The 122,702-nt window shown below is 52.9% G+C and overlaps 1 protein-coding gene across 3 annotated transcripts; it reads left to right on the top strand.

Annotated features, from left to right (window-relative positions):
• Positions 1-38,020: 38,020 nt before the first annotated feature.
• Positions 38,021-121,336, top strand: FRMD5 (FERM domain containing 5). 3 transcript variants are annotated; one of them, XM_061999788.1, is made up of 15 exons: positions 38,021-38,122; positions 104,538-104,642; positions 105,511-105,553; positions 106,077-106,155; positions 110,048-110,145; positions 111,857-111,980; positions 113,208-113,295; positions 114,586-114,674; positions 114,874-114,937; positions 115,639-115,730; positions 117,828-117,902; positions 118,594-118,662; positions 118,800-118,906; positions 120,710-121,062; positions 121,242-121,336. In XM_061999788.1, the coding sequence occupies exons 1-15, from the start codon at positions 38,021-38,023 to the stop codon at positions 121,287-121,289; spliced, it is 1,536 nt and encodes a 511-aa protein (XP_061855772.1). In that variant the 3' UTR covers positions 121,290-121,336. The 3 variants fall into 3 exon arrangements, with proteins under 3 accessions (XP_061855772.1, XP_061855769.1, XP_061855770.1); XM_061999785.1 differs by having other exon boundaries at positions 120,710-121,336; XM_061999786.1 differs by lacking the exon at positions 104,538-104,642 and having other exon boundaries at positions 120,710-121,336.
• Positions 121,337-122,702: the final 1,366 nt, after the last annotated feature.

Here is a 122,702-nt window from a genome sequence, read left to right as displayed (position 1 = left end):
CCTGCTCTCGGCCCCGGGGCTGAGGTAATGAGCATGGCCCCGCTCTGGGCACTGGGGCTGAGGCAGCGGGCACGGCTCCGCTCTTGGCCCCGGGGCTGAGGTAACGAGCATGGCCCTGCTCTTGGCCCCGGAGCTGAGGTAATGAGCATGGCCCTGCTCTTGGCCCCGGAGCTGAGGTAACGGTCATGGCCCCTCTGTTCGCCACGGGGCTGAGGTAAGGGATACCTGTGTCTGGATGCTGAGTAGATCTCTCAGTGCTTCTCCTGAAAGGTATTTCCTGAGGAAGCACAGCGAGTCATTCAAATGACACAAAGTAATCCATTGTATTACAAGAACTACTCCGATAAATCATTCATTCTTAATCTGGTTGCCTCACGAGCCATTTCTCTCTCATGGCTGTGGCGCGTACACCTCTCAGGGCGAAGGGAGGAAGAAGCGTGGCCCACGGGCTGGTTCGCAGCTGCAGCCGCTCATGCCTGAGGGGCACTTGGCACCAGAGCTGGGTGTGCAACGGCTTCCTGCCGCAGGGACTCACACAGAGGCCTCACTTTCTCCCTGGACAGAACTTTTGTATCAGTTCATCTGCACTCTGGCCAAGCAGCTCAGATGGGAGAGTGGGTTTGGAGAGAGCTCCTGTGGTGCAGCACATGAGTGATAAGAGTCACAGTACTTCTGTTGCAACTGTCACAAAAAGGTGTTGAGAGGCTGTGAGAGAAGCAGAAGAGGATCAGTTTTACCACTAAAAGTAGGAAAAAGACATTGAAGCAATGAAGTATAAAACTTCCTCAGCATATGTTGTGCAGAATCTTGTCAGCTGTGGCAATGGTGTGATGGCATATATATCCTTTTCTCTTTTCCACCTGGTTCTATCCCATACTTGCATACCAATATTTGCATTTTGGCACTTAATTGCTGCTATACTGGTAGCCAATTAATTTGCCAATCTGCTTTCTGCAGATGGCGATGTAGATTCACATTCTAAATCTAGCACTGCAAACTTTACTCCATCATGAGGCAAGATAGAGGTTTTTCAGTCTGCTCTCTTAAGCTTTTTTTTCTGGGTATACTTATTCTGTGCAAACCTGAACACTGAAGAAGGAAATGTTTGTCTAAATAATGCAAATACAATATATAAAAAAGGTCGAAATCTGCAACAGTAATGTTTAACTTTGGAAAGGGGTGCTGTTCAGAACAAGGAGGTTTGTAAAAAGAGAAGCATTTCAAGGGATATAATGCAAATATCGTTTCAAGAGAGTATTAGAAACTCAGCCCAAGGGCAAGTCACTGAAACACTCTAGAAGATGTCAGGAGTGGCAGTGGACTTCAACAGAGTTGGAGAGGCTTTAATGTTAAACTCCATCTTCCTAGGAAACAGAGTTTGTGTCCAAACAAAATAGAAATGCAATCTGTCAAGTTAAATGTAGAAGTGTCATGTGGCAACCAGAATGAACTCAAAGAGAAACTTGCTGAAGGCGTACAAAAACGTTGCCATGTGTTAGCATCAGAATCTGCTTACCTGCCATCTCACTAGCTTCAGCAAAAGTTTAAAATGAAGGGATAAGGAGGAATAAGTCTGTAGCAGAAAAAAAATGCTGCATTCCCATTCATTGCAGAAGATATGTCAGAGGAACTGGAAACATCAGTGGAGTTTAAGTGTTGGACTGACTGATGAGATATTCAGGACCAGAACATGAGATTTTAAAGGAACTTAGCTGTGACATTACTTAGCTCTTAGCAGTGCTAGGTGGCTAGGACACTGGTTTAACTGATCTCCAGGAGAAACCTGAAGAACTCTGGAAGAGAAGCCCAGCCCAGCGTGTTGATCGAAGCTATGGGTACTAGAGAGCATCCATCAGCAGATCCAGACGGTGTGTTTGGAGAGAGTCAGCGTGGTTCCTTTGGAGGAAGGTCAGTCAGTTCTTTAGACCTTGTGAGAAATTTCTGAGAGAGTCATGTGGTTGATTTGATCATCATAATGCACTTGAGTTTTTAAGAAAGGTCTCTGCCAAAGATCTTTAGGCGATTAAGAGGAAAAGTTTTCTCGTGGATTAGCAGTTAGGTAAAAGCCTGAAAGAACGGACTAAGTAGCTTGTTTACTAGAGACACAGCAGTTTATGACCTGTCTGTTTTGCATATACTCAAGTGATCTGAGGAAAAAAGTTAACAATGAGGCAATATAACTTGTGGAGGTTATGTATCATTTTTCATGACAATCAAAACTGAAACTGACCAGAAAGGGTTACTGCATTTCCTGACACTGGGTAACCGAGTAAATAGAATGGCAGAGGAATCCCATTTTGGTAAATGTCAAGTAATGCATCAGAAGAGAAGGAAAAGGATCACAGTGGCACATACGCTGCGGGCTCTTGGTGCTTTCTGGTGGCATCTCCTTCATCCTCATGGGTATTGAACAGGGTGTGGAAAGTGAAGTTATTGCTGGGAACTGACAACGTATAAATGAAGCATAAAATGGAAGATACTGTCAGTGTATGAAGTTTCACTGTTCTTCTGCATGTTGAGCTTTGTGGTTCCGATTAAAAGGTTATAGAAAGGTTATGAAATGAGGGGTGAACAAAGGTGTGGAATGGCTTTTGAGGGAGATAGCAAGGGAGTTTGGAGAGGAGGACAGAAAGAAGGACTGTAATTATGATATGTAAAGTGATGAATGGTATGCAGAAGATGAATAGGAAAGATTACTTAGTGTTTCTTTTGCCAGAACAACTAGTAGGCATTGGGTGAAATTACTAGGCAGCAGGATGAAAGAGGACAGACTTTTTCCAGACACTGCAGAATTTGTGCATCACCACCACTGCTGTGTTGGGGAGGTCAAAAATACAAATTAATTTTAAAAGCTGTTATGTAAATCAGTAGCAGAGTGTTTCTTCAGTGACTGTTAGACACAGGGTTGAGAGTCAAACTGTGTTCTGAACCTAAACCACTTAGAGGGTACTTGAGGCAAAGGGTAAAGGTCACTGTGTGCTCCTTCTCCTAAGCATTTGCTCCTCCTGCTCAGGCAGTGGATGGACCTCCCCTATGATATGTGGCCTTTCCTACAGGAATGTATTTTTAGGGCTGAGAAGCAAAGCATAAAGCTATGTAAAACCACCCCTGGGTCATGGGCCCCTTGGGCATACATGGGGTGTTTTAGAGTGTGTTGAGTCTGGAAGAAACAATGAAGCATAAAGAACATTGCCAATGATTGTGTAAGGAGGTGCTGAAGCACACTGTCCTCGATGGTGCACTGCAGTGGCAAGTGTGGCTCTTGGTAAATGCTGCAGTCATCAAAAAGTGCTGGTTTGGAACAGCTTTTCCTTGCCAGGCTGGGGAGTCTGGAGGGGAGAGGGGAGCTGCAGGGGCAAGATGTGTTCACTGGTGATTCAGATCTTACCCTCGAGTCTTCCCTTCAGACACGGGCTGCCATTTGCTGAGATTCTACAGACCAATGATCTGCTGCTGATAATATATACAAGTGTTACTTAACAAAAGAACAGTAATAAAATTGTAAACTCTTACAGCATATTCATTAAGAAAATCAAGACAAAATAATTCAGCCAGGAAGGATGGTTAGAATTAGAGGTAACTGTAGAGGAGTATAAGCTGTAGCGTGTGAGCCCTGGTAAAGGAAGAAAACTGAATATTTAAAGTAACCTCATAAGCTAAGAAACTGCTGGGTTAATCAATGTCCTGATACAGCCTACAACAGTGTGTTCTTGTGTGCTCTGCATTTCATAATCAAGGCCTGAATGCTAATAACTTGAAAGTACTTCCTCTCTCCCAGTCTATTAGTTTGTACTGTGGTGAGCAGAAAACACTGAAAAATATTTTGCAAGTAGAAGTCACTCTCAGCTGAGGGCACAGTGTGCTGGGGAACAGTCATGCAGACAGTGGTACAAAGGATAACTGAGAATTCAGATGCTTCTGGATGCTCTCAGACTAGACAGGTCGAGGGGGAAAACACGTTTCATCTGGTCCTTGTATGGATCTAGGGCACACGTAGTGATGAACACACAGGCAGTGAGGTTCCTAAAAGGCTTACTGACTTTCAAGAATATGCACACTGACTTACAAGTACCTGCAATTCCCCAGGCTGGTGCCTGGCACAGCCCCTGCATCGCACGCAAAGAGCTGCTCCAGAGCTGCTCAGGCGTCGTGTGCTGCCACTGCATTGCCACGCAAGTCACATACATCTCTTGGGTTGGTTTCTCTAAGTAGGATGGCTTTGCTGATGAAATACATGACATACATTTGATTTTCTTTTTCCAGTCAGATGTTTTACTTTGCAAAGAAGTTGATGATTATTTATCTCTTCCCCCCTCGCCTGGAAGATGGAAAGTGTGAGAGCCTCACGTGTGATGTTTCTAGGACTAGTGCACCGTGTCACTATTGCCATGAAATTTGTATCTGTCAAAGCAACAAAGAAGTCTGAGTTGTTGTTCTGCTCAAGTATTTTGATCCTTTCCAAATCTAAAGCAGGTTTTTAAATGAAAGATGATGAAGATATATTTATTTTTGTATGCCTGTGGCAGAGAGCAGGTACCCAGCTCTCACCTCAAATGGAGCTCCCAGCCTGTGGGGGATGATGTGGGCAGGGGCCCATGGGAAGCTGAGCTAGGCAATTAAGGCCAATTAAGATAATACTGGTAACTGGTTTGGTCAGGAGCCTCACAGGATTTTGATGAAAGTAATTTCAGTGAAGTACATCAGAGAATGATATTCAGGATTCTGAGCCTGGGGGAGAGATGATCACCCGCCCACCAGCCAGCCCAAGGAGCAGGGCTTCCAGAAAGCAGGGCAGGAGGAGACAGGGGATGCTGGTGGAATGGTAGAGAGCCTCCCCTCAGGGCCACCATGGCCAATTTGACATTTGTGCCTGTGAGCTCTGGCTGCAGCGTATCAGGTCCAGCCATAACTAAAGATCTCAAGCTGTATTCATTTGCTTGAATTATTCTTCTTTAATAAAGATTAAGAAGATATTCCTAGGCTGAGTTGCCTTCTGGGACTTCAGTTTGTGTTTCTCGGCTGGAGGGTTGCTCTCACTCACTCCAGATTTTTTTCCTCTTTCTAAATAGTGGAAATACAATCGTAGAGTTTAAAGATGTATATATAATTAGATATAGAATAATGAATAGTGCATAAAAGAGCATGCTGATTTAGTGATCTAGCCAGTGTTACGGGAAAGTGGTGATTTTAAAAGTACATCATTAAATATTCTAAGATACTGTTTCCTTCCAACTTGCTTTTCTGCATATATTACAAGTTTATATACTTTTGCAAAGATCCTGAATGCAGAACTTAAATTAGCCCAGACTTTTAGAATATACTTTAAAAACTGATTAACATACTCCATCTGTTGGTAAGCTGAGCAACTGTCAAAATGAGCAGCAGAGCCTATCAACATTTCTATGTAGATTTGTAAGGCTGCAGTTGAAGTCACAAGCTATTAATACCACAGAGGCACTGTGGCAGGGGATTGGGGGCTGAGTTTTCTCCATCATGATTGTTTCAGCTAGTGGATGCGATAGATGCTTGAAGTACAGTTGACTTGCAAAGTGGCTGCCACCTACTTATCTTAGACCTGCATCTCTTAAGCATTTTGGTTGGTTGTCTGCAAGAATAATGATAAAAATAACGAATTTCCATTTCAGCACATTTTATGAGTACCCATGAGTGGTATTTTTGGAGCATGCTTCTGAGACTTCTTTAGGGGCAGGTTGCCCTGCTGTCCAGTCACAGGCTGGCTTTCTGTCAGCCTGAGAAAGATGTGTATCACAGAACCAGCATTCTCTGAAACCCCTTGTTTACTGTTTCTACCTACCATACTAGTATTTTGATTACCGTTGTCTGTTCGGTTTGTTTTCAGGTTTGAAAGCTACTGCTTGTATGGTTTGTTCACATTTCATTAAGTTGGGACACCGGTAAACTAAGTGTTTTAATTAAATTCCACAGCAAAAATCAGTCTTCGAACTGACACTGTAAATGAGTGTATCTAGCACTGTGCACTTACAGAGCACTCAGCAAAAAGATGTTTCCTCCTCTTAAAGATAAACAATAAAGCATAAAGATGAAGAAATAGTGGCATATAATGATACATCATGGGCATCCTTCTGTTTGCTTGTACTCCTCACCATCTGATGCTGCATTACAGTACATACATGCTTCCTACAACTCTTCACTTGAGATTTTATCAAAACCCATTACAACACGAAGACAGATTAAATGTTGTTTTGAGGTTTATTACGAACATCTGTTTTGGAAGACCTCTTTCAGAAGGCTCAGGTGCCACTTCCCTTGGATCATTCCAGAGAAGGCATGGCGGAGCAGAGTGTCCCTGTTAGGAAGGGAGCATAAAAAGAAGTGCAAAGAGCTGCAGAAGCTCACATCGTCATATGCGTGCACACCTGTGTAGCTGGACATAGATGTGCATATTACAAATACACTTTGTAATAAAGCAGTGCAGATTAGCTGGTCAGACTCTGTGCTGGTGCTTTTTTCTTCCTTATTTTTAGTTTGTTGTATTTGCACAACTGTATAGACATTCCTATCATGCATCAAAAGCATCTTTTATTCTTGTAGCAACAACTACAAGGGGAAGTACTGAGTATGAGGTCAGACAGGCAGCCCATCGGTTCAAGCTTCTCTTTTGAGCACTTGTTTGGGTAGGACTGCTCAGCAAGGTGTCACTTTGTAGGGATGAAGGGCAACATGCAGTTGGAATTTAAGCTATGCAAACCTAATCAAATAATATGGGGGGTTGAGGGGGGAAGAAGCAGAAGAGAAAGCTGGAAAGAAAACAGAAAGTAGGCAGGGGATCAGAAAAAAGACTGAATGGATTGTGTTACCTGGGTCAGGAGAATGAACCCTGCATGGGGAGGCACAGAACCACTTTCTTGGTTCTGATTTTGATTCATAAGCATTCCAACCTCTTCTTTCCCGTTCTGAAATGAAATGTAACTTTGACTGCAGGAGACAATTAAGACATATGGACTTCTAAGGAGAATGTTTGCATTTATCTCTTAGGGATAAAGAACGGGTTGAAAAGTGGTGCAATAGAATCAGTACCTTTTTATAGCTGAAATGGTACCACGGTTATTTACATGCATCTGAGATTTAGAAATCTTTCTGAGAATAAGTAATTCAGAGTGAGGTATCAGAATCAATCTCTTACAACACGCTGCCTTGTGAAAACAAGCCAAGGAGCATCTGTGATTGACTCATCAAATCAAAAAGCCAATCTGAACAGTACACGTGTATCCGGGGAATGGCGATTGGCTTGAAGCTCCTGCCCAGGCCAGGAGCAGGACATCCATCTGTTCGTGAGCAGCAGCTGGAGGGGTTCAGAGCAGACTTTGGCATTTTGAAAAAGAGATGCTTTCCATAAATAGCATTTCCACATAAGTAAGTTTGTTTTCTTTTTTAATAGAAGCAGTCCCAGCTATGTATGCAGCTCTGAGGTGCCTGTGAGACTCCTTTAATAGCAGATGACATGTGCCGCAGGGATGAAAACCACAGATGTTGCCAGGAATTCCTATAGGTTATTGTGAATAATTATTGAAAAAGCAAAGCATTGATTTAGACTTCCTGTTTGCAGGGAACTGTCAGTGTGGGAAATGAAGAAGGGAATGTTTTACTGGAAATGCCTTTATATCTGAGCTTCAGAGAGAAGCTGAGTCTAGCAGCCAGCTGCTCTGTTCAGCTGCTCCCAGAGGAACTCCTAGTAGATGCAAACTGAGCTGGGCATACACAGAGCAGTGCAGACAGAGCAAAATGCCCCTTTTGCCCTGGAGAAGGAGTGGTTGCAGGAAGGGAAAAGCATTGCTGCAGCTTTCCCCGAAAAGAGATGAGATTCAGCAGAGCAGAGCTGCAGCCAGGTCCCTTGTTGAAGGCAGCAGTCAGGTACGCTGCAGGGCCCAGATGGAGCAGGCTCAGGGGTGGGATTCAGATGTGCCAACTGAGTCAATGACAGGCTGCACCTCAAAACAGTGCTTGTAGAAATCCCAAATGCTCCCTTCTGCACTTGGGAAGCTCGCAGGAGAGAAAGCCTGTAAATCCTGCAAAGAGCCTGGGTGGCTGGGAAAAACATGTCCTTGGAGATATGTGTAGCTCAGTCAGTGCAGAAAGCCTTTGGGGATTCCCTACTTCTAGAGAAAGAAGGTTACATGCACTGTGAACAAGCAGCTGTGGCTGAGCAAAAGCAAGGACAAGTATTTTAATACAGCAGTGTTGTGGTTCTTTTGTCTCACAGTGTGGTTGTGGTTTCACAAAACATTCATATTCAGTTGCTCTTTCCTTGCTGGGGAACACAAGCAGAGAAGGAAATTAATTTAGATTTAACTTTGCTAAACATAAATGAGATTTCATAGGACAAAGAAAAGACTTCTGTAGCTTGAGGGGGTATTGCTGTGCCAGATTTCAAAGGCACTACTGCAGTCCATAGAGTTCTTGGAGCACCTTAAAAAGAACAATAATCATATTTATAAAACTTTCTAGGCGGTGCAAATACAGCCGTTGCCTGCGGGAGTCACCCACGAGTGCATCCGTGTGTGGCTGATCATTACTGGATCCACTTGTCAGTCATTGACAGTCTAGGATGATGCAAGTTTCAGACCATGCCCTTAAAGTTTCAAGAAAACGTATCAAAATGTCAGTACTATGTCACTTTCCTCAGATGATTATGGTCACAACATACATATTTTTATATGCCAGGGGCAGGTACTCGGTATTTTTACTCTGCCCGGGACAATAAAGGCTTTTCTCAACTATGGTTACTGGAAGTGCCTTGTGATAAAGACACCATCTGCAAAACTGTGCTAGTTACAGTAGATAGGACTATTTCATATCATGTTCACAAAGATCGTAGACAATTCTCCATCTTATAAGCACGTCTTGTTTGAAAACCACCTTCTGTCTGGTACGTTGTATTATACAGACATACTTTCTGATGAATTTAACTCTGCTAAATATAAATGAGATTTCAAACAGACTGTCATGAAACATCTTTTTTAAAAGATTAATTTGATGGTATGAGTGCTGCTAAAACAATTGATTTATGACATGGTTGGGATGGTGGCAGGTTTATGTTTGTTGTTGCCTGTACTAAATAGCTTGAGGCCAAGATTCTGAGGCATTTAAGTAACTTCAGTTTCATTAAGAATCTCCTGCTCTCCACATCAAAAATGCAACAGTTTTGGAATAATATGTAAAGGTTAACATAACAAAATCTCTCTTTATTGTCTCTGGAACCAGTCCTGTAAGGACCACCTCTTGACTCACTGGGAAACCTGCAGGAGTTGAGGTGTTTAGGAGCTGTGGAACTGTGGGGCTGAGGGACACGGTTTAGTGGTGGCTGTGGCAGTGCTGGGGGGATGGTTGGACTCAAGGATCTTAGAGGTCCTTTCCAACCCAAACAGTTCCATATTCTGCTTTTTACAGACTAAACTGCTCATTTGTCCAGCTCAGGTTGCAATTTGTCTAGCCCCCTCCCCAGACTCCTGCTTTACAGAGAGTCTCTGTGCCATCTCAGAGTGGTATGATCGTAAGTTTTGAGAAGATTTTTGTATTCAGTTGGTGAGAGCTGGTCTAACAGGGAACAGCTACATCTTAGAGAGATGGTGTGAGGGCTTAGTCTCCAGCGCTTGTGGCTGTGCCACAGCCTGGCATCTCAGCACTAGATGGTGCCAGGCACCGCTGTGCGATGGGTGGGGAGCAGAAGATCCAATTGCACAAGCACTGAAGCAAGGCTTTCCATCTGTATTGGAGAGCTATAAAACTGCTGCAAACAATGTTCATCAATTATGGCATAAGTACTAGGTTAAGATAAAATCAGCAATTAAGGCCAAATGCTTAATAAGGATTAAGAGATTCAATGAGAGCTCACTGGGCCATAAGGAGTGGTACTGGAGCCTGGCTAATTCTTTTTCTTTTCCTGACTTCCACACAAATGGCTGCTGCTACTTACCAGTCACGCTCTGGAAGACAGTTGGAAATGGCAATGCCAAGGGCAGAGCTCTAAAACGCAGAGTAATTTGTTGCAAGCAGGTGATAGGATTTGTATACGGGAGTGCAGGAATACCACTGTCTCAATAGAGCAATTCCTTGTGCTGTTTGTGCGCCTCATTTAGTTTACATTTATGATTCCTAGTTTAGGTGGCTTTGCGTTTTCCTTGTAGACTAAGAAAGCCCCACGCTGAGCATCAGAGGTTGTACCTTTATGTGTCAAACCATGGCTTGAGCTTCAGACATGCTTTTGTATTCCCAAGTATATTTTAAGAACGTCTTCCTTTGTACTAAACAAAACAAGGGAACACATTATTACTGCAACGCACGGATTGGAAAGCACTTCCTATCATTCTTGAGAATCTCATGCATTTATCCCTTCCTTCACAGTAGGAAAAACAGGATTTAAATTATAAACTACTGATCAGAATTTTGGCAGATTTTCTTTATTGGTCTAAGAGGAATTGACATTTCAGTTCAGGAAAAGCAACAGTTTATTGAGCTGAGGACTAGAAGAGCTGTCCATGTGTGTTGTGCATTAACATATTTTCAATTACATGAAAAGTGTGCCTTTCTAATTTAATTTAGGTGTCAATAAAATAGCAGCCATTGCAGCAGTTATTTACTGTCTCTGCAGCACAGAGCTGTACTCAACTCTGTTCCCATTATGCTCATCATGTCATACAGGGGCCATCTTCCCTGGGACCTCCCTGCTCTGGGAACCTTCTAGAGAGAGGTGAGTAGCAGAGACAGCCTGTGCTAGGGAGAAGGAGAAGAAATAAGGATACCCTTTGCGTCAGTCTCCCAGCTCACTGGTGTGCCTGGGTGCAGAAGCCTCAAAACCTGCATTTACTGGAGTCCTTGTGTAGCAGGACAGCACACAGGACAGATACTTTAAGGTGTACTAGGTACTTCCTAAATATTTTCTAGATCCGTGAAAGGTAAATCACTGCAGTAAAATCCTGGTCTCTAACCTTAAAGGAAATGGGAACAGATGTTGTGTAGATGCTGCCCCAAAGGCAAAAGGAGCATTGAACTGGGTTAAAGAAAAGCTGAGGCAGGGCAGTAATGTGATATGTTTTCAAGAGCAAATGGTTCCATTAAGTCCAGGGAAGTGCTCATGTCCTTGGAAGTTAGAGCTGGCCCCAAGTACCATGTCTGTCCAGGGCACTGAAAAAGTGAACAGTCTTTGATGTGCTAAATTAGGTTACAAATTATTTGAATAATGCTTCCAGAGAAAATTCATATTTCCTTACCAATGTGAGCATGATTCTCCCTTTCCTTGCCTTTGCTCCTTGTCCTCTGCCACACACCCACTTCAGGTTGTTTGTTGCTCTTTAAGTGCCAAATAGCTTCCCTCTCGTCACTCGGGTTTTTTTAAATGTTCAGTCTAATTAAGCCCTCTGAGCCAAGAGATGCTGAACAAGAGGGTCAATTGTGCACCCACTTCCATGCTGTGAGCCCGGAGTAACTCTGCTGAATACGCTGCAGTAAATTTCCATTTGCATCGTCAGAGTTGCTGTGGACTGGCAGTTCAGGGTGAGCTGACTCAAACCACGCCGAGCAGCAGAAGGGCACTGAAGGCAAGCCATTACCACGAGGAGCTTCTCATGGGAAGCTGTTACACTGCATGGGAATGAGAAAAGCAAAATGCTGTGAGAGACAGCCAGGGCTGTCCGTGGGACTCTGGAGAAGGAAAAGGAGGACACGTGCATATAGGGAAACATCTTGAAAGGCTGTAACTGCTTTCCCTCTCTGGGAGATGCCTTCACCTGCATATTCCTACTTCCCTTTACAGCACCTATTGCACATACCTGAGTTTCCCAAGGAACAGCAGTTGCCAACTGGCAGAGACAGGAGTGGCCTCTTCAAGACTCAGTTTCTCCCTGAGACCTGAGTGGGGCTTGTGCCTTCTAATCTTACTCCCTCCTTCTTGGGGTGCATTTTAGCAGTTCAGTTCATGTTCTTCTGATGAGGAGATGTGATGGAGCTTTTCACAGGAATTTATTTACTTTTCTATCTTCTAAAGCTGTTTTCAGTGGGCTGTGGTTGGCATCAAGAGCATTCCTGAGGAGAAAGAGAGATCAGGAAGCAAAATGACTGTCAGGGCTGCTTCAGCAGTGGGCCTAATTTACTGGGATGGCTGCGACCCTGGTTGGAGATTGAGTAGTAAAGTGATGCAAGTGAGAGAAGATGAGATAGGTCATGTAAATAACATCATCCAATGTGTTTATTGTGAGCAAGCAGAATGTGAGTCGGGGAGAAATCTGTCTTTGTCAGGGACTCCTGCTGATCCATTTCTCCATGGATCAGCCACACATAAAGTTAATCTGCTTATGCAGCAGCTGAGAAATTAAGATGCCCTCAATGCCCTCATCTCATCCCTGCATTTAGCTAAAGTCTCAAAATACCAGGGGAGCACAAAATCCATCTACACTTGGAATGTGACCACCCTTTATGCCTCTCTTGTTTCTTTGTCTCTACCACAAGTCACTGTGAGGGACAGGATGGAGCAGGGAGTGAAGTCCTATCTGAGGTCCTATCTGGAGTGGAAGCTTTTGGGCTTAGAGAGTAGAGTGCCCTCAGCTTCAATGTCACTTCAGATTATCAGGACCACTGCCTCAGATGGCCAAGGGAGCCACACGTACCTTATGTTCTCCCAAGCCCCACGCCTGGGCTGGCCTCCATTGATGGCTCATTGTCCCCTCTAGCAGGAGCTGCATCAGCTGGGTGTCTTCTATGTGGCTGTGGGTTAGGCAGAAGGGCTGCTTGACCTGTGGAAGAGAAGATGCTGCAGATCTCTTGCTTCTCTTGCCTTCTGCAACCTGATGGAGAGGCTGATTCCTTTCTGCTGCCCTGGCGCCTTGTTGCCCTTGTTATTACCCACTGAAAGTGCTGTTTTTTGGGGTGCCTATGTGAGGTACAGAGACAGCATCCTCGTGTGAGGCTGCATTCACCCATTTCCTATGTAAAGCCAGATGGAGAAGAAGAATGGGCTGTACTGGGATGCCCAGCGTCAGGGCTGATGGAGATGTACTGGGCACGCTGGGGCAGATGTGGAGCGGTGCCGCCAGGACTCCTATGACCTTGTCTCAGCCTGACATTCGTATAACCCCAACTACAAAGGGGTGATGTGCTCAGCAGAGGAGATCCTGGGCAATCTGGTTTGAGCAGCATCAGTGTGTGCTCCAGGGCATAACACAGGAACTCAGATGTCACTCTGAGAAGACTATCTCTATTTTTGTCCTAATTTAAAATCAGATGAAGTGTGTAGGTTCTGACATTCAGTGTCATGTTTGTAAACATTGATAAGAAATCTGTAATTTAATCAGCTTCCTTTTTTTTTGTTTCATGTAGAGTATCATTTGGAGTATCTCATCCTTTATTTTACAATAACATTTATAGTAACATTGCAAGGGCCAATCAATTAATCTGCGATGCTTCCCTCTGATTCACTGTTGATTTCTAGATAGAAACACTAGGAGATAATTTACATTAAATACAGTTATTATTTACCTCACACCACATTTGCCTTGTGTTCCTTATTACCTTGCCTGTATGGGCAGAGCAATTACTTTCCATTTGTAATCTAGTGATACCTTCAAGCCCACATAAGGGACAGTACAATGGCTGTTTAATTCACAGTGAACTCATCAAGGTCTGTACTCCTGTAATTTCCTGTAACAAGTGCTTACGAGGTCATTGCTGTGGGTATGATTCACATTAGACTCCTGGGGACTCTGCTACCTGTTCTTGCAGAGCTCTGCAGCATCAGGCTCCATGTTGGGCACGTTCCAGTTTCAGTTTGAAGCATCTGTCTGTGCAAAACAGCCGATGACCAGGACTCTCCTTCAGTGCTGTGTCACAGCCGAGCAGGGAAATCTCTGCAGGGGCTGTTTAGCAGACTGAGGGGACACTGTTATTTCCATGGCAAAGCCTTCAGGATCAGAGCACACTGGGGCCAGTCTGTGCCCATCTATGTGGGTCCTTAACTTCCCTGTTGTGGCTGCTTTTCTGTGGTCTCAGTCACATGCTCTCCTTTTGCTTAGCTTTACTCTCTGGAGGAGGACCATAGCCAGTGCATTCTAAAAATGCTGCTTCTTGATTGCTTTTATCTTTCCAGCTGTACTTGAGAAGAACAGCAGGTCAGCCAGCAAGACTGCCCTCACTTCAACCTAGTGTACCTACGAAAGATATTGTTTTTCTAAGCCTCCTCCATCCTCACAACCTTAGTGATTGTTCTCCTTGGTTAGCACCACATACCACAATGTCCAGTTGTCACCACCTAAGCTCCTTCAACAGATTCTGAGTCTCAAAAAGTTAATTGGATTAAAATGTTTAAAACAATCACTTTCACAGTGAGACATGAGCAGAAAGCAAGATGATTCTCTTCGTTTAAGAAAGCAAGAGTCATGTATCAGTTAATTGATTAAACTAAAACTTGGATAAGTCAGTTGCTTCAGAGTGGCTGGGATTTAATAATAAACTCCTTCAGTTTAATAACACCACAGTGCTCAGGCTGCATGGAGATATGCAGCAGGAAACACAGAGGCAAAGCTGTATGCCCAGGGCTGCTCCAGCTGGCCATGTCCTGTGTGGTGCTGTGCAGTGCTGAAAGTGTCTTCAGCCAAGGATCAGACACCAAGGGCACAATCCTGCTGTGGATAAAATGAGGAGCAAACAGCAAGCGGCCAGAGAGGAGTAATTATTCCTGGGGACCTCTTCCAGAAAGGTCATCTTCAAATGGTTTTAGTACAGCTTCTTAAGCCCGTTCTTCTAGACTGTTTCTGTTACAGTGATCTACATTTTTAGCCCAGTTTTTCCAAGAAATGAAGCTTTACAGTCACACCATCTGTCTGTCTGCAAGTCCCCCTCCAAGAGGTTTTGTCCCTCATGTCCGCTTGTGGCAGAAGTGTGCAGGTCTGCAGAACCTCATGTTCCTCAGTGTGCTGAGAAAATTGGTAACTGCTGTCAGACAGACCCACTGTAATATTCCCATTGGGCTGAAGGGTGAGGGAAGGCCTGGAGACTGTGCTGGGGCAGAACACAGCTGCTTTGGAAATCAGGTATCTTTAGTTCTGCTGGTCACTGAGTTACTGCTCTTTCTTCCCAAAGAACAGGTAAGGGTCAAGACACTCTCAGCTGCTTACTTAGAGATATTTCTGCATGTAAGTGGGACTATATCTGTAATGTACCTCTCATTCAATCCTTCCCGAGCCCAAATCTTTGCTCTCAGTTTCTTCACAACCCTCTCTGCTGGGACCTACCGTGCTCCAGGGCAGGAGCAGGCGATGGGCCCTGTCCCAGCTGTGCCCTGCGTGCCCGCAGTCACGCTGCTCTGGGTGACCCCTACGTGTACCTGGCAGGTGAAGAGCAGCATGACTCTCTTTCTCTTCACAAGCAAGTTCTTTAATGAATTTCTTTTTAAGGATGGATTAAATTGCAGAGAGCCCTTGAGTACAGATTCTGGTGGCTCTAATCTTGCCATGTATGCTGAAAACGAGCTTCCAGGGTGTCACAGCACCTCGTGGAGGAGCTTGATTATCTGCTGGGTGAAACACTGCTGACAGTTTTACTTTCCTCACCCCTGCAAGGTTTTTATTCTGACCATTCCACTGTGTTAACTTTCACTGTCTGTGACAAGTTTAATCTTGGGGCCTTGCTTTAATTTGTGACAGGCATTCAAATTATTGGTAGAAGTTGTGAGATACACTGATAACCTTCCTGTATGCTTTAGATTTACGCATGATTTCAAAGCAAAGGTCAGTTGTTCCACAGTGCTTGGTAGGAGTGTTTACTCAGATGTACTAAGAGATTCACTTTTATCATTAGACAGACAACTTCTTGTTCTTCAGTTTTCTATGGAGAAGAAAGAAGACGTGTCCCCCACCCAGTCCTATCCTGTTGCATTAACCCAATATCCAGCATCTACAAGACTGGAAAATGCTTTGAAATGTAATATCTTTTTTTTCACAAGTCTACTTTGTTTTTATATACTTTGATATTTTTCAAAAGTTGAGACTTTTGAGCTTCTAAAATGAGTTAACACCAAGACAATGGGAGAATTGGGCAGAATAGGCACAGGCTCCTCAGATACACACAAGGAGGTATCAAGCATATGCAATTATAATTTCTCAGTGGGGAATTTTATGTACTCTTTGTTATAGTCACAGTGTAGTTGTATTCATCTAACCAGCTCATCACTTTCTGCCCACAGGCAGCTAAAGCTTTGTAATAATGAGCTTTGTGAGGGTACCTGTCACCCTCGGGGAGTGGTGGAGCTGGGTTTTTTGCCACCTTAGCTGTTTTGTCCTGATTCAGACTAAAGTAAAGGGAGGTACTTTGGGAGGGCTCTGTCCATCCTCCACATGGCCACTGAAAAGGGTCAATACACAGAGAAGCTGAATTTGGTCCTTGGCTCAGCTGTGAGCCTGGATTGCTGGGCACTAAAAACACCAAACGCCGTTTAAGACACGGCTCCGAGCCACACTCTGCGTTTCCTTCCAGCAGGATTGAAATGATTCCCTCTGTCTAGACTATTTCATGTCCTTTTCAGTGCCTTTATTTGTGCCCAGAATCTTGTGGCAGCAGCCTGGGAGCATAATACCCTTGCCCTGGAGAAACAGCATGGGGATGAAGAGAAGTGTTATTGTTTACACTCACATGCGGGGTTATACCCATGAAGAGTAACTCCTGCCTTTCTTCAAGGCCACATCATCTCATACATAGTTTATGTAAATCTGCTGAAAGCAGTTTTGTATCTAGCTGGTAGTGAATCTGTTGCAAGTAGATCTACTCATTTTGCTGCTACATGTCACTGAACACAGAATCAGAAGAGTTAAGTTCTTTGTCTGGTAGAGGACAGGCTAGAAACTGCTGGTTCAAAAAGATTAGGCACAGTAATTAAAGCATAATTGCATTAATAGTTGTCTTCCTAATCAGTTTTATCTCTCTATTGCTCCTTACCTCAGAGGATTTTTTTCTTCTTCGTGTTTTTCTGGAAGTGTATTTGTTATGAGTGCAACTGCAGTCAATCCTTGGTCATAAACTTGTTTGGTAAATATTTTTTAACTAATTGGGTCCAGCACACAGACTGATTTGGGTCTCCAGGCAGAGCTCCATGGGGATGGATCTGTTTTCCTTTTCCTGCTTAACAGTGCAGCTGGGCAGCAGCATCTAGTACCAGTGCAGTCATGATGGTGCACTGAAAGCACAGCAGACTGTCCAGGCACCCCTCGACCACAGTGCTTTATAAATAAAGATCTGAGCTGCTCCTGAACATGAGTGTGGTCTCCTACACAAGGAAGAGAAGGATGTATTACACAAGGCTGAAGGATACATTACATTTATGGAGTTTGGCATCATGGCATGATGTGTGGGGATGTTGTGGGTGATGCACAGTCTCATCCCCACCAGCCTCTAAGGCGTTGTGTACTTTCATATTTCAGGACCACAGTAAACAGCACTGGGTGGCGATGAGACAAAGGCAGGGCTTAAGCACCGGGCCTCAGTTTTCCTCTGTTAGCATAGACAAGCATGGAAACAGACTCAAGGCATCCCAAACAAGGATGTTTAGCAGCCAGCATCTCCTCAGACAGCCACTTGGAAGTCCACAGAACTTCAGCAATACCCATCAGAGAACCGCTGCCAGTACAGCAGCATCACCTTCAGCTCTGGGTGGGCCACAGGAGCTCCCGTGTGTTTCACCATGCCCACATCCAGGGAGGATCAGGGCTGGGCAGCCAGACCTTCCTCATTCTGGGGACCTGCTCTGGTGGGATTTGGGGCCTCTGTCAGGGGTCTAAACATCGACCATGAAGTTTCTTCTGCACACACAGAACTATTACAAAAGCACAGAAGCCTGTTCTACCATTGGCTTCTCCAGTGAGAAGACAGATGGATTTTCCAATCTCCAGTGAAAAATGAGAACAAAAATACTTCCCACTTTTGCAACTATTTGATGTTTTTGTTTCATGGCCTTTTAATGCTGGTAAATGGTGTTAGAAAAATCCAGGCATGAATTACAGCAGGTCTGGTAAATGCATTCATTCTTTCAGATGATGGGCAACAGACATCCCTCCTTGCCTTGTTCTGTTATTGTTACTGGTTTGATGCATGATTTCTCTTTGGATACACTCTAAGGCTGTGGCATTATCCTGAGCCGTGGGAGAGGATGCTGCTGTGTCCCATGCATCCTCCTCTGGTCTCAGGCAGGATGAGACTCAGTAGTGTGAGACATCTTCTTCAACAGCAGGAGTCAGTCCATGAGAAAATGCCAAGGGTGCTTTATTATGTTGCTGCATGTCAAACCCACTAACCCTCTTGAAAATGGGGGAAAATAATCACAACCCTGTATAAGGAGCTTCCTCATAAAACGAAGCCACACAAGAGAAAGAGGGCATCTGAGGCTTTTCCCTGGTCATGCGCACTTGCAGCCATCAAAGCATATGGTGAGTGATGAACAGTGACACGTCGGAGTTTAGTTGCATCTCATGTCATAGGAGGCTGCCTTTAAGGGGTTTTTGATCGTAAAACTGGATTAAGAAAGGTTTTTGGTTTTGTGGAAGTTAAAGAAACTAGCTTGCAGAGTCTTGGGAAGCTGTTTCCAGTGGGGATCTCTAATGCTCTCTCATGGGTTATCAGATGGGTTTCCTCTTCATCAGATCTCATGCCCAGCACGCACAGTGGAGGCCAAAGCTGGTGGTGACAGTATGTTATGGCAACTTGTAGAATTCTGCTACTGAAAAGAGGGTTGCCTTTTGTTGAGAAGGAGCAGAACATCTTACTTGACATCAGAAGTTTTCCCTTGGCTCAAGGAGGAATGAATGTGGTGGCTGGAGATGGATTGTCTGAGGTCATGGAGTGACAGTCAGCCTGGCAGGCTGTGAGAATGAGGGCCAGACTGCCTCTGAACCTGTGAGTTAGTGCAGCACAGCCCATTCTGCACTGGGCAGAAGATGATCTCATCTGGCATTTTAGTGATCTTAGAGAATGGATGGACTGAGTCTACTCCAGAGCACACATGGACCTCCTCAGTGGCGAGGCAGTGCCAGTGCACAGGCGTGTGAAGAGAAGAAGTTGACAGAGGCATGAGTTGGGTTTGTGGGCTGCTGGCTCTGAGCAGAGTGCACTTGGGTAGATCCCATTTGGATGAAAAGCTACACTACAGCCATCTGCACACCTAGCAGGCCCTTTGGGTGGGTATTCACTGCAACTGCATCTTCTCTAGTCTTCCACTTTGTGCATATAAGGTGATGTTAGAGAATTAAGACAAACTCTGAAGATTAAAAACAATAAAAATAGGCAAAAATCTCTCTGGTTTGTGATGGGTTGCTCAGTGTGAGATGATTTTGACAACATACACAAGCCCAGCCTGGCTCTCAATGTGAACCCCTTTGTGAGTCCTTACAGACTCTGAAGCCTGGGTGCTGACATTCATGTCTTGCAGGTTATGTTGAAGAACAAAGATCAGGCTGCCTCACTCAAAACCCCAGGAGATGTTGGCCTCTACATCTTGTCTTGCTTTGTGAGTAACAGATGTAACCTATTTGTTGGATGCCTGAAGGGCATTAGGAAAAGGTCAGTGGTTAGAATACAGCATAATTCATTAGATTTAAATTCTGAGGAGCAGAATGTTTGGAGTTAAGGGTGAGATTGCTTTTATAACCCCCTTTGAGCTTTGTGGCCCATTCTTTTGTGGCCCATTTGAAACAGAGGGAGTTTTGCATGCCTTTTTTTGGTTTATTTTTGCCTTGTTATAAGATATTCCTGCTGGATTTCAAAGGAACTGAAATCAAGACTTCTGAGTCCGTTTCTACTCCTGACATGATGTATGCCCATGCACTGCCTCTACTCCTCTATTTTCCTATCCAGGGGCTAAGAGCCAAACCCCCTTTGCAATCCCTACCTGCCTGTCCCACTGGAGTGTTGCCAGCTGTGAGCAGGATGACCTTACGCTGCTGTTGCGTCTCTGAGCATCTGCAGCTGCTGTGTGTTCCTAACCTCAGTGGTCTGTGCCCACCAGCTCACAGGTGGGATTATGCAGTTTTAAACAGTGATACTTCCCTCCCTAGGAGACCATATTGGTGCTGATAGTGCCTTTATGCTCTATCACAGAATTACACGTGTGGTTAAATGGGAACACCATAGAAACATACCTGAACAAACTTACTTTCTAAGCTACCAAGAGCAGCTGGGCTGCACTGGAACCTAAGCTGTTCCCCTTTTTTTCAGTCATTTTGAATTTTACAAGTTCTCAAAAAGCCAATCTTGGGATGACAAACCCATTCTCTTTAAAACCAGTATTTTAACAGGGTTGCTTTCATTCCTCTGCCCTTTTTTGCAGCTCCGTGGGGAGCCCCATCAGGAGATGTGTATCAGAATGAGTGAAAGGCAGCAGCCATGCTGGTAGTCATTGACTTCTGAGTGTCAGCCACGCTTTGGACAGCAAGAAAGGCTTTTGTGATACATATGCTAACAGCCATGGTTGTCTGGTGTCCCTAAGGTGAACCGTGTCTCCCATCATTAAGCAGAAGCAATTGCTTGAACTTGTAAGTCTCCAGCAGAATGCTGTGTGCTCAGACAGGCTCCCTTTGTCACTTTATTGCTTGTGGGTGCCGTTCAGTATGAGTGGGAATCAAACTGTTACAGTTATGACTTACTGTAACCTTTTTAAGTTGAAAAAAGTTTGGCTGAGAGCAAAACCCTCTTGTCACAAATGAGGTTTGTTTTATTCTCAGATCCCATTCAGTGCTTCAGCAGGATCTCCTGCAGCAACAGGGGCTGCCCCGTGGGTGAGGGGCAGAAATGAGGGCTGAGAGGCTGGCCCAAGTAGCCCCATCTTTGCTGTCAGAAACTTTAGCTGAGTATTGCCAGGCATGAGAGTTCAAGGACAGGTTGTATGGAGATTTTTGTAGCTTTTTTTTTTGCTTATTTTTGTTTATTCCCTTTTGACAAGGTTTCTGTCACTTTCTATCCTGTTCAGAGACAACACAAATGAATCTTTTTAAGTGGCTACTGAGGTGGAAACAGATGGGCTGAGACAGGTACTTTGAGACAAAAAGCGGTTCCCAGGGAAAGGATTCAGTCTAACGGACTGATCAGTCTAATTGGGTTTGGAAAGGAGTGGGGGAGGAGACATCCACTAAGGAAAACCTGTTCTTTGCACTGTATGCTCCAATGTGCCACTGAACTGGTTTGCCTTGCTTTGTCCCGTTCCTAATTATGCAGGAAGACTATTCTGATCCATAGCCATCTGGATACTCATTTTCTCAGCCCTGTTTGTATCTGTTGCAGCAAACTGACCTCTTGGCTGAAAGGATTTCTCTCATTTTCACTGTGTTCATGTTACTGCAGCAGCATATTATGGGTGTGAGACCATATGTGAGACCATATTGTTTTTCTAAGGGCTGGCACTGACATTTTAAGCTTAACACAGCTACTGATGTAGCCTCCTGAATACAGATGAGCTGCCTCCTTCCTTCTCCTGATAGCTGGGGAGGTGACACTGAGGAGTGTACTCTCACTGTCTGCAAAAATGATTTGAAATGGGATAGATCAAGATTTCAAACTGAGTTCTCAGCCACATGGGGAAGGAGTAACCCTGAGCTACCCTCAGACTCCTGCAAGGCTCCAGTGGGCTGTCCAGGACAGCCCAGATCAGCGATTTGGCTCAAACCAAAAAGCTGTTACGACAGTACTGTCCACTGCTACAGATTGCTGCATCTTCAGTCTCCTAACCAGCAATTGTGGAGCAAATGCCATCAGTGACGGAGTCTGTCAGCACATCTTCATAGTCCTGTCATTGGAAAGCCATCCTTGGTAAGAACAGATTGTCTTCCTTCAACACTCCTGAAGGAGGAGTGGATTTGCTTCCCTAACTCCAGATTGAAAACTCTGCCCCTGAGCTGTGAATGCAAGGCAGGAAACAGCTCCCTGTATTCTTCTGCAAATGAAAGAGGATTATAGCCTGAGCCAATAAAATGGAGAAGACCACTCTGTAGTTTAACAAGAGTGGGCCAGTGAAGTGGTAAAGGGACTCTCCCTCCAGGAACGCTCTCTGCAGAGCATCTATGCAGGCAGGAGCCCCTGCTCCTCAGCAGCATGGACCAGCATCAGTGTTGGCATCCAAAGGATGAAGACAAAAGAGCTCCAGTACAAGCAAAATAGACAAGTCCACAACAACCATTTCTTTGGCCACCCTGGAGATCAGGTGCTCCAGGAGCAAGCTCTGAGCAGCACTGTGGCCAGTTGGGAAGGCCCTGCAGGAATTGCAGCATGTCTTGCATCCTCCTGCCTCTGAAGCACATAGGAATGGGATGGAAGCTAGCTCACCTGATAGAATCCCACGTCAGGACTGTCTCTAATTCTTCCTGAAGGCAGCAACAGATTGTGGGTGAGATGGTCAGTGGTTGCTGTGAGGATCAGAGGAGGCAGGGATGTGGCTCAGTGCCTGTGCACGTGCCCAGTGGTTCTGCATGGAGCCTCTCGGTCATGGCCAGCTGAGTGAATACCGTCTCAACATGGACAGGGCAGTTCTGCAGCTCCTGGCTCTGGGTTTCATTAAAGGGCTACCAGCAGTGGGCTTGCAATGGGCAAGGAGGGCTTTATCTTTATTCTTCTTATTATACTAAATCCCCTGAAATACTATAAGGGCAACACTTCCTGTCCTGCTTTCTGCCTCCCTTAGGGAGAGGCAGGTCAGTGGCTGGCTGTGGTGGCTGCACAGGAATGCGTGGTACTCCTGATGGCAATGAGTCAGTCTCTCCAGCTAAGGGATGCTGCCCAGTCCGTGACTCACAGTGCCTCACTCGGTACTGCATCTGTGCCAGTGCTGCATAGAAACAGAGTGTCCAGCTGGGAAGTCTCTCCTATTTAGTGCTTCCTGGGGAAGAGGTTGCCACGCTGAAGGTGCTTTTTAAGGTGGCCATAAGGATCTTGATCTTCATGGGTCTGCAGGGCCCCCAGGCCAGCCGCAGGGTTCATGGCTGCCGTGGGGAGCAGGGGTGCCACTGCACCCTCCAAGGGCCCTCCTGCCTCACAAGGAGTGTGGACACAGGAGCCAGGGTACGCCCATGCCCATCTCTGATGCCTGCTTTAGGAGTAGCTTTGGCTTTGCGTGGCATCAATAAACGTGCTGCTGTCATTTCGCAGTCACGCAGTGAGACAGACTCGGGAGAGCAGGCTATGGGAGGAGGGTGGGAGCAAGGCGTGAGCTCATTTAGAAAATAGGCTCTGCAGCCTTTAGGAGTGTGCACGCACGGAGCTGCCTGCCGCTCCTTTCAGCTGAATAATGCAGTCATCCTAAGTGGCCCTGTTATAATTAGAGGTGTACTGACCTGCATGACAGCAGCAAGTTGTCAAATGCCACCCACAGGCTAGTGAGAGGGATGAGTAATTTGCACCCCTGCCGTCCCTCCCCCCTTGGGTGACAGCAATGGTGACTGGAGGGGTCCTGGCTGCCCAGCCTGCACCTGCAGCCCCACTGCTGAGGGGGGAGAGGAGGAGGAGGAAGAGGAAGGGCACTGCTCTCACCTGGTTACTGTTGCTTGGGAAACAACTCCCTCCCCATCTGCTTCTTCAGTACAGTGGTTCTGCCTTCCAAAAGGCAATATCATGATGGGGCATCTTAAAACTCAGCACAGGTGTGAGCAGAAGCTCAGAAGAGAGATGGAAATATTCTTGAATGTTTTGTGAGAACAAGTACCTAAAAATATGAGTATTCTCGTTGTGGCATCAGAGAATCAGACTTGCAATTGTGTGGCTGTGTGCTGCAGGCTGTAGTCTGCTGGACTCTGGAGATGAAATTTTGGGCCCACAGAAATGTGATGAACTTCCATTTCCAATGATGAACCACTGACCTTTCAGGGCCAAGGTTTCACCTATAGACCACCAGCCACTCTCCTCCCCAGGCCCCTGCAGCTGGATCATATCCTGGAGGCTGCAGGTGTGGGGATGGAGGAGTGCAGCCCCTGACCCACAGCACTTGGGCCTTGGAGTCAGGAGGAGATGGAGAGTGTGAGCCTGGCCTGGTTATATGAGCTTGAGGATACTCTTGGCTTTTTTGTCTCCAGAGAGGAGGAGGCAGTGTCTTTGCTTTAACTGTACTGTGAGTCCTAAAGAAAAAATTCAGTCAGTTTAGTCAATTTTTCTTTGCCTTTTCCTGGGAGATCCCCCTCTGGTCACAGAGGAATTAGATACAGCTTTTTTCAGTGCTCAGGTTTTCAAGTGGGGAAAGTGGCTGTTCAGTGGGGGAGCCTCTGAGTCCTGCAGGTAACCCTTCCAGCTGGCAGGAGCACAGCCTTCCCTCTAAAACTGGTCCCTGATCACAAGAACTGGCACTTTTTTATATTCCTAAATGATACCATTAATCATGTGCTATTTTTATTCACTCCGTCAGAAACATTTGGTAATTCCTTTTTGTCTCTCCTCCCTTCTGCTGGCTGCTTTTCAGGCACTTTCACCCTCTTTTTTCTTTGGCTAGATGCATCCACTCTGCCCTCTGAAGCTCCTCTCTGTGGTTATGGAGTGAGCAGAAACTAACAATGAGCTCTCTGCATCGACTTCTCTTCTTCACTTTGCAAAACATGTTATTGGTTCCTAAATGGCAAAGCTGCTTGTGCTGTAGAGAAGAGCCCAGCTTGCAGCACCTCTTCATGTCCATTAGGGACCAGCTGCACCTGAGGCAACACTGTGCCCATTTGCTGGAGAAATGAGTGTCCAGCGTCAGCATCTCCACTGAGTCACCATCCACTTGTAATGTCACTGTGATCTGACAAAAAGAGAAACATCTCTCTGAGCTAAAGATCTTCCCATCTGAAATGCTAGGACACTTAATTACCACGCAGCAAGTACATTTTATATTGCCATAACCAATAATTCAGTTACAACAATGTGGCAGTTTAATTTGCCTTATTTCTCTCAATCGTTTTGCACGAGAGAGAGAGATGCCTCAGCATGGTTTCATGTGGATACCTTGCCTCCTTTAATGTGGTTACAGGTAAAGGCTGCACAAAATATCCCTGCATCAAAATTAATCCTGCAGGCAATCGGCCTGAGCTAAAGCACTCAAAGCAGATAAACAAAAACTTGGTCTGTGTGGAGTCTGTGAGCCCTGCCAGTGCCCTAATGTGGATTATTGTTAAGGTGCCTTACCTTCAAGCACAGAAGAGGGAGAGAGGCCGTGTAGCCACGCAGCCACGTCCACGCAGTCCTGCTGAGCACATACTTTGCTGCTTCTTTCCTTTTTTAGTTTAGAAATGTCAGCACTTTCCGTTCCCATGGGAACCCTGCCTTTTCCATTGGCACTCCCTTGCATTTAAAGATGCTGGCACTGGGGATGCTATGGTCTGTCTGGAAGTGAGTGCCAACCATCCCTGGCTCCTGGCTCGGCAGCAAGGGCTGGATGTGGCAGCTCCTTGCCTGGGCGTCCTGCTCCTCCAACTGCCTGAGTGGGGCCAAGCCCAGCAGCATAGCTGGAAGAAGGGGTCAGGAGCTGACTGAAAAACCATGGGCCTGATTATAACCTGTCTTTGAAGTTTCCAGTTACCTCATGGGAGGGTACAGGATCTTCCCACTACAGAGGCAAGCATGGCAGATATGTAGGCTATGGTTTTGCTACTGTTAAAAATCTCTGAGTTAGGAGGATCCCTTTGCTACTGAAGTCATCTGTAATGTGATAAAATATCAGCAACATACTGTGAGGTTCAGCCAGCCAGTGCTTGTAGGAGTTTGTGTTCTGGAATATGTTGAGTTAATATCATTCACCAAACAAGCAGTGAGTTCACTGGGTTTACGGGTGCCAAGGTGGGGTGTCAGGATAGTTATCTTCATTGCTCAGTTTTAAAATGCAGCTTCTTAAAAAAGATCCTTTCAGAGCAGTAGGACGTGTGAAACAATGCTGCAAACTGCTGACAGGTACCATGGCAATGGGCTCTGCCAGAGGCTGTGCCGCTCTTTGGAGCTGCTTCTCCTATTGACTGAACTATTTTTCACTCCATATTTATGAGTATTCCCACTCTGAAGGATGATGACAGCTCTTCCAGATATTGCTGATGTCTCAGGCTGGGGGCATGCAGCCTGTAGCCCTGTTTCTGCTGGGCAGATGAGATGTGGCCGCAGATCTGTCTGTGCCCAGCTTGCAGGTGGTGGAAGGAGGGAGCCAGGGCCGTGTGCTGTGCTGAGGCACCAGCGTGGGCAGTGCCATGCAGGTCAGGGCCTCGCCACTGATGCACTGAGACAGTGCTTGCATCTCCCTGGCTCCAGCTGACTTCATGCCCCAGCCTGGTGCCTGCCTGTCTCCATAGCCCCCTCTGTGAGCTACCCTTGCTCACAACATGTGCTGGGGAATCTTTCCCTTTTGTTTTTTGCCTCACTTGGGCTCTCAGCACTCTTTGTTTCGCACAAGACCTTTCTAGTGGTCAAACCGTGCTACCCCACCCCTGATCTGGGGTGCTGTGCACCAAGAAGGTGTCAGAGGCTCTGCCAGGCCTGACATTGTTACTCTGTAGTGGGGCATATATTGCTAACTGCAAGGCAGGTGCAAAAATAAAATTGCAGCTTGTCAGAGCTGCCCACGTGTCAGAAAACAAGAGACTGCCTTGGTCATTGCCCCTGGCACCGAAGGGAAGAGCTCTATGTGGCTGTGTGCCCCAGTCCTGTGCCAGGCTGCCTGTGCTGAGCCCCTGCTGTCACCATCCTGTGCCCCTGGCCGCTTCTGACCCTGTAGTTATAGGTCTTTGCTCTCAGATCCTGCCAGTAGCTGCGGCTGGTGATTTCTGCTCTGCCATTGTGTCTCCTGCTGAAGTGCATCTGATGCTCCATGTTGTGTAGGACTTCTGCGATGGCACAGTAGTGGGTTTTTAGGCAAACGTGTAATACAGTCATTCCAGCTGACTAATAAAATGCAGCACTGCATAATGTAATCTGCTTGTTCTGCTGGGAGATGCATGTGGACATTCACTCTCCAGGAGGATGGTTCAAGCCACTAGGAGATGCTACAGCAAGGAAGGGTGTGGAGGGGAGCAGTTTCAGGAGGAGAAGCCAGCCCTGCCTGCAGTGAGGTCCTACCCTCTCCTCACCAGCCACTTCCTTTGTACCTGAGCTGCCCTCTCTGACAGCCTAAGCCTAACATAGCCCAGCCAGCACTCACATTCCCACTGTCCTCCAAATACCCTATGCCCCACAGCACTGTCCCACTCAGCCTGGCAGGAGCTCCATCTGGGTCATGTCCCATCCAGGGCTGTACTCCCATCCCCATCACCTGCTCATGGCCATGGCAGCAGCTGGGCTAGCACCGAGCAGGAGCAGGCAAAAAGCTTCCCCCTTCCATTGCTCTGGCTTCATGGAGCAGGGTTGCTGACCACTGTGCCCTGCTGTCAGTGCCACTGTGGGTATGGCAGTGCTGTCCCTCCCTGCTCCCGGGACGCATGTGGCAGTGCCCAGGGAGCTGCCCCCACCACGGTGCTCAGCCAGCCCCGCAGCCCCGGCAGAGCTATGCTGCGGCACAGGCACGTGGTGCCTGCTCCCCCTCCCTGGTGCGGTGTGGCTGAGCTCTGGGAAGCCAGATCCTCAGGACAGGAAGGTTAATTGCTATTTGCTTTCAAAGCCTTTATCTCGTTTTTTAACTCCCCTCTCTTTCATCTTCACCGTCTGCTTTTTGAACACCAACATTCATCAAATCTCTGCTTTGCAGGGTCCAAACCACTTGCAGGTTCAGGACCAGTGAGAATAAACAGAGGAGACCTGTCTGACTTGCAGGAACCTGTGTTCCAGTAAGACAGAATTTGTAGAAACGGGTTTTAAAGGTGTGGGGAGTCACTGAGCCCAGGTGCCAAGGGTGGCTGTGGGCACTGTGTGCCTCATCTCTTGTCTCAGCTTCTCTGCTTTGTCTCACAGCCATTGGCGCTGGCGCTGCCTTTCTGTGTTAGATGAAGGAGCCTTTAACCATCAGGTGTTTTCCTTACCATAAAGATATTTATATACCTTAAAGAAGTCAACTCTCAGTATTCTATATAAGCTAAACATATGGACAGAGCAGGGTATTTTTGCCAGCCTCTTAGTGATTCTCTTCCCCACTCTCTGCACATCTCTGTTAAGAACTCAGACACAGAACCTGAATGCAGATTTCCAGTGCTGGTCTAAACACTGCGTGATTGACTTTTCCATGGGCCTATTCACTGTCCTGCTCTTCTTGCTGTTGGCTTTGCTTTCCAGGGAGAACCTGGGATGCTCCTGATGTTCCTTGCCCCCCCCCCCCCATGCTCTCCCAGGGCTTTCCAGGAGCATCCCCAGTACCCTCCTCACCACCTGGGCACGGCCAGGAGATCTTACACTCACACGGCCAATTTTATTCTCGTCCATATTCAAACACTCTCTGGACGAGCGGAGCGTTTCGGAGCACCGTGTGCCTCAGCTGCTCTTCCTTGTTAGTGCCTGCCTTGCCAGGCTGTTAATCATCCATATGTTTTATCAGCAGTGATCTTTCATTTACTAACAATTTGATGATGAAAAAAATTAGCAGCAGTCCCTGGCGCAGCCCTGCAGAAGCACGGCCGTGCAGTGACAGTGGCACCGGCCTGCCAGCTGGCCAGCTGCCTCAGCCTGGACCTCCAGATGATGCTTGTCTTTACAAACCCCATGTTACAGCACATCTGCACAACTTCACTTAATTGTAATCTTATCAAGGAATGAAAACACAGTGATTTGGCAGAATCTACTGTCTATAAACCGTAGTGGCAATAATTCGCTTTTTGTCCCTTCATTCTGTGTCAATTTTCCCCTTCGCTTGCCTGGCTCAAAACCTGCCAGTCTGCTTGGATATCGGTACCCACGTCGGACTTTGCCTACGTTTGGAATTTCCCCAGAATTCAAAATCAACAGCATTGGGTCAACTGACTCTCTTCAGATTCAGGTGTTCCTGAGTGTGGCTATTTTACATCTTCCCTGCTCACCAACATAGTGACTGTCTGTGGTTCAGGCACTGTCCTCTGCCCCTTGTCAGATGCAGAAGGGAAAACTCGCTTGCCTTCTGTGCACTGACTGCCCAATGCTGCAGAGGGGCTGGGGGCCCACCCCTTGTTATCAGACAAACACACAGGTCTTCTGGTCATTTCTGATCCTTACCTTCAATGGCTTTTTTCTCTTCATCAATTTTGTACATGTTATGACTTTTAATTGGCCAGCTCATGTCTGCTTCCCCATTTCTCATTTGCCAGGTGTTGTTTTTTAATCTCTAAGCACAGGCTCACAACAAGAATACATTTTTAGTCAGAAATACTTTGCCTTTGGTTGCAGAGTGGTGGTTATCAACTGCCTAGTGAGCTCCTCTCAAAGGGTGTTGGCTTTCAGTCAGGCTTTTCTGTTTTCTTCTCAATCTCTTTGTTTCTAATTCAACTCATTAGAAACACCAAGGATATAAAAATATTACTAAAGTTTAACAATGTGCTTATTTAATAAATGTGTTTCCTAAGTGCATTTAGTACCATATTAAATACGACTGTGTCAGTGTGCTGCACTTCCATGCTTGACAAGGTTTGGTTTGCTACAGAATGACATTCCTAGTGCAATTATACATCAAGTAACTTCTTCAGAGCGTTGTGTGTCTGTCAGTATATCACATACATGTTCTGGGCTGGACCATCCACTTCTGCTCAAACAAAATGCAGTTGGGCAGTGACTGCTGATCCCTGGGTGGCCAGGCACTTCCTCTAAACCGCTCAGTTACTCTTGATTCCTCCTAATAAAGTCCAGAAACTCTGCAGCCTTTGGGGTCTGCCTCAGGCCTGAAGCAGCGAACTGCTGGATGCAGGATGTGGCCTCTCCTGGCTGGGTTAGGACTGGGCAGTACCGACCCAGACAGACCCAACGCAGACCAGTGTTGTGAGAATAACCCAGGTAAATGGGCTTCTTGCCTTTTGGAAACCAGTTCATATAGATGCCAATTGCTTACCTAAATATGCTTCCACAAGGGTATTTTTTCTTCTGGGAACTCCTGACGGTTCCTGTGCACAATACCTACTTTTTAATTTCTTTTCTGCAGCTCAGCACAATCTCTGACTCCCAGCCAGCACTCAGAAATCCACAGGGACAGGAGAATTTCATATCGACTCTAAATAAAGGGTAACTTTACGCAATGAAAAAAAACCAAACAGCACACAAAGCAGAAGCAAAAACCCCAGCGTTTCCTAAGGTGGGAAGGAAGGTTGACTTTGTTACCCAGAGAACAGCCCTGCTGCAGCACCAACAGGCTCTGTGAGCTCTCATCCTCACCCCACCCTCTCCTGTGACTCAAATCCTTTAAATGCACCTTTTTCCTTCTAATTCATTAACCTGTAAAAACGGTCTGTTTTGTGGAGAAAAGGCCATTTACTGAATACCATGTGGACACCAACGCTACATTGATTTTCTATGATCTTATATCAATAGAAACTGTATCAAGTAACTCAGAGAGGAGGCTGTGGACTGACACACTGGATTTCCCCTGTCATGCTCTGAGGAGATCCTGTCCAGGGCCAGCCTGCTTTCCAATGGGCAGAAGGAAGGACAGCAGATCACTGGCCAAGCAGGGTGACTGCATGGCCCAGTGCCTCAGCCCACTCCCCAGCCTTGGCCAGCCCAGAGGCCGGCAGCCTGCTGTGCAGAACGGGCCAAACCTTTGTGTCATCCAACTGCCAGAACGTTTGAAGATCATCTACGGGACACCAGTGTCTCAGTGCATTTGCTGCCTTTCCAGTGGGTCCTGAAGAGTCATCACAAACCTCTTTATCTCTTTCCACTCAAAATGTGCAGTAAATGCACAAGCCTCAGAAATGCAAAGGATTACCTGCTCCCTGCCACCAGCCTAATGACACGTCCACAGATGCACAAATCGTCCTTCCAGATCTCTTGCAGCTACAATTGCCAAAGAATCTGTCAATAAAATGACGCTAGGAAGCAGTAAATATTCAACCAAATTTGTAGATGTAGAAGCACCACAGGAGTCCATTTGCTTCAGACAACAAGGTTCCACTAGAAATATATCGAAGAGAGCACTTTTAAAGATATTTAAGAGAAAAATAAAAGCCAGTTAGGAAATGCCCATTGCCTGACACACCCATCATGCAAATGCATTTTACACTGGTTGTTTTAGGCAGGTGTTTTGGGCCTGGCCAGCTGCCTCACCTCTCTTCCCTTGATAAACAGGGTTTTAAAGTCTGGAAGTGTTCTACAAATGGAAAGGAAGAGTCTTCAGCCCTGTTTCATGCAAGAGCCACAGAAATACTGCCACAGCCAAAGGGATATGGCAGCTTGGATGGACTGCCCGGGCCTCCTGACCTCTGTACCAAAGGCTCTGTGGCTGTCTTGCCCTCCCCATGGGGCAGCTCCCTGTGACGAGAAATTTGGGGCGGGGGGTTCACCCAGACAGAGGAGCTGTACAAGAGCTGAAGCGACAGCCTCTGCCTCTGGAAAAAGCAGGCAGAGTTCAAAGCAGAACTGCCACAAGTAGTTTAGATTAAATGCAACCTTGTCAAACCTTCTGCTGTAGCGAGGAGTGGCTGGAGCAGAGTACTCAGCAATTTGCTATTAATAGGGTCAGGCTGCTGCCGAGCAGACTCGCTCTACCTCAGGGCAGCGCACCTCCCTGCCTTCCTCAAGGAAAGAGATCTTTTAGGAGGGTTCCCAAAGGCTTGTATCTTGCCATCCCCTCTCAAAGGCTGTGGAGCAAGCTTGAATAGTCACTGGAGGATTAGCCATGTCTTTTTTCTGTGGAAAATACACCAGCTTGGCTGGACTTTGTGCACATCTCAGAGCCTGGGTCAGCTCAGACTGTGGCTGGCAGCCCAGAGGCAGATGGAGCCTGTGGCAGTGCTCTTCTGCAGTTTGGAAAAACATGGAGTTCAGACAACTATGAGGTTTTTTCGCAAGGGCTCATCAAGGGTCTTGCTATGGGGCAGCCTGTCTGGTTAAGGTCAGAAGAATCATACCAGATCCCTGTCCCCCCCAAACTCTGTCCACATCTCCCAGTACCACTCTCACTTGCTGCCAGCCCACCCGTCACACCACCTGCAGCAGGACCCAGAACCATGTACTCAGCTTCTCCTGCTCATCTTGGCCCCAGATCCAGACCTACAGCTCCTAAAGCCAGCGCTGGTGGTCTGCATGTGCCTGCCCTTGACAGCTGCTCTAAGTCATTACCATCTTCCCCTGCAATGAAATACCTCCCAGATTCCTGCGGTGCCTGCGTCCTCCCATACTTGGTACCCTCCCACTCATTTTGGCTGCTTTGGATGCTGACTCTAATGTTGAGAGGGCTTTTCTGCTGCCTCTCACCTCCTGCTAGTGGCCAGGGAGCCTGGTCTCATGCCTGGGGAGGCAGCAGGACAGGAGGCCTGTACAGATGAAGGGTTCCTACAGGTACTTCAGGGATGGGGCTCCAACTGAGCTGAACAGAATTAGAGTGCTCAATTTTTGTTGGATTACGTGCCCAAGCCCACCAAGTGCCCTTGAAAACGAAGTATTTACTTATACTTACACTCTTGCATGCACAACATTAGCAAATCAAAGACCATGTGCCTGAAAATCAGGATCCAGAGCTGCAAAGTCTGAGATGGAGGGCAAAAACCCCAGGGCTGCTTTTGCTGCTGTTTCATTTCTGAACCCTGCTGAGCACCCTCTGGTCCATATGCCTCGCGTTTTCAAGCTTTCTTTTGCAATCAAGAGCAATAGATTGGGGTGGGTTTTTTTTGACACAGACTGTGATTACTTCTTAGTCATGGAGAGCAAGAAGTGGGACTTTCAGAAAAACACCACTAAATATCAGGAGGATCACAAAGGAAATCACAAGCTCTGGCCATGATGCACAGTGGTGGGTCATGGCAAAATGGCACCAGCTGTGTTGGTGGGGACGTGTAGCCCCAGAATACATTGGTACAAACCCCTTAGTTCACAGCACAGAGTCCACAGTGACACAGAGATCCTTCTCCCTGCCTGTTACAGCGTTACAGAAGCAGTCTGTAAATAGAATGATAGGAATATTTTCAATGGATTTCTGGGCTGGATTCTGAGCTATTCCCTGTTTGTGTTCCCTAAATATAAACCAGATCGTATCTCGCTAGGAAAAAACTGCCAAGAGCGTTTTTCAGTGTTCTCTCCTTGAACACCCAAGGAGACTGCACGTTGTATTTGCACTTTTAATGACTGGGGATGTAAATGTCTGCCAAACCAGTGACTCAGACAGGGGAGAAAATCCTGCGTGCCCCATCTCAGCAGTCACCAGCACAGTGCCTCTAATCTGGAGTCTCTGCCACGAGCACATGGAGCAAAGCTCTTCCTGACATACTTATGATTAGCTCTGCAAGCACGGAAAGAAGTCAAAGCAATTGTTTGTTGTGAATTGCTGACTGGAATAGTCACACTTCTGGCTGTCTCTCTCCTCCACAAGCACCTTCCTCCACGTGGGGACACACGCTGGTGCCGTGGGCACGATGCTGAGAGCGGGGAGCGAGCTCCCCAACACGAGGGGCTTGGCCATAAATGAAACAGATTGTGCCAGAGGAGCAGAGTGCTATAGGCTGTGACAGCAAATGGAGGTTTTTAGGTGTCACTAGCATGGAAATGACATTGCTGGAAACCAGGGTGTTTGAGGAGGCTCGTTGCTGGCCTTGCTGAGCAGAGACTCTTTGGTAACACATCACACTGCTCAGAACTGAGGTTGAGCAAAGTTTTCCCCAGACTTTACCTAAGATGGGGGTCCTTGACCCCCCCCTTCCCCTTCTTTCTTCACCCTTGTTGCCACAGGTGACCCTGCAGTGACAACCAGCCTGAGCTTTGCTGCTGCCACTTGCCAGGCTCTTCCCAGCACTGTCCCCATCCTGAGAGCTGCTCTGCATCCCTGCAGCTCAAGGAGGAGTGAAAAGGTCTATGTGGCCACCTACTGTGACCTGCCTCGCAGCACAGGCTCTATAATTACTCACTGAAATATCTGCCTCAAGTCAAAAGTTGTGGGCTAGAACTGAAGGAGACCTCTGTCTAATGAGCCCGTCCTCCTATGTCAGCAGTAATTAATGTGCATCGTCCTGCAAGTTCCCCCCTCTTCCCAACAGGCTGAAATTTTACCCTCTGCTTATAATTGCAGATTATGGTTAAAATTTTGCATGCCAGGGAGTCTGGAAGCTGGATGCTACAGCCTGTTGCCCATGGGTACACACAGGGAAGTTGAAGGGATGATGCCAGTCCCTTCTTTCTCTCCTGGCTCTCTTACAGTTGCCTTTTATCGCCACTGCCCTTTTCTCCTTCCTCATCCTGTTTCTTCCCTGTCTCTCTCATTTGAGCCTCCTCCTTTTCTCATCTTTCTTTGCCTCTTTTCTCTTCAGCTCAGCATGAAATACCCTCCAGGAGTGTGGATCTTCCATTGTGGCACATGAAGCCATCTCTAAGCACAGCAACCCCTTCCCATCAGATGGTTCTGCTAGAAACAATATCAGGATACAAAGAAATAATAATGAGACCAAAGACACACATACCAACATGTATGAGGCCCATCATCCTCCTTCCCCCTGGCTGGGAGAAGTTGTGGGAGAAATAACGCTTGGGGAGCTTCTTGCTGGTAGAGCACGTCTCCTCCAGCCAGCCCCACCACCAATGCTGCAGGAGATGTGTCTGTGGGATATCATCGAAGCCTAAACAAATACAACTTATTGACCTCATTTTGCTGAAGGAGGTAACTCAGTTGCTGGTCCAAATGTTTCCTGTGGCTATTAATGCTCAGCTGAGGATGAAAGTTGTACCAAACACCAGCCAAAGGGCTTCCACACTCCGCAAACATTAACTCATGCCAGAACACTCCCTCGTCTGCACCCCCTGCAAAAATCTCCACTGTGCTGGATGCTCTGCAGGGGTTTGTGGTGCAGGGCCCTCCTCCAGATGAGGGTTCACACTGCACTTGTGGGGAGCAGCAGAGACACCCATTCTCTGGCCTCCCAGGGTTTTTAGACACTCTTAGTGAAGTACAACCTACCTGAAAACAAATACAGCTGAGAATTCACTTTAAATATATGTTTGGAAAGCTGCATTTTTGGTTTTTGAGATCAAAACTGCAAGTAATGGAGAATGCAAATATGGAGAGTTTGTAGAGTTTACTGTGTTAATGACTGAAAAGGAAAGAAAGACATTACTCATCAAAAGTGCTTTCTTGTCGATCAAAGCTGGGGAACAGAGAGTCTTTTTACAAAGGCATCTCACAGCCTTTGAAATGCTGGGTAGGAAAATTTTCAGGTAGTTTAAGAGGGAAGCATCTGAGGATGAGGCTGGGGAGGCAGAGTGGGATGGATCCTGCCACGGGGCTCCTGTTTCACCTCAGAGAGGGTCTTTATGAAAAAGGGTCTGTATAAAAAAAGTGCACTTTCTCTGTCAAAAACTGGAACCTCAGCAAAACTGTTCACTTGGTCGAGGAATGGAGTGAATAGTCGAGCCATGGCATGGGTGAGAGGCTGCCTGACAAAGCTGTGGCTGCTCTGGCATGAATGCTCTCTTCATTAAGCCGCTCAGCTGGCTCAGAAGCTTCTGTTCTTGATGAAAGCAGCACCTGCCAATGCTGAGGATCCCATTCTTCATTAACAGTTCAGCTGGTTCAGAAGGGGAGCTCTGAGGCAGATGAACAATTTATGCAGAGTGGGATACATGACAAAGTAGCAGCTACTTTAGTGAATACAAGCATCTTTGTAAAAGTGCCCAGATGGTTCAGGAGCGAGTCCCATTCTTTGTGAAAAGCGCCGTTGTTGTTCTGGGCTCTGCATCACGCCTCCTGACAATGTGCTGGGCACAGCCCATCCTCCTGGGGAGCTGCAGAGCTCAGTCTCCCCGTGGACATCCTGCACAGGCCAAGTCTCTGCATTCCCTGTCATATTTTTCCAACAGAATAATTTCATCTTCTCACTGCTGCAGCAGTACTGCCTGTGACATCTCCTTCCCATCCCGTCATTGACATTAATTGGACATATAGATTAATTGCCTTTTGGATGCTTAATTTGGATATTAGGAGGAACTTTTTCCTGAGAGGGTTGTTAGGCACTGGCACAGGCTGCTCAGGGTGGTGGTGGAGGCCCCATCCCTGGAGAACTTTAAAAGACACACAGGCGAGTTGCTGAGGGCTATGGGTTAGCAGTGGGCTTGGCAGTGTGAGGGGAGGGCTTGGACTCCATCAGCTTAAAGGTCTTTTCCAACCAAGACAATTGTATGATTTTATAACTGAGCCTGGTCATCTTCTGCAGTCTCTCCATGAGCTCAGCCATCACAGGGGTGTCCCCAGCCTGGCAAGCAGCCCCAGTGCAGCCACTGGCTGGGGACGGTGCAATAGGGGCTGGGACAGACTCACTCTTGGTACTTGTCACGGGGACAGCCTCTGAACTGTATAGCGCCAAAAAAAGCACCAGGATCCCAGCCCCACATGCTGGAGTGTGAGCTCCCCACAGGGAGGACAGTGTGTTGGGGATAGAAGAGCTCAGAGAGTCACTGGCACCTTGGAGCAGTTATTTTCAGCAGAGCTGAGAAGAGCTCAGCTGGGCAGCACGATGCAGGAAGGGATGCTGCCCTGCAGCAGGTAGAGGCCTGGAAGAGTTGGTGGGCAGGAAGCCTGTGCTGCCGAGGGAAAGGCGAGGAGCCTGGGTTTGTGAGCCATCTTTCTGGCTGGGAAGGCAGGGAATGAGCAGAGTTGGAGGAGAGATAATAACGGGACCTGTTAGAGAGCTGCACTGCTGGGAGGAGAATGAAGGCATGTCTCCAGGCAGAGATGAGCTGAGTCAGGAAGGTGCAGTGGGGACAGGGCCCCTGGTGCAGTAGGATAGACTGGAGGTATCTTTACACGGACCCTCACTGTGACGTGTGTGGTTTGGGTATTTGTCAGCGTGTGTGGAGCTGGGGTTGTGGTGGGAGTGCTGCTGGAGCCTCTCTGTGCAGGGGTGGCTGTGGACTGTGACAGCCAGCACAACTGCTGCCAGCTGAGCTCCCATCCCTGGTCACTGCTGACACTGCTACCAAGCACTGCACTTCTCCAGAGCAGCGCCAGCTGCAGCACCGGCTGCACCTGGGTGAACGCTGAGCACTGCTGGAGTCTATTTTGTCTCACAACTAGAGGTTTAAAACTTTCCTTCTGTAGTGAATGAACACTGAGAGAGAAGCTCATGCCCTGGGGGCTATCTCAGCACCTGGGTCTGATACTGCTCTGCTGAGTGGGCCACGAGAGCAGACGCCTCTAAGAGAATGCCAACCTATCAACCCCAGTCTGTGTCTGCCAAGGGAGCCGGGTGCAGCCAGAGCTTCGGCCCGGACTTGCAGGCGCACTGGGTCGGGTGGTTTGCCTCCTGCCCCCGGGGACGCAGCCCCCTCTTCCACGGGATGGCAGTGGCAGCTCCCACCCCTCGCTCGGGCTGTGCGGGGCCAGGATACACCGGGCCACCGGCCCCCGAGCCTGCCTGACAGTCCTCGCTAGACTCACTGCTACAGCAGCGCCCTCAGCCCCTCCAAACCAGGGGCTGCCCCCGCTCCCCTCCCGTGCCTCCCACAGGGCCGGGGGAAGCCCCTCGGCGGGCTGCGGGGCGCGGGCAAAGTTGCGGGCAGTCGGCGAGGAGCCCCGCGGCTCGCAGGGTGCCCCAGCGTCCCCGGGGAGCCCAGCACCCTCCGGCCGGTGCCGCGCACGCAGCCCCCGCCCCTCCGCGCCCGCGGAGCCCCCTCCCGCGCGGGGCTGCCCGGCGTAGGCGGCGGATCCGCGCCGCCCCTGCCGCATTGGTTTGCGGCGGAGCCCATCACCGCCGCGGCGCCGAGATTGGCCCCCGCAGCCGGCGGCGGGCCCCCTCCCCGGGCCTGCCTCCACCCCGCCCGCCGTGCGCCGCGGCCCGGGCACGGGCACTGCGCTCCGCGCCGCTCGGCCCGCAGCGGGAGCAGGGCCGAGCCGGGCGGGGGGCGCGCCCGCCGCACCGCACCGCACCGCACCGCGGGCAGCGGCGATGTGAGCGGAGGCTCCGCCGGCAGCACCGCCGCTCCGCGCCCCGGGAAGATGCTGAGCAGGTGGATGAGTGGCAGCAGCAGGAACCTGGACCGCGAGTATAACTGCACCGTGCGGCTGCTGGACGACAGCGAGTACACCTGCACCATCCAGGTCAGCGTCCGGCGGTGCTCGGGGGGTCGGCGGGGGCAGGACAGCCGCACGCGGGGGTCGCACAGCCCCCAGAGCCGCCGCACTGCCGCCCGGAGCCGGCAGACAAAAGGAGCGGAGCGGAGCGGCGGGGGCGGCTCGGTCTTGCCCCGCCGCCGCGAACAAAGGCGGACGCTCCCCCCGCACCGCTCCCGCCGTCCGCAGACCCCGGCTCTCGGAGGGCGACCGGAGCGTCGCGGCGGGAGACGGGCCGGGGCTGCCGGCGGCGCGGAGCCCCGAGCCAGAGGTTCCCCTCCGCCTGCGAAACCCCCCTTCTCTGCGGAGGCGTGTGGGGATGGCGCGGAGAGCCGGCCGCCGTGCCCCGGCGCGGGGGTGCCCGCAGTCCCTGGAGCGGGGCAGGGACAGCGCCGCACGGCCGCCCCCGGCGCCGCGGAGACCCCCGGCCGTGCCCCGCGGAGCCCGGCGGTGCTCGTCCTCCTCCACCGCCTGCGAGGACTCCCCGCATCGCAGGGAGGACTTCGGTGCGAAGTGAAGTACCGGGATGCTGCCCGGCAGGGGGATGCGGAGAGGTTGCTGCCGGGCAGGGATGGACTCTCCGCGGCATCCCACGGTGCCCCGCTCTGCCTCCCTCATTAGCGCCCAGCTCTGAGCAGTTGTAAGAGTCCGGAGCGGCAGGGCCGGGGCGGCAGTCCGCCGGGTGGGGCAGGACCGGGACTGTCGCCCCCTTCTCGGTTGCTGCCTCGCTGCTGGGGTGCGGGAGCCGTGGCTCAACGCCCAGAAACCGGGGGATGTCGTATTTCTAAAAACTAGCAAAACGCGCTCGCTGTTCCCGCTGCAGCCAGTCGGGTGACGGGACCGTGCGACCGGAGAGGAGCATCACCTGGCTCCCGCTGTTTTTACTCTTCCTTCCTGCAGTTACCACAGTCTGCCAGGGAGCTCGCCGAGACCTGCGCGCCCGAGCGCTCGCTTCTGTTCCCGCTGGTCTCGGCTGGCCTCAGCCCCCGCCGTGGGCAACGGAGAATTGAGGGCAGAGTTTGGAGAAAAGGTGACTCAGGGTGTGAATAGCAGCAGCTCCCACCCGCCAGCCCTCGTTAGATTCCCCCCAGTATCCCCCGGTCTGCAGCACCCAGGAGGCGAGAGCGTCTTCCCACTTACCGGTGGCAACATGCTTTAAATGCTAATGCTGAAGAATGATTCTTGCAGGCTGGGGGAGGCACTGTCATTTCTGCTTAAATGGTCTAAAATAGAGAAACCTTATTTCTGCAACTGTTGCCTGAAGAATGCTAATACCGCTGGTTCCTCCCCCACCTGGGTTGTAAAGTGTGACCCAGTAAACAACTCCAACGGCAACCTAGTTTATTTTGCATAAGCAAAACTAATTCGTGTCTCAGATTGATACAAATTGAATGGAAAACTCTAGTTTGGGAGAGAAAGTGTAGGCAATGCAGTTAAGAAAAATCTGGATTTTCTGACCTTAAGATAATTTAACAAAGTGTCGTCATTTTGCACATCTTTATTTTTTGTTACAATCCTGTAGCTCCCCGGCTTGTGTTGTGTTTGGTGTAGTAAATAGTGAATGCTGGTACTTAGCATGCATGACCAAAGCTACAAAGAATTAGCTTGTACCACCCTCACAACCAAGGTTACCCCGGTTAAACATTTGTTTTCCATTGCTTCCAAGCTGCTCTCTAAGCAAAGTGTTTCTAGCCCATGCAAAATGAAAGCCTACATAGTAGGAACGGATAATGTCTCTCAAGTGAGGAAACCTGTCCCCACACAGGCTGCGAGCAGTGAATGAGTTTTGAAGGTCATTCCCTCACGAGCGCAGATCGTTCCCGTCTCGCTGAGATCCACAGTGTTTCCTCGCCCAGGCTGTTTCTGCTCCCCTTATTTCTGATTTATGTATTTCTATTTTTACTTAAATAGGGAGAAACTGTCCGCAGCATGTCGTGCTTCTGGCAGGCGGTGCCATTAATCACGGCACACATCTGGGGAGCAAAGCTGCTCCAGGGAAGTTCAGGCCGTGCGTTTTCACTGCCATACCCTTGTGTGGCAGCCTGGGGGGCTGCGGCTCTGCGCTCTCCCCGAAGCGGGGCCCGTCTGACATGGCATCTGGCTTCTCCTTTGCTGGGGAAGAGAAAGAAGCACTTGGAGGCAGAGCTGATTTTGAGAGGCCATATTTACATTTCAGATAATGGCACTGGTGAAACCTGTCAACAAAATGAACCTCTGGCTGTGCTTGACAAAGGCGTGTGAGTAGGGACATGATCCTTCTAGATAATACCTGAATATAAAGCCCTTTAAATTAGATTATCTGAAGTTTACTTTGGTAATAATCCCATGTTGGATGAATGGTTTATTCTCTGAGCTCAGGTGAATCCTTCCTCTCTCTTTTGCCCCAATTTTCACTCCCGAAGAGCCCATCTGAGCAGGTGGACAGTGTTGGGGATACAGAGCTGCTGCAAACAGAGGCTGGAGCAGCGCCTCCGTAAGCAGTTGTGTTGTGGGGTGTTTTTTTTGTGCATTCTCAAAGTTGGGTGTTTTGGGGAGGACTTTGTCCTAGTGTCTGTCTCTGCTGGGTGCCAGTGGTCGGTCTGTGTCTGCCAGTGAGCAGGGCTGTGGCTCTCACCACCTGTCAGACGTGGGGTCTCCTGGCCACTGCCTGAACATGGAGACATGGGGCTTTCTTGACTCAGAAAAGCCATTAATGTTGTTAATATTACATGTCACAGAGGCACCTTTTAAAGCAAAACAGACATTGGAGGGCAGTGCGGGGACCATCAGGTGTGAGGTGGCAGCAATGGCCTTTAATGTTCTGTCCCTTGGCATGCTGCTGGCTGCGGGTTCAGGGGACCCCACTCCCATGGGTGTCACTGCCCTGAGACGCGTCCCCGAGGAGCAGCTTGGGCTGGTGGAGAGAGGCAGCCCTTCCCAAAGGCTTTTTCTTCATCTCCATGGCAAGGGGCTGGTCTGAGCAGTGTATTTCACTTCCATTTGCCACCTTGTGCTGTGTGGCTCCAGCACAGCCGCGGCAGTTCGCCAGTCAGGCAGCCTCGCCGCTCCTCTCAGAATAAAGGCGGCTTTGGGAAACCGAAGCGGTGCTCTCGTGCTGCGGTTTGCTGTGACCGAGCTGCTTGTCTGAGGAAGTGTTTTACATTCTTCACTGTGGTGTCAGTGGTGGCATAAAAGGCTTGAAATAATTAATGATTTGCCATTGCTTGATGCATCGAGCGTTTTCCTGAAAAGACAGTGGCGTTTCGTTTCAAGCCCCAGTAGCACTGTGAGACTGGGGAGATGTAAGAAGATAAACGTCAAAATAGAGTTTCTTAGGTTCAGAGAGTAAGAACTTTCTTGCATAAGATCGGAAGTGAATGAAAACGAGCTCTTGAGTATGCTCCTGGACAAACCCCATGTTTTCCACGTGAAGCACAAAGTACATTAGGAGCCCTGACAGGATCATTAATAACAGACAGTCAACACAAAGGGGAACCGTGGGTTTTGGCAGTGCTGGCTGCTGTGAAGGTTATTTGTTCATTATCTTTTTATCTTCTGAGAGTTTCCAATTGCTTTTGCCAGGAAATAGGTTAGCAGGCTGCTGCTTACACAAGGGGCTCTGGTCCAGAGTCATGAGCACAAGTGATCTGTTCTGCACAGGGGGTTGCTCCTGCTGCCGAGAGCACCAGAAACATAGTGCCAAGAAGTTCGTGCTCCCAGAACATTCTCTTCTCTCCTGCAGGGATGTGGGAACGGGCCGATGCCAAAACCTGTTGTCAAAAACAGAGAGTAAGGTGGACTTTGGGTTCAAGACTGTGGGTCTGTGCAGTGTGTTGAGCTCTTGGAACATCACCAAGGCTTGTGGTTTGGCTCCAGCAAAGCCACCCCACCACCGCCAGCGTGATGTGGTAGCGAGGAGAAGTCCTGGCCTCAACAAGTCCATGGGCAAAGTCTCTGGGCTGCAGTGGGTGCAGGATTGCACCCCTCCCAGCCTGCAGGTGCAGGGATGGTGAAAACAATACTGGCAAGGGTTTTTTTGGTGACTCTGTTCAAAGGAATATTTTGCATTTGCAACAGAAACCTCTCATTCTCGACAGCTCGTGCATCTCAGGAGAGCTGCACACCAGCAGGGCAGCATCCTGCCTTCCCTGCTCAAACACTCAGGAGAGCTGCACACTGGCAGGGCAGCATCCTGCCTTCCCTGCTCAAACACTCAGGAGAGCTGCACACTGGCAGGGCAGCATCCTGCCTTCCCTGCTCAAACACTTCCATACTTACACTGTGAGCTTGGGAGAAAACTCCCTGAAATGCACAGGAAGTTTGAAGACAAAGTAACAGTCAAAGCTGAGAGTTTCTTGATTTTCATCTCCTTTTTCCTTTTCAATTGATTTCCAAGTCTATAATTTGAAATACAAAGGACACAAAAGGCAGCTGGGGAAAACATCCACTAAGTGACCACTGAAATGCTAGTGACACATTTGCTCTGGTTTTAAGGGGAGGCAGAAACACAAGTTGTTATGGAGACCCATTGAAAATATTTCTAGTGCTGCAATTTCTTCACCAGCTGAAATGTCAAGTTCTCTGTTGACTTTTCGTACCTGTTGAAGAGTGTTACCTGCTGTGAATGCTGGCTCTCCTCCTCATAGGAACCAGTTTCCCGAGACAGGTAGTTTGCTTATCACTTTTCCATATAAGGTACTGAAGACAAATAGAGAGAGACATAGATACACACATACATGGGACTGCCATTGTGGAAAGACGTATACAAAAGCATGATGAAAGAAGACATTTTCTGCCTCTGTCATGTAAAAATTAGGCAATGCACAGTAGGAGGCTTTTTTTGAGATGTCTGGGGAATACTGAAAGTGCCTTGAGCAGCCCACTTACTTTTAATTTTTGACTCAGTCTTCAGGAGCTCGAAGGGATGGTGTGTGTGGGAGTGACGTTTGTGGCCACATCCCAGCAAAGCCAGGACTCTCACAATGCTTTGGTTTGCCTCTTAAAAGGCTCGAGATACCAGAAGTGCTGTGATGCCGCTCTCTCTCTCTTGGTAGACCTGGCAGATCTGTTTTCCATCTGCAGCCTTGCAGGTTGACTGCTCCTGGAAGCCGTGTATGAAAACAGGCAAAGTGTGCACAGTGAGCAGGACCCTTGCTGAGGTGCTGCCAATGGTGGCAGGCAAGGTCCTGGTGGAGATGCCTTCAGTCTGTGGGAGCTGCTCTGCAGCTCGTATGGGAGTGAGTGTCCTCTGTGGGGTGTGTAGCACCGGGCGTGAAGCTGGGCCCCTAAGCCTGCCTTAGGGGCAATGGGAATGGCCTCTGCACAGTGGTGGCTGAGTTTGGGTGTCAATGGAATGTGGAGTCCTTGTTGACTTGGGGGGGAGCTACTGGAGAGCCACTTGGTCCTACATGTTTGAGGATGGTGTGTGGTTTGCCTTGCACTATGGGAGAGAGGAGCTTGCCAGTAGGGAAAACCAAACCATGTGGTACCCTCAGCACTTCAGCCTTCTGGGGGACTTGTAGGAAAGTCACATGCCTGGTGGTAAGCACAGTTTGTGCAGGACTGATGGGAATCCCGACATGCCAAGCAGAGGACACGTGTGCTCCCACTGCAATGGGAGCAGGGGCTCTGCCTTGCACAGGGCAGGTGTGTCGCTGAGTAACGGGGTGGCATTGCAGAGCAAGCCCTCCGAGACCACTGTGCTCCTGCTTTCCAACAGCAGAGGAGGCCCAGCACTACTGTCACGGGTTAGAGATGACAGCATGTTACTGGGGAAGGCTGGGGAACAAGCAGGGATTTGCCTTGCAAGAAGGGCTGTATTTTACTTGCTATCAGTTTTGTCAAGCATGGGCAGCACCTCGTTAGTGCAGGGGTCAGGCATTCGTGCTGTTGCAGGGAGAACTGAATGGTGCTTCTGTTGTCAGCCCCTTCTTTCTGGTCCAAAACCACAATTATTGTTTGATTACAGAAAGCTTTGGAGTTGCTTCTGCAAATAAGAAGGTTTCAGGTCAAATTCTTGTCTTTGAAATGTTTCCAGAGTGAATTATGGGAGCAGTATGAGAGCCATTGCATATTGATGATCTGCAACTGCCTGCGAGGCTGATGAAGCCACCACCAATGTCTGCAGAGACTGTGGTGGTTGTTCCTGTTGGCCTCTCAGAAGCTTCAGAACTTGGGAAAATACTTCCTAATTTGTTTCTTCATTGGCCTCATCTTGTGGATTCCCCCTTGTATTCCCAACAGAGCTACAGCTGCTGTGTTTTTGGTGACTTTCTCAAATCATCTCAAACTTATGCGGCACCTTCAGTGTCCCAGGAGATGTTTTCACTTCTGCTCCCTCACCATGCCAGCAGAGCTCTGCCAGAGCCCAGGAGAAAAGCAAACCCACCATCCTTGGTAACCACAGAGAGGAATTAACACTTTGGATGTGTTTTTGAGCTTTCACCTAAGCGTGGCAGTGTCTTTGCCAGCGTTACTTTTGCACGAGGCGCTGTTGGCTGGTACAGTCTGGGTTTATGACATTCCTTACAGAACTGGGTAAGCAGCTACAGACCTTTCCAGGACTACAGAGAAAACTGATGTGGGAGGCTGGACTGAAGCAAAGGTTGCTGTGCTCTGAGCGCTAGGACAAAGGAGGAGATGTGGAAGAAAGGGGCTGAGCTTTCAGAGAGCTCTGAAGGAGTGAGGGGACACGGAATGCCCAACTGAGCATGTCAGAATCGGGGTTTATATGGTCATCTGCATTTCTACAGAAAGCTGGGGACAACTTCTGGGCATGAAACACAAAGCAGGCTTGACAAACAAGCTCTGAAGTCTGTGGGCTGATGTGACAGCATTCCTGCAGGCTGGGCAGTGCCCCGAGCTTCCAGCAGCCTTCTCAGGGTGTTGTTGCACATTGAGGAAGAGGAATGCAAAGGACAGCATCCAGGTGCTGTGAGGTGAGCTGACCTGACATGGAAACGTGTTCACTGAGACTCAGGGGCATGAAAGCTTTTTGTTGTGATGGTACAATAGTGGATTGAAATGGCAGCATGAAGGTCCCCGGCTTCGTGTGTCAGCCCAGGCTTGCTGAGCTGTGGCTCTGTCAGCGTGGAAAATACTGGCACCTCTGGAAAGTAAGAATGTGGGGATTAGGCAGTTTTATGTGTGTTTAGAATGTTGTGCTTGTGGAAAGAAAAATAATAAAAATGGAAATGTAATCTCATGAAAAACATCCCCCAGAGCTGCATTTGCCTGTGTGGCCTGTGTTGTGGGGTGCTGGAGGGTGCTGGGGCAGAGGAGTGGGACAGGAGATGTGCTTATTCTTCTGCACAAATCCCAAAGGTTACCTGCTTTCTCTCCAGGAAAGGAACCCTTTGGAAGCACCTTTCTTTTTCTGTGCCCATCTGTGCCAGCAGCAGGGCTGTGGCAGCAGCTGACCCGGCAGGTCAGGAGATGGTGGTTCTCCATCCCCCAGCCCCATGGGGCACTGTGATTCAGGGGTCTGTGCATGCAGGGAGTCCGTGCCCATGGACCACCCTGGGCTGCTGGGCACATGCTGACCTGACCATCTTAACTGAAATTATGATTTCAAGCTTCACACTCCAATTCTGTGTGTCTCACCCCACTGCCACCACCTGCCTCCTGCTCAGACAAGCCTGTTGTTTATTCAGGATGTTGTGGGACATTGACACAAGGAGTCCTTGCAATGGAAGGTGGCTATGAAATAGCCATTATGGTGTTTTCATGCCTAGACAGAAGGTAACTGGGAATGAAAGGAAGCGTGGTGAGGTCTGAAGCTGCCGCAGCCTCGTCCCCCAGGAGCACAGTGGGTGGGTGGGATGTGCCAGTGGTGTGCAATCTTTCTCTCCCATGGCACAGATTTTGTGATGGTCTGATTTTCCAGGAATTTACCGGGTGACATGTTCCAGGTCACGGTTGTTTCTGAAGTGACCTGTGGGATTTGGGGCTGACTGGCCACTTTTTCTGCTCACAGCACAGCAGTTGTCATGTCTGTCAGGTAATTATGGCCAAGACTGAGTATCTGCAAAAACTGCCTGTTTCTTCCAGCCTGCTTTCTCCCTGAGAAGGGCCAGTGCAGGGGGAGGTTGTGGCACTTGTGTTGGTGGAGGGTGGCTCTTTTTCCTAGGCAAAAAATAGGGGAGTTTTAGCTCTTGGAGGTCAGATCTGGTCCTGGGGGGAGGCTGGGCATGTTGGTCCTCCTGCATCATCATTTTAAAGATGCAGACTGTACCTTTGCCCTTAATTACACTTTGGTAATCACCATCTGTGTAGGTCACCCTCCCTGGTAAATGTCTCCATTTGCAATAGTGATTTGGCAGCTGAAATGTTGTGAGGATCACTCTTTATTCCACACGCACACAAAATCTAAGTGCCATCGTGCTCCCTCTGGCTTGTTCTCCATTGGCAACAGCAGGGATAAAATACAGCAAAGTCCTGTTTTACTCCATAAAGTCATCAGCTGTCTCTCCAGACCAGCCTCAGGAGCTGTGCTGCTGGGCAAGAAGGTCTCATCTGTACATGCTCAGTTTGTAGTGCAGGGCCATATTTGAAGCCACAGGATCTTTTAGCTGCTCCAAGGATCAACTTTGTGCTGCTATTCATGAATGATGCCAGTTCTCCTTATGGAACCAGGGGGGGAGGGAGGTCTGCTCTCCCAAATTGTCCAGTCTTTGGTCCTCACCAGGGAAGCTGATGTAGGTGGAGACTGCTCTTCGGCAGGGAAGGGAATGGACCAAGCAGCCCGGGTTTGTAGGACGTACTTGCACTGTGGAAACGCAGAGGTTAGGAAATCCCTCCTGAAGAGGCACAGGGGCATTGCAGGGCTCAGAGCCATGGCCTGGCTGCACCCTCATTCTTGTAACATCATATTTTCTTTAGATTTTTGAGCTGGGACCCTCCCTCCCCTCCTGGCTGGGTCACAGTCCCTCCAGAGCTGTGTCTATGCTGAGACCCATTTTCTTGGCCTGGGAGAGCCAGTTTTCTGCATTGAGCATCTCATTGGAAATTCAAGGTTTGCACATATTTTAATCTTTCCTATCTGGCAGGAAAGGGTATGAGCACTGGCCTACTGAGCACAGAGAAAAATCTCTGTCTGCCTCAGGATGCTGCAGGAAGGAGTGAAATAAGGGGGTCAGTACAGCCAGGTGGCTGTGTCTCACCAGCTAGATGAGGCATTTTATAAGCAATAATTAACAAAAGCTTTGTGGTGTGGTGCTTTGTGAGCCAGAGAGACCTCAGCTACCTAATGCTGGATGTCAACGTCAGATCGATGCTGCAGCTGGAAATAGAGTATTTTGGCTGCATAATGCCTGTTACCAAAGACTTTAATGATAGTGGCATATCTGTCATACCGATGGGTTTATTCTGTTTTCAGGGGGTTTACAGCACGGCTGTTTCAGGTTGTATTGGCTTTCAGCTTGGCACATCAGCTGGGCTCCCCAAGGAAATATCCACCAGCTGCCTATGGGAAATTTCTCTTTAATAAAAAAAATTACAAGAATTGATGAGGCCGTTGTGGAGCTGGGGAGAGACTTTAGGAATATACAGGTTAGGCATCTGTGATTGTAACTATACGTTACCTATACACTTAACTCAGGATGGGCAGTATGTTGGGCCTGGAATAACAGCCAGAATCCAATATAGTTATGTCTGAAAAATAGACAATAAAGATGCTGAGCAGGTACTTCTCGTGAATCGATTTAACTCTCATTAGCATTGCACTGTACAGCATGCTGAGTAATATTTCTTGCAAACAACAGTGACTTTCCTAAGGAAAGGTGTAATGAGAACAGAATGTCTTTGGTATCTGGAGGGGCCATTGGAAGCAAGAAGAGAAAAAGTAAGGGCAGTAGAAAGGCAGCAGGAGAGGGCTGGAGCCAATGCTGAGGCAAGGATCAGGGCCATAGAGGTGGGATGGATGGGTTTTTGCTGTGACTGTATGCTGGGAGTGTCCCTGTGTGCCAGCCCATCCTCCCCCAGCCATGCAGGGACCCCGCACCATCAGGACTGCTGTCTGAAGCGAGCCTTGGCTCCTGCCCTCGCAGGGGTACTGTCAGACCTCTCTCCTGCTTAAATCTCAATGCTCCCAGGCTCTTCCTCAGAGTTAATGTCCATCTCCTGATCCAAAATGGACTGCTCTGCCTTCTGGTGCAGGTCTGTGTCACTACTGCCTGTCCCTCTCCCACTTGCATGTGCTGGCTCTGTGTTTACTGTTTTCACTCACTCTCATTTGCACGTTCATATAAACCTCCAAACATGCAGGAAATGGTTTCCCAGCCTGTCACTGCGCCTTGGAAGCAACACCTTAAGCCCACTGACAGGGCTTTAGCCAGTTGTCACTTCTGCTTTCTGATGACAGATTTCTTCATCTGGGGTTTTGGCTGAAGCAGAGGGTGCAGGGGCAGCTGCCGCTGGAGGGGATTAGCGGTGCCTGGCAGCCGGCGTCCAGCCCTCCCCCAGCCGTGCTGGGATCCTGCACGTCTCTGCAGCAGAGCTTTAGTGTTGGTTGGGTACTGTGTCCCCAGCTTAATGGCTGGGGTTTGTTCCAGGCATAAATAAAGTGCTAATACAAAATTAATCCCAATGCAGCGTGCCTTAAATAACGATGACAGTCATTTCTCTCTGCCCTTATGGGCCACTTCCCACTGGTAGCATTAACACATTGGCCCCTTTGGCAAAGTCCCCCAGGAATTAAAACCACAGTCAGAGGAGCTTGGAGGAATGAAGTAAGGTTGAGGCTTCCCTTAGTAACCCCCAGTACCACCAAGCAGAGGGTGTTCCTCTTTCTATAGGGCTTTTAAATTAACATGTGGCATTTTGTTACGGGGGTGTCATTGTGGAGTGTAATGGGGAATGATGTCTGAGGCATTTTAAGCTGGTTTGGTTCTAAACTTCTGCAGGCAGTGCATAATTTTCTGTCAGCTCTGCTGGAATTTTCCAAAGAGAGGTGTTTTTTGGACATGGTTAACCTCTGTATCCATGAGCTGATGCTGCTGAGCCGTGCCGGTGTCCTGGGACTGCCGGGGAGAAACACAGGGAGCTTCGGTGCAGCCCTGCTGCTCGGGTTCTGCAGGGTGCTGTGCTGGGTCCTGCACAGCCCCCCTGCACCACAGCCTCCTGCAGCTGCAGAGATGGGCTACCAGCTCGTCCTTGTTCCAGCAAAGTTCCTCTGAGCATGTGTTGGTGAGAGATTGGGTGCTTGAAGAGGGTTGTGGCGTTTGCCTAGCACAACGCTTGGCTCCCTGCACTTGCCAGGGCCAGAGCAGCCTGCAGTGGATCTCTGTGCTTGTGCTAGCGTGGGGCACATCCCAGCCTTTCATATCTTGCACCAGGTGAGGAGGCTGAAGCCCACCTTGTGCCCACCCACTGTCCCAGGGTTCTTTGTGTGGTGTGGGACCCCAGGAAGGGCAGCCTGGGGTTGATCAGTGAGTGATGGTGCTGTGGTCACATCTCCTCTGTAACCAACCTGAGTTGGCTCTGGTCCTGAAACATGGCTCTGATCCTGAAACGTAGCTGCAGTGTTTGGGAGGAGGAGGTGATCTGTTCTTGAGTACTGAGAAGTAGAAAACCCAGCCGTGGTGAGCAGGTCCTGTAAGGGATAACTGCCAGGGGACAGCAATGCCAAAGCACTGTTGGCATCAGTGGCAGCACAGGGATGAGCAGGAGATGGCTCCAACCTGAGGCAGGGCTTGTCCCCTGGGAGCCTCACTGCAGGAAGGCTTATCATGGCCAAGATGCAACTCAATTATGGTTCCTGCATCACTGGGCAGAGTGGGTTTTGCCAGGAGAGTGCATTAGTAGTGGAGTGCGTAAGCAATTAAACCTTGTGCACTGATGACAGAAGTTCCTGACTTCCTCTGGCTCTCTGCTCACCCCTTGGAAGTGAGGAGGAAGAAGATGGGGTCCTCTAAGCCCCATCTGCTGTGTTGTTTCCCAAGGAGCCGTCATAGCCTCTGGGTGTGGGAAGGCACCTTGCCTGGAGCAGAGCCGGGGCCCAGGGCCCGCTGCCCACAGCAGAGCTGCTGCCCAGGGCAGCAGGGATCCCATCCAGCAGGCAGAGCCCATGCTGGAGCTGGCAGGAGGATGAGCAGGGAGCTGGGACAGCCAAGCTGGAGAGAGCTTGCTGCAGTTTTTACACCCTGTGCAGTTTCCAGGAGATGGGGATAAGACTAAGAAGCAGCCCAGAATGACTTCAGCGTTGGCTTCTGCTCGGGGTAGGGAAACTGTAAATCAGCCTGAAAGGAGTGACTGCACGTTGACCCCCACAGACACTGCCTGATTGTCTTATTTTGCTTTGTTCCATGGATCTCCATGGAGAGAGAGGAAAAGTCGCCATTGGGTGCAGCTGGTGGGGCCGGGGATTGCCATGGGAACAGAGGAACAGGGCTGATGGCGAGCAGGGGACACGGCCATCGCCTGGGAGATGCCCCTGTCCCCACTGCTGCATCGGGACATTGTGCTGGAACTTCACATCCAGCCACTGGAAGTGGTAACGTGGAATTGTAACCCCCTGGTGTTAGTCTAGATCCAGCCTTGTCCCAGCTGCTGGGCTTTGGGCACCCTCCATGAGGCTCGCTGGGTCTGTGCCACCATGGCTCTCAGCAGCAGCTGGGTCCTTGAAGCCGGTAAAGGAGGTAGGAGGGGGCTGAGCTCCTCTGTGGAACTCACCCAGGTGCCCTGGGATGCCCAGATCTAGTTCAGAGGATTAGGACTGCTGATGGATGGGATCTCATCCATCCTCTTTGTTCCTTATTTCATCTGTAAAAACCTGCAGTTTCACCTGAACAGGACACTTAGTTGGTGCAAGCTGCAGTGCAGAGCTGCTGCCTGTGTGTGGGACGCATCTCTGCCTGTGGAGGGGGCTTCCTGGGCTGAGTTATGAGCTCCCCACCTCTGTGGGACCTCAGCAAGGGGAGCACTTGGACCAACACTCTGTGCTTGCTGGAGTACAGGATGTGCAGACCCTGTACTTGTTGGATACTCCAGAATCAGCCCTGATTGTTCCTGGTAAGGGCTTGGCTGCAGATGCAAAGATGAGTTGAGATCTGCTTCCCGGGCAGCCTCGTGCAGGTGCACCCTGTGCTGGTGGCCGTGGCATTGGCAGGTCGCTGTTGCTGCAGGAGCTTTGCCATTCCCTTTCCTGGTGTTTTCTCAGTGGCCAGGCAAAGGAAATACAGTGCCATTTTGCTGTTGTGTCCTTCCAAGTGAACAAACTGGCATGAAGTAAAACACAAAGAGGGTGAGTGCTTATGACAGGCTGGCTTTTAGGTGTGTTTGGGAAAAGAAAATCACCTCACAAGCTACAGAAGCCAAAAGGGACGGTTTTGAACGCACTCAGCTCTTCTGTGAGTGCTGCAATTACCCTGGCCTTTATTCAGAGTGTCAGCTAGACACAGTGATAGCACCAGGGTAAAAATATGATGCTTTTGCCTGAATGGCATCCACTGCCGAGGGAAGGTCTGAGAGGGCCAGTGGAGCTTGGTACAAGGATAGCAACAGATCCACTCAAGCCCTTAAAATATTTATGGCGTTGTAATCCATACACATTTTAACCATATTTGACATCATCCTACGCTGCTCTCGTATCTGTCATTGCTTATGGAGAGACTCCAGAGAGCATGGCTGTATGGCTGGTAGGAGGTAGCTGCAGGTAGCCATGCAGTGCTGCAGATTTTTATAACAGATCTAGAAAGGAATTGTAAAGTCTGCTCCTGGAGAGCTCTTTGTAGCGTGAAGAGGGGCTTTGCACAGCCCTTGCAAAGGTGGCTGGCTGCTGGTGCAGTGGATGGGTTTGGGATGCAGGGTACATGCTGGTGCTGCTGGGCGAGGAGGTGTTTGGCTGTGGGGCTCGTCCCCTCCTGGCAGCCCCTGCCTCTCTGTCACCCCCGAGGAAATGAAGCAGCCTCAGGAGAAAAAGACGTGTCTCAGACGTTTCATCAGTGGCTCAAAGTCAGGCGGTTGTTGCGGTGTCCCGGAGCGCCTTCCCCTGCCCCGGAGGAGCTGTCACCGCGCTGCCAGCCCGGCGCGCTGTCACACCGCAGCCGCCGCTGCGAGAGCCGCGCGGCTCATCCCACAGCTGCGGGGATTTGGGCTTCCTTTGAAGCTATCAGACCCCAGCTAAACAGGATTTCGCCTGGGCAATTTGTCTGCACAGCTGCAAGGCAGCACTCCTCCCTCCTTCCTCCCTCCCTTTCTGGTTTTCAGTCCTGTCCTGCATAGCTGAGAGAGCAGCTTCCTCCTCCTCCTCCTCCTCCTCCTCCTCCTCCTCCTCCTCCTCCTCCTCCTCCTCCTCCTGCCCCCTCTGTGGGGCCATGCTGTGAGGGTTGGCACACGCAGTGGTGGTTTGATGAGGCTGCTGGGCTGAGGGTTGTCCCAGGGCAGTGAGAGGGATGACAGCAGCACCTGCATGTGCTCTGTGAGGCCACACTGACTGCTGGTTCCTTGGGAACTGGGCTAAGATTACTGTGCAGGAGACTTAAACAAATCATCCAAATTGGTAATCCTAATGCCTCCTTCCTCTCTGCCCTGGCACAGGGAGTGGTTTTTCATTTAAAAACTGCCTGGATTCTTTTTTTTTTGTGTGGTAAAACAACTTTTTCAGAGGAAAGCCCAGAGAAAACCCTCTTCTGTCACATTCCATCAGACACACCCCACATCTTCCCTTTGCATCTCCTCTATCCCTCTCCTCACTTCTGCCCCTTCCATCACGCCTCAAGCTGTTGCCTGCTGAATAGCTCTGGGTTTGGGATTCACCTGCTGAGTTAAGCTGGGGTGGAGGAGAAGGCTGCAGCTGGATGGCTGCACAGGACACAACCTCTCCTGAAGCCGCTTCAGCGGGTGGGAGCAGCAATGGGAGGAACAGGGTGGCCGAGGAGTGTGGCAGAGCTGCAGCGTGGCCCTTACCGAGTTTGCAGCTGCAGGCACAGTGCCCTCCTGATGGGGTACTCATGGTTTTTAAGAACCTCTGCAAGTCTCTGAGGTGAGGCAGGGGATCTGCTGAAGGACAGGGGCTGAGTGGTGGCAGTGCCCAGGGGTGGCTGGTGGCTGCTGCAGCTGGAATTTCTCTCGCATCCCGGCATGATGAACTGGGAGGCCATTTCGCTGTGTCCATAGCATGGGTTTATCTCTACAGACCATGTTTTGTGGTGCCATCTGCCTGCTGAGGATGGAGGATCAGGAGCAGGAGTGCCAATGTTTATCAGTGTGGTGACAGCCCCGGTGCTCTGCAGGGCTGTGGGGACGTGCGGGTGTTGTGGGTGGGTGAATAAATGAAGCCCTGCTTGGAGCTGCAGGAGGGTGGGTGGTGTGAGACCGTTACCTGCTCCCGTGGTCTGGGGAAGAGAATGGGAAATTCTTGGCAGGGACAGGGGCACTTGGCTGTTTCCAGCCAGGGACACTGTTATTTGCATGTGCCTCAGCCCTTTGTTTTACCTTGCTCTCCCTTGGAGCCTGAAATCTCCGAGCATTTCATCTCCTGGGCTTTCTCTTGAGCCAGGAATATTTCTGCCTGCGTGCAGTTGTCTGGGGTGACCGTGGGCTGCTGTGTGCTGGGGCTGAGGAGCACAGGGAGAGGTTTTTGTGCTTGTGACAGTCTCTGTGGGAATGGGGCAGTAGGGCTTTTTTCTTTCTCGGGAAGATCATGTCATGCCCCCTTCCTGGGCAGCAGCAAGCTCCAGGCAGCCTTGTCTGTCCCAGGGGTTGTGCCTGGGGCCACAGAGAAGTTGCTGTAACCAGTCCATGTGTGAAGATGCGACAGAGGAGCCAGAGCAGTAGATCCCCAGCCCAGGTGTGTCCACCAGCTGAGGAACTGGGGCAGGATGTGTGAGAGGACCATCAGCACTGGGCCCTGTACCAGGTCTACTGGTGGTCCCCCCCCTGCTCTGAAGGGAGAGGAACTTATTTTCTATCAAAAGAGAAGTCAGTTTGAACAAGCCAGTTGCCTCACTGCTTGAGGCACAATGCTTGTCAATCTGCCACTTTTTACTCTGATGTGCTAAAAATAGAGCATTATTTCCAGGCAGTAATTGCACATCCTGTGGTTGTAATGAGCTCTTAAGGTAATTACCTTTTGGTGTGAAAGAGCTGAGGATAAGGGTGTGTTTGGCTAACAAAGAGAGGGTTTTCAAGAAGCCTGAGGTGCTGAGGTGAAAGGGCAGGCATCCCACTGCAGGGGAGGCAGCTGTGGGGACATGGGACCGTGGTTGCACAGCAGCCCTTCCCTGGTGCTGGGTGCTGGGGAGCAGCAGCCTCCGTGGCACAGCACCCCAGCCTGCACCGCTAAGGGAAAGGCCAGAGCAAGCAGTGGGTCATTGCTGTGCTCGTTATGGAGGGTACCTGAGAGGTGAATGCCGTGTGGGGAGACTGCAGGAATCAGCTGTCCACATGGACACCTGCTGCTTCCCAGCTGTAAAAAGAATGTTTCAATGCGTTTGATTTCTTTGAACCAGTATTTGGAAGTGCTTTTCCACAGCTAGGGGTTACCATCGTGGGAACTGTGATGGAGATTAAGAGAGGAGGGAATGGCTCTCAAACTTTGCCCTACAGGGGGTTACCCTGGAAGCCACCACTCCCCCTGTGCATCCTCTGAAGCCTCTCTCCATGCCCAAGGTGTGCCCAGGGAGCAGACAGACCCTGCGTGCTGTTTGCTGTCCTTGGGTCAATAAATAAACTCTTGTAATACTGCTTTGCCTCCCAGCTCTGTAAATCAATTTCCCGTGTTGTAGAGTATCCAGTGCTTGCATGAAAGAGGTAAATTACACCTGCTGCTGTTACATCCTTGTACCTAATTTGATAACATATTAAGAATATAAACCACTTAGAATGTCTTTGTCGGAATCAATTTCCCCTCTGCAGGGCAGAGGTGTTGATCTTGCAGTCCGACGTGCTTCCCAATCCCGTGTAATCCTGTGCTGCCTCTTTATCGCTGTCCCCAGTGGATTTGCACAATTACAGGCAGATTTACGACCCTGCAGTTTCCCTCCTGCAGGGCAGCACTGGGCTGGAACCTGCCCACTTGGGGCTCAGCTGCCGCAGGGACGCCAGCACCTTGCTCCACGGGGAAAGCTTGTGAGGCCACCTCTCGTGCTTCATGGAGACAGGAGTGCCTCGTCTTCCCGTATTGCCCAAGCGTGGCTGCAGGCAGCAAAGGGCTCCCATAAACACATCCCCTGCTGCAGGGTACAGCTCTCTGTGAGACACCAGGGAAAAGGCACAGGAGGGGGTTTGGGAACGTGCTCCTTCACGTGGCACCTCGTGCTCAGCGCGTGTTTGTGTCCTGGGCTAACCCGAGTGATGGCATTTTGATGTCCTGGCCTGTCAGCGGTGCCTATTATTTTGCACAGCGTTTATAAAATCAAAGGCCTATATTAGAAACGAGGCTGAATGGCCACGTCGGGCCCGTTGCTCTTCAGGAAGAAGCTGTCAGAGAGGATGGAGCGTGTTTGCGTGACGCGCCTTCGCTGGCTGCGCGGCTCCAAGGACAGGGGCTGGTTGCTTATGCAATCCCTGCGGAGGGGAAGGACCTCGGCCCCTTGCTCGCTGCCCTCTGAGGCAGCTCCTGATGCTGCCAGGGGCGTGACGGCCGCTGCGGGACAGACTGACAGCGGAGGCAGCAGTGACGGATGCTGTTCAGTCAGATGCGCTGGGACGTGGCCAGATGCCTTTGCCCAGCTGGATCTGCGGATGCCCCACAGCCTGTGCCCCAGCTCGGGGGTCTGGCGCTGCCCAGGTGTGGGGCTGGCAGGGCAGCGACCCTGACCCGCAGCCAGGGGACTGGGTGCTGCCCCGAACCTGCTCTGCACGGGCAGGTCCCGTATGGAGCACGAATTGTTGTGGCTGCAAGAGCAGAGGCTGCAGCACCTTCACACAATTAGAACTCCTTTGCAATATAAATATCATCACTTGAATAAAACCAGAGTGATCTGTTGCTCGCAGATAACAACTGTAGAGTGAAAACACAAGCAAAGCATTAAGCTGATGATAATGGTGGTCCTTGGATGCAGCGGGGCTGGATGTGTGTTCCTCAGTGTGGGGTTACAGGCCAGGGCTTGAAATCTTTATCTTTTAATTGGTTAATGCCATGTTTCAGCAGCTGGGCTGGTGCAGGAGGTTTGTTGTAATTGATACTCACGAACAGGTCTGTTGGAGGATGCAGTGGGAAGCTCTGCCTGTGCAGTTTTCTCCTTGCTTGCTGTTTTGGTTTAGACCAGACCCAAGAAAACACAACCTGCCTGTTTTTGTGCTGTGGGAAGGTGCTGGGTCAGAGGTGCTGGTGATACTTGGGGGTCAATGTTTGGGTGTGAGGTTGGGGCTGGGGGACCTGCTGGGAAGTTGCCTTCTGCAGGAGTGTATCTGCTGTCAGCGAGGCAGCACAGAGCCCCCCATTACCCACCCGACCCTCACCAGGAGCAGGGACTCACTCGGGCATCAGTGCTGCTGAGAGCCCTGCTATGAGCTGGGGATGGCAGGACCTGCTGCCTGACAAAGCTGATGGCCTTTTTTCCCTCCCACCTTAGCTGAAGTGTCTTTCTGCTGACTTGCTTGACACCAAGCCCTAGGCACTTTGCTCCCAGTATTTGGAATGCTGAGCACTGCTGGGACCAGAGAGGCCTTCAGACCTGTGGGTGCTGTACCCCAAAGCTGAGCTGGTGCTCAGTCCCTGCTGTGCCCCAAGTGCTCTCCAGGAATGCCAGCCCTTGAGCTCCACTGTGCCCACAGCCTCGCCACCACTCCAGGGGCTTCACCAGCCCCTCTGCAAGGGCCTGGAGCTGATGCTCTGCCCTGCCCTGCCCTGCTCTGCTCCATCTGTCCTGGGAAGCAGCTCCTCTCAGGTGTGTCACGTTCCTGTGCCAGCCAAGGCAGACACTGCCACATTATTGGGCTGCTGGGTGCAAAGTGCTGCTGGCAGCGTGAGATTTGTACAGCAGCGTGGGTACTGCTGGAGGTGCTCAGACAATTGCAGTTCTGTACTGATGGGGATGCTCTTGTGGCTTATATGATGCTGCAAAACCAAACTGAGTGTTGCAAAGCAGCTGTGAATGGGTGAGACTTGAGCTTTAGTGTTCTTTTCTTTTTTCTTTGCACATTTGTTGTCATTTGGTAGTAAACTGCTTGAGCCTCTGCCCAGAGAGAGCAAACCATCCTGCCTAAAGTGAGCTAAGCCTCTGAGTATCTGGCAAGTGCATGGCAGCCCATTTTTTTGAGAGCAGTGTTACACAGGATGGGTGACTACATCTCTGAGCTCAGCCTGTGTTGTCGTGCTCAGGCAGTGTGTGTTGTTATCCAAGCTGTGAGGGCCAAGGTCAGGGCCCTTGATGCTGGCTGGGTACCACGCTGGCAGAAAGACAGCCCTTGGCAATTACCAGCCCCTGGGGTTTTGGCTCAGACTGGGCTGAGAGAAGGTGGCCTGAACAGTTGAGAATATTCATGTTTGTTGCAAAGAGACTCATTCACCCTTCATGTCCCATGACCAGCTTCCCTTTGAAGCCCAGCTCATTCCAGGCTCTCCCCTCCCCTAAATGTCCCCTCCCTGCTCCCAGTCTGCCCCTCTCCCACGCTAAGCTGGGAGGACTGGGAAGGACAGACAACTGCTTGTTTCCTTGGTAGATTCCTCTGTCCTCCACTGTCTTTTGTTTGCATTTACAATCTGTGATGCTGTAAAGGATGAGTTTTTGTCTGTGCCCCTGGGCATGCTGAAGGAGTCTGCTAAAATCCGGGGGTGTTTCTGAAGGTGGTTTATATATGTGCATCTTCACAGAGGCTTTGAATTAAATCTCTGACAATCCAGAGACTCTATTTCCTTTGCTAAACTCCAGGAACTTTGTCTGAGTGATACATAGGGAGCAGTGGATCTTAGAGATAGTGAACAGCTTGAAAATGTGTTTCTGTAGCAGGCCTGATAGGAATTCTTGCTTGCAGGGAAGGGCACTGCCTTGATTGCAAGAGGAGAGCACAATTTTTGTAAGGCAGGCAAAGCTTCCCTTTCTCTCTCTCCTCCCCTGTGTATTTCTGACACGCAATCAGCACTGACCGTGCAGACATCTTAATATTTTAGCATCTCAGAATGACAGGATTGTACTCCTCTATCTATTTACCCACCTATTTCTGCAGAGTAAGGGCCTAATTGAGCGAATAACGTTTGAGCCGGCGGCTCTGAAAAGCCATTGCACAGCACTTTGTATTTTGGGGAAAGCTTTTTATCCTGAGCTGTTTGCAGTGTGCCCACAGGGCTTGGACACTGACTCACTCCCAGGGGTCTCCAGTGCCCCATGGAGTGGGGGTGGATTGCTGCACACCGCTTTGTACCGTGGGGACAGTTGTGGAGTCTCCTTCCTTGGAGGTCTTCAAGACCCACCTGGATATGTTCCTATGCGACCTGATGTAGGTGACCCTGCTTCTGCAGGGGGGTTGGACTAGATGATCTCTAAAAGTCCCTTCCAAACCCTACCATTCTATGATTCTATGACAGGATCCTGGAGAAAGTCTGCCTTGGCCCCAGGGAGTGCAGCATCCGTCCCTGACTGAGCCCAGGAAACATGCTTGGTACAAACTTCCCTTTTCACCTTGCAAAGGGGAGATTGGACCTGTGAGCTCACTGGGTCAGAGCAATTCCTTGGGATGATCTTGAGGCAGTGCCAGAGCTCCTGTGGCCTCTCAGCCCCCAGTGAGATGCTGAGCCCCCCGTTCCCAGGCATGAGCCAAGCCCAGTCCTTAGCAAACCATCAGAAACTGGCTTTTGCTGAGTGCTGAGCCCGGAGGAACAATTCCTCATGTAACTTGGTTTAGTTTTTGCTGTACAAACATCAGCTCTTGCAGCTGGAAAAGTGAAATCTTCAACCAGAACTGCCCCCTGTGCAGCTATGTGAGATATGATTGTGGTGTCTAATCAGGCAAGTGACTGACACAACTTGAAAGTCCTTGAGGGTTTCTAAAGGTCAGCAATGTGCAATCCGTGACCAGCCCAGCGTGTCACACGTGCTAAGCCGGCCTTTGCTCACGGCTGCTTGGCTTCTGCTTTGCCTTTTCTGCATCTCCATAGCAAGCAACAGCAGAGAATGGATCTGTATCCTCCTCACCTGGCCGGCTCTGCTGGGGGCTGGCTGCCAGCTGGGAGCTCCCTGCAGCATTCACTGGGGAGGTGGGAGGGCAGGACCCAGCAGTACAGGGTGGTCCTGCAGGACTGGCCTTATAAAATGTAGTGAGGCAGCATTTGTGAGTCTCCCAGGAGGAGGTGAGTGCAGGCACTGAGCTGGGTCTCCCCAGCACAGGGTGAAGTGTGCACACGTCATCTTTATGGGCTGCACTTTCTTCCATGCATAAATAATACAAAAATCTAGTGCCAGCACGTGTTCTGTGTTTGTGTGGTGTCCTTGTGGCTGTGTTCTGGGAAAGCACAGCACATCTCGGGTGCCAAAGTCAGGGTGCTGAGCCTCTCTGCGTGACACCTTTTCTCCAGCCAGTGAAGGACTCCTTAATTCATTGTGGTGTCCTGCTCCTGGGCAACTTGGTTTGAGTGGGTGGAATTGCTCCACCACCTCTTTGTCTGAGCGAGGTCCCCACATCTGCAGTGGGTGAATTCGGGCACGCTGCCTGTGTCTCCGCTGGCAGCAGTGAAAGGGCTCTCTCAACTCCCCCTTTCCCAGCTATTTAAGCCCAAATTCTCTAGAGTGTCAGTGCTCCCTGGCAGTGGTGGGCACAGAGGAGGAGCCGGGAGCTGGGGGGACCAAAGGACTGGGACAGCCAGTGGGGTGTGGGTGGCCCTGCTCTGAAGTCAGGGATGAGGAACCTTCTGACCTTTATTTCTCTGTGAATGCACACTGGTCTGAGACCCCACACAATACATCAGAGATGGGAAATGTAACAGGGCTGTTTATTCTTAATCAACGTGGTGCAAGTGGCGTTGGTTTCTCTGACCCACAGGAGCATTCCTGAGGTGCGAGTTCATTTCTCTTGCCCAGGTTTCACAAAGCACTGCTTCCCTTTTGCAGAGACACTCTGGTGAAACCTGGTCTGATGTGAGTAAGTGGAACAGACAGGCAGAACCTTTTTTACATTAAACTTGACTTGAGTCTTGTGCACACACTGTGCTGGATGAGTGTTGTCTGCAGACATGATACCTCGGCTTTACACGCTCTCAGGATACTGGGCTGCACTTGTGAAACAGCACTGCTCAGTCACTCTGGAAGGGATGAGGTTGAAGAGAGCTTCTCTCCTTTCGCTTTGTTGTGGCTGCTAAAAATTCCAACACTCCCTTTGTGCACTTTGGGTTTCTGCTCCAATGTGATCACCCTGTTTTAAAGGCAGCTCCTTTGGGTAGGGTTTTTTTAAGGGCATGTCCAAGGCCGTTAGGTCCAGGAACTGACCTGCTGTGGTGCTGACACATCTCAGGAGTGCAGCCAGTCTCTGCTGAGTGGTGAGTGCTGGGTGAGCCCACTGAGCCATCGCTTTGTGCCCCAAAGATGATGGAGGAGCCCTGCACGTGCTCCCCTTGCCTGAGTCATTGCGTGTCACCACGCTGCCAGGGGCACCCAACCCACCCACACTGCTGGCTCTGCTGCTTTAGCGTGGGTTAAGAGTAAAGGCCACAACAAACTCCTCTTTGTTAAGACAAGTTAAATCCCTAACAGAGAGACAGGGAGAGGAAGGGCAGAAAACAGCTCCAGCGATGGGTCACACAGGTGCTGCTCTGTGCAAGTGTCTGGGAAAAGGAGGTGAGCAGGAGCAAAGCAAAGCAGGTTTTGGCTACTGGTCTCATGCAGCAGGAATTGCTGCCAAGGAGGAGAGGTGGCTTTCCTCACCCCCTCAGTGCCACGTGAGTGCCCATAACCAGGTGCCAAGACTAGCATTTTTCTTCTTTTATTTCATTGAGAAAAGCATTGTGTTTTCCCCATGTTATTCATCTGTGCTATAGATGTGGAGCTGGGAACCTGTGCCTCGCTGAAAGGTGTGGGACTGGCTGGGCATCTCCCCATGCCCCTGAGCGTCCCTGGTGCAGGGTCTCCCTCTGCCACAGGCCAGTCTGAGGCTTTCGCCTGAGGTCCAGGAGACCCGTGGCTGCAGGGAGTGTTCCCTTTCTGATTCGCTTCTGAGGGATGGCATAAAAATATGCACTGCAATAAGATTTAGAGCTCTCCATCACCAGCAGCACCTCAAATCATTAAGCCTGAAATAATTTTAATTGGATCCAGAATCCACAAGAGGTTTTTTGTGCCGTTGAGGAGCTGGACTAGTTTCTCTGATATCATGGCAGCCGTTCGAGCACAGGAGAGCAGAGGTCCCCTACTTGGCTTGGAGGGCCTTTGGGTCATAAGTTACTGGATCTACTTCCAGTACCCAGGTAGGTTTAAAGATCAAGAGAGAAATATTTTCTACCCTTTGGATAAACAATACTTGAAAAGCAATAAGTTGTTGATTTAAGTTCTTGAAATGAATTCTCTCGCTGTGTCCTGTTCCCGGTGGACACAGATGTGTGTCTGCAGGGGTGATGTACCTGCAGCTCTGCCGGGAACGTTCAGGGATGTGCAGAATAGATAACATTTCAATTAGTCATTTTGCGTGTCCCAGTTAAAAAGGAGGCGTCTGTCTTTGCAAATGGATGGCAGAGCAGTGACCCTGACCCACGCAGCCAGGCTTTGCCAGCTCACGGCCCTTCGGAGTGCGTGGACTTCTGAAAATTAATTAGGCATTAATCAGGGATGATTCAGTGCACTGACACACACAAAATAGGGCTAAAGAGTAAACACTACCAGTTCGGTTGAAATGGACTGGCCTAAGGACGTTTGCAGCCGTGTGTGCTGCAGCTCTGTGCCTGTGTCCCCTGGCTGAGGAGAGCTGGGTGCCAGGCAAGCCCTGCAGTGTTGCAGCTGCCTGTGGGCTTCAGTTGGGGATTTGGCACCTCCTGAGGCCTGCTTGTTGCAATAAACTTCCCATTTTGTGCTTCCAGTGTAACGCTGGGACTGTGCCTGCAAAGGCTGGTGCGTGGCCGTAGCTGGCAGCCGGCTGCCTGCTCGGGGTGAGGGTTCAGTGCCTGAAGTGCCCGTGACGGGCGCTGCCGTTTGAATGGGAGTCAGCTCTTGTTCAGCTGTCTGCATCCCTGCTGATAAGCAGCGAGGGGAATTAAAAGCTGAAATTACATGGAGAGCCCCTATCTTATTTTTCCTGTCGCTGTGTGAATTGGCAGGATGTAAACCAAGCACGAGACACGAGCGGTGATTCGGTGGTGCCAGGCAGGGAGGGCTCTGCTGCAGCGCCGGGCTGGCACAGCCTGGGGTGGTGACTGGCACACGGTCACAAACCCTTCGGTGTGGCAAGGTCAGGGTGATGTTTCTTGTTGCTCTAAACTGTGGTTGATGGGAAACCTGTCAGGGCAAAAGCTGCTGCTCCTGGTGCAGCTCCAACCCGGGAGGATGCTGGACTCATTTGTGGGGTTGAAATGAGATGGGAGAGGTCTTCCAGGTGGTGATGGTGGGGCTGGGTTTGCATCCCAGCACAGGAGCAACCAGAGGATGTTTGAAAATGTACACACTAAAGTCCCAGAGAGCGTCAGAGGTTTAACTGTATTTGAGGAGGACTCTGGTGTACAAACAGCAGCTGGTATTTGCCCAGTGGCCCCCTGTCTTGTCACAATCAGACGGCATTGATGTAGTGGCATAATAACACACACACAGGGCAAGGTATGGCCAAAGCCCTGGGAAGGTGAGAGCCTCAGGCACTCGGGACCCTGTGTGGCTGGTGAGCTGTGCAGGGTGGGAGTGAGGAGCGATTGCAGGGAGCAGGATGTCGCAGGGGCATCGTGGGGAAAAGGGGCTGAAGGAGAGCTGGGGAAGGGCAGGCTGGCAGGGAGAGCGGTCTGGAGCTGGCTGACAGAGCTTAGGGACACGGTCCCGGGCTGCACGGGGGGCTGGCGCTGGCCCCAGCCCGGCCCTTGGCCTCCATCCCTCTCGGCGGGCGCCTGGCGAGCGGCTTTCGAGGAAATGCCGCTGCACCTGCGCCACTGCTGCCGAGAGCAGGCAGAGCCCTGGGCCACGGGCAAGGGCTGCCTGTCAACGGGGGATACGGGGACGTGGAGAACGATGGACAAATGCATGGGGGAAAACTGATGCCATTTGTCACCATGAGCCACACGCCACATCCAGCCCTTGCAGGGGACCGGCACCAGTCAGCTCCTGTGAGGGAGGCACAGAGCATGTGTGGGTGGTCAGAAGCCTCTGAACACCAGGCACCAAAACCCAGGACAATTTTGCCTGCAGATGTTACAGCTAAACTTTAGTTGCTGCTGCGTGTTGCTTTCTTGCCCTGATGGACATTGATGATGCCACTGGGTCACCCTCAATTTGAACAATTAATCAGATGCTTAAATAGTTAATTGCATGCTGTGAGTGTGCCTACATGGTATGATGGCACACAAAAGCAGACTTTATTCTGCTCCAGCAAGAAGGAAGTCAATGGACTACCCAGCCATGGGGCCTGGGCAGAGCTTGCCCATGGGAGCCAGGCTGCTCTGCAGGAACATGGACACCAGGCCATTTCCCAGGGGCAAATCACAGTCCTCTGCTGAGCCCCCTCTGCCTTAGAGCTCCTCAGGGGTGTCTGTGTTAGGATCATCCATCCTGCTGCAGGAATGAGGATCCCTGATTCTTGTGGCTTGATGCTTTGTTCCTCCTGAGACAGAAACTGAGCTGGACTGCTCTCCAGTTCTGGCAGAGCTGCTGCCAGTGGCTGCAAACACAGCCTATTTCTTCCACCCTTCTCATTTTAGAAGCAAACCTGGAGCCCCTGTTTCCCTTCTCCTAATTATTTCACTGTGCTGCCCTTGTTTGCAAAATCCCTTTTATTTTTCTTTCCTGACTTCTGCCTAAGCTCCCCTTTTCACTGTATTTTGCCCATGGGTTGGTGCCACCCTCCCAGGGGGCTACTGCCCATGCCCTGGCCCCTGCCACAGGACAGGCTCCTGGTCAGGACTGACCAGCCGTGTGCTCTCTGCAGCTGAACTTGAGCAGAGATAAGCTCATTGTGCCAGCACCTATCTGCTCCAGGCCATCTGCAACTTTCTGGACTGTGATAGCCTTTTTGTCCTGTTTTTGGGTTCAACTGCCAGCCCAGCTGCAGTCACAGCTCCTGCAGCAAAACAAAGGACTAACCAGGCTGGAGCTGGACGAGCAGTTTGAGCAAACCCGAGCATTGCCCAGGCTCGGGCCCCCAGGCTTGTTCTCTCATCGTTCCTTGTTATGCAACCCAGAAACTCCAGCTCTATTTTTATTCATAATTATTAGTTTGATCCTGTAAGAGTCTCAGTGTAGGTTTCCAAGGCAGATTTGATTGGCCCTCATATGCCCAGGGAGGATCACAGGAGCATGGGTGGCCACACATGTGCTTGTTCACACGCAGCTCTGCCCTGTCTCTGCCATGTCACCCTGAGCCCCTCTCTGGTACTGGGGTTATGGGGGCTGCTGCCTTTGTGGAGGTAAAGCAGAAGTTCCTTGTGAGATCCCTCCCTGGTCTGTGCCATATGGGTTTTAGCTGCAGTGGTGGGTATTGGGTGCTCCAAGGGCAGACCAAGGCAGTCCTCAGCGTAGGAGCTGCCTCTGAAGCTGTCCTGAGGTTAATTAGTTGTTGCACGCCAGCAGCATCTCCCTGTGTCTGCTGTGAGGGTGATTTTGAGGTGCAGCTATTGCATAGGTGTCTAAACCTTTTAATATCATGTTTGCTGTGAAAAAAAAGCTGCCAGTGTCAGAGATGCATTGTGGGGCTGTGACTTGTGCTGGAGCTGAGCCTCCTTTGCTCTTTGTTTTCCATTCGCATCCCTTGCTGACACCGCTGTCTCCCCTGCAGCAGCAGAGCTGGTGGCCAGGGCCAGCCAAGGCTCTGCTGTCAGAAGTCACTCCTCCTGCTTGGTCAGTGAAGGGAGCAGCACTGCTTTCCATGGTGGGGCTCCCAGGCTGGGTGTGAAGGTGGGGAGTGAGGAGGGCTGTGCTCTTGGCTCCATCCATCTGGTTGGGTCACTATGGCTTTGGTGGCTCTGGGCGTTTGGTTCCCCTCTGCCTTTGCTTGGAGGAGGTTGGTGTCCAGAAGGCAGTCAGGAACCTTGTCTTCTGCATGGGGTTGTTTCTGTGTATTCTGTTCCTGGGAAAGAAGGTAGTAAGTTTGTGGAGGGGAGAAATTAAACATTCCCTGGGTTTGCATTCTGGCTCGTTTCCCATCGCCCACGGGATGCTGGATGCGCACAGACTGCCGAATCAGCCTGCCAAGCAGCAGTGCCAGCCCCGAGGCCATGTCGTGCTGTTGCAAGCCCAGATCAGACTGGCAATTCTCTTCAGCTACTTTATTTTTCTGGAATTAGAAATCATTTATTTATTTTTTTAGTAAATACTAACATACACAAACTAATTCCCAGGGCTGGGCTCCTCCGTTGCAGGTTCCCCTCGGTGCCAGTGCTCTCAGCCAGCAGCTCCTGCAAAGCCCGTATCACTGGTATAAATCGTTACACAATCCTAATTCTCATGCTGCAAATGGCTTCATTATGGAAACATAACATTAAAGTAGACCCAGAAACAATCCAGTTTCTGTTCAGAGTCCAAGATGTTTGGGGAGCATCAAGAGTTGACACAAACTCTTGCAAACTGCTCCAGAGAGCAGGTAGGGCTGGATCCAGGGAGGATGAAAAGTCTTTCCCCCCCCTGCAGCCTGACAAGAAGTTGTAGTTTATCCTGAATTTGTAAGGACAGATAAATGTGGAAACCCTTTCATGACCCAGTAAGCATGCTGAATGAGCTTGAAGTGAATGTGTGAAATAGACGAACAAGGAGCCCCCGTATCTGCTGCCTGGACAGCAGGATGGAACCGCCACAGCAGAGCGGGATGCTGGAGCAGGAGCAGCGCTGCCCACACGCCTGCCCCCACCCCCATCCCTCCCCTTGGCTGACCAAGGGGATCTTCCATGCCCAGAGACTTTTGTAGTGTTTGAGATGTGGACCTTGCTGTGCTGGAGTCAAGGGGGATGAGGCTTTTGCTGGGCTGTCCCAGCTCTCTCCCCTTTTTGGCTTGGGATGTCTCTGTGCTTCAGGGCAGTGTGGGGGCTGCAGGATGAAGGGTGATGCCCAGGGCTCATCTTGCATCCTCCTGCTTTAATGGACTTCTTTGCCAGTCCCCAGCATGGACTAATTTGGTTTCTGTATCAAGGAGAATTGAGTTGTGGCTGCTGACCCTGATGGTCTGTGTAGCTGCTGGGGAGGTGGCTGTGCCTCTGCAGAGGTAACTGCAGTGTTAGCCTTGATGGGAAGTAATGGCAGTGTAGCTTCCCATTAGAGCTAATGGGCATCACCAGGAGCACTTGCTAGCACGGGCAAGCCGTGCTGCACTGTGCCACGCTGTGCCGTGCTGCGAGGGGAGCCTGAGCAGGGGCGGTGTGGCAGGGACCTGCTATGGGCAGGATCCCCCCCTGTGAGGGGGGAACAAAGAAGAGACACAGTCTCCCTGCTGCAGGAGAACTGGGATGCAGGTGCTGAAGCTCCTTTTTAGACTGGAGAGTGGGAATGAACCAGATACTGCCGAAATGGGTCGGGGCCATCAGATGCACACGGTGGGATCCAGAGCACTGTAGTTCTAGCATTCTGGCACTATAATTCTAGCATTTTCTAAGCAGCATGTAATTTGGGGACATCCATGCAAGAAGAGCAAGGAGCACAGCTCCTGCTAGGCCTTTCATCTTCACAGCTTCATCAGCACATCAGCTCCTGGATTAACCATTGTGTCCTGGTTTTCCCTGAGCAGCCCATTCACTTCCAGGGGCTGTGGAGCTCCTGGTCTGGCTGTTGAACCATCTGTGCCTCGGAGTGACTGGGGAGGGCCCTGGGCAGTCACCTTGTGGTGGAATTACTTGTGCTTAGGTAGAGATATGTCAGAAGCACCGAAATGCAACTACCTGCTCTTTTTCTCCAGATCTCAGAATCTCTGGTGAAGCAGGAGTCCAATCTGGGTCAGCCTCTGCTGGCTTTAGCAAAGCGTTTCCTTCTGCCAGATTTGGGTGAGGCTGAGAAGTTTGGAGCATGTGATGGAGCCGAACTAAATGCTAAGGATTTGATTCGTGTTACTAGGAAGTCATTTCTTCTCTTCTTCATTGTAACACAGTGAAGAGGAAGAAGGAGTTAGTGAGCAAGATGAGCCTGATTGCAAGATGTTAGAGAAGTCAATGGCACAAATGGAGGCAGCTCATATGTGAGAGATGAGTCAGGCTGCTGCTAACCTTGCCAGCCGAGCAGGGGTGTGGGGTGAGCAGCCAGTGAACAATGCCTACCATGAGTGCAGCACAAAGGGGCCTTTCTTCACCCAAAGCATGCACAGCCATTTGCATCAGCCCCTCTTTTCTCCCACTAACAATGGCAGGAAAACCATTACTTGCACTGGAGTTTGCCTTGGTTGCTCTCGTCATCTCGCAGGTGGGGGCCACATGGTCTTGGCTCAGCTTGGACCTCAGGGTTTTGTAGCCTTCTTAAAAACACCCCATGCCAAGGAGCAGCTGGTGGCAGCTGGTGACCTGCCACGTGAGTCAGTCAGTTTGTCTCTTGGGTGCCCAGGTCGTGTTGTTCCCTGTGGCATGAGGCAGGGCAGAACAAGCCCTCATCCTGCTCATTGCCTTGCAGCCCCCAGTGCCGCTCCCAGAGACCTCATGGGCTCAGCCCCAAACACCCGTTGCAGGTGCAGGCATGGTCATGCTCCTTTCTGTCCTGTGCTAACACAGGAAGAAACCCCAAGAGCTTGTCCCATTGTGTGTGCTGTGGCAGCACCTCCTGTGCCTGGAGCTGGGAGAGGGGCTCCATCCTGTCCCCAAAAACCCCACGGAGGGTCCCCAGTCCATCCCCCTCCAGACCCCACAGGCTGACTCCACCCACATACATGATACAGCAAGAGCATTGTTTCAGGCCAGTGTATGTGCCGAGTGTGTGAGGGTGCTGCAGGGCAGTGGTGGGTGGGTGGGAGGCAGCTGGAGGTGGGGGCCCAGCGCCAGGGCAGCAGCCAGCAGCCGTCACAGGAGCTGGGACATCTTCCCAACGTGCAGAAGGGCTCAGCTTCCCGGGTGTGTGACTGTGGCTTTTGATGGTAATAGCAGGAACATCGGAGCTGTGATGATGATAATGACAGTAATTAATGAAAACACTTTGTCTTTAAACCGATGGGGTTTATGTGGCTGAGTGCTCTGTGCACAGGGGCTGGCTGATCCTCCTGCCCAGGAGCCTGGCTGGCAGGGCCCTGCTGTTCCGTGCCCTACGGGCTGCTGCTGCTGCTTTCATGCTCGGTCATTGTGCTCAGGAGCTGGGCTAGCACAGCCCATTTGACAGTCTCCATCTTTACAGTTTATTTCATGTTTTTGAAAGATTTATCTGGATAAATTGCCAGATGAAATACTGCTTTCAGCTTGTTGACCTGCTGGGGTATTGTAGCCTTCCAGCAGAGCCATCGGGGAAGATTCAAGCCTTAGAAGCTTACCTGGCATAAATGAATTGCCTTGTAGGTGCTTTGATGCAAAACTGCATTAAGCACAAAGCAGGGTTTAGTGACTGTGTTTGTTGGTTAAAGAAAGAAAAGAAAACTTTTCTGTTCTGTTTGAAGGGCTGAGTTACCACCAGGGTGGGCAGAAAGCCAGCAATGCTGCCCAGGGCAAACGCTGAATGCAAACCAAACGTGCTCCCCAGTTCCTGGAGGGTGAAATGGGGTGGAAGCAGCTCCAGCTCCACTGCAACCTCTGCCAAGCTGGAGGTGCTTTTGCCCCATTTCACTCTCCCTCCTACACGAGACCCCCAGTCTGGAAAGTGCTGGGAGCAGTGGGTCCAGGGGCAGAACTGAGACCCCAAGCTGGCAGCTGGCTGCTCGTCTCCAGCCACACCTGAGCTACATTCAGCGCATCAGGGTGACAGTTATACTCCTTTTTTAGTCAAAGACTAAAAAGCCAGTGGTCTGATGGTGTTTATCCAACAGAATTACTGCTGCAGAGTGCTAGTAAAAGTGAATCACATTCAGTGGTAAGATGAATGGCTCTTTAATGTAGAGGTGTTCAGGGCTGCTGAGTGCTGGTGAACACGTGCCTTTGCCCTGTGTGGGGCTGCATCTGGGCTCTCAGGAGATACTCATCCTGGGGGTCTCTGATTCCAACAGAGATTTCAGCAAAGGTGCCTGTAACCACTGCTGTGATGCAGGAGAGGACTGTGTTCATTATAGGCAAACCTTACTGGAGCCAGCCACAATTTCCCTCTATACAGGAAATAATCTAACAGCACAGTTAATAGCTATTGCTGTTTGTAAGTAGGAAAGTAATCCCAGGCTTTACTCGTGGGCTTATGGTGTTATCCTTGAGGTGTGCTGGGGAGCTCTGTGTGCACAGCCACACCTCATGGTTCATCTTCACCAGTCACCTGAGCTGATCCTTGCCCAGACTGCTGGGGTGTGCAGCGCCTGGGCATGAGGCAGGGCCACCCCGGGCTGCTCCGGCACCGTTCCGTCGGCAAACACGGGGGGAGGCTCTGGGAACTGGCTGATGGTTTGCTGGGAGCTTGGCTGCTACGGGATTTGCAAACCTCTTGATGTGCCATGGCCAAGCAAGAGTGCACAACAGGGAAAAGCACTGTGTGTCCCACCTGCAGGGGGTGAGGAGCCTCACTGCCAGCGCTCAGCCTCCCGCACCGCCGCCAGCTCCTGCCACAGGGAGAGCTCTGGGTGCACTGGCACAAAATGGGGCATAATATGTTGTTTGGAACTGTCCTGTTATTAATAGTTAATCAGTCTGCTCTGTGTTTCAAAGCGTGTGGGCATGGGAGGGAATTGCCAGTGAAGCAAACCACTTAACTTGGAGTTGCGTTTCTGGCGCTCAGCCTCCGAGGAAACGCTCTCCAGGTTTTCCTGGAGAGCTCATTTCAGAGACAATAAAGGCCCACGATAAATAGGATGCAACTGTTATTAACACAAGGTCCCTAGAAACTGGTCTAAAAAACTCAGCTCTTGGACAATAAAACCACGTCCTTGATTTGTGTGGCAGCGTGTTCCCTCCCGTTGCCATGGCTACAGCATCCTCCAGTGATGCTCCCAGCTGCTGCCTCCCAGCCTGCTCACATTAATGCTTTCTCAGGTCCTGCCTTCTCAGGCTGGGGTATGTTTAAGCATGAGGGGTGCCTTCACAGGAACCACCCCACTTGCCTCCATTTATGAAGGATTCCCATTTATTTTTTGCCCAGTGCTGTGGTTAACGTGAGCCAAACACCCTTCCCAAAGGCAAAGCTCGTGCTGCCATTGCGTGGGAGAGCTGTCTCCAAAGGGAAAACTTACAGCAAATCAGATTGTTTGCCTTTGTTTAAAAATCTATGTACATGGAAGTTGTTGGTGGAGCGTGGGTTGGGTACCAGTGGCACATCTCCACAGGGTCTGGGCGGGTGCCCCTGTCCCACCAGCCTCCTCGTGAGGCTCCTGGGCAAGGGTCCCTCAGCCTCTGTCCTGCCAATTCCTTCCTCCACACCCATCTCAGCTTTCGGTGTTTCCTTTACACAGAAGCCCCGTGTGAGCAGTGGTCACACTGGCAGTTCATCTCGAGGAACAGGGCACGTCAGATCACTTCCAGCCACAGCTGACGTGTGGGGAGGTGTGTGGCATGCATCCCTGTGCCAGCTCAGTGGACCAGCCCCATGCAGCTTCAGGAGTTTTGGAGGTGGCATTTTTTGGAAGTGGCATTCAGAGCAGTGTGAGTCTTGGTTTGGGGGCACCACGAGCTGTGGGATCCGCTGCCTCCTGTGGCAGTTTGTTCCTCTGGTAATCACCCTTGCTTTTAAAATCTGCATCCTGTTTCTATTCTAATTTGTCTGCTTCCAGCTCCCAGAGGCTGCTGCTTGTGCTGCTTCTCTTTGCTTGATTGGAGAGCTCTGTAGTAGCCTGTATTTTCTCCCTCCGAAGGCACTTACTGATGATAATCATGTCACCCCTCACTCTTGGTTTCGGTATATTAGAGAGGCTGAGCTCCCAGCACTCCCACTGCAGGGCAGCTTCTCTGGCTTCCAAACAATTTCTGTCTCTTTTTGCAGCCTCCCCAGTATTTTCACATCCCCCTTGTGATGTGGGTCCCGAGGCCAGGCTGAGCCATCCAGCATCCTGCCCAGGTGCAAAGCAGATGCCTGTCCCCAGAGCTGACCCTGAGCCTCTCATTCGCACCCCTAGCTGCCTTTCTGCTGTTTGGCAGGCTGCTCCCCCTGCCATGCCATGCCATGCCATGCCCCTGCTCCCCTCCCAGCTCTGCAAACACACCCAGGTAGCACTGGCCTCACGGACTTGTTGCATCCTTTGTGCCGTTCTTTTCCCTGCTTTCCCAGGCAGCAGCACAGCAGCCTCTGCCAGCCCCTGCCAGACACAGGGGAGGGACTGGGGCACCTCTGGTTGTAGTGCTGGCACCGTGCTGGTGGCATTGCCACGTGGCACCTGCAGGCCTTTCTAGTCCTCTAGCTGGGCTGTTCCCCAGGGCCCCGTCTGCTTTCCCCAGGTGAAGCTGTGCACGGCTCTACCCTGCAAGGGAGAGGGCACGTGCTGTTATCAGAGGGTCTTCTCGTGGCTCAGAGACAGACAGTGTTGCCCCAGTGTGGGCAAATGGGAAAAATCTGCTGCATTTTGGTGAAAAAGACCTCTCTCAAGAGGAAGGTTGTGGTGAGAGGAATGTGTTCCCGTCCAGCCCATGCACAGGGGTTTGACAGGGTCTCTTTGGAGCGTGTGTTTTCCTGATTACCAGTTTTGAAGGCATCTTACTATGGATCTGCTGCTGTCCTGCATTGCTGCCTGTTTCTAAGAACTCCTGACTCTCTGAATCCTGTTCTGTGGTGCCAGTGTCCCCTGCAGCTGCCAGCCTTGAGCTCTGAAAGCAGCCTGCCTCGCTTGCCTCCGTGGAACAGCTCAGTGCAGCATAAACCAAAACCTCGTGGCAGTATTTCTTCTGCCCTGGAGAAGGCAGAAGCTCACAGAAGTGAAGCACAGCTATCATTGCCTTTCAAACCACGGGGGAAAAGAATTGATAAAGTGGATAAATTGAATAGATGGCAAGTGAAAGCAGGAGAGATGAGAAGCAGCAACATTGCTGTGGGTGTCCTCACAGCAAGGGGAAGGAGCAGGACCACGGGGCAGCTCCTGTCCCTGCACCACGACCTGGTGGTCCTTGGCCACTGTGGAGCAGTGTGGTTGCCCCTGGGCAGCGCTGCCCTGCCAGCAGGACCTGTGCTCTGCCCTCAGGTGTAAGGGAGGTAAGGCCCAATGTCTTGGGTCCCCATCCCTGGGGACCGTACAGGGCACAGCGCCAGTGCTGGGCAGATCCCGTGGAAAGGACACAGCTTCTCACAAAGCTCTCGGGGCCTGTTCCCACAAATCACATCATTTTTCACAATCCAGAATGTGCCCAGGACACACTTCAGACCATCAAGCCTTGAGCAAGCACAAAGGAAACCCAGTTGTTCTGTGCTCAGGGGATGCCCCCGGGAATGAGCCCTTGCTCCTGCCAACCGCCATCAGCCCATCTTGCTGTGAGGATCGAGGTCCTGCCTTCAGGAGAATCACCTGGGGAGCGAGCTCTGGGGCAGAGATGTTGCCTTTCATTGCATCCAGATGTGGCCACGGGGAAGGAGATGCCCTGGATGCTGCAGTACCCCTCTGGTCAGGAATCTGATTTCACAGCTGCTTAATCCAGCCGTGGGCACAGTGGCCCATGTGCCTGTGTAGGATTTCTCAGCTCCTTCTCATCTGATGGCTTTTTGCTCAGGAGAGCAGTGAGGGTGAAAATTTAAATGAAAGCACAAGAAGAGGCTTTAGAGAAAACAAATTGGAAAAGAAACCCAGTGGAACAAGGAGAAAAGGCCCGTGACACACAAGAAATTGCGTGGCTGGAAATAGGGCTCAGCCAAAAATGAGCTAGTTGCATGTTTTTTCCCCCCAGAAGACAATGGATGGTTAGTTCCTGTATTTCTGAGGGGATTTCTGAGTTACTCTGCCCGTGTTGCTCCCTCTGGTTGTGAGGTTTTGCCTTTTCAGGTGCGAGCTGGTCCCATGCCAGGTGAGGAGGAGGATGGAGGGAGTAGAGTGGGTGCTGCCCTGGCACACAGCTCTCAGGGTGCAGCAGTGGCCAGCATCTGCCTCACCCAGAGGGTTTAGCAGTGGTCCCCAGACCCTGGGGCATTGGCCAGAAATGAGAGTGCCACAGAGACTTTTGGAAGGCTGAGTGCACCCAAGCCACCCCAGGCTCTGGTCCCTGGGAGCTGGCTGCAGCTGCGTGTGCTTGTTTAGGGGCTGCCCTTCTGGCCGGGCTGTAGAGCAGATTGCTGCTTCCCTTGGCAGGAGCGTTCCTGGGCACCCCTGTGACATAAAACAATGTGACACTTTTGCACATGATGTCACCCTCCTGCCCAAACCCTCCTGGCTGTGCACCGAGAGCTCGGCACGGCCGCAGCGGCAGCGCAGAATCTGGGGCAGCTGCAGCTGAGCTGCCCACGGTGGCCAATCTCCAGTGGCATGTGCCGAGCCCTTCTCCCCCAGGAACATGAGGCAGACAGAGAGGTTCTAGCCCTGCAGGACCTGGGTTTTGTCAGTCTTTAGCAGGGAAGCAGCAGGCAGGACCTCCATCATTTGGGGGATGCTGTCATGGTCCATGTTGTGTGCTGGGGTCGGGGTACCAGGGGTAGCTGTGCTCCAACAGATGACTGTCAAGGTGAATGAGCTGCAAATGCCCTTTCTATGTGTTTTGTGCTCTCACTATCCTTTGTATTTGCAAACAAGCCCTTCAGGGCTGGCCTGTGCTGAGCAAAGCTGTGGTCTGTTCTGGGATGACATGATGGGAGCAGAAGGGAGAGGGAATGCAGTGCTATTTACAGCATCCTCTGGCTGTTACATGTGCCCCCTCACTGCAGGAACCAGAGCTGTGATGTGGTTGTGTGTTGCAGGACAGCCATGGTCTCTCCTAACAGAGATTCCTCTTCCAAATCCTGTTCTTCCCTTACAAACTTGACCAAGAGTTTCCCCTTGGCAGCCTGGCCTCCCTGCCCCTCCTGCTGCCAGCCCCCCAGGGCTGTGCTGCCTCTGCCTGCCTTGTGTGTGTATATTTATGCAGCTATGAAAGACTATATATACAGTCTTCACAAATCCTTTGCAAGGGCACCTTATGTGACAAAGGACATCAGCACTTCAGTGTAAGGCACTGAAACGACGGTGAAGGCTCATCCAGACACCAGGCTGTTCCAAGGGTCACTCCGTGCGCCTTGCAGCGTCGGGACACTTTGTGCCAAGGTGTGTTGCTAATTCATGAGGCAGGGACTGGGCTGCCCTGCTCTGAGTGAGGAGGAGGAGGAGGCAGCACGGTGAGCAGGGGCTGGCAGCTGGGCAGGGTGGTGGATGGTGGAGCGAGGCTGGGTGCTGCCAGAGCACAGGGGAAGGGGATGGGACAATTCATAGTTCATGCTTGGCAGGAAGGGTGGAGAGACAGGGATGGATTGTGCCAAGGGAGCAGGACTGGCAGAAAGAGCAGATGGCAAGATTTGGGGTTACAAGGAAATGTTTGCTGGTGAAGGATAGTCTTTCCTGACTTAAAGGGACAAAATGAAGCTGCTGCTGCTGTTTTCAGGTGACTTGGCTGGTAATAAATGAAGTTTTAGGATGATACCTGAAGGTGATGTCTGGAAACGTTGCTCTGCCCTCCCTTCCCTGCTTCCCCCACAAAGGAGCAGCAGTGGTGGGTTCAGGGCACTGCAGCATCCAGCACAGCTCAGGACACCAACACATGGCTTTGTTTGGCTGACATGCTCCTAATGATATGGGCCTGTTCCCAAATGTCTTTGTTTCTCTTTATTCTTATCTTATTCATCTAATGCACTGCCAAAAGAAATGGAAGCACAGCAGTGGTAGGTAGCTGTTTGAAGACACTCTCGTTTCAAGCTGCTCCATATGTTGAAGGTTGGGCTGAGGGTGACAGGCAGCCTTCCCCCCAAGGGAGCCTCTGAGTCACTCTGTTTGCACAGCAAGAAAAATAAACCCTCAGAAAACAAACTGCCTCCTTTAAACATTGCTGCTGGGAGACCAGCAGTGGGGCAGCCTCCAGCCCCTGCGCTGCAGCTCCTGCAAGGGAGCAGCCTTGGAGTTGCTGTGGCTGGGATGGAGGGACCCAGCTCTCTCCATCACCCCAGCTCCTCTGTCTCCTTCACTTGTTGCTTGTCTCATGGTCTCTGGACCCACATTATGTCCTTTGGCACCCGGTCCCAGGCTCAAACACTGGCTGAGGGGCTGAGGTGATCTCTGGGTTTCCTGTGGGAACAGTGGGAAAAGCAGCAGCAGCCTCCAGCGCCGCAGGGAACAGACCCTACAGGGAACAGAGCTGCACGCTGCTGGGCTTGGTGCATTGCCTGGGACTCAGGACAAAATCCTGACAGCAATTTTTCCAGGATTTGAGTTTTAAGCAGGTTTAGGTCTTCCTCCTCAACAGCTGCCAGAGCAAATGGAAAACCCCTGTTCTCCTGCATTCAGCAGGCTGGAGGAGCTGGAGAGGACACGGTGATGTCCTGCCACTGGCTGGTGGGCGCTTGGGAAGCCTCCAGAGCAAACTCCCTGCTCCAGACAAGCATTTGCCTTGGCTCTTGCTGTGGCAGAGGAGGCTGCCCAAGGGCAGGGACACTGCCTCAGGGGTCCAGCTGCCTCCTGGCCCAGGGCAGTAGGAGAGCAAGTGCCCTTCCACATCAGCCCCCAGAGGTGGTAATCTCCAGTCTGTTACAGACCACATCACCCTGTCCTGCTTCTTCAGGGCCTGCAGGAACACTGTTCTCCAGGCCACAGACAGTGAGGCACCCAAGGGTGGGTGTCAGCCAGTTTGGCTTGAGGTTTGGGGATGCTCAGACACCCAAGAGCCTCCATGGGCAGCATCACAGCAGAGGCCCTGCAGATGGCACAGATGTGCTGTGGAGGCTGACTGTGATGCCCATCAGCCCATCAGTCACTTGTGTGATTACTGCCTGGAGCCATTGTGAAATCTGAAATTGCAGCATCATCTGTTTCTGAGATGATGACAGAAAACGTGCTTTTTTCCTGCTGGAGGTTTGTGGTTTAGGTCTGACCCTTCAGAAATGGCTGTGCTGCAGGGTGTGTGAGGTGCTGCAGGGTGTATGGGGTGCCTTTGCTCCACGTGGGCACAAAATGCCCAGTTATAAACTTTAAAGGCTGCTTATTACTTGGCAAATTAGAATCTCTTTGTTAAAGTCAGAGGGGTGAAGGGAGGCAGAATAGATGTGCCCCCACATCTCTCACCACCAGTTTGTTTCTGGGCAGACCTGAGTTGTGCTGGTGCTGAGCTCCATCCCACGACTGGGCACGTTCCAGTGAGGGAAACAGGGTTTTGGGAGCCGTGGCTTGGGCTCCTTGTGTTTTCCCGCTCACAGAAGCCTTGGAAGCAAACCCCTCTCTCTGGCTGGGTTTGCTGCTCCTCCAGCCCCTCCCCAGCCCTGAGCCACCTTCGTGGCTGTTTTTATGTGTGTTTTGAGCAGTTTAGGAGGGATGTGGCAAAAATTGTCATCAGTGGGTGCTGTGAGGATTGATTTAATGATTGCAGGCACAACTGGAGTCTGAAGGGGCACCGTTTCCTATCACAAATGTCTCTGTTTCAGTATTGCAAAGTCTGAATAACTCTCTTTGACAGCTTTTTTCTTTTTATAGCAGTGATTAGTCAAAAAGAGCTGCCAGGCTGAGCGTTAGGCAAAGCTGCCCTGAGAGCCCTGTTTGATGGCTGCGAGTCACGCTGCACGGCTCGGGACGGGCATCTCTCTGCAGACTTTAAGGGTGGTGGTAATGCCAGCAGGTCATGAGGCTGTTGGACTCAAAGCATCCCACACAGAGGGGTAAAGCATGGCTTTTTTTCTCTATAAAAGTGATGCTTTCATTCAAGTGTGCTGCTGGGACACTTGCAGCCAGGCCCTTCCATCAGGCCCAGAAGTGATTGCTGCACAAACCAGCCAAAACAATACAGAACAGCCAAAGAATTGCAGCTGTCATTTAAAAAGTACAGACTAGGTGGAGGGAGAGAGAGGGATTTGGGGAAGAAACCAAATATTAAACATGTTTTTAATCCCAGTTAGTCCCCCAAAAACCACCAGATCTAGTCCCTGGGGGCTGACATCAGTGTAACGCTGGCAGGATTGTGAGTTGCTTCAACAGAAAGTGCATTGAAGAGTGGGAAGAACGTACCAAGGGAAATGAGGGAGGTTTTGTCTCTGTCTAATTCAAGTTATCTGAAAGCCACGAGCCTAGTTTTATCATGCACTGTTGTTAAAGCCCACGTGTCATTTTATGTGGGGGGGTTTTTTTTGGCTTATTTTATTCAGGAGATAAAATTAGAAGGTCAGAATTATCTGGTGACTTCAAAATGGGCAGCTGAGTGGAGCTGGAGACGGCTGGGCTTTTCTTCAGAAAGCCAAGATGAAAATAATCCAGCTTACTGCAGTCAGCTGAATGCTTTTGTAGGGCAGGGCAGGAGCTGTGGCTGCTGCTGTGTTTGGGGAGCTGGGTGCTGAGGATCCTCCAGTTTAACCCGTGGGTGCCCGGCGCCGGGGCTGTGGCCAGCTCCTCCATCACCAGCCACAGAATCGAGCTGAAAAGAGGCATTTGTCTTCCTTCCCCTAGAACTGCACAGGGACAGATGATGTCATCCCTGATGTCAGAGAAAATACCTTCAGGGAGATGGATCTTTTCTTCTTGTTGCAGACGGAGGTGCTGCTGCTGGCTGTGGGGCTGGGGGATGCACCCCAACCCCTGCGGGTGCCCCCCAGCCTTCCTCTCATGCTGCTGGGGCTCAGCCTCCCCCTGAGCATCAGCAGCTTTACAGCTGCAGCCCTTAGCCCTTGCCAATGATCCCTTTCCCATATGAATTTTGTGCTTTCTTTTCATCTGCTACAGAGGGGCATTACTTCATATCCCCATGCAAGGGATGGCGAGGAGCGAAGCGTGGACATGGCTGTTCCTGCAGACACACTCTCACAGTGTGACCTTTTGGTGCTCAGGCCCCTGCCAGGACAAACCCCCGTTGCTCTCTTGCCTTGAATCAAGCTACAACAGCTAAAGCCTGACAAGGCCTGGGGTTTTCTTTTTGTCTACACATCCATGAGACTGGACACAGCTTCTATACCATGCAGAAATGTTAAGTATGAGCAATGCCAAAATAACAATGGATATCACCAGTAACTATAGAATGGATTCATCTCAGAGCCATATTTGGCAGCATTTCCGTTTGGTTGACTTCTGTGGTAGCACTGAAAAGGTAATTAATAATAATCTGTGCTGCTGATGGATGGGGGAGGTTTGCTAAGGATGGAGTAGAGCTGTTCTAACGTTCTGCTTAATACACAATGATTGCTCACGGCCATATGGTGCTCTGTGTATAAATAATCAGCAGATATTGTTGCCTCAGCTGCTGGAGCACAGCAATTTGGCACCTCTGGCATTGTATCTCAGTGCAGGCAGAGGCATGGGCACTGGAGATGTGTTAAGCACAGCTCAGGGGTGACCCCGGGCCCCTCACAGCTCTGGGAGCCAAGCGCTGATGGGTGCCCCCACCTTGGGACTCACAGCCTGACTGTCCCCTCTGCCTTGTCCTCACCTACAGCCAGCTGGGGACTCCGAGGCTTATTTCATGCCTGGTTTCTGCTGGGCAGTAAGTGTGGTGAAGTGCTTTTGCCACTTTAATGGCAAAGCTGCTGTGGAAGATTTTGAAGTGGCACACGCTGCTGTGTGGCCATAGCCCGGGGTGGGGTTCTGAAAGGGAAAGCCCACGCGCTCGCTGGGTCCTGTGAAGTTGTCTTCATCTCCACTGAGCTTATTCAGCTGTGAGCTTATACTCAGTCAAGTGTCAGACAATGAAAACATCCCATTCATCTTCGGGATGAATGCTGACAGTGAAGGTGACACCTGAAAAGACAACACATGAAGTCCAAGGTGGTGGTCACAGTGGGCAAGGATGGGACTTTGATGCCAGCAGAGGACACAGGGATGGCAGCATCCCTCCTCTCCATCACCCCCCAGCCTGCACTGCCTCTGCTCCATCCAGCGCCGTGCCACCACCCTTGCTGTGACCATCCCTCTTGCCTTTAATCCGCTCCTTGTTTTCCCACACAAGGAGCTGGGGTGTCCCACGTCTCTGGCCACGTGCTGTGGCAGGAAACCCCATGATCTGCAGAGCATCCCTCTCCTGAATCCAGCTGTGATTTTTAGTTTAGATCCCACTGTGGTTTCTTCACTTGCAGCCAGACCTTTTGCTAAAGCTGTCAGAAGCGAGGCAGTGCTGCCCCTGCCTCGGTGCCTGGGTCCTGCTGGCACCCGCCGCTCCTCCGGTCCCTCTGTCCATCATCCCACCACCCCATGGTCTTCGGTCCCTCCTCTGCCACGAGATGAGGACGCTTTGTTACTTGCAGGAAGAAGTGTGTCTGTGCTTCCCATCCCCAGGTGTGTCTGCTTCGCTTGGCAGAGGGGAAGTGTTGGTTTTTAATCTGTGTTTAGTTTACCCACCAATTGCAGTTGCTCCGTACCGGTGGCCTGGCATCTTCTTGTTTGCTGCTCTGTGCTGTCTGCCAACTGCACAGCAATGCTCTGCCTTCTTGGAGGTGTTGTCATTAAAATCTTGGTAATTGGACCCATTTTCTGACACACACACACACACACAGGGTGGTTTCAGCATCCGAATTGCATTGCAGGCGACTTTTAATCCAGTTAGTGCGTGTCATGTTGATGTTGTGTCGTTGTAATTTCCAACCAACACGCCAGGCGACGCCGGGTTACGTGTCTGAGGGAACGCTGAATTTATTAAATCAACACCCTTGCCTTTATTAACCAGTTTTTAAACTCATCAGCAGCCCAGCTGGGTTTGACAGGGTTCATCTTGCAGGAGCCGTGTTTGGGGTCACGGGAGCGGCTCCTTCACGTTCCCCACGGTCAGAGTCGGGTCGGGCTGGAGGGACGGCGCGTGCCCAGGCTGTCACCCATCCCCTTCTGCTCACTGCCAGAACGCTCTTCTCCTCCAGCCCTTGGAGCTTCCTCGTGCAGAGGGATCGAATGAGATGGATTTCTGCTTGTAAAGGAAGCTGCGTGACCCCGAGTGACCGGCAGCCCCCGTTCCACAGACACTGCAGCTGGGATCTGCCAAGGGCTCTGTGTTCCTGAATGCTAATGTTTGAATTCTGCCATTGAACACAGACAGTGAGCTGGGTCCTTGCCCTGCAGGGCAGGGGAAAGCTAATCAGGCATTGACTAATTATTTCAGGTTTGGTCACCTTGAAATCCGTGACTGAGAATGGAAACGTGGAGGGGGAGAAGGGTTCATGGCCACGGCTCCTGGAAGGAGAGGCTGGTGCTGGGTTCCCCGTGGGAGGGTCCTGCTGCAGGAGCAGCCCCAGGGCTGGAGGCACACGGGCAGCTTTCCCTCCGGCCTCGGGGGGTTCCAGCCTACCCCAGCCTCATTTATGATGATAATCACTTTTAATATCTCTTTATGTGGCAATATATTGTTTCGGTTTCATAACAGTGCAACATGTGATGCTGTTTCCAGCTCCACTCCAGGCTCCCTGAGGCAGTATTTATTAAAATCACTTTTTGTCCGTATTTCATGTTTATTACTGCCATCTTTAATTAAGGCAGGCAGATATTGCTGATGTGGGTTGAGAGGCCTCTTTAACATGAGTGATTTGAAAAGCACTCGGTAATACCCACTGCAGCAGAGGGGCAAAGGAGCTCTCGGGTGTGTCCCAGTGCTTTAGGTGGAGTCCCATCTTTTACTGAATTCTCTGTATTCTTCCCTAGTCTCTGGAGTTTTATTCCATGTAGTTCTGTGTTCCATGTCCACACCCCTACTGAGAGGAAAGGAGAAGCAGACTGAAATGTAGCGGAGTGTGTTGCCAGGGCATTTGTCCTGACACAGCTCCCAAATCCTTCTTTTTGCTTCTGCAGAGATGGGAAATGATGCTGTGCCTGGGGTGGAGCCGGGGGCAGGGGCCACATGGGCACAGATGGGTGTTTGTCTGTGCTGTTCCAGGCCAGGGTCACTGCTGGGGCTCTGCTGCAGGCGGCTGCAGGTGAGGAGCTGGGCACTGCCAAAGGAAACGGGGACTGATGCTCACCAACGCTTACAAGGACGAGGCTTAAATAAGATCAGCTCTACCTGAGATAGATCCAGTAATATCTGCTGTGAAAAATGCTGTAATCACATTTCCTTTTCCCTTTCCATATGTGAAATGGCAATTGATGTCTGAGTGCAGGGACACTGTCCTGCGTTACAGACGTCTGCAGCCTGTTCCGCTGAGACCTCCCTTCAGAGGAGTGGGTTTAACTCCACGCTTTAGCTTTGCATGCAAGCAGCAGGGTGTAATTGCAGCTTTGCCCATAATTGCATGGCTTCTGGAATATATTCTGGTGTTTGTTATTCATGCAGTTGTTTGTTGTAGGGAAAGTAAGGTTAATTTATATTCCAGTAATACTTCAAGTACCTGTTTTCATACAATGGTATAAAGGTGGAACCTACAGGGAGCCCTCAAATATTGCAAAGCTTGCCTTAAGATCCCAGGCCTGGGCCTCATGGCTGGGGTAATGAGGATCCCAGTGCATCCCTAAGCACTGCCACGAAGGCAGAGCGAGCTGCATTCCGGGGTAACCTCCCTGCTTTGGCAGGCTCTCATGGGAGGGGATTTTTGCCTTATTAGACCAGCTGCAAAAGCTGAGTTCCTGAACAATAACAGTATACTAAACATTTGCAAGATTGAGGGCTGCTGGAAGGTAACATGTACATCTGCTTTCACCAGCTATCATTTCCTTAAAGGTGTTTTCTTGGGCAGAGGACACTTGCTGTGGCCTCCTCACTGTGGGAGCCCAGCCCTTGCACAGCTCTGGCTGCTCTGGTGCCCTGGGAGCGTGTGGCTTTCTCCTCCAGCCCAGGGCCAGCCAGCTCCCTGCTCCCCACCACGCACTGCAGGAGCTGATGGCTGCAGTGCCTTCCCTCTGCACAGATCAGAAGTCCAGGATGCAGTTTGTGGGGTGAGCATCTTCTGTCAGCCCATTGCAGAAGCTTTTTAGAGCTGATGTGTTAATTACTGGGGGGGGCTTTAATTACTTCATCCCTGTCCAAGGGGATCCCAGACCGTGTTCAGAGGCAGAGGGACCTAGCAATGGTGCAGACCTTGGATTGATGGAGCATCTCAGAGCCTGTGTGCTCCTCTGGGCACAGCACTGGGCTGCAGCACGGGGATGTGTTTGACACAAGGTCCCTGTGATACCAGCGATCTGGGAAATGAGGCCAGGATGGGATGCTCAGAATGAAGCTCTTGCACTGTGGTTGTTCCTTTGAGGGCGTTTCTCAGGGCTGTGGTGTCTGGCACCATGTAAGGGGAAGAAGACATGCACGTGGCTGTTGGCCTGGAGCGTCCCTGCTGTGTGACTGAAGGTGGGGAGCAGTGAGGGGGAGCACAAGCCCTTGCACCCGTTGGCAGGAGTGGCTGGGGATGGTGGTTTGAAAGCTGGCAGAGGTTTTGCCTGACTGCTGCTCCGGCTTGGTGAAAGTTCTTCATCAACTGTGGGAACATCTGTTGCCCTCAGCTCTGCAGATCCCAGCCAGGAGAGGGTTTAGTTCAGAAAACCATCCCTTGGGGACAGACCAGATGTCTCATTTGTTAGAGGCATCTAGAGTCCAGCCATGCTGGGAAGTTTCAGAGATGCTTCTGTTTGCCTATGCCTAAAAGAGAGATTTTGCTTTTGTCTTTTCTCATTCTTTAGTCTCCTGTGTTCTCACTTCTCAAACAGTCACTGTGGAGCTACATTGTCAGAGATGAGTCACCATTTAGTGCTTTCTCTCCTTCACATCTCCGCTTGCTCTGGAGGAACTCTGCAACACCACCGAACTTTACCATGAGTTGTTTTGTCTTGTGGAATATGTTCAGGTTGTTGAAGCCTGTGATGGACAGCTTTTTTCTCTGTAATCACTGAGGCTCAGCCTTGCTGAGGTGTTGGGACTTGCTTTCTTTCATCACTGGCAAAGCAGATGGAGGGAGAAATGTGGCTGGTTGGGGGAGCTGGTGGGACAGAGGTGCACATGTGACAGGAGAGCTGCAGCTAAATGAGTCCTGGTGCAGCCTGCAAGTGCCTTTCAGAGATAGTGCCAGAGGCTTCTTGAAATTGGTGACAGTTGAGATAAAGTATTGGCCAGCAGCAGTAGCAGGGGGGCTGGGAAAAGCCCATGTCTGCAGCGTGCAGGGCGGGAGAGCCGGGCTGGGGGAAGGTGGGTGCCCTTTGACGTGGCACAGGGGAGCAGAGCCAGCAGGGATGGGCCTCATTGCTGGCTTGCTGTGGAGGGAGGAAAAGTGTTCCACAGGAAGGCTCGGTGGCAGCAGGGGGCCGTGCTGACCCTGGCGATGCTGGGGCTGTCCTGGCAGCACTCCCAGCTCAGCTCTCTAAAGGGAGACTCTTCCTGGGGCCTAATCTTTTGTCAGCCTTGAGCTAATTGGATGTGATAGTGCAGGCACAATGACTTATTTCTGTCAGTATTTTTATTTCTTCTGCAGACCTGTGTTTTAAAATAAACCCAGGAGCCAGTGCACTGAGCTACATCTTCACCTCCTTTATTTCATTCTATGGGAAGGACTGAATGTTCAGTTGTTCCTCAGTGCCAGACTTACCCAGCTTCACTTTCTTCCCCTCTCAACTGCAGATTACTGGGCTGGGTTTGGGCATTGCCACACAGAGCTCTACCAAGGATTTGAAACTCAGGCTTTGTCCCGAGGGCTGGGAAATGTTCCTGCAGAAGCTGGGACACCATCATGACGTTAGGAGGATGGACCGTACCGATAGGTAGGATTTCGTAGGCTCGTGACCCAATTCTGCTTTCACTTGACAAGATGTAACCTCCTGGCAAGCTCCTGCCTGCCTCTGCTCTGCTGCCTCTCGTGCACATCCCGCCTCTCCACGTGCTCCCCCAGCGTTGAGGCTCGCCTGCCCTCGCCGGCTCGTGCCGGAGGTGTTCATTTCACGGGCATCTGAGCCTGTGAAACTGTGCCCTGCGGTGGACCGAGGGGAGAGCGCCTCTGTGGGAAACAGGACAGAACAAATTCCGTGTTTACTCTTGAGCTGTTGCTAGCTGAGTAATCTGGGCTCTGAAGTTTGGATATTCAGCTCGCATCAGCCTCAATCAAGCACTGGCTCGGAAGGCTCCTTCCGTGGAGTCGTGCGGGTCCCATCCGCTGGGCTGGGCTGCCGTGGAGCTTACGCAGCCATCTGGCCTTAAAACAATGACTTCCTACATCAACATGAGTAATCCTCCTGCCTGGCATCATCTAAGCAGTATTTTGTCTGCATACATCATAAATGCACCGGGCTGGGGTGGTGTTTGCGTTCCCAAAGCTGCTTCTGCTGCGAAGGGCAAATGTGTGATGTGAAGGGCTGGTGGCGAGGGCTCGTGTCCTGGGGAGCCAGGACAGTGCAGTGGGGTGCTGGGGTCCCTGTGTGATGCTGGTGCTCTGAGTGGGTGTCCCCTGGGCCTCCTGCTGCTGCCACTGGAGATCTGTCCTGAAATCCATGTTGTGTGCAGAGCCCTGCTTCTGAACCCGTGGGGCTGCCCTGGGCCGTGTTGCTGGGGTTTGTTTTTCTCTCTGAGCAGCATTTCACTCTAAAGCCGTTGCCCTGGCAGTGCTGGCTGCCCAGGACACCAGTGTGGGCATGGAAAGCCTGACTTCTGGCACGAGAATGCAGACCCTTTCTTTTAATGTCTCTGGTTTTTAGTATTGCCAGGAGTGATACAGTCATTTGTTTGAACTTGTTGGAGTCTGTGTCATGGGCTGGCCAAGCTCAAAGGGGATGGGAACGTTCTGCTCAGCTGCAGTTCCCATGAAAGTGCATGGACAGCTGCAGAATGGCTCTGCAGTGTGTGCCCTGCCCATGCACATTCTGGGGGAGGGCTGCACTGGGGGAAAGATCCTTTCCAGATCACAGCCTGCCCCTGGGGCTGCCTGAAGCCCATCGTCAGCTATTCCTGGGCAGCAGCTCATCACAGGAGACTCACAGGGGTGGATGTTCCTGAGGGAGCAGGAATGCACCCACGGGATCTGTGTCCCCGAGGCACAGCTCACACCCAGCCCTGCTGCTCTTTGTGCTGGGTTTAATTGGTGGCTTTAAAAGTTCATTTCCTTATTCAAAGTAGATGTGTGGGGTTGTGAGAGTGGCAGCTGCCCTGAGCCCTGGGTGCAGGCAGAGGTGATGCTCTGCCTGGTTAATGCTCCATCCCTCTTGTGCCAGCAGGACCTGATTTGCCACTGTTTCCCCCAGAGTGAGCTCAGATGGGCCCCGTCAGGCAGGACACAGGCTCTGCAGTGCAGACCTGCAGTTAATGTCAGGAGAATCACCTCAGTTTATGCAGTGTGGGTTCAAATGACATCTCTGTCATCTGCTGTCATGTTTCTCAACCAGGCAGTAAAGCATGGCAGTAATTAAGAAGCATGACCTCGCCCCACTTACTGTAACGAGGTGTCTGCTCAGCTCAGGGCAGCCTCCTCTGCTGTGTGCCTGGGCGCCTCCTGCTTTCGCCCCTGTGAAGGGAGAGGTGGTAGCTGGCTGCTTGCCCAGCACAGCTCCTGCTGCCCATACGGGGCTGCACGTGCTGCCTGCACATCTGTTTGTGTCTGTGCTGCTGTGTCCAAAACCTCCCACCCTCCTGGCAGTGCCTGGCTGTGTCCCCTGCACGCTGCTTCCCCAGGGCTCAGCCCCCAGCCTGCCGTGCTCCAGGGGCTGCCCCTGGCTTTGGATCCAATTGAAACTCCCAGTGACTGTTCCAAGCTTTGTGCTCAGCCCCCAGCCCGTGGCCCTGGCAGGGCAGCTGCTGCCCCACTGCCTCAGCAAGGGCGGTTGCTGGTGGCTGCTCCTGGCAGGGCACGATTCGGACGTGCCCTTACGAGTGCCGGTGCCTGAAAGCGCTGCCGTGGGCAGGATGGGTGTGCTGGGTGTTGCAAAGGTGGCATCTGTAATTGGCATATAAATTGATAGGAAGCCACCCTGAGTGTGCTGTGCAGGGAACAGGCATTGCTGGGGCCTGGTGCTCCCAGGGCAGGGAACGGGATGGCAGCGTGTGCTGCCAGCATCCCCTTGGCCGGCAGGAACGTGCTGCAGCCCTGGGAGACTGAGCTGTGGGGGACATGCAGGGAGGGAGGGGGCTGCTGTGGCTTCTGAGACAGGCTCTGAAGTACACTACAAAAGGAGGGAATTCAATCACAATAGCTTTTGCAATTCCAGTAACTTGAGATTATGCAGAAATGTGGGAGTCACAGCTGGAGTCCCTGGTCCCCACTGCCCCTGGCTGCCCTGCCTGCTGCCCAGGAGCCTGGGACCTGGCATTCTGAGGCTCTGTCTCTTTGTGACCTTGGCAAAGTCATTTCAAGCTGCAGTTCTCCAAGGCACCTGCTGGGTTTGAGTGCTTGGGTCTTGGGCTGGGATGGGAGCTGCTGGAACTGACTTCTCTGCAGGGCCAAGAGCCCGGGGGGGGGGGCTCTGTGGGGGGACCCAGCCCTGCAGAGATACTTGGCACCTCCACACGTGAGCAGCTGCAGGGTTTGTAGACCTTGTCACTTGTTTCCTGCTTTCACACAGAGCTGATTCTTCCCCAGAGGCAGAAGGCTGAGCCCAGGCTGCCCCAGGAGCTGCTGCAGCACAGGGTTTATCCCCGGCAGGTGGGGTCAGGGCTTGCTTTCCTGCTGTTGGCTTTATCCCCAGCAGGGTGTTTCAGGGCTTGTTTTTCCACTGGTGCTTTACCCATTGCATGTGTGCAGAGGCTGTAGTTCCTCCTGTGCTGCTGATGGTTTGGATAGGTTGGGTGGGTTTGTGGGGGGCCTGGACCCTTCCCCTCCCTCGGGGATGCTCCTGTTTCTCCTCTGTTGTGCAAATGCAGCAGTAACATTTCCATGCAGCTCAGCCCTGTCTGAGCTTCTCATCTCCTCTCATCTCCAGACATAAGGCTTTGTCAAACATTTTTTTGTTGAGTGGAGCTAAGAATCCTTTATTCTGGCTTTTTTGATATGGAAAGCAAACAAGTTAACATGAAGGCATCTTTCTAAGGTGTTTGGGTTTTAGTATGCAGCAGGGCTGGGCCTGGGTTCCTGCTCTGCCATCCTCTGAAGCCGGGGGTTGGGTGCTGGGGGTGTGTGTGGTGCCACCACACATGGGGAATGGCATTGCTGTGGAGGGTGATGGAAGCCTTGCTCTGCTGCCATGCTGGCAGCACGGGGCACATCACTTGTTTCACACAACCTCACATAGGAAATGCTTTTGCTTTCAGAAATCCAGGCTGGCTTTGTGTGCTTTCTCCTACAGGACCTCAGGTGCCTGCTCATCCCATTGGCTTCCCAGCCAGGCCTTGGGGGATTTGCAGAGAGGCTCTTCTTTTCTGAGCAGGCTTTTCCATACCTTTCTCAGTGCAGCTACAGGGGTGGAAGGGCTCAGGACAGGGTTCAGAAGCCCTGGGTGGATGGGGCAGACTCAGCCCTGACACAGAGCTGCACACAGCTGTGGGGCTGGGGGAGACAACCATCAGGTCATGCAATTCTCATCCCCTGGTCTCAGCTGCAGCAGAGCTTACACAGCCATCCAGGCTGGAAACCATGTCTTGCTGCAGGAACATGAGTAATCCTCTGGCTTGGCAAGGAGGGGAACAGCCCAAGGTCTCTGCAAGTGTCCCCTGCCAGGGAGTGTGGTGGGGCCAAGGGGTGAAATACCCCAGTGATCAGACAGAACAGAGAAACGACGTCACTTGTTTCTACTGAAGGGAAGTGACTCTGCTTGTGGGTCCCTGTGGGTAACTGGTGCTGCTGGAGCACTGGGGATGGGAATGGGATGACAGTTTTCTTTCTGCTTCCCCGAGAGCCTCCTGTGAGGGATGGCACATCCTTCCTGCAGATGTGAGCTCCACATCCTGACGAAACCCAGAGTTCTAAATACCAAACAAACTCCTTGCCTGTCTCTGCAGGAACTGACGATGCTTTCCCCAGCCCAGTTTAAGCTGGGCTGCCTTTCGCTCCCTGCAGTGACGGCCTCTTGATGCCCAGGTGCCCTCCAGCCCCTCATGTGGTGGGTGAGGGAGACCCGGGGGGCGGTGACGGGGGGCTGGTGTGGGGTGCAGCATCGCCTCCCAGGCACCTGCTCTGAGCTCAGAACGGCCTGAAGTTCCCTCGGCTGTTTTCTGCAGAATACCAGGGCGCTGTGTCCTGTGGGTGTTCTCAGGGGAAGATGTCAGCCCACATAACCATTCCCCAAATCACGCTGCCCTGACAATGGTTTTGCCCTCTTGGGTTAAGCTGCAAAGGTCGTGTGTGACACTGGAAGGACAGAGGCCTTTGGGGGGCTTTTCTTTAAGAACAGCAGCAGGGGAGTGAAGCCCCGTTCCCTCAGGGCTGGACACGTCCCAGCAGCAGAGCGGGCGCCCAGAGCTGAGCCCGGCCCTGGACAGTGCACACGGGGCTGTGGCGGGTGCTGGCAGTGCCATGGGGCTGCTGGCACTGTGGGGCTGCAGGGAACAGCGTTTTCAGCAGGACGGCTGGTGTCTTTAGGACCCCTGTGCCTGTGTCCCCAGGGCAGAGCCATCAGCCCTCCCCAGCATGGGGACTGGTGACAGGGTCTGTGCAGTCTCCACAGACCCTCTGGGCTCTTCTGTAGCTGAAGCAATGCAATGGGGCTGCCTGGGCATCCCTGTGCCCACCAAAGAGCTGCAGGGAAGTGCCACGTCACTGATGCCCAGCAGCTCCGTGGGGTTTGTGCCCTGGACCAGGCAACAGCCTGGGGTGGGTCAGGGCAGCACCACAGCCCTGCAGCACCAGCTCCTGTGCAGGCAGGAGTGTTATCCAGGGAGCCTTTCGCTCACACAGAGCTGTTATCTCAGAGCTCTTTTCTCCTGGCCTTGTCCCCAGGATGCTGCCTGGGGCTCAGGGCTGGGCAGAGGCAGAGGAGTCAGTAATTAATGGCCGTGGTTCACCAAGGAGGAGTGCTTCATCCTTCAAAAGCCCAGGTCATCTTCAGAGGTGTTGATTTACAGAACAAAGCAGGGAGAGGTGGGAAGTCAGTGTGAAAGGTCAGCAATCACTCCAGCAAAAGCTTTTGTTGGGTCCCAGGTGAAACCAGAGATTTGCATTTAAATGAATATGTATTTTGAGACATTAAACCCACGGGCAAAATGAAGGAGATGACAGATACATAGCTGCTTGTGCTTGTTCCTGACATTACCCAGCCAGCCTTTAGAAATAACACCACATCAGCTAAAGCAGTTTGTCTTCTTTTTCTTTCCTCAAAACCTACTGTAAATACCTGGTGTGGACCCGAGCTACTGGAACTTCAAGATAAAAGAACAGAGCTGGTGGATTTGCAGGGCTGGTGTGTGATGTGCAGCAGAAGGACCTCGGAGCTTTTCTGCCGGCCCAGCTCAGCTTCTGTTTCATCTTAAAATCCTAATAATGAGAAAACAGTTCTGCTTAGAGGGGGGGAGAAGCCCAGGTCAGCTCCTGTTGACCTGGCAAGGGGAGTGAGGCTGTTTTGGTTGATTTTCCCAAGTCTCTGGTGCAGCCTGAAGCCCTGTCTGTGGGCAAACTGGGTGCTGAGCCCAAGGCTCCAGCCCCTGGGTGCTGTGAGGGGCCAAGCAGCAAGGGGCTGCTGGGGCCACTGGCTGGGCTTTGCAAGGGGAGGCCGTGGGCTGTGGTCCTGTGCAAACAGGGCTGCTGGGGCCACTGGCTGGGCTTTGCAAGGGGATGCCGTGGGCTGTGGTCCTGTGCAAACAGGGCTGCTGGGACCACTGGCTGGGCTTTGCAAGGGGAGGCCGTGGGCTGTGGTCCTGTGCAAACAGGGCTGCTGGGGCCACTGGCTGGGCTTTGCAAGGGGAGGCCGTGGGCTGTGGTCCTGTGCAAACCAGAGCGGGTCTGGGGAGGAACAGGCACCATAAAAGATCAGTTACAAGGCTCTGCTGCAGTTACAGGTTCTCATCTGAACGTGTTTTTATCTCAGACTTCTGATGAATAAAACAAGGGCTCTGAAGTCGACACCCAGCTGCTCAACAAGCTTGTAAAGCGTTTAGTGGAGGAGCAGAGCTGTGATCAGACGCGGCTGCCGTCTCCTCCCGCTGCCGGCCCGGGACTGACGGCTGGCAGGGCTGTGCTCCCCGCCTGGCACCACAGCCCTGGCTTCAGGGGAAAAGGGGCTGCTGGCGGTGCCCCTTCCCTGGGAGGGGTCTTGCTTCATGCACACTGCTGGATGGCGATGCCCACCCTCGCCAGCTGCAGTGGCGAGCCCGGCCGGTCTGTGTGCTGCGGGGCCGGCTGTGCTGCTGCATCCCTGCAGGGACGTGGGTCTGGGTTCCTGGGAGGTGATGCTGGAGGCAGATTCCCCTTCCAAAGCTCTCTCCACTTTGTCTTTCTTTTTTTCTATCCCACAGCAGCTCTGTGTGAGCTTCCCCCTGGGCCAAGCCATCCGTGCTGGTGGCACTGAGGACACTTGCAGCAGGGCACAGGCTGAGCTCCTGCCCCTGCCAGTCCCCGAGCTGAGCTCCCTGAGCACGGGGTCCATGGCTCAGGGAAGGGGAGCAGGCTCTGACCATGGGACAGCGGCTCCTGGTGCTGCTTCCCCTGTGCAGAGTGATGCCAGCACAGCCTTCCCTGGGCCACTTTAGGGGAAGAGGCCTCACAGCAGCGTTTTGCCCCACCTGATGCTTTTCCAGCTCATGAGAGGTTGCTCATACCAAAGATGAAGTCCCTAACAGAGGTTGTGTGGCATCCAGTGCGTTATCTGAGGTTCATCCCACAGTGATGTTGGCAAAGTGACATTGTCATCCTGGAGATTTGTATCATGGTGCTTCTGTGTGTGTGTCTCATTTTCTGCTGAGGGCAGTATCAGATTTATTGGAAGGTTTCCACTGTTTGCTCCTCTATTAGCGTGGATCGTTTACACCTTAAAATGCCTCTCCTTCCTCTCCCTAGGAAAACACCTTTGGGGAGGATTAACAGTCTTGCAGTCAAGTGATATCCCTGCTTATGAAAAAAGTCATCTTTGTTAATATTCATTGAGCAATGTGATGTCTCCCAGGACGAAGATCTTGTGGAGCTGGGTAAATCAGGGTTCATTATCATGTTAATCTGTCTGATTATGGTCTCCCAAAAGGATTCCACATATGGTCATTTCTGTAGCACAAATACGATCTGTTTTGCCTTAATCACCAGGCATGGACTCATCTCTTCCTTGCTTGGCAATCGTTGTTCTTGAGGTACAATTCAGGCAGATGTAAATATTAGCTGTTTCTGAAGCTGCCCTTAGTTCTGATTCCCAACCAGGGTTTTGGGTTTCTACCTTGTGTTTGGATTCAGGACTTTCTCTCATTTTCTGTTGGTTTATATTGGGTCTAGTTTTAAGTCTGTAGGAGCGTGGCCTGTACTCCCTCCCCTCCATCCAGGACTGTGCAAATGAACATCTGTTGTGGGAAATTATTCTGGGAGCAGCTGTAAACCCTGACGTGGGTCTGGCTGCAGGAGTGGAGTGCAGGAGGTCTGGTTCTGGCCCGTGGGTTTTCTCTGTTTGCTCAGAGGTCTTGCAGACGCTGCTGGCCCAGGGCATGAGTCAAACTTCTCAGAGTGGCTTCGACAAGGTGATGGCAAAGGTCTCTTCTGGAGTACAAACAAATGAAACAGCTCATTCCTGGGCGCAGTGGGGTGCTCAAGCCCACCTGCAGCTCCCTCCCTGGGACACGGCACTCGAGCAGTCGGTGTGGGGCTGCAGACCCCTTGGGCAGGTGGAGGAAGAGCTCTGAGGGCTGGTGAGTGGCTCTGCCAGGCAGCTCTGCCCCTCTCACCCAGGGCTCTGCCAGGCAGCTCTGCCCCTCTCACCCAGGGGTTCTGCCAGGCAGCTCTGCCCCTCTCACCAAGAGGCTCTGCCAGGCAGCTCTGCCCCTCTCACCCAGGGTTCTGCCAGGCAGCTCTGCCCCTCTCACCAAGAGGCTCTGCCAGGCAGCTCTGCCCCTCTCACCCAGGGTTCTGCCAGGCAGCTCTGCCCCTCTCACCCAGGGGCTCTGCCAGGCAGCTCTGCCCCTCTCACCCAGGGCTCTGCCAGGCAGCTCTGCCCCTCTCACCCAGGGTTCTGCCAGGCAGCTCTGCCCCTCTCACCCAGGGTTCTGCCAGGCAGCTCTGCCCCTCTCACCCAGGGCTCTGCCAGGCAGCTCTGCCCCTCTCACCCAGGGTTCTGCCAGGCAGCTCTGCCCCTCTCACCCAGGGCTCTGCCAGAGCCTCACTTCGCTTTCATCAAAAGTAAATGTTTTATGAAGCATTTATACTTTTCCCTCTTTCCCCCATGAGCTTTTTGCTGCAAGCAGTTCCTGGAAGAGAAGTGAGCTTCTCAGCAGGAATGTTGCCAAGAAAACCAAAGGTGCCTGGTTTTCTGGTTGGGAGTTTTATTATTGTTGTTTGTTTTGTTTTATTTTTCACCATCTGTGTGAGCAACAGCATTGACCACAAAGTGCAGGGCCCGTTCCTGCTGGGTCTGGAAGGAGATGCTGCTTGGAAATGGCACCTTGCAAATCCCTGTGTCCCTCCATGGCCCTGTCCTCAGCTCAGGGCTGCCTTGTGCCCATGTCCCAAGGGGGTTTCAGAGCATCTCTATGCCTCCTTGGGGTTACAGGGGTGTAAACGAGAGGGTGCTCAGGCCATCCTGCCCAGCAGGTTTGATGCAGCTTTGCTGAAGTCACAGGATGCTGAGACAAGCTGATGGGTCTGGGATCCTGTGGGAGCTCAGGTCCAAGGAGCCCGACTTGCCCCAGGGCCAGGGCTACAACCAGGTGCAAATGCAAAATTCATGTCCTGCATGACCTGGCACAAAGCTTGTGGCATCAAGTATTGCTCTGCAGATCAGAGGGCACTGAGACTTCTGTTGCTCCGTGTTTGGGTTGGGAGTGCAGCCAAGCTGTCTGCAGCAGCAGCTCTGCTGTTGGCTGGGTCATGCAGCCATTGCAAGAACCTGTTGCTGAAGCGTTTTTGCTTCCTGTGTGCTACAACCAACTCGTATGAGAAGTTTCTCTTTGTGTATGCAGTAGGTAAGGCTTCCCTTCTGAGGAGCATTACTATAAACAGGGCTATCAGCCCTCAAATAATACAGACCAGAAGTAGTTGCACCGAGGAGCTTTTGCATGCTAATGGAAAGGTGCCAGTGTAAGCCAGAGCCCACGTGGAGCCTGCATGAATGCAAAAAGGCAGTTTGAGTTACCAGGAAAACCAATTTGGCTTTATGGAGAGAGGTTTCCAGTGCCTCTAAATTATAGACTTATACATTCTAAATTTAATTCATAGAAGTTACAGGGCAGCAAAATGTAAGGTGACAGCTCCTCAGTCACTGGGGCTTAATGTAGGATTGCTGCAGAGCTGCCTGCAGGGTGCTGCACCCCAGGTTGTGGTGAGCAGGTGGAGTTGTCCTGCCTTGTGCTGACTGCTGTCGGGATGGATGGGGGGAATATTTCTGGTAATGGAAGAAATCAATCACCCAAAGCGATGCTGGGGCTCTGGGCAACCCTGTGGGTGTTCAGGGGAAACAAGGAAAATAGTGTTTCTTGCCTTAAATGAAGATGGATCCCTCACAAAATGCAGTGTCAGTACCTCCTTGTGGATTGAAACAAGGAATTGATAATCTGGAGGTTAAGGCCTCGAGAGCCACTTCATTAGTAACTTTCCTTCTCAAAAGCTTTCTAAACTTAAGGAGCAAAGTCTCTGGATAAGACTTGAAGACAGAAATTACTGTGTCAGCTAGGAAGAAGGATTAGAGATAACAGGGAATTAATACTGAAATGCATATGCTATAAATATAACAGGATTACATTTGAGTGTGATGTAAAACCACTTTCCTTGCTCTGAGTGTGCTCCAGTGGGCACAGTGGCTGTGGGCTCGGGCTTGGTGCAGGGGGCTGCTGTGTGCAGGGGGCTGCTGTGTGCCAGGGGCTGCTGTGTGCCAGGGGCTGCTGTGTGCAGGGGGCTGCTGTGTGCAAGGGACTGCTGTGTGCAGGGGGCTGCTGTGTGCAAGGGGCTGCTGCGTGCCAGGGGGCTGCTCTGTGCCAGGGACTGCTCTGTGCAAGGGGCTGCTGTGTGCCGGGGGCTGCTGTGTGCAAGGGGCTGCTGCGTGCCAGGGGGCTGCTCTGTGCCAGGGGGCTGCTCTGTGCCAGGGACTGCTGTGTGCAGGGGGCTGCTGTGTGCAAGGGGCTGCTGCGTGCCAGGGGGCTGCTCTGTGCCAGGGGCTGCTCTGTGCAGGGGGCTGCTGTGTGCTGGGTGCTGCTGTGTGCAAGGGGCTACTGTGTGCAGGGGGGTGCTCTGTGCCAGGGTCTGCTATGTGCAGGGGACTGCTGTGTGCAGGGGGCTGCTCTGTGCAGGGGGCTGCTCTGTGCCAGGGACTGCTGTGTGCCAGGGACTGCTGTGTGCCAGGGACTGCTGTGTGCAGGGGAGAGCGGGTGGGAGTTGAGGCCATCACAGCTCTGCTCTGTGTGTCCTGTGGTGTTTCTTACTGCAGCTGCCATTGGCTCATTGGAGACTCTACTTCTGGTCTCACCTTTGCCAAAAGGGCCTTTTGTGAGCCTTACATGGAGACCTGTTTGTTTGGTAGCCCAGGGCAGGGGGGGGGCTTGCATGGGTCTGGACAGGTACCAGTCAAGGACTCGAGGGGTCTGGCTGGAAACGTGTTGGTGCTCACCCCTCTCCTCCCTGCTGCCCTGAGCCATGCTCTGGGCTCATCCTTATTGGGTCTTCTCAGAAACTGAGGGACCACTCTTGGGCACTCTTCTGAAGTCCTGGCTTTACCAGTGGCTCTGACAGCATCTTCCTGGGGGATTTGTGCCACTGAGGCTCCTTGGTGTTGTTAAATCATTTCTGGACAGGGGGTTGGAGCCTGCAGCACACTGGAGTGCAGGAGCCTTGCTGAGGGGCAGGGTGAGGGACACGACCACCAGCAGTGAAACAGCAGCAAAACAGCCAACAATAACACATCGACACAGCCAGTAACAGTAAATCAAGAGAGTGAAGAATAGCAACGCTTCTTTCTGTGGCCTACTCACAGGTTTCTGTTCCCTGCTTGGACATGAAGACTCTCAGACACATTTTTGCCCATCTCCTCCTGGCAGCACAGCTCAGATGCTTCCTGTGAGTGCTGACAGAGCTGTCAGCCAGGGCTTTGCCCTGCCTGCAAACCCAACGGGAGCTGTGTCCCAGGGATGATGAACCCCAGGCTCGGACGGTGCAATGCTGAATGTTTTAAATGAAGCATTGAAAGCACAAGATTGCAGAAATCTCTTCATGTTGGCAGTGGAGCTGGTGAGTCTTTGATCTCTCCCAGCTCAGACGTTGCTGCCAAGGAGACTTAAGCTTAAACTTCACTTTGTAAAATGGACTTTTTTGACAGTTTCCTTTAAAAAATAATCTCCTCCTAAGCTCAGGAGGCAGGAATGGCCAGCCCCACAATGAGATTTCCAAACCAGCTAGCACAGAAAGGAGCCACTTTCAGCTGCTGCTATTTCTTCTGTAGCTCCCGTGCTTAATCCGCAAAGCTCTGGGCAGGGGGGTGTCATTCCAGCTCCAGCAGCACAAGCCGCTGTGGTGGGGCTGGGCCCAGGGAGGGTTTCCCACGGCCACAGGGGCTGTGGGCTCTGAAGCCCTTTGTGCCTGAGCTGCTGGAGCCCAGGCTCGGTGCGGCTGCCTGGCGCTGAGGTGCGGGTGCAGCAGGGGAGAGGTGCCCAGCAGCCTGCGTGGAATGATTACACAGACGGAAGAGAGCATCTCTTCTTACGCAGTTGGGAGCCATCTGAGCTGTTTCTCTGGGGTGGCTGACGGAGCTGAGGTGCAGCAGAGCCGTCCCTGCCGCTCACTGGCTTTTCCCAGCTCACTCCCAGCAGCTTTGAACCCGCCTGTGCCTCTGTGCATCGACCTGCTCCTGTCCCCCAGCGCCCAGGGATGCTTCTGCTGACATAGCTCCCTTTATCCCCTGGCAGGAGGCAGAAGGCCCCCAGCCCCTCTGCTTTGCTCCCAGCCCTGCTGGGGCCTGTGGCTGTGGGAATGCTTCCCCACAACACAGCCTTCAGCCTGCACGCTGCCTCGTGAATGATGCCAACGGTGCCCTGCTGCATCTGGAGTGTGCACACTTCCAGCATGTCCTGTGACCACAGCTCCTGCTCCTCTGCCTTGCAGAGCCTCAGCTGTGAGCTGAACACAGCTGCTCTCTGCAGCCCCTCGTGCTTTGCTGGGCTCCCCACCACCATCAGCCTGTCCCCAGGACGAGCTCCTCTGCCTGCTCCAGGCTGGGGCGGGACTGTGAGGAGGAGCCCTGCAAAGCATGAGCTGGGCTGGTTTGGTGCTTCTGAACTGTTTCTTGTCTCAGAGCAGTTTTGCAGTGTGAGCACACTGAAGGAGATGGGAGGAACCTGCTGCTGGGGGATTCCTGAGATGTCACACGCCAGGGGACCGCTGGGTGAGGCGATGGTGGAGTCAGTATGTGGTACCCAACCCTCACCTTCCCCTTGCAAGGAGCACATTTAAGGTTGGCTGATGGGGGGTTTCCAGCAGATGTATCATTGTGCTGTTCTGTGTCTGGCTGTTGGCAGCCTTTGGGAAGGGGCTGGGCTGCTGAAGGGGCTGGTTGTGCTCAGCCTCATCATGGGAAGCAGCCTTGCTGGTCTGCCACTGGGTGGGGGGATGGCAGTGGTGCTCGGGCTGATGTGGGAAGCTTACACCTGTGTGTGTGGCTTTGGATTTGGTGCTGCATGATAGCTGGTTAAGAAGCTGGAATGAAAACAAACCCTCACAGCACATGGAAAATAGTTTAAAAAACAGTTGTACTACCAATCTTTTGAAGCAAGACTTTAGAACAGGCCTAGGTCTGTCCTGCACTGCAAAGCTGTCCCTAGGCACTGTGAGCTCATGACTGCAGAGTGTGGCTGGGCAGGCAGCAATGCTGTGGCTGCAGAGTGTGGCTGGGCAGGCAGCAGTGCTGTGGCTGCAGAGTGTGGCTGGGCAGGGAGCAGTGCTGTGGCTGGGCAGGCAGTGGGGCTGCTGTGGCTGCAGACTGTGGCTGGGCAGGCAGCAGTGCTGTGGCTGGGCAGGCAGTGGGGCTGCTGTGGCTGCAGAGTGTGGCTGGGCAGGCAGGTGCTGCTGTGGAGCTGCCGTGCTCTGTCAGCTGAGGATCCCTGCTGCCTGCAGTGAGACACACCACTCATTTCTAGATGAGTTGCTATTTTTAAATAGATATTTAAATTTTTGTAGCTGTGGATGACCCTCATTTTGGCTGAGGAGCTTAGAAAAGCTAAGAATGAAAGGTTACTTTAATCTTCTTAAAGTTTAAAAATCAGCTGGGATTCTTCTGTTTGCCAGTGCTGGAGGCACTTGTCTCCCTGTAGAAACCTTGTTTCTGTTTTGCAGTACATCGTGCAAAATCCTTTTGGAATGCAGGTGCTAAATTCCAGCATTCTGCACTTTCCATCTTAGGAAGCTTTGGGGATGCTGATGCTTGACACAGCAAGGTGCTCGAGGGTTCCTCTGCAGCGTGCCAGGAAGGGGACCATGGTGCTGGGCTGGCAGCACCCTTGCTGCCACGCTGCAGATGTAGGGCCAGATGAGTCCCAGGCTGAGCTGTGTTGAGCCTGCACAGGGAGGTTCCCAGCACTGAGCTGTGGGATGGGTGTGTGTGCCATGGGAATGTCCCATCAGGATGTCCCTGCTGTGGGCACAGTGCTGTCTTTCTGTCCCTCTGTAAAAAGAGATCACAAAACTCCCTGGAAGAGCTTGTTCCCAAGAACACTGAAGGAACTGTCTCCTCCCTGGGCAGAGAGAAATAGATGTCTGTATTAAGCTGTTGCTGACATGTTAATGCTCCTCAGATACCTCATAAGGATTCTGCAGGGCCGGCCGGCTCGGAAGCGCTTTGTAGAGGAGTGGTGTGGGTAGCAATGGATTCCCAGAGCCAGCACTGCTCCTCTCTCCCCTGGCAGTGGCTCCTCCACAGAGTTTGTCCCTCAGCAGCTCCTCTCTTCCCCAGGAGAGAGCCCAGGGCTGGGTGGGTGGCAGATGAGTAGCAGGCATGGCTGGGAGAGCAGAGCTCATGGCTACAGGTGGACTCGCCAACAGCAGCTCAAGGCAATGCTCACCTGAGCCCTTCCAGCCCCAAATCACTCTGGAGTCTGTCCCCAGAGCCCACCCACTGCCATAATGAGCTCAGCCAGTCCACAGAGGTCCAGCAAGGCTGTGCCACAGGTGCTGGGATGTGTTCAGGGCTCCCGAGATCCCACAGAAATGGAGAGTGCTGTGAGATCTGGTCTCAGCACCCTTGGACAAGGCTGGATGTGAGGGAAGATGTGGGAGCTGAGCTGAGGGTGGTCACCCCCCCCCCCCCCCAGCATCACCCTGTGCTGCCTCACTGCCCTGCAGTGCTGAAACCATTCAATGCACCATGCAGCTGCAGGGACCACCCCAGGAGAATGCAGGTTGGGAGATGTTGCTGTAAGACAGCAGCACAGCTTCACCTCATTTGCCAGAAGGCTCCTATGGATCAGAACAATCCAATGTGGTGTGTCAGAGGTGACTGGCAATCCGTGCTGTCCTCCTCAAGTTCTTCTACGTTGCAGGAGCTTAGGACAGAAAGAAGTCAAGGTGTTACTATTGAGCAGCCAGCCCCTGTGTGTGGTGCAGGTCAGGTCAGCGTGCAGCACCCGGCGTGTGCGAGCAGAGCTTGCTGCTGGGCCCGGAAAGGCTGACCTCAAAAACTCCCAAACCTTAAGACAGATATAAGGCTTATTTTATAAGAACATATAAAGATCAAAACATGGCATATTTAAGCTGATATTATGCAATAGACAGCTCTTTTAAGCTGTGATTTGTAAAGACAGTTCAGATAATTTCCTGAAAGACATACTCATAATGATTAATTTAGAATATGTTTAATTCAAGTTAGAGACATCAAAGGGAAGGCATTTTCCCCCTGTAATGCTGTTTGAGTTTTCACACTTTCACCACTTTCCAGCAGACTGGGGGGATGTCTGACTTGGCTTTCCTTGCGACTTCTCGGTGTTAAAGTTGCAGAGGAAAGCGTTTTGCAGACTCTGGTGCTAATCTGGGGCGTGGGTAGGGAAAGGGAGAAGAGCCTGGAGCAAACCCCTGCTGAAGTGGCTGTGGGAGGCGAGGAGGGGCGTGATGCTGGGGGCAGCCATCCATCCCTTCAGCTCACCCAGCTGGCAAGGTTCACACAGCATTTTCCGTGGCTGCTGTCTGAGTGGCCTTCCCTGAGCGTGGAGGTTGGTTCCTGACAGCAGCCCCGGGCTGCTGGGGGTGAGCAGCGTGCGTGGCCAGGGCAGGGGAGGGAGGCTGCACGTGTCGTGGCAGTGCCTCAGTTCTAACCACCCTTCAGGCCTGATTGGGAACCATTTCTGAGCACATCTTGTGCAACTGTGATTTCTGTGGCACAGCCAGTTGGTTTAACCTCTGTGTGTGTCAGATATCCTGTCAGCCTGCACAGGAATGTCTTCTAAGGGAAGAGAAGAACATCAGTATCTATTAGTATTCTCTTTGCACCAGTGCTCCCAGTGCAGGTTCTGGCTGACCTGGGAAGACTGTTCCGTGCTGGATAGGTGAGCAAGGCTCGGGGGCTTGCTCTGCTGCTCACCTGATGCTGCTGCACTTTCTTCTCAAGCTCCAGGTTGCTGAATATTTGTTGAATGATGGAACAATAAGTTGTTCTAAGTCAGGGAAAGGGATTTGGGTTCTGTCAGGTTTCAGTATCGCTGTCCATCCTGCGCCCTTGTACCGGAGCCGGGCGCACAGCCTGTGCCGGGCAGCGGCTGTGGTTGGCAGTGATGGATGATACATGCAGAGCCTCAATTACCACATTAATAAAGCACAATGTAGGCCACAGTTTTCTAAGTTTGGCACCTCAGTCTGGATTCAGGCTCATAAGCGAGCAGCCTCGTTTCCTGAGCAGCCACCAGCGGTGCCGGTGACCCCCCTGGGCTGGTGGCTGGGCACAGCCCCGGCAAGTCCAGGGGTACCCGGTTTAGGGTGGGATCAGATGGGCACTGCAGAATCTCAGCCCCAGGCCTCCACATCCGTGTTCCCAGCAGGAGCAGCGGCTGGTGGGGATCTGCCTGCTCCTAGGCTGATGGAATGAATGTCTCTGCAGCAGGGAGGCTGCGGGTGAGGCGAGGGCTGCACTCTGGGGCATGCTTGCTTTGCCAGTCCAATGAGTTGCCTTTGGCTCAGGCTGGAGCTGAGCAGTTGTGCTCAAAATTATGGTTTCTGGTTCTCAACTGTCTGGTGAGGGTGGTCCTGGGCACCCCCATCCCTCCTGCCCCTGCTGCATCTGCTCTCCCCACTGTGGACGGGCATCTCACTCCTCTGTGGCTGGTCTCTCCTGGATAGGGGCTGAGGATGCTGCCCAAGGACAGGGCAGCATGGGGGTGGTCTTGCCCGTGGGAGCTGCTGTGTGCTGCCCATCCTGCATGACCGTGGGGCTGATGCCCAGGCTGCAGCTTCACCTGCAGGTCCCTGTGCAGCTGTGGGGCCGTCCCACACCGTGCCCCAGCCTGGGGAGGGCCCAGCTGCAGGGCAGGGCAGGGCAGGCTGTGACCTGCAGCACCTAAAGGACGAGATACCAGATCTGAGTGTGGAAACAGGAGTCTCCTGAGTTTTCAAGTGCCAGGTGTGTTTCAACATCACAGCAAGGGTCAGAGGCAGCTTGGAGGAGAGAGGAGGGGGATGCAGGAGAGGAGAGCAGGCAGACATGGTTGCTGTAAATGTTGGCTCTACTCTGTCAGTGTTGTTCCCATCAGCTGGCAGGACTTGCTGCCTGCAGGGAGTTCTGTTTGTTTACGGTCTCAGCATCTCCCAAGGACTGGGATGGGTTTGGCAGGAGCGCTGCCTGCACAGCTCCAGCCCAGCTCCCCAGTCAGGCTGCGGCTGCAGAACGCTGCAGCTGCCTCGGTGAAAACTCTCCTGGCACCACTCTCAACCCTCCTGCTGCTTCACCTTTCTGCCCAGAACAGCTGCCTCACGTCTCCACTTCCACAAGAAGGGTTGCTTAAAAACTCGGTAATAAATTGGGGAAGAGCCTGAGGCAGCTGAGCTGAGGGTGAATGGTGTCACACTCAGTGGCCTGTTTGATGCTTCTCAGAGGACCATCTGTGATCCCAGGGGATTCACTTGCAGGAAAGTGAAACCTCACTTTTACCCCAAGTATGTGAGGGCAAAGCTGCAGACCTGTTTATTGACCCAGAGAGGTTTTACAAACCACAGAACAGAGGAGCTTTGTATCCCACAGTTGCTGGAGTGGCTGGTGCAGAGCTGAGCAGAGCTGAGCAGAGCCCGCTCGCCAAGTCAGGGTCTCTCACAGGGAGCACCCAGCTGCTGCAGCCACAGCTCAAAGTTGTCTCATCTGCTCAAACAAAGCTTTTATGGAGTCAGTTTTCTCTTGCACATACACACAGCCTGCAGGGACACAGCTGCAAGGCTACTGGGAGGGTTCTGTTTAATCTGCAGAGATGTGATGCTTCTGAGAAGAGCGAACATGCCCCTGGGCCAGGGGAGGGACATCTGAATGCCTCCAAGGGCTCAGGCTGCGGCTCAGTGTCTTACAGTGCATCCCCTGCTGCATAAAAAGCTGCCATTGGCTTTATCCCAAACAGATCCCATCAAACACATTTGCCACAGGAGCCTTCTCAAGAAGCTTGGCTGATGCTCAAGTGAGTCCCATCCCATTCCATAAACAAGGTGCAAAGGAGAGGAGAGCAGGGACTTGCTCCCAGAGCTGTGAGGCTGTGCAGGTCTGCCTGTGCCTTGGGAGTGGCTTGAGACAGCCCTGGGCAGGGGAGGGTAGGGAGGATGTCTGAGACTGCAGGGAGAAACCTCGAGACAGCTGATGGATTCTCCCCATTGCCTCTGGGTATTTTGGTGAGAGTGCAGTGAGCACAGAGGCAGGCTCTGGGAGATGCAGGTGGCAGAGCGAGGAGAGAGCTGGGGTTTGACCATGAGGGCCCCAGCACCAGGGCAGAGGCTTGGGGCACAGTCACCAGCAGGATTTCCAGTGGAGGCTTCACATCAGCCATGGCTCTGAGGCCATCACCCCTGGGAGTGGCAGCATCCCTGAGCATCCCCTGCATTGGTGCCAGGCAGCGCTGGGCTCTCTCCTCTGCGCCTGGCGCGGGGGCTGCGCGTCCCCCTGCCCTCTGCTTCAGCTACTGCACACCCCGTGTCCCCAGCCCCGGGTGCTGCACGGCCGACCCTCCTCCTGCCCTCTCAGCGCGGCTGCCCGAGCTGCTCCGTGAGCCGTGGCCGCTGGCCCCACGCCAGCGCTGCAGCAGCGGCTGAGCTGAGCTGAGCTGAGCTGAGCTGAGCAGGACGGGCTCTGCCCGCACGGCCCCTGGCAGCCCAGCTCCAGGGTGAGGCGGCTGCGGCAGCGGCACTGCCCGTGGGTCACCCCTGGCCTTGGGCTGCCACCCTGCCTGCCGGGCTCCAGCACCCCGGGCAAGGGGTTTTAGCAGCTGCACGACTGCAGCCTGAACTTCGTGACTCTCAGCACAAAGCACCATTGATTTAAAATGCAGAGACATTTCTCATCCTGTACTAGGGCCCAGCAACGGGTTAATGGCAGACCTGCGGGGTTCCCTGATTGCAGGGGCTGTGTCTGCTCGAGGTTATTTGATCAGATAATGCAGGTGTTAAATGTATTTGTCAGGAAACAGAAACCTGTGTCATCTGACAGAGGCAGCATTGGCTGTCAGGAGCAGCCTTTGATCTGCAGAGATGTGTCGCTGCAGAGCAGCTCCCCATCCCCTGCAAGGCAGAGCAGCTCCCCATCCCCTGCAAGGCAGAGCAGGTCCCCGTTCCCTGCAAGGCAGAGCAGCTCCCCATCCCCTGCAAGGCAGAGCAGGTCCCGATCCCCTGCAAGGCAGAGCAGCTCCCCATCCCCTGAAAGGCAGAGCAGGTCCCCCTTCCCTGCAAGGCAGAGCAGCTCCCCATCCCCTGCAAGGCAGAGCAGGTCCCCATCCCCTGCAAGGCAGAGCAGGTCCCCCTTCCCTGCAAGGCAGAGCAGGTCCCCCTTCCCTGCAAGGCAGAGCAGGTCCCCATCCCCTGCAAGGCAGAGCAGGTCCCCATCCCCTGCAAGGCAGAGCAGGTCCCCCTTCCCTGCAAGGCAGAGCAGGTCCCCATCCCCTGCAAGGCAGAGCAGCTCCCCATCCCCTGCAAGGCAGAGCAGGTCCCGATCCCCTGCAAGGCAGAGCAGCTCCCCATCCCCTGAAAGGCAGAGCAGGTCCCCCTTCCCTGCAAGGCAGAGCAGCTCCCCATCCCCTGCAAGGCAGAGCAGGTCCCCATCCCCTGCAAGGCAGAGCAGCTCCCCATCCCCTGCAAGGCAGAGCAGGTCCCCCTTCCCTGCAAGGCAGAGCAGCTCCCCATCCCCTGCAAGGCAGAGCAGGTCCCCCTTCCCTGAAAGGCAGAGCAGCTCCCCATCCCCTGAAAGGCAGAGCAGCTCCCCATCCCCTGAAAGACAGAGCAGCTCCCCATCCCCTGAAAGGCAGAGCAGGTCCCCATCCCCTGCAAGGCAGAGCAGGTCCCCATTCCCTGCAAGGCAGAGCAGGTCCCCCTTCCCTGCAAGGCAGAGCAGGTCCCCATCCCCTGCAAGGCAGAGCAGCTCCCCATCCCCTGCAAGGCAGAGCAGGTCCCCATTCCCTGCAAGGCAGAGCAGGTCCCCCTTCCCTGCAAGGCAGAGCAGGTCCCCATCCCCTGCAAGGCAGAGCAGGTCCCCCTTCCCTGCAAGGCAGAGCAGCTCCCCATCCCCTGAAAGGCAGAGCAGGTCCCCCTTCCCTGAAAGGCAGAGCAGCTCCCCATCCCCTGAAAGGCAGAGCAGCTCCCCATCCCCTGAAAGACAGAGCAGCTCCCCATCCCCTGAAAGGCAGAGCAGGTCCCCATCCCCTGCAAGGCAGAGCAGGTCCCCCTTCCCTGAAAGGCAGAGCAGCTCCCATCCCCTGCAAGGCAGAGCAGGTCCCCATCCCCTGCAAGGCAGAGCAGGTCCCCCTTCCCTGCAAGGCAGAGCAGGTCCCCATCCCCTGCAAGGCAGAGCAGGTCCCCATCCCCTGCAAGGCAGAGCAGGTCCCCCTTCCCTGAAAGGCAGAGCAGGTCCCCCTTCCCTGCAAGGCAGAGCAGCTCCCCATTCCCTGCAAGGCAGAGCAGCTCCCCATCCCCTGCAAGGCAGAGCAGCTCCCCATCCCCTGCAAGGCAGAGCAGCTCCCCATCCCCTGCAAGGCAGAGCACCATCCTTAGTGTCACCTCACAAGTTTTGGACCCTTCACCCACTGCTCCTGTGCTTCTACCACCCTCCTCCTGCCCCTTTGTAAGTTCATTTCTTTGTCTTGCAGAGAGATGCCAAGGGCCAGTACCTGTTCGACCTCCTGTGCCACCACCTGAACCTGCTGGAGAAGGACTACTTCGGCATTCGGTTTGTGGACCCCGACAAGCAGCGGGTGAGAGCCCTTCCTGCCTGGGCTGGGCGATGGGGCTGGTGGGATCAGCCTTGTGCTCGCTGCTGTGGCCGAGAGCCGGAGCAAATGGCTGCCATAGAATTGGGTTTAGACAGTGATGACAGTTCCCAGCACCAGGGACCAGATCCCAGGTAACTGGGCATGCCGTGGCCCCCTCAGGTTTTTGCAGTGCTGCAGCAGCCAAGGGCACCCCTGGAATGCAGAGTGAAACCCACCCCAGGTCGTGCAGCCACACGGAGCCAACGCTGACTGGTTTTGTCTCAGTGGCAGACGTTAATGCTGAACATCTGAAGCTTCTTCTTGACTGACAACACTGTTTCCTGAACATGCCTGCCCAGGCAATAGCAAACCAAAGCAGCAGCGGTGCAGGGGCTTGGCTGCAGGCAGAGCTCGGTGGTTTCTTATTGATGGCACTGAAGTGTCATTTCAGAAGTACAGGCTTGAACTCAGCCTTCCCAGGGCCGTGCTGCAATCACAGATCCCAGTGGCTGTTGGTGATAGTTTGATTTCAGAGCTGACTTCTGGGTGATGCAGAGCCCTCACCCTCCCGGCAGCACCGTGGCTCAGCCCCGGGGTGTTCTGGAGGGCAGAGTGTGAAGGAGCCCACGTGCCCCAGAGCCACCAGCATGGGTCCCAGGCCTTGCTCCAGCCCTCCCCTGGCTGCTGGGTGGGCAGGGGCTGCAGCCCTCTCCTGCCCCTCTGCCATGCAGCTGGCAGGTCTGCACAGCTTAGGCTTTTGTTTCAAGGAGAAGGGTTGGCTTGTTTCTATAACTTTGCCCTGAAAAGTCGATGCTAACAATTGAACTCAGTTGTTACTGATTTGCTTTAATCACCTTCCTTTTCTTTTCAGCATTGGCTGGAATTTACCAAGTCAGTGGTGAAGCAGATGAGGGGTGAGTGTTGCTGTGAGCAGACACCGTGTGTGCCCTTCGGTTCAGGTGTATTTCCACGTCCTCCAGCCCTTGCCCTCTGGAGGCAGCTCCCAGAATGTCTCCCAGGATAAAGGGACTTTATTATGCACAAAGCTCTTCTGCTGAGTGGAAAGCGGGATCACCCTCCCTCAGTCTCACTGCAGCCACAGCTGGCCGTGCCCTCTGGCACACGGGCACGGGGCATGATGGGGATGGGCACAGGAGGCTGGGCAGCACCGAGGTCTGTCTGGTGAGTGGGACCGTGTGGCTGCTGCTTCCCCTCAGTGCTGCCGGGCACATCTGCTCCTGCCATGGCCCCACAGCGGGGAACGGCCCCGTGCCTGGCTGCTCCCTCCTCACCCAGAGCAGCCGGGTGTTTGGGGTGAGGGGGAGGGCAGGTGAGCCCCCAGCAGGATGCGGCCGCCTCCTCCAGCGGGGTTCCTGGGAGGGGGCCGGGGACGGGCTGTGCCGTCGGGTGACCGCGCTGTCGCCGTTCTCGCTGCAGCCCAGCCGCCCTTCACCATGTGCTTCCGCGTGAAGTTCTACCCCACGGACCCCGCTGCTCTGAAGGAGGAGATCACCAGGTAAGGACGGGGCAGCAGCTGGCACTGGGCAGCAGACGCTTGGCCAAGGCAGGAGCGCACTCTGACGAGCTTCTTTTAGTAGCCAAGGCAGAGCAGCAGCCGTTTCAATTTCCCAACACACCTGAACGTTTCTGGATTGTCCCAGCTTGGAGAGGGGAGTGTGGAAATCCCACCCTGGGCTTTCTGGAGCTGCTGTGCCTGATGGGGAGCACTGGCTGTGGGTTTAACCCACTGGCTCAGTCTCCAGCTGCAGCTGCCCAGGTTTCCAGAGCACTGTAGCATCCATCACGGCTTCGGTACTGTCCCACCAATGCAGAGGGCTCCTGGGCTGCCCCAAAATCTGTCTGTCTAGCCGCAGCCCCCTGCACCCAGCCACTGCAGAGAGGTGGGATCAAGCAGGAGCAGCACTTCTGCCAGAGTCCATTTTCTGCTTCTGCTAACACTCTTGCCATTTCTGAATCAGCTGTTCGTGCCACCGCCTGAGCACATCCTTAGCTCAGGGTGTCATTCCATGTGCTTGCTCTGTCAGGAAGGGTTTGAGTGTCTCCAGTCCCCCTGACATCCCCTGGAAGTAATTAGCTTCATGCCTTTATGTAAGGGGCATGAATGCTCTGGGAGAAATGGGTGATAAACTGCGATGGCAGAAACTTGACAGCCCTTCTCTCGAGCTTCTATCTTTAGGGGCTCTTCATGCTGCTCTTCCTGCCAGAAGGAGGGACGTGAAGAGCACTGGGGAGAAATCGCAGCAGCTTTGGAAAACAAGCGGTGTCTGTGGAGCTCCAGGGCACAACAGCCCAGGCTGACTGCCCCAACCCCCCCTTCCACCCCCCACAGGGCTCTGCCCCAGGCAGACAGGCTGGCAGCTTTGTTAAAGGTTTTGTCCCCTGGAACTTTTTGCCATTATTGCTGCAAATAATTCGTTGTTGTCTTGATGAGCCCTTGGTTTGTTAGGGAGAAGGTAATAAAGATGCCCTGGCGCTGGTACAGGCAGCATGCCAAGGGCCCAGAGCACAGCCATGGCATGAGCACCTGCAGCCCCCACCAGCCTGGGGGCGGATCAGGCACCTCCCCAGGCAGCACCCCCTGCTCTGCCTGCAGCTCAGAGGATGCCCAGGGTGCAGCTGCAGCCTGTGTGCTGGGACAGGGCAGCTCAGAGGATGTCCAAGGTGCAGCTGCAGCCTGTGTGCTGGGACAGGGCAGCTCAGAGGATGCCCAGGGTGCAGCTGCAGCCTCTGTGTGCTGGGACAGGGCAGCTCAGAGGATGCCCAGGGTGCAGCTGCAGCCTGTGTGTGCTGGGACAGGGCAGCTCAGAGGATGCCCAGGGTGCAGCTGCAGCCTGTGTGCTGGGACAGGGCAGCTCAGAGGATGCCCAGGGTGCAGCTGCAGCCTGTGTGCTGGGACAGGGCAGCTCAGAGGATGCCCAGGGTGCAGCTGCAGCCTGTGTGTGCTGGGACAGGGCAGCTCAGAGGATGCCCAGGGTGCAGCTGCAGCCTCTGTGTGCTGGGACAGGGCAGCTCAGAGGATGCCCAGGGTGCAGCTGCAGCCTCTGTGTGCTGGGACAGGGCAGCTCAGAGGATGCCCAGGGTGCAGCTGCAGCCTGTGTGTGCTGGGACAGGGCAGCTCAGAGGATGCCCAGGGTGCAGCTGCAGCCTGTGTGTGCTGGGACAGGGCAGCTCAGAGGATGCCCAGGGTGCAGCTGCAGCCTGTGTGTGCTGGGACAGGGCAGCTCAGAGGATGCCCAGGGTGCAGGCTGCAGCCTCTGTGTGCTGGGACAGGGCAGCTCAGAGGATGCCCAGGGTGCAGCTGCAGCCTGTGTGTGCTGGGACAGGGCAGCTCAGAGGATGCCCAGGGTGCAGCTGCAGCCTCTGTGTGCTGGGGCAGAGGAGCCAGAAGCCCTTCAGCCTCATCTGAGGCTCCCTCCTCACCCACTCCTCCCTTTGTTCTGGCTGCCTTGGCATAGCTGGGGTCCTCACTGAGTGTGTTGAGAAAGAAATCGACTTACTGACAGAGCTATATGTATTCTAGGGTTTAACTCTCAGGATTTTCAGTCTATTTCTGCAGTCAGAGAGGATGTCTGAGCTTCTGCAGCCTGATATGTAGCATGTTTGGAGTATACCTGGCCTCAGTGTGTTACTTCAGTTTTGCATTAATAACTGGGGGGGGTTTGGGCAGATCAGTCAGAAGCAGAGGCTGATGAGATGTTTCCAAAACTCTTCTGTCGTTTGTTTTTTCCATGCTAATGTACAAAACTAGTGAAAGCTTGGCTTGTGTCTCACAGAAGGACACAATAACTAAAAACCCTCTTAAGATGTTGCTGGAAGCCTGAGAAAGTTTCAGTTCTTTGGCTCTGACCTTAGAGGGGAATGCTGATTTGGGGGAAATCATTTGTAAGAGCCCTGTGTGTGTTTGCTGAGCCTGTTTAAATGTGTCTTCATGTCCACAATGCACATCTCACTGCTGCTGCCAGGACCTGTGCTGTAACCAGCTTTCTTGGGTAGGATTTGAGTAGGATATAGGCACATCTCAGGGGACCCACATAAGTGCCTGGGAATAGTTTCACAGGGATTCATCTCCTTGCTTTGCTTCAGAGGCATTTATTTAGTTTGCAGCCTTGACACCCCCTCCCAGCAGCTGCAGCCCCTGCAGCCAGGGCTGAGATTTAAATTTGAAATGGCAGAGACAAGAGTGAGCAAGGACAGCCATTCTGTGGGCATTGAGCTGCACACACAATGTGTTGATTGTCTTTCTTTCCTTTAATTGGAGTTTAGCAAAGGTCTGCAATTGTCAAGCACAAGGAAGAGAATTGAAATGCAGGTCAGGGACTTACGCCTGCAAGGCTGGAAGCCAGGCCCAAGGGCATCAGGGAGGGAGGGGGGAGCGAGCTCAGAAGACAATGTTCTTCCCATGAGCCCAGCTTCCCTTGTGTCCCCTCCTGCCCCGTGGGCATGTGGAGCTGTGCAGCCCAGCTGGGCTCAGGCTGCCTGCCCAGGGGCTGGGGCCAGGGCTGGGAGTCCCCCTTGCACCAGGGGCTGGTCCCTGGGTGGGTGGGCAGCCCCTGCTCCAGCCATTCCTGCAAATGCAGCTGAAACACGACTCAGCCCAACTGTTTCTTGGGTTTAAATTTATTCAGGTGTGTAATTTTCCAACATAGTTCATCTTTTCACTGGGGTTTGGTGCCTGGAGGTAGAGATGGGCGAGCACAAGAGGTAACTCGCTGTGGGTGACGTGGAGTGGGTCATTGGTGACACAGAGGAGGGAAATGAATGCTTAAGCAGAGACCTGGAAGGGTACAGAAAGTTGAGGAAGGAGAAAGTCATGTTGTGGGGAAGCTGAGCAGCCAGGTGAGGATGCAGGACTGGGAAGTGCAGCAGCTCCTGGTGAGCTCAGGACCATGAGACCCCCCTCCGACCATCATCCCTGGGCACCTCAGCCCTGGGGTGCTTGTAATTGCATTTGGGGCACACAGGGGCTGCTGGGGCTGGCAGGCAGAAGGGACCAGCAGCTCTTTGTCTGTGAGTTCCTTGGTAGGAATGTAGCAAGTGTCAGCATGCCCAAGGAGCTCTGGCTCTGCCGGCAGCTCTGCCCCACTGCTGCTGGCTGTGCCAGTGGAGAGCTACTTCAGTGGAGACCCCTGTCAGCTCATGGGTTGGATGCCAGCCTGGAGCAGACACCATGTCCCTGCAGGTTGGGGCAGGGCTGGGATGTGAGTCTGGATGTGAGACCCAGCTTGGCCCTGACCCGACGCAGGAGCTGCCTGGTAATTAGCACTTCTCCTTAACGTCCCTAAATGGGCTGCTTGGAGAGGAATGGTAGAGTAAGTGTCCACATCTAAATTGCCTGTTTAGGTAGTTTAAACTTTGCTTATTAAATGTCCTGTCTCTTCTGTGCTCAGGTATTTAGTGTTCCTGCAGATCAAAAGGGATCTCTACCACGGCCGCCTCCTCTGCAAGACTTCGGATGCCGCTTTGTTGGCCGCCTATATCCTTCAGGGTAATGCTTTGTGACAGGACAAATTTGCTTTTCATGCTAAGTACTGATTACATTATTTCACGTGCAACAGATCACTGCACCTAGAATACAGATGTCACCCTGCCAGCTCGGGGCTCACCAGGGTGAGGGTGAGGCTGGTGCCGGGTCCCACACCGCAGCGGATGCACCGCGCTGCCGGCTGCTCCCTGCACGGGTCCCTGGGAGCATCCCCTCAGCCAGGGCAGCCCATGGCCCTGTGTTCTGTGTGTGTCCAGGGGCAGAAGCAGCCCAGTGACAGCCCTTTTCCTTCTGGCCCATGGTAACTCTGGTAGGTGCTGTTGGCAGTTGCAGAGGGCTCCCGAGTGCAACGTGATTGTGCTGATCACTGGGGTGGAGGAAGGTGGCTCTGAGCCAGCCCCCCACCTCCTGCTGAATGCCTTGGAGGTGCTTTTGTCAGCATGTTGCAGAGGTGCTGGTGGAGCCCAGAGCAGGAAAAACTTTTAAACCTTCTTCCTGATCTGCCCTCCTGCCCGTTTTCCTGCTGGCATGGCTCTTGCCACCACTGCCCATGGCACGGAGAGAATGGAGGTCACCGGCATCTGCCCAGTGGGCTGCAACACCCGGGTGCTCAGCAAGGATGTCAGGCTGTTTGGAGTTGCTGGGAGCTGCTGGTGTGGTGGAAAAGCCCCATGGTGTGCCATTAGCCCCATGGTGTGCTGTTAGCACCGTGATGCCAGGCTGTGAGTAGGCTTCCTGACACCAGGCTGCTTGGCCCAGGACCCCTCTCTCCAGGATGAGCTGGGGAGAAGTGCCCCAGCAATCAAGCCAGACAGATTTTGTCTCCAAGGCATTTTGAGTTATTTCACAGTGCTGGTGTGTTTCCCCTCTTATAGTGTTTTAAGCAGGAAGCATAAAAATTAATGCAATGTCTACATTTCACTTAGGACCTGAGGCTGAAGGGAGTGAAATGAGAGCAAGGTGCTTTCACCCTCCATGGCAGGAGGCTGCTGGGTTACTGTAAATCCCAGCAGGACACACCAGCTACATGAAACGCCTGCGGCCACTGACACCCCAGGGCAGTGGGAGAGAGAGCAGGGCTGAGCTCTGGTTCGCCTGGGTGTCTCTGTGCCCCAGTGTCAGTGCTCAGTGTGGCTGGGATGGTCCTGAGGCCAGACCTCTGGCTGCTGTACTTGCAGCTTGTGCAGCCAGGGGGGTCAGTCCCTGCCGCAGCCATCACAGCAGCCCCCAGCCCTGTGGCACACAGAGCTCTGGCTCAGCCTGGCCTCTGACCACCCAGCAGCACTTCCCTGCAGGAGGTAAAGAGGGGAAGGTGCTTTTCTCACTGTCACTTTACAGATTACCAACTAATTGTGGTTTTGAGGCACAGTTGCATCCACAGGACGAGCAGAATTCGCTCCCAGTGGCTGGGCTGGGGGTGGGGGCAAGGGGTGCCCCCGGGGTGCTCGGGGCTGGTTCCCCAGGGGCTGCTGTCACACGGCCCCAGCGCAGCTCCCGGGAGGTTCTTGGCAAAGAGCTTCAGGACAGTGACCATCTGCTGCTGGGTGACTCCCAAGCAGAAGTTAGTTGGGGGCAGTTAATGCCTTACAGTCCACCCCCCACGCTGGGCTGGAGCTGGGTCCCTGGGATGCTCTGAGCCCGGACAGAGCTCCGCTGCCAGATCACTGTGGGCTGGGCTGTGCTGCTGTTCCTCACCGGTTCTGTCTCCTCCCAGCTGAGATCGGGGACTACGACCCAGGGAAGCACCCAGAAGGCTACAGCTCCAAGTTCCAGTTCTTCCCCAAACACTCGGAGAAGCTGGAGAGGAAGATCGCAGAGATCCACAAGTCAGAGCTGAGGTACAGGCAGGGCGCTGCCGAGCAGCAGCCGGACGGGCTCGTCACGCTGCCTCTGTGTGGGGTTTTCAGTCATGGGGCTGTCAGATCCAGCTGAGAGCCAGCAGTGCTCCTGGCAGCACTGGTAGTAGCGGGAGCGCAGTGCAGAGCAGGCTTTGGGAGAGCAGGTTGTTTGGCAGCGTAGAGGCATCACAACAAATCACCCTGCGTGAGGAGCTGCCGTGTCCTGCCAAACCTCTGCTCGCTGAGAGCAAAACGTGATCGAGCGGCCAAGGACAGGCTGCAGCAAGTGCAGATGAAAACCCACAGCAGCAATGCGGCAGCCGGCTCCTGGAGCAGCGTCAGCCCCAGCCCTCCTGCCCCAGGGAGGCCCGAGGGATCTCTCCTGCCCCTGGCTGTTTGCTCAGCTGGCCAACAACTTGGGGGGGCCCCTGGCCTTGCAGTGGGATGGAGATAGTGACCAACCTCCTCAGAGATCTACCCTGCCAGCCCCTCTCCTGCATTCACCCTGTTCTGGGGACATGAGACCACTAGCAAAGCCTCCTCCTCCCATGGTACCAGCGGTGCCCCAAGGCCACGTCCCCACAGGGCAGCACACACCGATCCCTGGGGAAGCCCGTGGGGTTTGAACCTCCCAGAACCTCGGCTGAGCTGTGCCCTTATGTGCTGTGGGCTGCTGCCTTCTGCCCAGCAAACTCCCCTTTCCTGCCCCCTTGAAGAACTGCCTGTGTTGCACGGAGGAAATTCAGCCCTAAATATTACAGATACCCCTGAATTTTGGTCCTTCCCACTGCTGCTGGCTCACTTCTGCTGGGTCACTCTCTCCTGCTGGGTCAGTGTCTCTCCTGCTGGGTCAGTGTCTCTCCTGCTGGGTCAGTGTCTCTCCTGCTGGGTCAGTGTCTCCTGCTGGGTCAGTGTCTCTCCTGCTGGGTCAGTGTCTCCTGCTGGGTCAGTGTCTCTCCTGCTGGGTCAGTGTCTCCTGCTGGGTCAGTGTCTCCTGCTGGGTCAGTGTCTCTCCTGCTGGGTCAGTGTCTCTCCTGCTGGGTCAGTGTCTCTCCTGCTGGGTCAGCCTGATGGGAGAGGGAAGGCTGCACTTGTGCTAATGGTTTGTGATTGATGGTGCTCAGACACGTAGGAATATGCTGTGAGTGATGCCTGTTTGCAGGAGCCCTGTGCCTGAGGGCTCACTTCCACCTCTCTCATGGAAGGTTCTGTTTCCCCCTCCTGCAGCGGGCAGACACCAGCGACTTCAGAGCTCAATTTCCTCAGGAAAGCCCAGACTCTGGAGACCTACGGCGTTGACCCACACCCTTGCAAGGTAAAACACTGTTGTGAGCACTACTCCTGTGCTGGGTTTCTCTCTCCAGCTGGTAGCAGGGTGCAGAGGTGCTGCCGCTGGTGCTGCTGCTTGTCTCCCACCTGCAGGCATTGGCACTGGCAGGGCTGAGGGCTGTGCTGGAGCCAGCAGCTCTCTCCAGCCTTAAACAGCAGCCCCAGCCAGGCACATGTGTGCAAAGCAGAGTGGCTGAGTGCTCCCAAGTTGTAAGAAAACATTTTCACGTGCAGAGAGCTATAAAAGACAGTGGCTGATCATCTTCTGCTAAAGCATGTCACTTGGAGGCAGTAACAGGGTCAGTAATGTGTCTGAGAGACCAACAAGCATTAATCTGCCAGAGACAGTCTATCACTCTGCTTTTCCCTGGCCAGTAATCCAGTTTTCTGTTTGAAACACTTTTTATTGACTGTAGATGTCATTGTATGTGGCTCTCTCTGGTCCCTTATAATCCCATCACATGCAGATGGATGTGGGATGTGAAGCAGATGGAGAATCCTGCTCTAAGGGCAGTGGCTGCGTACTCTCCTGGAGCTGTTCACCACATGATGCCACATAAATACAGCCCGTGGCACATATTGCTGGCCTGGGTGGGGGCTGGCCCCTTCACTGCCAGTCTGGTTGCCACAGAGGTTGTCAGGCTGGAGGAGCTGGTTGCCCACACCAGGACAGCTCTCCTGCAGTCCAGGCTGGATGGGCCATGCTGGCTCAGCCTGACTCAGCGCCGGTGCTGGGGGTCTGTGCTTCACTCTCGTTTCTCTGCTGCCTGTCCTGTGCCCCCTTGAGCATCTTCAGCCCCCATCGAGCCTTTGCACCCCCTGAGCCTGGCATGCACCTTCCCTTTGTCCCAGCATCCTTTAAAAGCCAGCAGGGTGTCTGCAGGCCAGGTGAAGGTCAGGGCATAACAGTCACTGAGGGGCCACGGCTCTTTCAGAACAGTTTTAAGACTCGGCGTGTCTGTGTTTCCCCACACCAGCGCAGTTACTCACACTTCCCTGGGCCCGAGACGTTCCAACTGAGCTCCTGTGTGACCCTGAGGAGTGTTTTTGCAGTGCCTGGGTGCAGCCCAGCTGCACTGGCCGTGCTGGGCTCTGGGGCAGGCGAGCAGGCAGCCTGGTGCCGTTCCCACTGTGGTTGGCAGGGTACTGCAGGGGTGAAGCTGCCTGAGGGTCCCACGGGCAGGCAGCATGGGGGGTTCTGTGCTGGGAGGGCTGGGGGACACCCCAGGGGTGTGAGCTTTGCTGACCTTGGTGAGAAATGGCTGTTGTGTTCCAGGACGTGTCGGGGAACGCGGCGTTTTTGGCCTTCACCCCCTTCGGTTTTGTTGTTCTGCAGGGAAACAAGAGAGTTCACTTCATCAAATGGTGAGTCCCCCTCCAGGACCTCCCCCTCTCCAGATGCTGGGTTCTGGGTTCCCAGGGTTCCTCTCACTGCCCCGTGGCACCTTGCAGGGACAGAAAACAGGGTCTTGAGAAAGCTCTCAGCCTGCAGCCCCCCACCAGTGCTTCAGGCATGCCCCTGAGCCAGCTGGTGCCTCTCAGCTGCCCGTCCTTGTCCTTGCAGGAACGAGGTGACCAAAATGAAATTCGAAGGGAAGACTTTCTATCTGTATGTGAGCCAGAAGGAGGTGAGTGCTTTCCCTGCCCCTGGGACTTCCTAGGCACAGCCATGACCTCAGCAGCTTCTCCATGAACTTGTCATTGTCAGGCTGCAGCCTGCAGCAGCATCACCCTGTGCCTGGCCCTGCAGGGACACAGGCACCGTGGCCAGGGCTGCAGCTCGGGGTCAGCTCTTTGCTCCTGCCATGCTCTAGGTGTTGGAACCCACAGACCTAGGTGAGCCCCAGCTGCACTGTGAGAGGGCTCAGCCCTGAGCAGCAGCCCAGGGCCTCCCACAGCGTCTTGCTGCTCCTGCCCACTGCCACGTGCTGCTTTGGGTGTTCCTGCGGTTGTCTGCCACTGCCATTGTGGTTAGTGAAACCAGCCCCAAAACTGCAGGTGAAATTGGCTCCCACACAGGTGAAATTAGTTCCAACACAGGTGAAGTTGGTTCCCACACAAGCCATCAGGTGGTTGTTTATAAAATGCACTTTGGGCCATTCCAGAGAGCCAGAAGAGCTGGGTGGCAGATCACTGGCTGCCCATTCCTCATCCGAGATGCTGTGCTGGGGTCTTGGCTGATGCTCCAAAGTCTCCCTGTGTCCTGCATGGCTCTGGAGGAGGATGTGCCCTGTGGCAGTGCTGCTGCCCAGCCCTGTCCAGCCTCCCCATGTGCTGCTGCCAGGCACCGCTCACTCGCCCCCTGACGACTCCTCTCTTTCTCTTTTAGGAGAAGAAAATTGTCCTCACGTATTTTGCCCCAACCCCAGAAGCCTGCAAGCACCTCTGGAAGTGTGGGATTGAAAACCAGGCTTTCTACAAGTAAGTACCAACCCCTCAGGGTGTGTGTGGGGGGTTTTGTTCAGCATTGCCCTGCACAGCACCCACTGAGGGCTCCGTCCAGGACCGGGGTTGGGCACTGTCTGTGGCTGGCAGCGTGGCACCACTGGCAACCCTGGCCCCAGCAGCATCTCTGTCTGTGCCAACTCCTCCTCAGCAAACCTTTAATCAGGACATTCAGACCAGTTGTTTGGGGATGAAGCCTTTAACGTGGGTCCTGCCCACTGCTGAGCTGTGGGTTTGGCAGTGTCCTGGGCAGCGGAGCTTGCTGGGAGCTGGGCACGTGGATGCTCCACCACTGTGACTGCAGCACGTGGCTGGTGCAGGAGGCAGCAGGGACACACACCATCAAACCCCAGGGAGTAATTTCTGACCTAATATGCAAGGGTGAGTTTTCAAAATGGCTTCAGTGGGTCTGTTTGTGCTGAATCCTGCACAAAAACCCCACTGAAGTGGAGCCAATGCTGCAGAGTTCTCCAGAACAGCTGCCTTTCTGTGGGGATGGCTCCAAAACCTGCAGGAACCATCTGCTGCTGGGGTCCTGGGGAATGAGTGAGTGGTTCCCAGGGAGTGCTGAAGGGCCCAGGAGGTGAGGCACAGGCTGGGCAGCAGGGACAGCCCCAGCAGCTGCCCAGCATTGGGGTCTCACCCATGCGGTGGGAGCTCCTGCCTGGGGAGCAGGAGGAAGGTGTTGGCCTTCCCCAGCAGCTCTGGGCTCCCTGCTTCGTGTCCATCAGTGTGGCCTTGGTCTCCTGCCCCTGCCATGGTTAGATGGGCTGTCAAACACAAAGAGAGAGGTCAGGGGCTGGACTGTCTGCCAAAAACACAGGGAGGTGCCAGGTGGAAGGGTTTGGTTTTGTCACCCTGCTCATGTTGTGCTTAAAAATAGGCAGCTTTGTGCTTTGTAATGAGTTTTATTTTAATCAGCAGGCTGTGAGATGGAGCTGTGATGTGCTCTCTCTGGGAATACTGCAATCAGCCGCTGCAATCAGCAGGTTTCAGTTCTCATTATATGAACATGAAACGAAATTGCAATATTGCTTTACAAATCTGTTTGTGATTAATCATGTCAGTAAATTACCACAGCACCAGGCCTGTGGGCTGGGCCAGGCACTGCCGGGCTCTGCGGGGCGAGGAGGGCGCAGCAGGGCTGACCCTGGTAGGTGCCAGCCTGACCAGGACATGCTGGTTCCCCACCCTGCCGTGCAGGGCTCGTGCTGAGGGCTTTACCTCCCTGAGAGTTCAGCTCTGGTGAAGCTGGTGGCAGTGGGTCCAGCTGGGGCAGCTCCTGCTGCCAGCAGGGATGGGGTCATGGAACCACTACGGTTGGAAAAGACCTTTAAGGTGATTGAGTCCAACCAGTCACCTCACACTGCCAGGCCTGTCACTAAACCACGTCCCTCAGTACTTCATCTGTGTGTCTTTTGAACATCTGCAGGGATGGGGCTCCCCCACCTCCCTGAGCAGCCTGTGCCAGTGCTTGGGAACCATCTTGGGGAAAAAGTTCTCCCCAGTATCCAATCTAAACCTCCCCTGGTGCAACTTGAACCCATTTCCTCATGTTCTGTCATTTGTTACTTGAGAGATCCGACTCCTACCTCACTTCAACTCCACTTCAGGGAGCTGCAGAAAGTGCTCCTGGCTCCCCTCAGCCTCCTCCAGGCTGAACACCCCCATTCCCTCAGCTGCTCCCCATCAGACCAGTTCTCTAGATCCTTCCCCAGCCTGTCTCTGGACACACTCATGCTGTGCTGGTGGAGATGGCTGTGGGGTGATGCCCTGATGGTCCAGGGGCTCATGTCCCAGCAGCCAGTACCACCCACAGCAGCTTGTTTCCTTCCTGCTGATGTTCTGCATCTCCAAGGCTTTGCTCTTGCAATTTGGCCTCGCTGCCAACTGGCTCCCACCCTCTGCTGTGGGGGTCCCCCTGGCTTGGATGATGCCACACCAGCATCAGCTGAGCAATCTGTCCTTGTCACGCTGGAATTGAAACTGTGAAGGCTGTGAGACGGTGCAGGGGCCGTGCCCTGCCTGGGTGCTTGGCACAGGGTGCTCACACAGCTCTCGGTGTTGTTGCAGGCTGGAGAAGTCAAGCCAGGTCCGGACGGTGTCCAGCAGCAACTTGTTCTTCAAGGGAAGCCGGTTCCGATACAGGTAAATGCTGAGCGTAAGTAGCAGCTCCTGGATGTGTTTTTGAATGCTCCTTGGGGGAGCAGCTTGGGGCTGCAGCACTCCCAGGACTTGCTGAGGGTTCTTCTGTCCCAGAGCCCCTCCCATGGCAGCCACAGCTTCTGTTTCACTGCTGACATCCCTCTCACCAGCCCCTGAGCTGCCTGATTTCAGAGCAACAGGCGAGGAGGAGGGGAGAGGAGAGGATGGGGGGCTTTGGGGCTTGGATTAGAGAACAGCAAGGAGCCAAATGAATCAACATGATTCCCAAATTCCTCAGGGAATGTTGCTCCTCCCTGTCCCTGGCACGAGAGCCTGGGCCTGGCACCTCTTATCTCTGCAGGGCAAGGGGCCCCAGCACATCTCCAGCCACGGGCTGCACGATGCCAGCACCCTTCTTGCTGCCATGAGGGCTCTGGGTGCCCATGGCGTGTCCCCCCCACCAGGGAGGTGACCCTACAGTGTCCAGCATCTCATGCTGGGAGAAGCAGCAAAGTGTCGTGGCAGAGGCACCCACCCTGCTCTTCCCATCGCCCCTATTTCCAGCAAATGCCTCCCATTGGAGCCACGGGGAGAGTCCTGGCACCAGCCCCTGTGTGTGGGGAGGAGCCCAGGCCGTGCTGGGGGAGCTGCTGGCTAGTGGTGCTCACGGCTGCTCTTGTCGATGCTCCCGCAGTGGCCGCGTGGCGAAGGAGGTGATGGAGTCCAGCGCCAAGATCAAGAGGGAGCCGCCCGAGATTCACCGGTGAGAGCCCGGCACAGCGCGGTGCAGCCCCCGAGACGAGGCCTCCTGGGGCTCCTGTGCCCAGTGTGAGGGGAGCTGCCCCCACTGAGGCCTTGGCACCATTCAGGGCTCTGACACTGTCCTCATCCCGTCCCCAGGGCAGGGCTGGTGCCGAGCCGCAGCTGCCCCTCCATCACCCACGGCCCCCGCCTGAGCAGCGTGCCCCGCACCCGGAGGAGAGCCGTGCACATCTCCATCATGGAAGGTAGGGCACGGGCAGCTCGGGACAGGGGGCAGCCCCTGAGCTGGGACACACACACACACATATGACAGTGCTTTTGTGGCTGGGGACTGGCAAAGGGACAGGGCTTCCCAGTGCAGAAGCAAAGCAGAGGAGGATTCCTCAGCAGTGAATGCCTCCCGTGACGCTGGGGTGCTGGGGAGCAGCGTGTGTGTGCTGGGGGCTGCTGCTGCGTCGGGGCCATGGGAGGATGCTCAGCAGTTTGGAGGAGCAGAGGTGGCCTGGGGACTGGGGATGGGGGCTGGGTTCGGGGACATCTGTGCTCCTGCCCTGCTCCCGACTGGGCCTTGGGGATAGCCCCTGCCCCGGCACGGCCACAGCAACCCTGCTGAGGGTATGAGCACAGACAGAGCCCAGAAGGGCTGCCTGCCCAAAGGGACAGGGCTCTCTGAGCAGGAAAGGGATTTGTTCCCACCGAGGGAGCCCAGGGCTGGCACCTGTGCTGCTTTTTTGGGGTGGGAGCGTGCCTGGCAGCTGCAGCAGCCCTGCAGACAGGGTCACCTCTGCCACTCAGCTCAGTGTGAGTCCCCTTTCCTGCCTCCCACACCTGCCCTTGCGAAGCAGCCAGAGCATTAAGCAGCCTCCCACAACAAATTCCTGCGAGCTGGCACGGCCCCCTGGCACCCCTTCTGCCTGGCAGCTGCTTTTCTTCACTCTCACTTCGGCTTGGTCCCGTGGAAGTGCAGGAGCCCAAAATAGCCCTGACGCCGGGGCTGGCGGCACCTCCCCCTGCTCCAGCGGGCGAGCGGCCGCCCCGTGCCCCTCAGTGCCGCTCAGTGCCCCAGGCCCCGGCCACGCCGCGCCCGTGCCGCCATGGTGAAGTGCCTCATACTCATCAAAACCAAAGTCAACGTCCGCCTGCGGCTCGTCAACCACTGCTGCCGGGCCGTGCGGGTGCGGGTGCTGGCCCTGGGGCCGCGGCTGCTGGCCCGGGCTGCGGGGGCTCTGCCCGGCCCCGGCGATGCAGCCGCTGCAGGTAACGCCGCGCCCGGGGCTCTTGGAGCGGCACGGGGGGATGTGGGATGCAGGATGTGCGCTGTGGGGAGCGGGCTGGGGTCCCCAGTGCTGCTCCCTAAGCAGCAGGTTTTGAGGCTGGACCCAGCTTTCCCCAGCTCCTCCAGTGCTGGAGGTCAGTCCCGTGGGGCAGGCGGGTGGCAGAGAGGCGCGGGCCTGGGGGCACCAGCTCTGCTGTGACGAGCAGGGGAACCCCCATGAGCTGCCCTCCCAGGAAGCCAAGCTGCTGCCCTCCCTGCTGGGGGCACAGCGGGTGCTGCGAGGGGATGTCTGTGATACGTGAGAGCTCATAACTGCTGGGGTGAGAACGTGCCGATTCCTCTGCTGTGCTTATCGCCCGAGCTGCAGTGCCGGTGCTAAGCCGAGCTGAGCCCGAGGCATCCGGGGAGTGTTTGCCAGAGGCTGCGGAGCCCCGGGACTGGTGGGACACACACACTGTGACCTGGCACCGTGGGCAGCGTGGGGCTGGGTGTGATGGGCTGAGGCTCCTGTCTGGTGGCTGGTGGTCACAGGGGTCTGTTGCTGGTGCGGTGAGGAGCTGCAGGGAAGGGGCTGCTCTGGCTCTGGCTCAGCGCAAGGCTGTGGCTGCTGCCCCGAGGGACCAAAGACAAGGACAAGCGCGGCCGTGCTCAGTCCCTACAGGGACACAGCCTGAGTCAGTGCCGGGCGAGGGGAGGGTTCTGGTGAGGGAGGGCACTCCCGTGTCCTCCACACCCCTGAGCATCCCCCTTTTCCCCCTCCGCTGTCCCCCAGGCCTGGAGTCGCTGCGTGACAGCGCCCACTCCACCCCGGTGCGCTCGGCCTCCCACGGCGATGCCTTCACGGCCCCCGGCCGCAGCGGCCGCGTCGAGAGCAGCGAGCGCGTGGCCGTCATCGCCGACGAGAACTACAGCCCGGCGGACAGCGTGCTGCCCACGCCCGTGGCCGAGCACAGCCTGGAGCTCATGCTGCTCTCGCGCCAGGCCAACGGCGCCCCGTGCAGCATCGAGGAGGAGCGGGAGTCGGAGGCTGGCACGCCAGCGGCGGGCGAGGCGGAGGAGGCGGGCGGCGAGCTGCGGGCGCTATGCCCCGGCGCCGGCGGCCTGGGGCCGGCGCAGGCCGAACAGGTGAATAAGTTTGTTTTAAGTGTCCTCCGTTTGCTCCTCGTGACAGTTGGACTCCTCTTTGTTTTGCTCCTCCTCCTGATCGTCCTTACCGAGTCCGACCTTGACACTGCCTTTTTCCGCGATATCCGCCAGACCCCCGAGTTCGAGCAGTTCCATTACCAATACTTTTGTCCCCTCAGGCGATGGTTTGCCTGCAAAGTCCGCGCCGTGGTAAGCCTGCTCATTGACACCTGAAGGCAGGAGCCGCCACGTAACTAGCCGGGGGCCTGGGGAGAGACCTGCGGGACCCGCCGGGGCTGCCTCCGGCACACGCGCTCATCCTCCCTTCCCGACCCGGAGCCCGGCGCGGCCCCGGGGAGGCGGCTCCCGGGAGCAAGAGGAGGGTGGGCGCAGCCCCCCCACCCCCGAGGCCTCCTCCTGCCCGCGCCCAGCCGCGCCGCTCCCACCCCCGGAGCCCACACCTCACTTTACCGTTTCCATCCCGGCGGCCGCGCGTCCGGCTTGGGAAGCACCGAGCGCAGAGAGGAGTTGGGTTTGCCGAGCGCGAGCGAGCCTCACGCAGGAGCTTTAGCCATGGTGCTACCGAGTTTCGGTTCAAACACTCGTGTGTCTCAACTGTTCCGTCACGAATCCGCCACTGTGCACCCGCCGGCTCTGCCCCAGCACCGCTTTGCAGCCCCGTCCCGCCGGCTGGAGGCTCCTGCGCGGCATCCGGGGCCGCCCGGTTCCCCCGGTGCGAACGGGAGCCCCGGCCCCATGGGAACGGAGCCCCAGCCCCACACTCGGCCTTTCCTCTCTTTTTGAAGCCTTGAAGCGTGGTGGCTCCCGCGGGCAGGGGAGCAGGGGCAGGGGTAGTCAGCCCTCTCCCTTGTGTTGGGAAGATCTTTGGCCTCCAAACGTTGTTCCTGTTTTGTACAAAAACAAGCAAACATAAAACAAAAAAAAACGACGACAAAAACAAACCCCAGGAAAGACTGTTTCAAGGTCTATTTTAACAACAAGATGCTATTTTGTTACGGAATCCAATCAAGTGTTTTTTACTCGAGGCTCGGCCGCTGTGCCTGGGGGCACGGCCAGCAGGTGGTTTTAAGAGTAAATGCTTTTGTAGCTGGGAGCCCAGGGCTAGCTCTGGGATAGCGAGAGGAGCCCCAACTCTGCACGGTGACTCTTCTGAAGCCCAAAAAGGACAGAAGCACAGGGGTGGAGGCGCCGCTGGAGAAGCCACTGTGCAAACCTTTGGACCTGCGTGCTCGTAAGCAAAAATGAGTGAAAGCATCTCACGGCACCTGTGCCGCAGCCCCCGGGAGCATCCCTGCCCTGCCCGGGGAGCAATAACGGCCCGTCCTGGTGCGAAGTTGGACACAACAGCAACAACAACGAGGCGGTGAAGCAGGTGAGCGAGTTTTATTTCATCTCAGGGAGAGATCTGATGTAAGCTGGGGCCGTGACTGCAGGTTTGAATGCCTGATGTGGTGGTGTTGTCCGGGAGCATCCCGCCGAGGCGCCGCTCGGGCCGGGGCCGGCACTGCAATAACGAGAGAGGGGCCCCGGTTACCGCTGTCTATGGAGGGGCTGGGGGGAGGAATAAAGAGCTGAGCTGTGTTGTCCTCCCGCTCCAGGGCCGGGGGCAGCCCCTGGCC

This window comes from Colius striatus, chromosome 7 (genome assembly GCF_028858725.1).
Source record: "Colius striatus isolate bColStr4 chromosome 7, bColStr4.1.hap1, whole genome shotgun sequence".
Classification (NCBI taxonomy): domain Eukaryota; kingdom Metazoa; phylum Chordata; class Aves; order Coliiformes; family Coliidae; genus Colius; species Colius striatus.
Note: the sequence above shows the minus strand (reverse complement) of the source record. Positions and strands in the feature narration are given on the sequence as shown.

Excerpts from the sequence above, each read along its gene's own strand:
- FRMD5 (XM_061999785.1), top strand. The coding sequence starts at position 38,021 with ATGCTGAGCAGGTGGATGAGTGGCAGCAGCAGGAACCTGGACCGCGAG. Across the intron at positions 104,643-105,510 it reads TGGACCCCGACAAGCAGCGG|CATTGGCTGGAATTTACCAA; the intron begins GTGAGAGCCCTT and ends TTTTCTTTTCAG. Across the intron at positions 118,663-118,799 it reads GAGCCGCCCGAGATTCACCG|GGCAGGGCTGGTGCCGAGCC; the intron begins GTGAGAGCCCGG and ends TCCCGTCCCCAG.